The sequence below is a fragment of the Bos indicus genome, chromosome 19 (assembly GCF_029378745.1).
Source record: "Bos indicus isolate NIAB-ARS_2022 breed Sahiwal x Tharparkar chromosome 19, NIAB-ARS_B.indTharparkar_mat_pri_1.0, whole genome shotgun sequence".
NCBI lineage: Eukaryota > Metazoa > Chordata > Mammalia > Artiodactyla > Bovidae > Bos > Bos indicus.
The window spans coordinates 6,802,236-6,946,414 of record NC_091778.1 but is presented as its reverse complement, the minus strand read 5'-3'; the positions used below and the strand labels follow the sequence as shown (position 1 = coordinate 6,946,414).

At 44.2% G+C, this 144,179-nt stretch overlaps 1 protein-coding gene across 16 annotated transcripts; it reads left to right on the top strand.

The window, feature by feature from the left end:
• Window positions 1–56,083: 56,083 nt before the first annotated feature.
• Window positions 56,084–137,522, top strand: MMD (monocyte to macrophage differentiation associated). 16 transcript variants are annotated; one of them, XR_011561889.1, is made up of 10 exons: window positions 56,088–56,386; window positions 57,499–57,742; window positions 64,260–64,341; window positions 69,222–69,382; window positions 72,833–72,907; window positions 74,425–74,526; window positions 76,641–76,710; window positions 101,215–101,419; window positions 102,680–102,892; window positions 103,523–104,204. XR_011561889.1 is itself a non-coding variant. In XM_070772482.1 (9 exons), the coding sequence occupies exons 2-9, from the start codon at window positions 57,585–57,587 to the stop codon at window positions 83,642–83,644; spliced, it is 1,050 nt and encodes a 349-aa protein (XP_070628583.1). In that variant the 5' UTR covers window positions 56,084–56,386; window positions 57,499–57,584; the 3' UTR covers window positions 83,645–85,557. The 16 variants fall into 16 exon arrangements, 11 of the variants coding, with proteins under 11 accessions (XP_070628583.1, XP_070628585.1, XP_070628584.1 ...); XM_070772482.1 differs by lacking the exons at window positions 101,215–101,419; window positions 102,680–102,892; window positions 103,523–104,204 and adding exons at window positions 82,457–82,815; window positions 83,602–85,557 and having other exon boundaries at window positions 56,084–56,386; XM_070772484.1 differs by lacking the exons at window positions 102,680–102,892; window positions 103,523–104,204 and adding an exon at window positions 94,032–94,295 and having other exon boundaries at window positions 56,085–56,386; window positions 101,215–101,269.
• Window positions 137,523–144,179: the final 6,657 nt, after the last annotated feature.

The following is a 144,179-nucleotide window of genomic DNA, read 5'->3' as shown; positions in this document are numbered from 1 at the left end:
ATGAATTCATTGAGTTCTTCTATGCTAAAGCTAAACATATTTATAAAACTAATTATCTTCATAAATTAGGAATTGTCAGTATTAGGGTTCTCCAGAGAAATAGAACTAGTGAATGTGTGTGTGTGTATATACAGTTATACACACACACACTGTATATGTATGAATGTAGAGAGAGAAAGAGATTTACTCTAAGGAGTTTCCTCACACAATTGTGGGCCTGTCAAGTTTAAAATTTGCAGAGCAGGCAGGCTGACTGAAGAGCCAGAAATGAGCCAATGTTACAACTCAAGTTTAAGGCTTCTGGAGGCAAGATCCTCTCTTAGGGAAACTTCCTCTTCTTTTAAGGCTATCAACTGATTATATGAATCTCACCTACATTATGGGAGACAATATGTTCTCCACCAAGCCAACTGACTTAAATATTGATCTGATCTAAAAACACATACCTTCACAGCAATATGTAGACTAATGTTTGACCATGGCCTACCTGGTCAAGTGGCACATAAAATTAACCATCATATCACCTCTATGAAAAAAAAAAGCACTAGCAATATAAGTTAGGAAATGCAAAATGAGTGGTGGAAGCAATGCTCACTATGGGTGTTCACAGATGCAGAAGAACACTTGGGCTGAACCAAACAAGAAAGGTGTGGATCAATTATTGCTGTGTGTTTTACTGGCTTAGGTGCCAGACTGAGAGCTGCCAAGAATGGCACATGTGGGAATTCTCATGTAGCTTCTCTTCTGTAATTTATATTAGTTCACTGAGATTCAGAGTCTTCATCTGAAAATTAAGGATAGTAACATCTGTCTTACCTGCCATTACACTTTGTCATGACAGCTAAAAGAAATTATGTTTACTAAAGCACTTTGAAAACTCTTTGTTATGCAAATATAAGGTATTATTAGACTGCTTTTGTTAACAGCCAAGGGATCAGAGTGTCTAGCAAGTGTGCTTTAAAGCTGCAGCAATAAGTACAAGGCCACAATTTGATGATAATCAATGACTTTCTCTTCGTTTGAGAGAGACCACCACTCAGCCCCATACTTTAAGAAAAGGGAAAGCTGTTACTTCCCTAAAGGTAAAAGAATCAGTGTACTAACTTTCCATGTTAATACCTCTGTCTGTAAATTCATGTTTCCCCTGGAGTCCCTGATTTATTTCTGTAATACAGCAATGTAGCATTGACAAATGCAAATGACAGATATCTGGCTGGCTTGATTCATTCATTTATTTACTCGACAAGCATTTATCAAATGCCTCGTATTTGTGAAACACTGTGCCAAGAGCTTTTGGAGACACGGAAATGAACCAAATCCAGATTCTGTCCTCAAGCAATTTACAAGTTCTTAAAAGGAAGAAGCCATAATTTAAAAACAAAGTGCTACAATATAGAAATTGAAATGTACAATGAGAGAGATGAGTAACATACCATGAAAATTCAGAGAAGGAGAGATCAGTTTCAACTAAAAATTCCTGACAGCGTCTTGGAGGAGGTGGTGCTGAGCTAGACTGAGGAATAGAAATAGATTTGGGCCTGGGTGGGTAGGTGGACAGGGGCTTCCCAGGTGGCTAAGTGGTAAAGAATCTGCATATACCAGTGCAAGGGATGGGAGAGACTCAGGTTTGATCCCTAGGTCTGGAAAATCCTACCTAGGGATCCAAAGTTCCGACCTAGGGATCCAAGTAGGAAACGGCAACCTGCTCCAGTATTTGCCTGGGAAACCCCATAGACAGAGGATCCTTGCAGGCTACAGTCCATGGAGTCACAAAGTCAGAACAACTGAGTGCCTAAGCACGCACACTCACACGGGCGGCCAGGATGGAGCAGATGGTATGTAGGTGTGCTAGGGAATACAGGGTTCTCAAAGGGAAGGAGTAGGAAGGATGTCTGGACATGTGCTGCTTGAGTAGCACTTTATAAATTCTTTACTTCTAACTTCCTCCTCTATACTTTTGGAGAGGATCTTAAGATTCATCTAAAGAGGGCAAAAAGACTTCCTCTGTCTAGCCCACCAACTTCTATTAACAGGAAACAGTAGGTCGTGTCTGGTCAGCTCAATTGTGAAGGTTATTGTCAAAACATTACGTAATAAATTGTAATTCTATTATGATTATGACACTTTTCAGTTCTAAAACTATGTGATTCCAATGAGTCTCAGAAACCAATCTTCTCTGAAGGCTTTTAACGTTTTAGATATACATCTTTCTTAGCTAGAGTACCCATGTCCGTGTTTCTCAAGCCTAAAATACAGAACCTAATTTAGCCGCTTTGATGATTCAGAGTCAGCCTCAGAAACAGAAAGGATCGGACTGTGCTGTATCACAGCATTGCCAGGCTCCATGGAGGCACGAGGGATTGTGCATCCCTAAACTCAGTGGCTCCAAATTGCTTTGTTATCATTTTTTCTTTCTCTCGTTCTTTTTCTGTCTTTTTTGCTGAGCATACAACACTCGATTTTGATGGTCTCAGCATCCCCCCATCTCATCCCATGTTTGTTCTATTTGCTGCTTCTGTTCTACATAAGGCTTAGCAGCCAGATCACCAAGCTCTGTTAGAATTACACATAGAGTAAGAGTAAATAAGCTCTGAGTAAGGGTCTAAGAGGATTACGTGCATGTAAAGTATCTTGAGACTTAGTGCCATCTGGTCCGGCCGTTTAATTAAAGGGGTGCGTGTGAGAGAGAGGGAGAGGGAAACAGAGAGAAAGAAAATGGATGTTTGTACACATGCACACACGTAAATGTGCTTTTCCCTTACAGTCATTTATTGTGATTGTATGGCAAGCTAAGTTCAGGATGAGTGAAATGCTGCAGTCTATAATTTGCCTAAAGAAATTGAGAAGCATTGGAAAATCTAAGTGAGAAGAAATTTTGTAACACTGCATATAAGAGATATGCCCCTGCTATTACACAGACTCTGTGATGATTATAAGATAGTGCAAGGAGCAACCATTATCTCTAAGAAACAGCAGTTATGTGGCTAGTCCAAATTATCACTGGAAATTGAAAGAAAATGATGATTAGATCTGAGGTCTCCAGCTCCCAAACCAGAGTTCTTTCAACTACTATGAAATGCTACCCACATGATAATTATTATTAGAAATCAAAGGAAATCTTGCACCTCAGTGCTTCTTATAAACCACATGGATTGGGGGGATTTAACCAAAAGATGTGAGTTATGCATCCCCAAAATCCATTCAAAGAGCAAGCTAAGCAGAAACACCTGAAAAGCTTATTAAAAATATGGATATTGTAAAGTTAAAAAATAAAATAAATATGGATGCTCAGGTCCCATTATTGAGTCTATTTTTGCAGATCTAGGATTGAGACCAGAAGTTTGGGAGAGGTTTTCACCCTTAAATCCAACTCCATAAGAACTACAATACAGTGGGTTTTGATTTTATGAGAAACCCAAACTGCCTTTGTGTTCCCAACCATTTAGTTCTCAGGCCGGGCTGCGGATAGTCTGCAGGGCATTGTTCTTTTCCCAGCACATCCTTCTTCCTGCCCTGCCTTTCCTGTGCAGCTCACTGTTTACTTCTCAGCCCCTTCACCCGTGCTGAGGCCAAAACAACAGAGTATCTAGGCAGGCACAAGATCCCACCCAGTTTCTTTCTGTTCTCCCTCTGCTTGCGGTGCTCAGCTGGACACGGTGACAAGGTTACTACAGGACATTCCCACTAGCCAGGCCCTGCCTCACAGGAAAAGTCAAGAAGTTTTCAGCAATGATCATGTTTTTGAAAGAAGGGTCAAAAGGTCGAGGGTGAGGTTTATAGTAAAAATTACATCAGTGGTTCAGCTAGGAACTCAAAGTATATGATGGGGTTGCAGGCCCACCTGCTGGTACATGTACGTTATTCCTTTGCAGTGTCTCTAAGACACCTTTGTGGAAGTACTCAGCCACCTTGAAGTTCAAAAACCACAGGGTTAAATGTTCATTGGCGAGGATGCTGCTTTCAACTCCTCTCCACAATGTCTTTATCTGATCTTGAGTCTGGGAAGGAGAATGGAACCTCTCTCTAGTAAAAAGGAAGCCCACAGGCCAGTTCTCCAGGTCCTGCAGACCCGTGGGCAGCCTCCTTCTCTGTGGTTTCTTCTGAATTCTAATCTGCTCCATTTCCCCAAAGAGCGGGTACTCTCTGTTCCCAGTGGAACAGCAGGATCCCCACATTATTCCTAGACATTCCTAGAGTCAATTGCAAATCCTGCACCAACTTCAGGGAACAGAGACTTCCTGGTCTTCCGATCCATAGACAAAGCTTCCAGCCAGTGTTCCCACAGGATTCTGTATCCGTACAACACCCGAAGGCATACGAACAGGACTCACCTTCTCCATAGCATCGCTTAGAACCACAGGCAGGCATTCGGATCCTTGCAACATCTAGATGTGTATACAGATCACATTCTGGCACAAATCTGGTTGTGTGCCGGTTGTAGCCCATTGGCTGGGAGCAAGACCCTCCACTTGCTATGCTGCTTTTGAACCCAGTTTTGCCTCTTTCCAGCTGTACAAATTGGGCAAATTACTTCTCAGCCTTAGTTTCATTCTATAATAAATAGGGTTAATAGTATTCCCATCATAACTTTAAATGAGGTGATATGCACAAAAACGCCTATTCCAGTATGTACTCTTGATGGAAGTAACATCCTCACCAATGAATATTTAATCCAGTGGTTTTTGAACTTTCAAGGTGGCTGAGTACTTCCAAAAAGGTGTCTTAGAAAACACTACAAAAGAATAAGGCAAATGCATCAGGCACGATGGGCTTCCCAACTAACCCATTTCAAGCAGAATCAATTCAGTTCAGTTCAGTCGCTCAGTTGTGTGCAACTCTTTGCAACCTCATGGACTGCAGCACACTAGGTTTTCCTTTCCATCACCAACTTCTGGAACTTACTCAAACTGAAGTCCACTGAGTCAGTGATGCCATCCAACCATCTCATTCTCTGTCATCCCCTTCTCCTCCTGCCTTCAATCTTTCCCAGCATCAGGGTCTTTTCTAATAAGTCAGTTCTTTCCATCAGGTGGCCAAAGTATTGGAGCTTCAGCATCAGTCCTTCCAATGAATATTCGGGCTTGATTTCCTTTAGAATTGACTGGTTTTATCTCCTTGCAGTCCAAGGGACTCTCAAGAGTATTTCCTAATACCACAGTTCAAAAGCATCCATTCAGCCTCTTCAATAAATGGTGCTGGGAAGACTGGACAGCTACATGTAAAAGAATGAAATCAGGACACTTCCTAACACCATACACAAAGATAAACTGAATGGATTAAAGACCTAAATGTAAGATCAGAAACTATAAAACTCTTAGAGGAAAATGTACGCAGAACACTCAATGACATAAATCAAAGCAAGATCCTCTATGACCCACCTCCTAGACTAATGGAAATAAAAACAAAAGTAAACAAGTGGGACCTGATTAAACTTAAAAGCTTTTGCAAAGCAAAGGAAACTATAAGCAAGGTGAAAAGACAACCTTCTGAATGGGCGAAAATAATAGCAAGTGAAACAATTTACAAAGGATTAATTTCCAAAATGTACAAGCAACTCATACAACTCAATACCAGGAAAACAAACAACGCAATCAAAAAATGGGAAAAAGACCTAAACAGACATTTCCCTAAAGAAGATACACAGATGGCTAATAAACACATGAAAAGATTCTCAACATCAGTCATTATCAGAGAAATGCAAATCAAAACTATAATGAGATATCAACTCACAACGGTGAGAATGGCCATCATCAAAAAGTCTACAAACAACAAATGCTGGAGAGGGTGTGGAGAAAAGGGAACGCTCCTCCACTGTTGGTGGGAATGTAAACTGATACAGCCACTATGGAAGACTCTGTTGAGATTCCTTAAAAAACTAGGAATAAAACTACTGTATGACACAGCAGTCCCACTCCTAGGCGTATACCCTGAGGAAACCAACATTGAAAAAGATACATGTATCCCATTGTTCATTGCAGCACTGTTTACAGTAGCTGGAACATGGAAGCAACCTAGATGTCCAGTGACAGATGAAAGGATAAAGAAGTGTGGTACATATACGCAATGGAATAGTACTCAGCCATGAAAAGGAACACATTTGAGTCAGTTCTAATGAGGTGGATGAACCTAGAACCTCTTATACAGAGTGAAGTAAGTCAGAAAGAGAAAGATAAATATCATATTCTGGTGCATATATATGGAATCTTGAAAAACAGTGCTGAAGAATTTATTGAAAGGGCAGCAATGGAGAAACAGACATAGAGAATAAATAGATTTATGGACCTGGGGAGAGGGGACGAGTGGGTGGGATGTATGGAAAGAGTGACATGGAAACTTACATTACCATATGTAAAATAGATAGCCATCGGGAATTTGCTGTATGGCTCAGGAAAACTCAAACAGGAGCTCTGTATCAACCTAGAGGGGTGGGGAGAGAGATGGGAGGGAGGTTCAAAAGGGAGGGGATATATGTATACCTATGGCTGATTCATGTTGCAGTTTGACAGAAAACAACAAAATTCTGTAAAGCAATTATCCTTCAATAAAAAATAAATAAATAAAATTTTTTAAACAGCATCAGTTCTTAAAAGCTCAACTTTTTTATGGCTGAAATATGTTTTTTTTTTAATTTAAATTTATTTATTTTAATTGGAGGCTAATTACTTTACAATATTGTATTGGTTTTGCCATACATCAACATGAATCCACCACGGGTGTACACGTGTTCCTCATCCTGGACCCCCCTCCCACCTTCCTCCCCGTACCATCCCTCTGAGTCATTAGCCTCCTTTGTAAGCGTCTATTTGAAAAAGGAATTCCATGCTAAGAAACACGCTTGAAAAGAGCTTTTCTATCCTCCTGAATTTATCTACTATCATTCCTAAACACTTCTGGGTAATTGGGGACCTGAGGCTTAGTTTCTGAGGCTGAACAAAATCTGAGGGATAAGCTCCTCCTATAAGTTTCCAACACAGCTGGTGGTATCTGTCTTATTCCTTTATTGACATGGTAAAGGGACCAATGTATCAGGTACCCTTGATGGCAAAACTGTACTCTTCTCTGAGGAAAGTGTCACATCTTCAATTAAGTTTGGTGATTCAGGTCACAAGGGGTGGAAGGAAACTGCCATTCAGGCCCCTGAACTGTGGGGAGAGGAACCCCAGCCAACTCTACCACTGCCCACCGTTAGTTGACTCATACCTGAGGACTTATTGTATAAATACTCACAGAGAGCCCAAGTTCTTTGGGGGAAATGCAAAGGAAAGGAATAGGAAAGACACTGTTGACTGCCTACTTGATGACTATTTCCCACCAAACCTTACCTCTTCTTTGCTTCATTGACCTAAAACAAACAGAAGGCCAGGTATCTCCCCAGCAAAGATGGGTTTTTTCAGAGTCAGCAGAGAATTGCAATTTGGGATCTGCAACCAGGGTGAGCCACACGTGAGTCCCCACAGCACAAGGGGAGGACCGTGCTTTTACAGAGAAGAAAAGGAAGGTGAGAGGCTGTCGTGAGCAAAGAGCCCGTAAGTGAGTCCTCACCAAGAAAGAAGAGTCTTTCTTCTTCTCACTGGGCTCCGCTGTCATCTGGGGCCCTTTCCTGGTCTGCCAACTCTCTGTAACTGAGGTTTCAGCATATTAACTTTTTTATAGCTGGCAGGGCCCATGTCTCATTGTTGAGAGTTGAAAATATCAGATATCCACTTCCCCAGCCTTTCTTGTGCTGAGGACATGGGAATGTGACCCACCCCTTCTGGGGGCTTGGGGAAAGGGCTTTCCTTTCTCTAAAAATCAGTGATATGTCTATGAAAATGCCCTTCTCCTTCATCATTTGCCAGACACTTGAAAAATGTATCCTCAAAACAACCTCATGAGGTGGTTAATAATATAGTCCTGATTTTACAGATGAGGAAACAAGGCTTAGAGAGATAAATAACTCAACCAAGATCATATGTAATAGATGGCAAGGCCAAGGTTTGAACACAGGTATCCATGGCGCCTATCATAGGTTGAATTGCATGCCTCCCAAAAGTTATGTTAAGGTCCGAATCCCCACTATCTCAGCTTATGACCTTATATAGAAATAGGATGTTTACAGGGGTAATCAGCTTAAAAGAAGCTCATTAGAGTGGACCCTAATCCAACATGACTAATATCCTTATAAGAAGGGAAACTTTGAAACCAGAGGAAGACAACACAAAGGGAAGATAATGTGGAGACCCACAGAGAGCAGACAGCCACGTGGCTGGAATGATATGTCTGCAGCCAGAGCATGGCAAGGGCTGATAGCAAAGCCCAGAAGATGAAAGAGTTAAGAAGAGGTCCTGTCCTAGAGCCATCAGAGAGAGCACGGCCAGGACGACACCTGAATGTCAGACTTCTAGCTGCTAGAAATATGAAACAATAAACGTCTGTCGTTTCAAGCCCCCCAGGTTTTGGTACTTCGTGACAGCAGCTCTAAGAAACAAATAGAACTCCCAAACCCTTATACACCTTCTTACAATGCTCCCTGAAAGCATGCAAATTTAGACATGTAGCTAGGAACATTGCTAGAATAGTGGAGACGATCCTGGATGATCTTGAAGGCACAAAGGTAGGACCATGCAAATCACGTGCTAGCTCAGTCAGAGAGCTACAGTGGAGACCAACATGAACTCAATCTGCATTTGTCAAACTATAAGTATGGTCATAGGTGCTTCACCCACAAGGCTCCCAACACCCTAAAAGGCTGGCATCTCTACCTGCAACAGGTGATGGAACTGGCTGGCCCTAAATCCCGTAGCTGATAAAGGCAAGCAAGCCCTTAAACGCAGAGCTTCTGACCAGCCCCACTGTTCTTTCTGCCCGCTGAACCATCTTCAGTGACACGGCCGCAGGAGGCGGGCAGATATGAGAAGGAACGCTGTGAAAGTACAGTATTTGTCTTTGGCTCGTGAGGACTGGGGAGGAGGTTTTTGTTTTAGATTTTTGTTTTTTAAGACTTAAATTGGTCAGTGTGGTCAGTTGCAGTTCCTCCCTTTGCTGTCTCAGAACACTCAGGGGTATCTCCCTGATGACCTCATTTCCCGCTTTTGTTGCTGTGCATTCTCATGCAGGAGAGCCAGTAATCGTAACTAATTAGCTTGAGAATTGCCTTGAGATAAAAACAAAAGTGCTTACATTACAGAATTCAGTGGCTTGGATGTAGGCAGAACTTGTCTCTTAAGGAAATCCCTGAACTTTGGCTTCCAGCCATTGCACCTCTGACATCATCAAGACTGTGATCTCAAGACTATTGCTTTTCACTTGAGCAGATCTGTGGATGCTTCCTCTACTACCTTGAAGAACTACCTATGTGAAAGTCCTCACTTTCTTTCCACATACCAAGGATGCAAAGATGCCTTAAAAACGTATCACGGATCTATCACCACACATTGTCCAACTGATGGTAGCTCAGAAATGAAGAAAATACAAAGTGATGAGTCAAGCTATAGGTTCCAAGATGGTGAACTCCAAGAGGAATGAAATACAGCATCTGGAACTGCCTTTCTTCACCCTTCTAGAATGAGGGATTTTTGCAACTTCCTTTGTGTCACATTTCTCACAGAACCCTGCCTGATACAACCTCAAGCTTCCATACCTCACACCTAAAACTCTCCACACACTGGCCCTAACTTCACTCCAACTAGACTCCAACCACCCATCTACATGAAACATCCGTTCGACCCCAATACTGCAAGGTATGTTTGGCACTTTTTTTTTTTAATCTTCCTGTCTCCTTGCTCTCAGGAGCTTGCCACGAGAATCCCATCACAGTCTAATGTAGATGCAAAGGGACCCATCCTCCAGTCCAAAGGGTCTAAATTGCCTGTGTAGGTACTGACTTTATCAGAAACACCTGAAGTACTTAAGAGATTCCTGAGCCCTGATCCCAGATGATTCTGAGACACAGCCAAGTTTGAGAACCTAAAAGCCCAAACTCATTCACTCAATATAGGACTCCCTTCTGTACCATCCTAAGGCATGGAAGTCAGCACCTGCCTGAACATTCTGGTATGATCTTGAATTGCATTTTTTAACAGTGCTATTTGTTAAAATTTTCTGCCATATGTTTAAGACAGTATCATCTTCTTCTCTGCAAATCCTACTATTTGACCTAATTCTGTCATGAGAATCACCCAAAAGAAATCCAATAACTCTTCCTAATAGCAGTTGTTCAAATGTCTAAAAATAGATCTCACCTCCCTTTCACTTCCCTCTTCCTTTCCCCATCAAGTCTTCAATTTTCTGGCTAAACAATTCTAATTCCTTCAAATATAGATCATAGTTTATCATCATCCTCATCATTCTTGCCATAGCTCAATGAGACAGGTACCGTTAATTATTTCCATTGCCTGCATGAAGAAACTGAGCTTATGAGAGATTCAGTAACTTTCCCAAAGTCGCACAGTAGGTGTCAGAGCTTGGACCTGAGCAGGTCTGTCTGATTGCAAAGTGGATGGCCTTAACTGATAGGCAGCCACCAACTTGTTCATTATTCTTTGGACAGTCTCCAACTTTAATGTCTCTCATTAAATGTGATATCCAGAATGGGATGCAATGTTTGTGAACGTGTCTGCCTAGCACAGAATACAGAGTTCTCTTACTGCCCACTGCAAACTTCTGTTAATACAGGCCAAGATGATCTTAGTATTTCCTGGCAGTTCTATCACACGATTCACTGATATCAAAATCCACATGGACTATTGTAAAATCAGGCATTATTTTACTGCATTAATTGCCTAAAATGGGATTCCTCTCCTCATCTACTGCATCTAGGGAGGGCTCGGAGTGGGGCCCTCATTCCGTTTCTCAGTGCCCCCGTCCCCTGGGCTGGAGGGCTGCACCTCCTTTGGTACCCAAATAAGGAGCAAATTTTCTCTGGAAAAAATAAAAGATTGCCTGTTATAAGTAAATCAAGGAACTATGGACCAGAAATGCAGGTGTGGATACAGTGTTAGATAAGGCACACCCTGCTGTCAAAGGAGCAAAGAAAAGAAAGGGGATGGAAGTAGAAGAGATGATAGAATTGGTGCCCGGCCACATCGCTGGTGTTATAAAACTATCAAGCACAGAGATCTTCAGTTCAGTTCAGTTCAGTCACTCAGTCTGACTCTTTGCAACCCCATGAATCGCAGCACGCCAGGCCTCCCTGTCCATCACCAGCTCCCGGAGTTCACTCAAACTCACGTCCATCGAGTCGGTGATGCCATCCAGCCATCTGATCCTCTGTGGGCCCCGTCTCCTCCTGCCCCCAATCCCTCCCAGGGACTCAATTCTTCTCCAACGTTGTGACTAATGTTACTTTGTGACTCTTTAACCTTTGGAGGCTGAGCAGAAAAGTGTATCAGATGCTTAAAGCTACCACCCAATACGTCTTATCCTGTACCTGCAAATCTGATTTATTTTAAACCTTAGTTAAGGATTTTCTATCTGTACTTAATTGTACCTTATATATTTATCTTGTGAGTTTTGGTCCATCTTCCTAAATTTTAAAAGTGATTACTTTTTTGTTGAGCCTGATACTTGAAGAATCAGATTCTACCATGTCAATACTCCCAACTCTGAACTCTCCACAAATGGAATGAACATGCCCTAGAAGTCATTGATTAAAGTGTTAAACAGAAATTGACCCCAGACATGAAGCATTGTGACAGAGATACAAGCTCAGGCTGGGAGTGGGCTGGCCTGGCTTGTTCCTCCCTGTCTGCCCGGAACACAGCACAGGCCTCCACATAGAGTGGATGCTCTCAAGCTTTGCATTGGGTTGGCTAAAATATTCATTCAGGTTTTTCTATAATATTTTATAATTATTTATTTATTTATAATAATTTATTTATTATAAATTTCTATATTATTTATTTATTTATAATAATTTGGTTATTTTATATATTTTATAATGTTATAATAAATTATAATATTTTTTATGAAAAACTCTAAAGAACTTTTTGGCCAACTCAGTAGAAATCAACCAATTAAGATCCTCCTCCAGTTTCAAACTATAGAATATTAGAATATCTTTAACTGGAAAGGACCTTAAAAGTCATTTAATTCAACATTCTCCCTTCATACAGTAAGAAAATGAAACCCAAAGAACAATTATTTACCTCAAATCATCTCCTTAAAGGAAAAAAACAGATAAACAAAAACAGCTCAATAGCTCAGGCTTCTTATTTTCTAAGGCAGAACACCTCCCAACACGCCAACCAGCAGACTTACCAATCGACACTCCCCTGTTATGTGTGTTGACCCCATAACTGCACTACTGTCAAGCCTGAGGGGATCCTTGGAAGCCCCCATTAAGGCAGAAGAGAGATCCTTTCCTTTTGACTTAGAGATCAAATGCTCCTGGGTGAATTCAAATAAAACCCCAGTTCTTTGGGTACTAAATTTGTCATCATAAGGGAAGACTTTTAACAGAGAGATCCAGAAAGGAGCTCTGCGGTTCTAGAAGAGAAAAACAAGTCTTCTGTCATCACTTAGACACAGAAACTGGCCTCCAAAGACGCTCTCTAGAGTGTTAGACCACATCAGAAGCCCGTGATCCCGTAGGTCAAGTGCTCTATCTCTGGACATGACCTGTCCGGAATTCTGCTTTTCAAATCACAATGCATAACAAATGTTGTAGATTGTTGAGTCCCTACAGAAAGCCCCAGCCCGGGGCTTTATATCCTTTATTTCTAATCTTCAGGACAATTCTGAATGCTGGCTCTCATTCACTCATTTTCCAGACAAGGAAATAAAGATCCAGAGAAGTTAAATAACTTTCCAAGATAATAAGTGGAGAAGCCACTATGGAAACCCAAGCGTATCCATCTAAATCCCAGGTTCAGCTTAAGGCCAGACGCTTTCCACAGCACCAACATGCTTGCCCTCAAATCTGTGCTCTGTTTTCTCGAGTTTGATCTCAACTAACCCCAGACAAGGGAGCAAGTGGAGGGTTAGTTCTACTTTACCCTGAAAAGTGGGAATTTGGCCCCCACCAGAGGCTCTCTACAGCCTTTCCCGTCTGCTCTGCCAGACCATTCTCCCAGTGGGTTCCTAATGTTGCCCACATTTGCAGCTTTCTCCACAGGAACTCTCTGCCCTGAAGTGTTCTATTAACCATATTACAGAATCAAAAACAATAGAATTTCACGGATACTCTTAACTCATTCAGGACTACCACTGTGAGGGAGATGTCTAGGGATTTTTTCCTCATTAAAGAAATAGGTCATAAAAATGCACAAGTTGTATTTTTCTGGATACTCATGGAAGCTATTTGCTTAAACCACCTCATCTGTGATATTTTATCATAGAACCCCAGGCCCACTAACACAGCTGTGTAACTTGTACCGTAGTCAAGAGGCAGAACGCCTCCATCATTCTAACAAGTTCTATCTTTACCGTCAATCCTCTTTCCCCACCTTCAGCCTCTGGCAGCCACTGCCCTGTCTCTGTTCCTATAATTTGACCTCTTCCAGAACGTTATATGAACAGAGTACAATAGAGAGCCTTTTGCATCTGGCCTTTTTTCACTTAGCATGATGCATTGTAAGTCATCTATGTTGCTGAATGGATAATTACTTCTTTTTGATGAAAATATTTTGAGAGCATGTGAGCAAAAGAAAAGAGACAGAGAAGGAAGAGGAACAGGATGTTGGTTTGGAGGAACAAGGGGATGTTGAGTCAAGAATTAGGTATTTGAGAAATTGAATGTACTCAAAATGTCATACAAATAATTACTTTAGGTTTTTCCAAAATCTAATATAGATGACTCTCTCTCTCCTTGGTCTTAGGTCAGAGCTGAGATAATCATATTTCTTAGTCCTCAGTTTCCTATCACCATTAGTCTGGGTGAGGACTCACTCCTTAATTGTATCATGTTTCTCAATTTACTCTCTACACCACTGCTGTTCTCCCCCAAAACTCTCTTCCTCTCTAATACGCTTCTTGTATGTGCTTAGGTGTGTGAAGATCTTTAAAATCTACAAAGTGCTGATTTTTATATTCATGTCTTTTAAATGTAAGTAAAGGGTGTTATGATATAGAGCTTGAAATGTTCCTTTATCACTCAGCAATGCTTTTAAGTTCCGTCCATGCTGAGTTAATGTGTAGCACTTTGTAAATAACTCTACAATACTTGCTACTACTATTTTTAGAAATGACAGTCATAATAATATTACTAGTAGTGGTAGTAATAATAATAATTATTCAAGAAATATTTTTGAGCATCTACTTTGTTAAACTCTAGATATGGAGAAATATATTTGTTTGTTGGTTTTAAAAAAGACACAGTTCTGGGATTTCCCTGATGGTCCAGTGCTTAAGAATTCACCTTCCAATACGGGGAATGTGGGTTTGATCCCTGGTCAAGGAACTATTAATAAGATCCCACGTGACTCAGGGCAGCTAAGCCTCTCACCACAAATAGAGAAGCTCTCACACGGCAATGAAGACCCAATGCAGCCAAAATAAAAAATGTTCTAAACGTACTGATTTTTTTAAAACAAACAAAAAGAAGACACAGTTCCTTATGAAGAAATATGGACAACAAGTAAGTCCATAATTAGCTATATAAATATGATGGTAATAATCTCAAAATTGTAAATAACTAAGTATTATGAGAGTTTCTAGCTGGAGGGCAGAACCACATCTTGAGACTAGGGACTGCCTCTCTGAGATGAGGGCACTTTAGCCAACTTTTTGCCCCTTAACTAGGGCTCCTATACACTTAAGTCACATATATTGTGCATATACCAGATGGGTTTTGCATTTTCTTCAGATGGGCAAGTTTGAACAAAAGAAATCTAGGACTGAGCTGCAGAAAACTGGCTGCAATGACTGCCAGTGGCAGTCCAGTGAGTGGCAGAGATGAGTCAAAGCTGATGACCTAGAGACTGCAGAGTGACACAGATGACTGAAGTCCAGAATCATCAATAGTGTGCTCTCACCTTCTTATTCTGTGTAAATATGTGTCATCACAATAGGCCTGCATCATCAAAAGAAATATTGAGTTCCTGCCATGCATGGTGGGTCAGAGGCAGGTCTGTTTGTTTGCTTGGATAGAGGTGAAATTAGAGAAAGCAAGTAACAGAACCCCCTGGAAACAGGATCAAGTCACTGCTCTCAGCTCTAGCATTGAATTGCACCAAGAGGAAAAATCCAAGTTCAAAGTAAGGATTAAAGCCCCCCTCCAAATTGACTAAACACTTTATATTGCATTGGTGCTGATGATTTAGTCACTAAGTTGTGTCCGACTCTTGCAACCCCATGGACTGTAGCCTGCCAGGCTATGGGATTCTCTAGGCAAGAGTACTGGAGTGGGTTGCCATTCCCTTCTCCAGGGGATCTTCCTGACCCAGGAGTTGAACCCAGGTCTCTTGCATTGCAGGTAGATTCTTTACTGATTTAGCTATGGGGGAAGCCCTTATATTGCATTGTTTTCCATTTAATGTGAAGTAGGAAGGAGGAACAAATAGGAAACAGTCTGAAAACAGGGAGCATATAAAACAGCGTAAATCAGTTCAGACAGCATGCAAATCCCAACTCTCCATTACCATTACTCTCAAGATCTGCTTGTGGGTTAATGGCATTTACAAATGTTTTCCCTTTGTGATAGATCCTGATAAAGAACTTGAGAGCTGTCAACAGGATTTTGTTTTTAATGTAAGCCTGGTAAACACAGTTCTTCATTTAGAGAGCAATTTTGTATTTTCTAGTAATGCAGATTTATGTGAAAAATGCCTGGTTTATCCTCTCCCAATCTATTCCTACCCCATGAACTTATCTCTTAAAAATCGGTGTTCTTGTGTTAGAGGAAAAACCACTACATTATAACTGCTTGCTGATCTGCAATCCTCGGATAGGAAATTGCAGACTATTATGTAAGAATCATCAAAATGCCTGAGGTTTAAGAGTGTCTGAAAGACTAAAAGTCATGGTCTATGTTGAATGTATTCTGAAAGCCCCTCAATTTGCCTTATTTAATATGTTGATATGGGTGGAGATTTAACACCAAGATAACTAAAAAGTAATGAAAATTCTCTTCAAATCTCAAAGAGTAAATTCAACTCTTTATGTTTTAGTCTCACAACCTTACTATATAAATGATTCATTGCAAAAAAAATTTATTGACCTTTCTTACTATATTCAAAAGAGAAACAAAAATTAACAAAACATAGACTTAAAGAGCCACAGTTGAAACTTGCCTGGTGGTCTAGTGGTTCAGAATCCACCTTTCAATGCAGGGACGCAAGTTTTGACCTTGGTCTAGAAACTCATGCTATGGGGCCAACTAGTCCACAGGCCACAACTAGAGAGCCCACATGCCTCACTGAATTCCCATGTGATGCGACTAAGACCCAGATAGTCAGCTAAGTCACTCAGTCATGTCCGACTCTTTGTGACCCCATGGACTGCAGCACACCAGGCTTCCACGTCCATCACCAGCTCCCGAAGATCGCTCAAATTCATGTCCATCAAGTCAGTGATACCATCCAACCATCTCATCCTCTGTCGTCCCCTTCTCCTCCCACCTTCAATCTTTCCCAGCATCAGGGTCTTTTCAAATGAGTCAGCTCTTCACATCAGGTGGCCAAAGTATTGGGGTTTCAGGTTCAGCATCAATCCTTCCAATGAATATTCAGGACTGATCTCCTTTAGGATGGGCTGGTTGGATCTCCTTGCAGCCCAAGGGATCCTCAAGAGTCTTCTCCAACCTCACAGTTTAAAAGCATCAATTATTCATTACTCAGCTTTCTTTATAGTCCAACTCTCACATCCGTACCTAACTACTAGAAATACCATAGCTTTGACTAGATGAACCTTTGTTGGCAAAGTAATGTCTCTGCTTTTTAATATGCTGTCAAGGTTGGTCATACCTTTTCTTCCAAGGAGCAAGAGCCTTTTAATTTCATGACTGCAGTCACCATCTGCAGTGATTTTGGAGCCTAAGAAAATAAAGTCTGTCACTGTTTCCTCATCTATTTACCATGAAGTGATGGGACTGGATGCCATGATCTTAGTTTTCTGAATGTTGAGTTTTAAGCCAACATTTTCCCTCTCCACTTTCACTTTCATCAAGAGGCTCTTTAGTTCTTCTTCACTTTACGCCATAAGGGTGGTATCATATGCATATCTGAGGTTATTGATACTTTTCTAAGCAAACTTGATTCCAGTTTGTGCTTCATCCAACCGGACATTTCGCATGATATACTCTGCACATAAATTAAATAAGCAGGGTGACAATATACAACCTTGACATACTCCTTTCCCTATTTGGAACCAGTCTGTTGTTCCATGTTCAGTTCTAACTGTTGCTTCTTGATCTGCATACAGATCTCCAAGGAAATCAAGAGATCAAGGAAGATCAGGAGATCAGGAATGGTAGGGATCTAACAGAAGCAGAAGATATTAAGAAGAGGTGGCAAGAATACACAGAAGAACTACACAAAAAAGATCATCACGACCAAGATAACCACAATGGTGTGATCACTCACCTAGAGCCAGACATGCTGGAATGTGAAGTCAAGTGGGCCTTAGGAAGCATCACTATGAACAAAACTAGTAGAGGTGATGAAATTCCAGTTGAGCTATTTCCAATCCTAAAAGATGATGAAAGAGTGAAAGCGCGGCACTCAATGTGGCAGCAAATTTGGAAAACTCAGCAGTGGCCACAGGACTGGAAAAGGTCAGTTCTCATTCCAATCCCAAAGAAAGGCAATGCCAAAGAATGTTCAAACTACTGCAAAACCGCACTCATCTCACAAGCTAGCAAAGTAATGATCAGAATTCTCCAAGCCAGGCTTCAATAGCATGTGAACCAGAAGCTTCCAGATGTTCAAGCTAGATTTATAAAAGGAAAAGGAACCAGAGATCAAATGGCCAACATCCGTTGGATCATTGAAAAAGCAAGAGAATTCCAGAAAATCATCTACTTCTGCTTTATTGACTACAACAAAGCCTTGGACTATGCAGATCACAACAAACTGTGGGAAATTCTTGAGAACCCTGGCAACCAAAATAAATAACTTTTTTCTTTTTGGAAAAAGAGAGCTATAGTTCTTAACCTCAAGGCCTTACATGGGCTTCAAGTGATGCTTGTATAAACATATTGTTTTTAAATATTCATAATTCTAAATCCATTGGGGGAAAAATAGGGCTCAAAAACTTTCATCAGATTCTCAAAGGCACCAGTGACTTGAGGATATTTAAGGATTTCTGTCTTAGTCATGGGATGCATGCATGCTCAGTCACATAGTCGTGTCAGACTCTTCATGACCACATAGACTGTAGCCCACCAGGCTCCTCTGTCCATGGGATTTTTCCAGGCAAGCATACTGCAGTGGTTTGCCATTTCCGCCTCCAGGGGATCTTCCTGACCCGGGGATCGAACTCAGGTCTCCTGCATTGTCGGGCAGATTCTTTACCACTGTGCCACCTGGGAAGTCCCAAGTCATGGGATAAGTCATATATAAAGATTGAATGATAAATTGTTAAATGTGAAATGTACTTTAAAGCCATCCAGCCTTAATTAGTCTTCAGTTTACAAATGAGAAAACTGAGATGCTATAGCGGAAAATGACTTGCCCCAACTGCCAAATACCACTAGGACATGGGCCACATCTCTCATTCTGGAGCTAACTATGGCTATGACTCAGATAAAGTGAGATAAGTAACAGGAAAGAACTACAGAAGAAATGGGAAAGATTGCGTTTGTTTTAGAGTGTCAAAAAAGACCTGATGAGGGATGTGATCTTTGAAATAGTCTCAGATGATAGATTTTGAGACATATTATTGGTAAGGCTAAGGTGAGAGTAGATGGAGTACTCTGGGGAAAAGAAAAACTGGAAAAGTAAAGTTAGGAACACATGAATCTGTGTGTATGTGTGTGTGTGTTGTGTGTGTGTGTATAGAAGAATAGGAGGCAGGATTGGAAAAATGAGCACTGGCCCTATTGTGAAAGGTGTCAGAAGTAGAAAGAGAACAGATACCTCATATACAACACAAGTTAAAAAATCCACCAAATACCATATATCCCCTATCACATTTCCAGACACTTCTTTGGATGCTCACACTTTCTCAGCACTAGTAAACACTCATAAAAGTTGCTGGTGGGACTATTTTGTTGTTGTTCAGTTTATCAGTCATGTCCGACTTTTTGAGACCCCATGGACTGCAGTATGCCAAGCTTACCTGTCCTTCAGCATCTCCCAGAGTTTGTTCAAACTCATGTTCATTGAATCAGTGATGCCATCCAACCATCTCATCTGTTGTCCCCTTCTCCTCCTGCCTTCAATCTTTCCCAGAATCAGGGTCTTTTCCCATGAGTCAGTTCTTCCCATCAGATTGCCAAAGTATTGGAGCTTCAGAAACAGTCCTTCCAATTAATATACAAGGATTGAATTACTTCAGGATTGATTTAGTTGATTTACTTTAGGATTGACTGGTTTGATCTCCTTGCAGTTCGAGGGACTCTCAAGAGTCTTCTCCAGCACCACAGTTGGAAAGCATCAATTCTTCAGCTCTCAGCCTTCTTTAAACTGGTACAATCTCTCTAGAGGGCAATTTGGAAAGCAGTATCAAAATGTCTTGAGTGCATAGCTTTGGAATGGGCAATACCTCTTCTCAGAGAAGGCATGGCACCCCACTCCAGTACTCTTGCCTGGAAAATCCCATGGAAGGAGGAGCCTGATGGGCTGCAGTCCATGGGGTCGTAAGAGTCAGACACGACTGAGTGACTTCACTGTCACTTTTCACTTTCATGCATTGGAGAAGGAAATGGCAACCCACTCCACTATTCTTGCCTGGAGAATCCCAGGGACGGAGGAGCCTGGTGGGCTGCCGTCTATGGGGTCGCACAGAGTCGGACACGACTGAAGTGACTTAGCAGCAGCAGCATACCTCTTCTAGGGATTTATTCTAAGTAAACAACAATGAACACTCCCTGAGATTTCCAAGACTATCCACTGGAGCGTTCGTTCTACTTACGAACAATTAGAAACTGTCTAATCTCTACACGTCGGAGAAGGCAATGGCAACCCACTCCAGTACTCTTGCCTGGAGAATCCCATGGACGGAGGGGCCTGGTGGGCTGCAGTCCATGGGGTCGCTAGGAGTCGGACACGACTGAGCGACCTCACTTTTACTTTTCACTTTCTTGCACTGGAGAAGGAAATGGCAACCCACTCCAGTGTTCTTGCCGGGAGAATCCCAGGGACAGGGGTGCCTGGTGGGCTGCCATCTATGGGGTCGCACAGGGTTGGACACGACTGAAGCGACTTAGCAACTTAGCAGTAGTCTCTACACATAGAGGATGTTAAATAAATTATGGCACCTTCTCAAGATGGAAAAAAAAAATATGATCATTGTACTGTAGAAGAGCTGTTAGTGGGGGAAATGCCTGTGACATATTTTGAATTTTTTACATTTGTCTTGACTATTTCACCTTCCCTATTGTGTTTTTCTCAAATGAGAAGCCAGAGATTTTTAACTTGCCGGTGTGCCTTATTTGCATAGGAAGCCCATGACACACATTTAGAGAAATAAAGAAAGTTGCAGAGAAGTAAGTATACTATCATTCTTATAAAAAGACATGTGAATAGATCTGTAAACTACAAGGATATTCATCAAAAAGTTGATAATTTAAAAGTTGTGAAATTAGCTTTTAAAAATTCTTGCTCTGTTTTTCTATGTTTTCTACATTCAAAAAAATACATGATCATTTCTTAAAAATTTTTATTGGGGTAACAAGTGATCGTTTTAAAAACAAAGCAATACAGGTGTTATTTTTCAACAGATGGCAATCCCTCAGGTGTGATTATTTTTGACTGAGAAAGTTAACCTCGCCAGGACAGTTTTGGACTTCCTGGGCTGGTTTCTTCGCTTTTGTAATGTGCATCCAAATGTCACACACACTTCCCTTTCTCCTCCTTTCCTACCTTATTTTGAAGACTTATTTTGTCTGGGATAATTTATGTAGGGGCTTCATTTATCTTTTAGCTTACCTATTAAATAGTTTCTTTTTAATATGAAGATTCCTACCAAACACACATTCAAAGCCCACTGTCTAAGAAAGCTACTTCTGGTGTGTCAAAAATTCCACAGCTGACCAGATGACACTGAGTGATCAGCTAGTAATGAGAGAGAAGAGGAAGTAGGCTTGACTCTAACTTGCCCTGAGATCCTTCCAGCCAGACAAGTGTTTAAACAGGGAACTGACGGGGTCACACCAGAAGGCAAATTCCCACAATGCCACGCTGGTCAGTATTTCTTAGAAAACCAGGGTTCTGCTACTGCCCTCAAAAGGGACAATACTGCTGTTGTTGTTGTTGCTGTTCACTTGCTAAGTTGTGTATGACTCTGCGACCCCAGAGACTGCAGCAAGCTAGGCTTTCCTGTCCTTCGCCATCTCCCTGAGTTTGTTCAAACTCATGTCCATTGAGTAGGACACAACTGTAGATTATTTCACATGTCACCCAATGAAGAGCCGTACCACTGCCATGCTTAAATAGTCTTGATCAACTATTCTGAGCATCTGCGGAAATTACTGTTAAAACCTGTTGTTCAGTTGTTCGGTTGCTCAGTTGTGTCTGACTCATTGCAAGCCCATGGACTGCAGCACCCAAGCTTCCCTGTCTTTCACCATCTCAAGGAGCTCGCTCAAACTCATGTCCATTGAGGCAGTGACACCATCCAACCATCTCATCCTGTCATCCCCTTCTCCCACCTGCTACCTTTCCCAGCATCAGGCTCTTTTCTAATGAGTCAGCTCTTCGCATCCGGTGGCCAAAGTATTGGAACCTTAGGACCTGTCATTAACAGTAGACTGGATTAATACACTGTGGTGTATGTCTCCACACCTGCAGGGGGAGACGGGAGTGATGGGGGCTCCCAGGAAGCTGGTCATATTGTTTCTTGTTCTCAGTGCTGGCTGTAAGGGTATTCAGCTTCTAAAGATTCATTCAGTGTACATATGCGACCATGTAGTATATATGTTATACTTCAGTAAAAGTTTAAAAGATAAATCCACCTGGGGACCACTATTATCATCCCCAGAGTAAGAATCTTCAGTCGGATCAGTGCTGACCTTGCCAAGACATGTGTAGGATAATGGATATGCTTTGCATTTTCACTTGAGAGTGAAAGGAAGAGAGAAGGAGAGTGGAAAATAAGAGAGACCTATGCTTGGAAACCAAGTTGCATGGCCTCACAGTCTGAGGAACTGCCCAGGTGGTGTGTTTCAGAGAAGAGGGTGGGTGACCACGTGGGAATACAGCCTCCTACCACAGGCTTCACCTGCGGCAGACCGCTGAGCACTGCACTTTTCATCTCTGAACTTCAGGTTGGGCCAGCTAGAAAAAGAGGATATTTTATATTCCTAACCATGGCCTGGGCTTCCACAATGCCGCTAGTGGTAAAGTATGGCAAAACCAATACAATATTGTAAAGTAATTAACCTCCAATTAAAATAAATAAATTTATATTAAAAAAAAAAAAAAAAAAAGAACCCAACTGTCAACACAGGCTATGTGAGAGATGTGGGTTCAATCCCTGGGTCGGGAAGATCCCCTAGAGGAGGGCATGGCAACCCACTCCAGTATTCTTGCCTGGAGATTCTCATGGACAGAAGAGCTAATAGCTTTGCCTTCACTGGGTGATAAACGAAAAGACATAATTTGTTGGGGAGTACTGAAAAAATAGGCAGCAATGATTGTCAGAATCATTTTTCTTATTAGAAAGCAAAGTTAAACATTCATGGGTGCCTCTCAGGTCACTCAGGACATACACTGAGGGTCGACAAAGCCCATTTTCCAGCACAGGACAGTCACTGTGGGAGGGGAGCACTCGGAGCAGAAGAGCTGGAGCTTTCTGTGGCTTCTGTGGTTTGTCCGGGTCATGGTCAAACCTCCACTAGAAGCTGAGAACACGTCCTACCTCACTTTCCTCCATTCAATGCCAGGGATTCATGAGCCGACCTGAGAATCTCCTATTTCTCCATCCTGCGAGTTTTCCTTCTGGCATCACCGTTATAACCCAACTCCGCCACCAGCTTTGCTCCGCTCTTTCTATAGACAACGCTGTGTTTACACACACGTGTGTATAGTCTAGAGGCGACAGCTGTTTTCAAACAAACTGGTAGTTTAACAGAATGTAGCAGGATTTCTATACCAGAACTTCCCAGACTATGTTCTGTGGAGCACCTATACTCAGGGATATTCATGCAAATTCCTTGACAAAAGGATATGTGGAAAAATACACCCAGGGACTGCTGAGTTTTCTTAAGTGTTTACTTTAGAACTTCTCAGAGCCTTTGATAGGCACTATCAGTGTCCCAGAAGATAAAAAAAAAGAAAAAAGAAACACTCTTAAATCTTCTTTGTAGGAATAAATAGTAATTCCTCAGGCAGCTTAGTTTAGGAAAGCTGGTAAATTCCTTTATTCAACAAGTATTTGTCAAATAGCTACTATGTGTCTGGCACTGTTCCAGGTGCCTGGAAAATACATATTTCTCAAGGCCGTTTTCAGAGCATTTTTATTTTAGTGGCAAGAGAAGAAAACAAAGCAGCGAACAAGACGGCGTCAGTATGTGGTAAGAAGCATAAGAAGGAAATAGCTAGAACCCAATTTAAGGACTCTTTGGGGAGCTACTTGAGCTGAGACTTGAAGGCAAAAATGAGTCAGCCACAGGAAAAGCCAAAAGGAAAACATTCTAGACAAACGAGAGAGCAAGTGCAAAGGCCCAAAGGCAGGAAGATCTTGGGCTGGTCGGGTCTGACCAGGTTGGTGGTATCGGAGGACAGTGAGGCAAGAAGACAGTGGTGAAAAATGAGGTTGGGGAAGAGGCAGGGACTGGATCACACAAGGCCTGGTGGCAACAATCAGGAGTTTGGATCTCAGGCTAAGGGTGATAAGGAGCCCCTGGGGGGCTTTAAGTAGCAAGATGCTGCCAAGGGAGATGGAGAGAAGAGAGTGAACTAGAAATGTATTCTGAAAAAGTACACACATGTGTAATTTGGCTATTTTATTATTTTATGTCAACATATTTTATGTTCCTCTTTGGATCTGATGTGGCCTACGAGGTATGGATTTCTGACCTGTGTTTGTGAACCATAGGTCTAAAACTGGGATCTTTTCTAGAGACAGAGAGCAAATATTTGGGCTTGGCTGTTCACATATGCTTCCCCAGGCGGCTCAGTGGTAAAGAATCCACCCACAATGCAGGAGACGCAGCTTCGGTCCCTGCATTGGGAAGATCCCCTGGAGGAGGAAATGGGCACCGACTCCAGGATTCTTGCCTGGGAAATTCCACGGACAGAGGAGCCTGAGAGGCTACAGGGCATGGGGTCACAAAGAGTCGGACACGACTGAGCGATTCAACAACAACAACGACAGAAGTCATAAGTAGCCTCTGCTGCAATTACTCAGTTTTGCTATTGAAGTATAAGATTAGCCATACTACTACGCCGCTTCAGTCGTGTCCGACTCTGTGACCCCACAGACAGCAGCCCACCAGGCTCCCCTGTCCCTGGGATTCTCCAGGCAAGAACACTGGAGTGGGTTGTCATTTCCTTCTCCAGTGTATGAAAGTGAAAAGTGAGTTGGACAGTCGTGTCCAACTCTTAGCGACCCCATGGACTGCAGCCTACCAGGCTCCTCCATCCTTGGGATTTTCCAAGCAGGAGTACTGGAGTGGGGTGCCATTGCCTTCTCCGAGATTAGCCATAGATGCCATGCAAATGAATGAGCATAGCTATGTCTTGATAAAACTTTACTTATAAAGACAGAAGGTAAACTGAAAAAAAAAAGAAAGAAATGTGTCCAGGTGGAGTGCCTATGGAACTCTCCAGTTACCGTCTGGACTCAACTCATGCTTCAGCACTTTATCTGTGCTCTGCTCATCCTGTCTTTCTGTGGCTGTGAACCTCTGTTTCCTAACTCAATTGCAAGTTCCCTCTCACTAGGTCCTAAGCAGAAAGCAAAGAGTAAAACCCAGGGATCAAAAGACCTGGGTTCCACGCCTGGCTTTGCAGTAAGCAGCTGTGAGAGTGTGGGCAAGGCACTCACTTCCCAGGGCCTCACTCACTTCCTTTGTAACATGAAACCATCACCAAGCCCACCACAGCTATCAGTTACCACCTCACTCCAAATGTCCCCACACCATTTTCAGGGTAATCCCTCTTCCTGTCCAGGATTCCCATTACACGATGACTTTTATGTCTTTCATTTCTCCATTATAGTGTTTAGTAAAAGACTTTGCATAGGGTAGATAGCTCTTCAATAGGTACCGCTCCCAAACAGAAACTTCAAGAAACCCTTCAGTAAGCATACCCTGAGCACTTCACTTACAACTCAAAGACCGGAAAGTCAACCAGACATCAGCTGATTTGTAAAGAAGCAAAAGAATGTGCTCAGCTTGGCATGAGAGATTCGGATTTTAGTCCCTCCTCTTCACCAGTCTGTTTTGTGACTCTGGCGGGCAAGTCTCTCTGGCTGTCTGGGCATTGGTTTCTAAAGGGAGAAGCCTAGCTCCACAGAAGGGAAGGCATTGAGAGGATGGAGAAGAGAGAGATTTGAAGGTGCTGGCCGTTGAATGTGGGAGTGATGTGGTCACAAGCCAAGGAATGCTGGCACCTGCCAGATTTTCTCCTAGAACCTCAGTGACCAGAGCTGTGGTCCAGCCCTCAAAGGCTAACACTGCAGGGCAGCGTTGGTGGTTGCATGTCATCTGTCTTGATGGCCTGGGGGAGGTTGTCTGTCTGTTGAGGAGCTTGAGGCTTCATCTGGATGCAGGCGAGGTAGACCACGAGCTGCTCAGAAGGGTACATCTTAGCCTGCTGCACCTACGTCAGACAGGTAGGCATCTTAGACCCACCTTAGTTACCACTGGCCTTGTGATCTATGATCCACTGTGAGATGGGATGCACATAACTTATTAGCAATATTAAAATGTGGACTTTTGCAGATGATTTATTTTGTTCAATAAACTAGGGCAAGGGACTTCCCTGGCTGTTCAGTGGTTAAGACTTCACCTTCCAATGCAGGGGCTGTGGGCTCAATCCTTGGTTTAGGAGCCAAGATCCCACATGCCTCATGACCAAAAAACCAAAACGCAAAACAGAAGCAATATTGTAACAAATTCAATAAAGACTTTGAAAAACAATCCACGTCAAAAAAGAGAGAGAGGAAAGCTTAATGTGACTGGCTTCTAGAAACTCACACTACTTATATTCCATAAGAAGGATTTGTAGGGAAAGAAAGAAACAAACAAACAACATTTTATTCCGCCCAGGCCCAGGTTGATTGTCCTTGCAATTTAGACGGGCAAAAGACAGATTCACAAGAGTGAAACAGAGGTTTGTCAGCATATGTATCATGCATACAGATGGGAGGATTCAGTGATAAATAGCTCAAAAGGGAGGTTAGAATTTAGGTTTGTTATAGCATCTTAGCAAAAGAACAACAGATTTGTAGCGATATGACAAGACAAAGGAAGAGGCCCTTCAAGTTTTCAGGGGCAGCAAATTGCGAGAAGGTAAATACATGGAGAAAACCAATGGAAAATAAGGGCTATTTAGCAGAGTTTGTTACCTAGATTCCCCTGGGGCCATCTCGGTCCAAAGTTGTCTTCAGTGATTAACAATCATCCTGCCCTTCGGAGCAGAGAAGGGGAAGGCAGAGAGCTTTTCTTGTGTCTGCTTTTTCTCATTGCCCTTGGCTCAAAATAATCCTATGTCAGGGTGGCCTATTATAAAGGGAGGCATGCTCTGAACCTCCTCAAATTAAAAATTAAATATGTTCCTTCTCAGAGTCTTTTGAAACATATGTCTCCTCTAAGTTACAGAAGGAAAAATGTTGCCCTTATGTACTGCAGTTTGGGGGAATTGACCTAGAAAGAAGAAAAGGATCGAAGTGAGATAAAAATCTTCATTTTCCAGTGTTGCTGACCCAGATCTAAACACTTGAGGCTTCTGCAATACGGAGGGTCAAGTTTCAAAGATCTCTATCTCTCTCAAGAGCTCTATTGCTGTTTCGGAAAAAGTCAGCAGATCCTTCAGCTAACAAGTATTCTTCACGTCCCGGAACCAACCGCCAGCTTGAGCCTGCCTCTGTCTTCCACACTCATCCCGCCCACTCCGTTCCACCTCCCACACCTCAGGAAGAGGGACACCTCAGGAAAACTTCCTCCCATAAATAACTTAAAGAGCCAAGCAATAGATGAGAGGAATTGTAACAGGGGATGGAAAGGCACAGGGAATGGAAAAGAATTATCCTGTCCTTCTCATCACATTTCCTTACTTAAGTGCTAGAGGAAATACATGAACTTCGTACCAGGGAGAAAGGAAGAAAAGAACATTAACTGAGCACCTACTATGTCCCAGGTCTTTTCCTGGTTATTTTCACAACCCTGTGAAATGGATATTATTGTCCCCTTTAAAAGATATGGAGATAATACAAATACCCATGATGGGATGAAGGGATAAACAAAATCTGTTTTATATACACACACACACACACACACACACACACACACCACACACTGGAATTTTATTCAGTCTTAAAAAGGAACGAAATTCTGGTATATGGTACAACATAGGTAAGAATTAAGGCATTATTATGCTCAAGACTCACATATATAGGAAACTAATGAGTAGTTATCCATGGAAAGAGGGAAGGGGAAGGGACGATATAGGGGCAGGAGATTAAGAGGTACAAACTATTATGTATAAAATAAACTCCAAGGATATATTATACCACATGGGGAATGTGGCCAATATTTTATAATAACTATAAATGAATATAACTCTTAAAATTATGAATCACTGTACCGTACGCCAATAATTTGTATAATATTGTACATCAACCATACTTCAATAAGAAAAAATGGTAAGACATTATGCTAAGTGAAATGAATCAGACACAAAAGCACACATATGATTTCACTTACATGAGGCACCTAATATGGATAAATACACAGAGCCAGAAAGCAGAACAGGTGTTGCCAGAGGATAAGGGGAGGGGAGAGCAGGAGCTGTGGTTTGGGGGGTACAGGCTTTCTATTCAGGATGATGCAAGAGCTCTGGAAACAGGGAGCAGTGACTGTTGCACAGCATTGTGAATGCACTTAAGGCTGCCAGACTCCACACTCTCAAATGGTTAAAACTGCAAAAACTCGTGTTGTGCATGTTTTACTACAGCTAAAAACAATGGTTATGGAAACGATGAGGTTCATCGTCCCAAATCACACAACCATTAGAGGGGAAACCAGGGTTTGAACCCATTTAACTGACATGTGATAATTATTATGGGGAGAAAAAAAAATCAGATAGTAATAACACTCATTTCCAGACAAAGCAGAAGTTACTACTGAGTAAACATTAGCTTTTCATGTCTACCACAAGCTGATTTCCTGACCTGAAGTGGTTTTCCAGATGATGACTGGGTGAGTAGAAAGAAACTTAACTCATCACTCACTGAATACTATCTAACCACATCCTCCTAAGTCTGCTCTGTCAATGGCCTCGTCTGCTGTGTTATCCCCTAGTTCAGCTCCGCTTGAACTTTGAGAATAATTAAAGAATTCACTGGGCTCCTACAACCTACAAATAATGGCCTTACTGAGAGTAAAATTAGCCCTTCCCTTTAGCCAGTATTGAAAGAATTTTGGAAAGTCACTAGACTGTAACTCTCTTGCTCAGATTCGTCTCCCAACCCACGTATTTGGCACGATATCTGGCCAATGACAATATTTGGAAATGTTTAATTAGCTGAATTAAAATTTGGAAATGTCACCCCAAACCTCACAGGAGACACTCTATACGACCAGCCCGTAGAGTGATTCTGCGTAACCCAAAGTCTTTCATGGCAATCATCGGTTCTGCTGGTGATGGTGGTGGTTTTCGTCCCTCACCCCACAGCTACCGTCACACGACACACGGAGATTAACTCTACCTTTTGGTACCATGTCCTGGACACGTGACTCAAAGGACCGCTGAGGAAGGCTGAAGTACTACACCCCTTCTTGGTAAAAATAACAGCTGACATGATGTGCCTACGGAAGTGACACAACGTGAAGGGCCAACACAACATGGGAATCGCTGTATTCTTGCCCAAATATTTATCCTGACTATCAGGAGGCCTCTAGACCTCGTCTCCAGCTTACAGGGAATATTCAAGACAGAGAAATAAGTTATATCACACCACAACTATATAATGACAGAAAGTAAGACATTCCTCAAGACCAACTGGCCTTCTTTCTGCAAAACATCAATTCCAATGGGAACAAGTGGGGGTCACTGGTCTAGATTAGGGGCAATTAAAGAACTAGAAAGGCATGATACACCATATAAACCTTCAGTGGCTCCAAAGAAGCTATAAAATGGGCAATGAAGAACATCTGATTACAGGCTGGAAATTAGTTATTAGGGAACTAATATCGTGTTCTTATAATGATATAGTATGAAAGAAATCATTCTTAGTTTTTGGGGCACACATCCTGAGGTATGCAAGGCCAAAGTGTCACAATGTTTAATACTTACTATCAAGAGGCTTAGCCAAAAAACAAAAAATAACACAGTCACACACATGTGCCTATAAGAAGGGAAAGCAAATTTAACTGTTGTGAAATCTGGATGTTGGATATTTGGGTGATCATCGTACTATTCTCTCAACTTTTGTAACTATTAGAACTTTTTTCCAAATTAGAATTTATTTAAAAAATCAAAATTAGAACAACAAAAAACAGCTAATGTTTACTGACTGTGTGCTATGTGGCAGGCAATGGTCTTTATATTCACAGTTTATCTAATTACCATAATAGCTCTTTGAGATAGGTTGTAATATTCTTCTCATTTTAATGATGAGGAACATATTCAATTTACAGTACAGATCTCTCAAGCTAAAAGCATGGGGCTGTCTCAAGACCAACCCCTAATGGTGAATTATCCCACTTACAGTAAATGCCAGAAACAGATATGACGCAAGCTTCAAATGAAAGCCACCTGAATTCCGGATTATTTAATGCTCTTCTGACTCAGGAAATTCATGTCTTCCATTTTTACCCCTTAAATATTCATTAATGCAGCTACTGATCTCTTAGGAAGTTGTATATAATAAAACCACCTCAATCCTGCCACAACATTGTTCAGTTTGTAACTTAGGTGTCGAATCGTTCCTTTTTGATAGTGAGAAGGGGAAGCAGTCAGCACTCTCCTCCTACCTCCACAACTAACAGCCGTGGGGCTTGGACGTGGGAAACAGATTCTACCTTTCTGGGCCCTTCTCTTGGGAAATGAAGAGTCTGGCCAAAAAAGTGAAAGATTCTTTGCAACTTAGCCTGTTGTAACCTGACCTTAGAATAGTCGGTTTCACAACTGATCTGTTCTGTTTTGTTCAATTGTGGAATTTTTTAAACAAAGTTTCTCAGAGCTGAGCAAATCCTTCCCTTTAATGTTTTATGGTTCTGTTTCAAAAGTGTCTTCGGCAACCACTCCCAGGCCCCTTTTTTTACCCCACCAGTCTGTTTATCTGGTGACTAAGTGTAGAAACTCCTTGTGATCTGAGCCAAAAGATTCAAGATTCAAACGTGGGCGCGTGGTGGGGGGACTTTTAATTGCAAGCCTGCCTCTCAGAAGAGAAATGGTCTGAAACACAAAGCTCAGTTGCAGCCTTCCTCACTTCCTCAACTTCTTATCCCCAGTAGCAGGGTTTGCACTACATATACCCTAAATTACCCACAGGCCAGGAAGATCAGATGGGAAGAGGAGACCACAAGAATTCTGCTCAAATCGGTTCGGTCTCCAAAACTGTCCAGCCAAAGAGCTTTTCCATCTTAAGGGTGGGGAGCATGACAGAGGCCAACTCCAAGTGGTTAGAGGTGATACGGATTCTAATCCTCTAACTGCATCCTCAAATGGGGTTGATTACTACAAGTTGTACGCAGGTCTGCAGTTACCCCCATGTTTCAACTGGAACTCTCAAAGTAAGCAGCAAAGCAGATGACGGTGCCTAAACCCCCACCCACCCACCTTCCATCCATTCTGTGGCCGCCAGCCCCCCCAGCTCCAGCCCCCACCTCCCAGCACTCCCTGGGCATTTTCTTACTTGAGAAAAGGTTTTTCCTAAGAGTAACTTTGCATCCTGATTGATTTTTCGCCTTTGTTTCACACAAACACTAAATATGTATGTATGAAATGGAGGTGGTTCAAACTTCCTTTGGAAGGAATTTAAAGTTGCCTCTATTGTCTGTTGCCATTGTTAGCTTTAAAGACACGTGTAGTATATTGTCAACTACAAGATGTAGCCATAAACCCAGACCACACAGAATTTGGGGGAGTCCCAAGCAGGGTGCCGGGCTCCTGTGGAACCATGCAAAGGCCTTACCCGACTTTCACTCTGCCGTCCTTGCTGGGAGGCTGACCTCCCTCCCTCTGCTCAGGACTCCCAGCCCCAGTGTTTCTAAATCAGGACCAAAGGCTGTAACAAAGTATAAACTCAACATTCCATTCCTTCTGTAAGAGAGCCATGTGAAAAGCTCTCTTGACAATGGAAGGGAGGGCCGAGGTACCCGGCTGCCTGCTTTCAGGGCAAATCCTTCCATCTCCCCACAGAAGGAAGCTTAAAAGGAGGCCATTTAGAGCAATGCATCCTCCCCGCAAAGGCGGTCCATGCACATTCGGCTACCAAACAGTTTCCCTTTTAAATAAGGTTGGGGAATATTGCATGTTACTGATTCTCAGAGATTCACGCTTCACATTGACATGTTAAAGGTTCTGAGAAATAAACCTGTTTATGTTTAATGAAAGATTTCCAAAATCTGTGCTTTGCTTCACCACTCAGTCATGTCCAACTCTTTGTGACCCCTGTGGACTGTTGCCCGCCAGGCTCCTCTGTCCATGGGGATTCTCCAGGCAAGAATACTGGAGTGGGCTGCCTTGCCCTCCTCCAGGGGATCTTCCCAACCCAGGGATCAAACCCAGGTCTCCCAAATTTCAGGTGGATTCTTTACTGTCTGAGCCACCAGGGAACCCCAAGAATACTAGAGTGGGTAGCCTATTCCTCCTCCAGGGGATCTTCCCTACCCAGGAATCTAACCAGGGTCTCCTGCATTGCAGGCGGATTCTTTACCAGCTGAGCTACCCGGAAGCTCTTCCAAAAGCTATTTGACCATATAGTTGTTTTTTTTTTTTTTTTTTTTTTCTCTCTCTCTCTTTCATACAATACTTATCAACAATCTGTTCTGAAGAATACAAACTGGGAAATGCAGGTTTAATGGAAAATCATTGTGACCTTTGGTGTTAGCAAGTCTAGATTGGAATCACTATCCAATTGTTTACTTGCTGTGGGGCCCTGGGGAATGTACTTACCCTCTCAGAACCACTGTCCTGCCATCTTGAAAAGGAAGCTCATAATTCCAGTCTCCTAACGGTTTCTGTGGAAAATTCTGAAAGAGACAGGAATACCAGACCACCTGACCTGCCTCCTGAAAAACCTGTATGCAGGTCAGGAAGCAACAGTTAGAACTGGACATGGAACAACAGACTGGTTCCAAATAGGAAAAGGAGTATGTCAAGGCTGTATATTGTCACCCTGCTTATTTAACTTCTATGCAGAGTACATCATGAAAAACACTGGGCTGGAAGAAGCACAATCTGGAATCAAGATTGCTGGGAGAAATATCAATAACCTCAGATATGCAGATGACACCACCCTTATGGCAGAAAGTGAAGAGGAACTCAAAAGCCTGTTGATGAAAGTGAAAGAGGAGAGTGAAAAAGTTGGCTTAAGGCTTAACATTCAGAAAATGAAGATCATGGTATCTGGTACCATCACTTCATGGGAAATAGATGGGGAAACAGTGGAAACAGTGTCAGACTTTATTTTGGGGGGCTCCAAAATCACTGCAGATGGTGATTGCAGCCATGAAATTAAAAGACGCTTACTGCTTGGAAGGAAGGTTATGACCAACCTAGATAGCATATTAAAAAGCAGAGATATTACGTTGCCAACAGAAGTCCGTCTAGTCAAGGCTATGGTTTTTCCAGTGGTCATGTATGGATGTGAGAATTGGACTGTGAAGAAAGCTGAGCACCGAAGAATTGATGCTTCTGAACTGTGGTGTTGGAGAAGACTCTTGAGAGTCCCTTGGACTGCAAGGAGATCCAACCAGTCCATCCTAAAGGAGATCAGTCCTGGGTGTTCTTTGGAAGGACTGATGCTGAGGGTGAAACTCCAATACTTTGGCCACCTCATGCGAAGATTTGACTCATTGGAAAAGACCCTGATGCTGGGAGGGATTGGGGTCAGGAGGAGAAGGGGAAGACAGAGGATGAGATGGCTGGATGGCATCACTGACTCAATGGACATGAGTTTGGGTAAACTCCGGGAGTTGGTGATGTACAGGGAGGCCTGGCGTGCTGTGATTCATGGGGTTGCAAAGCGTCGGACACGACTGAGCACCTGAGCTGAACTGAACAGTCCTATGAGAATGAAATAAACGAAGGTATTGCTTGGCACCTGATGGGAGTCTGGTGAATGGCAGTTGCCATTTATAAATATGACCCTTTGTGGAGTGGAGGCTGTGAGGCACTTTCCAGATCCCCCTTTCAGAATAAAGGCAGGAATTGTTTCTCCAGTTGCTGAGAAAGTTGCTGGGAGACAGCCTTCCACTCTCAGCCCTGTTCAGGAATGGTCTTGGCTGAAGAGGGCAGGGCAATGACGTGCCCTCTTAGGGCAGCTGTGGAGTGGCTCCAAACACCGAGCTCTGACCCTCTCACCCTCTTTGTGAGGGCTGTCTGGGCTTCAGAGTTTCCCGTGGGCTGCCTACAGCCGCAGCTGAAACCACCCTACAGCCCACTTTCTCGCCCTCCCCCAGGCCCGCTTGTCTCCCCCCTCCCCACTCTGTCCCCCTTCTCTCTCTTCTACAGGTGCTAATCCAAGACCAGTCCCTAATAAAGCTCTAGCACACACATTTCCACTTAAGATTCAGCCTCCTGAGGACCCAGCCAACGCCACTGTGATTCTAACAGCCCACCTTCCATCAGGACTTGGATGGCAGGAAAGAGAGACAGCAGGGCTCCAAAAGCCTCAGCAAGAGCCAGAGTTATGCATTTAATGAAGTAGGCGTTCCCCAAAGAAACGCCTCCCGTGCCGGGCAGACGTCCCCGCGTGGCCGTCTCTGGCAGGTTCCGCCGGGCCGCGGACTTGCACAGGGTGGCCCATCAGCGGAACCCAGGCAGCTTGACAACAACGAGGCTCGTCAGGTTCACCCCAGACTGTCTTCAGAGGCAGCTTGGGATGACACTGGGAATCAATATCTGGAACCAACCCTACAAATGATGCTGATGCAGGCCACCCTTGGCCCACGGTTGGAGAATTGACGCTCTAGACTTTTTCTCTTTTAGGCGTGGCAGGTCAGGTGCGCATGCGTGCTCAGCTGCTCAGCGTCTGACTCTTTCGAGCCAACGGACTATAGCCCGACAGGCTCCTCTGTCCATGGGATTTCCCAGGCAAGAACCTGGAGTGGGTTGCCGTTTCCTTCTCCAGGGGATCTTCCCAACCCAGGGACCAAACCCAAGTCTGCTGTGGCTCTTGCATTGCAGGCAGATTCTTTACTACTGAGCCACTGGGGAAGGCCTGGATAACCTCTGTCAACTGCTCAGCTCCACTGTTGTAGCATGAAAACAGCCACAGACAAGATGTCAGATAAAGGAGATGGGTGGACTGCAATAAAACTTCATTTTTGGAAGCAGGCTGCAGGCCACTTGAGGCCACAGGCCATGCTTTGGCAACCCTCACCCTGACTCTTATTTTCCAAGGCATGATGCCAGGATCATCAACTTCACCTTGAACCCTGCTAGACAATACTGATTCCCAGGCACAGGTGCAGAATTACTGAATCAGAATCTGCAGTTTAACAAGCTGGGCAGGTGATTTCTAGTATGTTTGAGTTTGAGAAGCAATACTATGTAGTGTCCACTGGAGCAAGCTTCTATCGCCACAGGCTAGTTAGCTTCTCTCTGTTCTATGATTACAGAGGAAAGATGGGCATCTTCCCAATCTGTGCTAGCTACCAAAGTGGCCCATAAAGCAGGTCAGCTCAAAGGCCTCTTTCCTGGACAAATCAAGTAAATTCTGACTTTCTCACTGGAGGCCAGTGGTTAATGAACGTGAAACACACACATTTGTAAAAAGATATAATCAAGCTGACACCAGGTGGTGGGGGAAGAAACCCTTTTATCTTTGAGGGGGAAGTAGAGTAGAAGATCATCTGGATTTTCAGGCACAAGGCTCATCTTCCTGACTCACGCAGTCCTGTTTTTCTGGTAGAGACTTTGCAATATTGCATTAGTCAAATGATTCTGCAACATCATTTAAATGACACAAAATGTCTGCTTGTGTCTGATCTGAGCATGAGTCTGAAAGCACATCAGTGCCAGCCCATCTGTTTCTCTGGAGAGTAGATCCGGAATTAATTCTGTTAGCAATAAACAGGCTTGGGCTTCCCTAGTGGCTAAGTGGTAAAGAGCCTGCCTGACAATACAGGAGATACAGGTTCGATCCCCAGTCCGGGAAGATCCCACGTGCTGAAGAGCAGCCAAGCCTGAGCACCCTGACTACCGAGCCTGTGCTCTGGAGCCTGGGAGTCGTGTCTGCTGAGCCCACATGCCTAGAGCTGTGCTCCACAACAAGAGAAGCCATGGCAATGAGAAGCCCCCCTGCATCGCAACTAGAGGTTAGGCCCCACTCACCACAACTGGAGAAAAGCCTGCCCTGCATCAAAGACCCAGCATAGCTGAAATTAAAAATAAATAAAATTATTTTTTTTAAGTTTTCAAAAGAAATAGCAGGCTCATTTGGCAGGATGGCCCTGGTAAGTACATATAAAAGGCCTATGTGCCAGAAGCCCTGTCCTCACAAGGGGCATCACCAATATAAGGGCAGGAACACTTGCCCTGCCCTCCACCCATACCTTGACAAATGCTTTCATGGTTGAACTTAACCGCTCCATTTTCTAAAGCAGTGACTGGCAAACATTTTTTGTAAAGGGACAGACAGTAAACATGTTAGGCTTTGTCAGCTTCATGGTATCCCCATTCAGCTCTGCACTGTAGCACAAAAATAACCATAAACAGTGTAAAGTAATGAAGGAAGTTTGTTAATAAAACTGTATTTACAAGAAAAGCAGTGAGTGGGATTTGACCTAAGGATTTCAGTTCAGTGAATCCTGCTTTAGAGTGTCTAGACCACTGCTTCTCAAATTTTAAAGTGCATAGAAATCCCAGGGTGTCTTGGTAAAATGCAGGTTCGTATTCAATAGGTGAGGCCTGAGTTTCTACATTTTTAACCAGCTCTCAGATGATAATGATGGTGGTGATCTAGGACCATGTTTTGTACAGCAGGAATTGAGTTTCAGACCAGAAGTTCTCAAACGTGGATGCACCCTGGAATTATTGCAAGAAAAACAGGGCATGAGAGGATGGTCATGTCCCAGGTCTCAGGCAGGTTTGTGGGATGGGCCACCAAGTGAGGATCCTTGGCTTCATGAAGGAAAGAATTTAAGAGTTAGCCACAGCATTTAGAGAGATACACATTCCACAGACAGAATGCTGTCCATCCCAGAAAGTGAGAGTCGCCCCCAAATATGGGGTGTTTGGTTTATATGGGCTGGGTAATTTCAACAGTTCATTCCAACTATTTTGGAGAAGGAGTGGGAATTTCCAAGAATTGAGCCACCAACCACTTTTTGGTCTTCTATGGCTAGCCACAGGGCCTGTGGCTATGTGGTTATGTCATTTAGCTAATGGATCAATATTATAATGAGTACAATGAGGATTAAGTTTTACGGGAAGTTGAATCTTTCACCATCTTGGACCTAGTTGGTTCTAACCAGTTTCTGTAGTGCCCTCAACAGCTATGTCATTCTTTTGAAGGTTGTGCCCTACCCCCCTCCTATCTCAGAATCACCTGAAGAGCTTTAAAAATACCAGTGCCCAAGAGGAATGATACCAAAATCTGGTTCCCACATTTACCCTCTGAAGTTCTGATTTCACTGGTCTGAGCATCTTTATTTAAAGCTCCCAGGTGATTCTGACATGTGACTAAAATTAAAAATCATTGGTAGGATAGAATCTGGAATCCTTAGGGCATTCATGTCAACTATTTGGTAGAGGAAGAGATATTCACCCAGCAGACGCTTCCTGAGAAGTTAGAATGTCCCAAGGAAGGTCATCTTCTGAGTGTGGGAAATACAAGTGGAATGGAGGACTTGAAGAGAATTGTGAAGATTCAGAACAGGTTTTCAGAACACTAGGAGAAGAGGCAGAGCCAGGGACAAAGGGATTCCCCAATGCTGTAAAGGGCCCACTGCAGTTAGAGAAATTTTTCAACTGAATAAAAGGAAGAATTTGCTGATGGTAAAACTGCCAAAGTTGTCATTGGCTCCCACTGGAAAGGGCAAACTCCCCATCCCTGGATGATTTCAACCACTGGTGACCTTAGCACTTTTCATGCACAAAATCTATGTATCAAGAACAGCCAAGCAGGGTGTTACCAGTAATTTTGGCTATTAAGAGTTAAACTGCCAACTTTTGCGAACGAATGACTTTAAAATTGCATACTTTAGAATAAAATCAAGTCTGTCTCTGTAACAGCATCCCTTTTAACTGTGTGCATTATGTATTCTCTTTGAGTGGAATAAAAGGCGTGGCAAAAGCAGGTGCCAGGAATTGCACACAACCCACCAGCTCTTGATGCTGGGAAAGACTGAAGGCAAGAGGAGAAGGGGACGACAGAAGATGAGATGGTTGGATGGCATCACCAACTCAATGGACATGAGTTTGAGCAAGCTCTGGACGCTGGTGACAGACAGGGAAGCCTGGGGTGCTGCATGCAGTCCATGGGGTCGCATGGAGTTGGACACGACTGAGTGACCAAACTGAACACCAACTCTTATCTCATTAGCAAAGGTGGTGTATCACACAAAACAAGGGCTTTGAACTGCTGAGACAGATAGTGCTGTGGTAAAGGGAAATCCAAGAACTGATTTGGAGCGGGGACATTGAAGTAGCAGTAGTTAAAACGCCTTCTAAGTCTGATACTTGGTGATTCTAAGAAAACACCTGTCCTTCTGTTTGTTCTTTTGGTTTGAAAGTAAAAGCTTCCTTTAAGAGGAAGAATGAGTCACTTCATAAATTATTCAGGGCTTGGGGTCCTTTAGAGAATTGCTCTCTGGTCTTTGATTGAGGCAGGGATCTTCTTCCACAGCCCAAGTCTGGGTCAAGGCTACAATTTTTATTTCTCAGATGCAGAGAAAGGCCATGCATGGATAATTAGGCCATAGGTAACAAGGCCTCCTCCATCCTGTATGTTTATGATTGTCAAAAGCATCACCTTGTGCATGGAATTATTTTCCTTAAAGGCCAGAATTGTTGCTTGGTCTAGATTGGGTGTTGCTGCGAAGGATTAACTGCTAGCAAGGTGCAGTGTGACACACCAGTGTGCCCACGTTCACGTATCAGCTTTATCGTTTTCCAGGCAAACAGATTGCTTTCTGCTCAGTGCCAACTTCATCATCAGTAAAATGAAGATAATGGTACCTGTGTCACAGAGTTAGTAGGAGGACATAATTCAGGTCAAGTGCTTAGATTAGCACCTGGCAGATACAAAGGTGAGTGAGTACTCAGGCTACATTAGTTATTATATAATCCCTGCCTTCCAGAAACTGAGAGAATGATCACTTAAATGGACATACTTCTATAATACATGCAGCCGATAAGTAAGAACATAAAGCAAAATTAGACAGTAGATATTTTATTACTTTATTACAAATAGCTGAGAAAAGAAAAGAAGCTAAAGGCAAAGGAGAAAAGGAAAGATATACCCATTTGAATGCAGAGTTCCAAGGAATAGCAAGGAGAGATAAAGCCTTCCTCAGTGATCAATGCAAAGAAATAGAGGGAAATAATAGAATGGGAAAGACCAGAGATTTCTTCAAGAAAATTAGAGATACCAACGGAACATTTCATGTAAAGATGGGCATGATAAAGGACAGAAATAGTATGGACCTAACAGAAGCAGAAGATATTAAGAAGAGGTGGCAAGAATACACAGAAGAACTATACAAAAAAAGATCTTCATGACCCAGATAATCACGATGGTGTGATCACTCACCTAGAGCCAGACATCCTGGAATGTGAAGTCAAGTGTACATCAAGGCTGTATACTGTCACCCTGCTTATTTAATTTATATGCAGAGTACATCATGCAAAATACCAGGCTGGGTGAAGCACAAGCTGGAATCAAGATTGCCAGGAGAAATATCAATAACCTCAGATATGCAGATGACACCACCCTAAAGGCAGAAAGTGAAAAAGAACTCAAGAGCCTCTTGACGAAAGTGAAAGAGGAGAGTGAAAAAGTTGGCTTAAAACTCAACTTTCAAACAGTTAAGCTCATGGCATCCAGTCCCATCACTTCATGGCAAATAGATGGGGAAACAATGGAATCAGTAAGAGACTTTATTTTGGGGGCTCCAAAATCACTGCAGATGGTGATTGCAGCCATGAAATTAAAAGATGCTTGCTCCTTGGAAGAAAAGCTATTACCAACCTAGACAGCATATTCAAAAGCAGAGACATTACTTTGCCAACAAAGGTCCATCTAGTCAAAGCTATGTTTTTTTCAGTAGTCATGTGTGGATGTGAGAGTTGGACCATAAAGGAAACTGAGCACTGAAGAATTGATGCTTTTGAACTGTGGTGTTGGAGAAGACTCTTTAGAGTCCCTTGGACTGCAAGGAGATCCAACCAGTTCATCCTAAAGGAAAGCAGTCCTGAATATTCATTGGAAGGACTAATGCTGAAGCTAAAACTGAAACAATTTGGCCACCTGATTTGACAAACTGACTCATTGGAAAAAACCCTGATGCTGGGAAAGATTGAAAGCAGGAGGAGAAGGGGATGACAGAGGATGAGATGAGATGGTTGGATAGCATCACTGACTTGATGGACATGAGACTTAGTAAGCTCTGGGAGTTGGTGATGGACAGGGAAGCCTGGTGTGCTGCAGTCCATGGGGTTGCAAGGAGTCAGACACGACTGAGCAACTGAACTGAACTGATTTTATTACTTTAATAGATTCAACTTGCATTTTTAAATTAAGCACCAACTCTTTTGCTTGGGATCAAGGTCCATTATGATCTGATGCCAATGTTTCTACACACATGACACATTCTTCCTCATTAAGAAAATAACCTATAGTAGAACAAAGCCAGACCATTAACTGGGACTTAATGGGCTCTGTCCTTTCTTACCTCTAAAATCTCATTCATGATATTTACAAAACTTGTGTGTAATATAGTTTTTACTCATCTTAATTGGTCAGTATCTTCCCACTGAGAGAGCTGATTCTTAGGTTAATAAGGAGTCTGGAGCCCTCAAGAAAGCGGTCCAGGGCTCTCAAGGAGGAGAAAAGGATAAACGTTCCTTAGTCTTAGTCACACAAGACTTTTATTTAAGCCTAGAGCTATTTTCTTTAAGTTATTAGTTACTATATATTCTTTAAGCTATACCTTTTTATTTTCTTTAAGCCCAGAGCTGATGATCACACAGCAAAACAACTCATCTTAACTCCATACTAAGGATTATATAACAACAAGGTATACTAATCATGTTATCTTATGTGGGAGTCGGTCTGGTAAGACTTTTCTATTGTTAGTTCTTTTTTTTTTTCAGTGTTACAGCTCTATTTTATTTAGAAGATAGCAGGAAAGTGAGAGAGAGAGAGAGAGAGATAAAGAAAAGAGCGCACGCACGCGGGAGAGAGAGTCCATGAGAGAGCGCTTTGGCTCCTCCTTTTATATGTTTTTTTTCTTCCACCTGGGCCTGCCCTATGCAAATTGGGCTTAGCCAGGAGTGCTGTTTGTTTTGCCTGAAGTCTTCACTCTGGTCCTTGGACCTCCCTTTGACCTTCCTTGTCTTTTAGCCACCACCATTTTGGACTCCTTTTCCCTATTCTACCTACCTAACATTCCCCCCTCAAGAGATGGGAAGCCCAATTCTTTGGGAATAGGGGCGTCGAGGTCTTTCTGGCTACTTCCTGCTGAACTGGGATGGCGAGGGGTATTGGGCCTCCCCCTCTTGCTAGTCTCAAGCCTCAGAGTCCTTATAGCAGTGTCCAAGGGTGTGTGATATTTTCCATGGTCGGCTGTAGTTTTATATCTTTGTTGAACTGGCACTGCATGTTGTAGATGGTTGACCTTAACCGGAGGTCTTCTGGAATCTGAGACTGGGCCGCGTGAGCTCTCTGCTGAGTTCGTTTTTCGCTGTCCCGGTTTCCAGCACAATGGGCCTTCCCCTGTGCTGGGTTTCTTCGCCTTCCGCTTCTAGCGCGGGAGCTTCGCTGAGTTGGGCTCCTGTTGTGCTTGGCCTCTTCCACGTAGAGGTTATTTCAGCCAGGTTAAACCCGAGTCACGGCACCATAGATGTCGTGCGCGCGAGTGTATGTTCCTCGGTTCTTTGTCTCGTCACAACAAAGATTTGGAGCGACGGACATTAAAGCCGTCGGCGCGTCACAGCTCTTGGGTCTTGGACAAACCGTGCTACAGCTCTTAGGCAAATCAGTGTTACAGCTCATTTTATTTAGAAGATAGCAGGAAAGTGAGAGAGAGAGAGAGAGAGAGAGCAAAGAGCGCACGCACGCGGGAGAGAGTCCCTCTACTGTTAGTTCTAACCTTGCTAATTTAAGAAGTATGTTGTGGGAGTGGGTCTGGTAAAAGTACATAAGACCTTGATAAGACCAGGGCACTCTCCATCACCCTTCTGATGTCCGTGTCAGAAGCATTCTCTGTCTTTATACTTTAATAAAACTCTGCTACACAAAAGCTCTTGGGTGATCAAGACTGGTCCCTGGTACCGAAGCTAAATCTTTGGAGATCACGAATCTGACATCGTTCACCATAAGCTACCACCACCGTTCACTGTCCAGGCCAAATGACTTTGTCTGTGAAGACTTTCTCTATAATCCCAGCAGATGGACGGAATGTATTTATCCCTTTCTGTGGAGTCAACCCTTCATGCCTATGGAGGCATACCATATTCATCATACGCTCCCTTGGTTTAGAGTTATTTTTATGAAACCCACCAGGTTTAAGTACCTTGAAAGACAGAAGTTGCTCCTTTTTCGTCTTTCCATCCGTCCTCTGACCTGACCCCAGCACTGCCCCCTGCACAATGCGGACTATGGTGCCTGATACACTGTAGGCATTTGACAGATGGGGGCTGGGTCCATGAATCTCTGGGATGTAAGAAAGCATAAGGGTGAAGATGGGGGGAATTCCTCATGTAGCCCAAATTGTTGTTCAGTGGCTAAGTGGTGTCCGATTTTTTTGCCATTGCGTGAACTGCAGCACACCAGGCTTCCCTGTCCTTCACTACCTCCCGGAGCATGCTCATCACCATCGAATTGGTGATACCATCCAACCGTCTCATCCTCTGTTGTCCCCTTCTCCTCTTGCCCTCAATCCCTCCCAGCATCAGGGTTTTTTCCAAAGAGTCAGCTCTTCGCATCAGGTGGCTAAAGCATTGGAGTTTCAGCTTCAGCATCACTCCTTCCAATGAATGTTCAGGGTTGACTTCCTTTAGGATGGACTGATCTGATCTCCTTGCTGTCCAAGGGACTCTCAAGTCTTATCTGGCACCACAATTCAAAAGCATCAATTCTTAGGTGCTCAGTCTTCCTTATGGTCCATTGAGAACCCCATGAATACAATGTAGCCCAAGTGGCAAAACAAAAAGTAGATGCCTATAACCCAGGGGGTGCAACCACTTACTAAAATTCAATGTCTGAGAACAAATTCTTGTATACATCAGGAGCTAGCCACACTCACACCCTCTTCTGAAAGAACTGTCCCCGCACTTAGAGCCCCTGGAGAAATGATGGATGAGTCAATTGTGTTGTTCTGTCAGAGTTCATCTTCTAGCCTGAGTTAATTGGATGAGGGAAGTCAGTTCATTGAAAGCCTGCTTCATAGAAACCTAAAACCTCAAGAGATAAGGTTCAGCTAATGGCTCTCCAAACTGAGAATGTCATATTGGGATTTGGAGTATTTAACCAAGAGCTATAAATACCAGAGCTCCTGTAATAATAACACAGCTGTATTTATTGAGCACGTATTATGTGTCATGACTACTCAGAGTATATAAGGACATTATCTTATTTACTCCTCACAATACCTTTGAAGTTGAGGCTGTTATTTAGTTCAGTTCAGTTCAATCACTCAGTCATGTCTGACTCTTTGTGACCCCATGAATTGCAGCATGCCAGGCCTCCCTGTCCATCACCAACTCCAAAAGTTCACTCAAACTCATGTCCATTGAGTCGGTGATGCCATCCAGCCATCTCATCCTCTATTGTCCCCTTCTCCTCCTGCCCCCAGTCCCTCCCAACATCAGGGTCTTTTCAAATGAGTCAACTCTTCGAATGAGGTGGCCAAAGTTTCAGCTTTAGCATCATTCCTTCCAAAGAACACCCAGGGCTGATCTCCTTTAGAATGGACTGGTTGGATCTCCTTGCAGTCCAAGGGACTCTCAACAGTCTTCTCCAACACCACAGTTCAAAAGCATCAATTCTTCGGTGCTCAGCTTTCTTCAAAGTCCAACTCTCACATCCATACATGACCACAGGAAAAACCATAGCCTTGACTAGACGGACCTTTGTTGGCAAAGTAATGTCTCTGCTTTTCAATATGCTATCTAGGTTGGTCATAGCTTTTCTTCCAAGGAGTAAGTGTCTTTTAATTTCATGGCTGCAATCACCATCTGCAGTGATTTTGAAGCCCCCCAAAATAAAGTCTGACACTCTTTGCAGTGTTTCCCCATCTATTTCCCATGAAGTGATGGGACCAGATGCCATGATCTTTGTTTTCTGAATGTTGAGTTTTAAGCCAACTTTTTCACTCTCCTCTTTCACCTTCATCAAGAGGCTTTTTAGTTCCTTTTCAGTTTCTGCCATAAGGGTGGTGTCATCTGCACACCTGAGGTTATTGATATTTCTCCCAGAAATCTTGATTCCAGCTTGTGATTCTTCCAGCCCAGCGTTTCTCATGATGTACTCTGCATAGAAGTTAAATAAACAGGGTGACAATATACAGCTTTGATGTACTCCTTTTCCTATTTGGAACCAGTCTGTTGTTCCATGTCCAGTTCTAACTGTTGCTTCCTGACCTGCATACAGATTTCTCAAGAGGCAGGTCAGGTGGTCTGGTATTCCCATCTCTTTCAGAATTTTCCACAGTTTGTTGTGATCCACACAGTCAAAGGCTTTGGCATAGTCAATGAAGCAGAAATAGATGTTTTTCTGGAACTCTCTTGCTTTTTCCATGATCCAGAGGATGTTGGCAATTTGGTCTCTGGTTCCTCTGCCTTTTCTAAAACCAGCTTGAACATCTGGAAGTTCACGGTTCACGTATTGCTGAAGCCTGGCTTGGAGAATTTTGATCATTACTTTACTAGCGTGTGAGATGAGTGCAACTGTGCAGTAGTTTGAGCATTCTTTGGCATTGCCTTTCTTTGGGATTGGAATGAAAACTGATCTTTTCCAGTCCTGTGGCCACTGCTGAGTTTTCCAAATTTGCTGGCATATTGAGTGCAGCACTTTGACAGCATCATCTTTCAGGATTTGAATAGGTCCACTGGAATTCCATCACCTCCACTAGCTTTGTTCGTAGTGATGCTTTCTAAGGCCCACTTGACTTCACATTCCAGGATATCTGGCTCTAGGTGAGCGATCACACCATCGTGATTATCTGGGTCATGAAGATCTTTTTTGTACAGTTCTTCTGTGTATTTTTGCCACCTCTTCTTAATATCTTCTGCTTCTGTTAGGTCCATACATTTCTGTCCTTTATCGAGCCCATCTTTGCATGAAATCTTCCCTTGGTATCTCTAATTTTCTTGAAGAGATCTCCAGTCTTTCCCATTCTGTTGTTTTCCTCTATTTCTTTGCATTGATAGCTGAGGAAGGCTTTCTTATCTCTTCTTGCTATTCTTTGGAACTCTGCATTCAGATGCTTATATCTTTCCTTTTCTCCTTTGCTTTTCACTTCTCTTCTTTTCAAAGCTATTTGTAAGGCCTCCCCATATAGCCATTTTGCTTTTTTGCACAAAAGGTTAGTTAGTGTAAATCTAGCAGCCAGCTGTGTTGGGTAGCTGGCAGTTTCTAAAGCAAGGAATCTATCTTCCCACCAAGACTGGGAGACATAGGCCCTTGATTCCATTTCAAAGGAAGAGCTTTTAGGGGCATTTCTTGGCAGTCCAGTGGTTAGACTCCGTGCGCTCACTTCAGAGGGCTCAGGTTCAGTCCCTGGTTGGGGAACTAAAGTCCCACGAGTCTCTCAGCACAGCACCACCCACCCCCACAAAAAAAGAGAAAGAGGAATAGCTTTCAGAAAAACACCCCCAAGCCTATCTGAACCAAAGTCACCTGCCTCAGTCAGGGAATAGTTTCCTGCTTATATTCACGTTGTCAGTAACAAAACTGAGTTTGGCACAAGCCAGACAGGCTTTTACTCAGTGGCCAGAGAATGTAGGAGAGGCACTCATGATTCCGAAGGGAGGAAAGTAGGGAACTTACAAGGGACAAGAGGCAGGAGCATCATCAGAAACTGGGGAGGACAGGGATTTCCAGAAACAGATGGCACGTGCAGGCCCTCAGACTCCCTTGCACATGGCACAAATTGTGCCCAGCAGAGCACAAATCTACTGCTTTGGGTGGATATCTTAGCATGGCAGTGAAGCAAAGGTAACTTTCAAGCACTTCCAGGTTTCACCTGAACAGGCTCTTTCCCGTGGTCAAACCAGAGCCAGTGTGAAGCCGTTGACTATTGTATACCTCTCAAAGCATGTATCTCTCAAAGTATAGCTCAAAAGCAGCTCTGCCGGACATCAAGTACTCTTGAAACAGAGACATAAATCAAGGCAATGAAAGTGGTGACTGTTAGTCACTATCTTGGATCCAGCTGGTCAGTTTTGGTTTGTTGAGGGCCTTTGTGTCATCTTGTTCATAAAACACAGTTAGTCTATATGACTGAAAACAGGTTTGGGCCCGGCCGCTTGACCTGCACAGTAAGGGTGACAGTTCCTTTTTTCATTCAAAATACTATAAGATCTTTCCTAATCAAACTGTATTCAACCAGAACTTTTTTTCACAATGTGCAGAAACAGCTTTTGATGCAAAGGTTTAGTGTAAAAAAGAGAATAGAAAACTTGCTTAATTTGCTTAAAATATCATTGTGTTAAGAAACTGTTGGCAAGCAATGGACATGCTGCATTTTATTTTTTTAATTAATCTTATTTTTTCATTAAGACACCTTTTAGCACTTGCCATCAATGTTTTTTGTCAACATGGAGTTGGTGATCTATAGGCACAAAAGACAGATATTTAAATTATTCTAGGATTTTTACTGTAAGTTGGCTCTCAGTAACTTAATCCAAATACAAAGATTTCTCAAGTTTCTGAATAGGTAAGGGTATTACACTGATTTAATTTTATCTGTATAGCTACCATCCTGAGCTGAATGTGGAGAAGAGCATATGTTCTATTTTTGTTTCTCTTTACTCTTTAGATTTCTACTTTTAAATGGTACTGAATTGTGAGTTTAACTTGATGCTCACAGAAGCAGTCATGGATGGAACTATTCCTCCTTGAGTTTTCACAGATTCAGGCTTTGTATAAAGAGTCCTTTTATCCTTCTCAGATGAGCTCCTTTCTCTGCCTCCCGATGGCTTTACTCTACTTCTGGCCTGCATCACTTCTTGGCTGGATTATTCTAATCATGTTTCACCTGCTCACTCCATTTCCAGCTTTATTCACAGTAACCATTAGAATAGCTTGCATGTGAGAGAAGGCCAGAATTAGAGTGGTATAAACAAGACAGAACTTTATTTCTCTGTTGCTCAAAAGTCTGGCTGTCATGACAACTCTGGACCAAGGGGGCCCAGTTCTGTCTATCTTTCTGCCCTGCTCTGCCGCATACTCCCCTACACTGCAGTTCAGTCTGTGGAGAAAGGGACCTGGGTGCGGGGGAAGTCCTTCATCCACCATCCAGCAACTGCACTTCAGCTCACATATCTCTTTACCCAGAATGTAGTCATATGGCCCACACTTAGCTATAAGGCATCTTTATTTTGTGCAACCACGTGCCCAGCTGAAAAACTCGGTCTCTCTTAGGACAGATAAAAAGGAAATGATATAGAATAGTGATGCCCAATATGGTAGCCACTGACCACGTGTGGCCATTTACATTTAAATTTAGTAAAATTAAGTATTGGCAAAATTCAGTTTTTCAGATACACTAGCCACATTTCAAGTGCTCAGTAGTGTAAGTGGCTACATACCATGATATTGGACAGCATAGATATAGAACATGTCTGTCATCATTGAAAGTTACACTGGATAGAACTGATGTACCGACAATCTTGTCCACACCCCTCTAGTTCTCCAAACAAATTTCATCGTATATAACTGATCACTTCATTTGTGTGTTCAAACTTTTTAAACAGGTCTCTACTGCTTTCAGAAAAAACACCAAATCTCCTTGGTCTAGCACATCAGTCCTTTGTTTAATCTGAACCCTTCTTATGACTCCATCTTCATCTATGACAATTCTCCACAAATGCCTTTGACCTAAAGCATGTGGAATTGCAGCTCTTAAAACATATCATGCTTTTGCATATGCTGTGCTGTCTCTGTTACCCCCAAATCGAGTTCACCTCTTGGTGGGTATCAAGCCAAAAGACCCTGTACCCTATCTGCTTACAAAATCCCCCCTTGAGATACTTCACTCTTCAATCTCAAGCAGTACAGGGCCTAAGGTCAGTCTTCTGTAACTGCTTCCCACTGAGAACAGGTATTGTAGAATCCCTAGTTAGATGAGTGAAACTCTTGCTGCTCAAGCTAGATAAGTTTTGGAGTCCACTGAAGTAGCATTCATGAAGTAGCCATGAAATTAAAAGACGCTTACTCCTTGGAAGGAAAGTTATGACCAACGTAGACAGCATATTCAAAAGCAGAGACATTACTTTGCCAATAAAGGTCCGTCTAGTCAAGGCTATGGTTTTTCCAGTAATCATGTATGGATGTGAGAGTTGGACTGTGAAGAAAGCTGAGTGCCAAAGAATTGATGCTTTTGAACTGTGGTGTTGGAGAAGACTCTTGAGAGTCCTTGGACTGCAAGGAGATCCAATGAGTCCATCCTAAAGGAGACCAGTCCTGGGTGTCCATTGGAAGGACTGATGCTGAGCCTGAAACTCCAGTACTTTGGCCACCTGATGCGAAGAGCTGACTCATTTGAAAAGACCCTGATGCTGGGAAAGATTGAGGGCAGGAGGAGAAGGGGACAACAGAGGATGAGATGGTTGGATGGCATCACCAACTCAGTGGACATGGGTTTGGGTGGACTCCGGGAGTTGGTGATGGACAGGGAGGCCTGGCGTGCTGCGGTTCATGGGGTCGCAAAGAGTCGGACACGACTGAGTGACTGAACTGAAGTAGCATTTGCACCTCATTTGAATAGGATTATTGTAGCATGAATAGGAGAGGCATAGCAAGAGAAACAATTAACAGAAACTTTGCGATGTAGAAATATGAGCCAAGACTCCCCTAAGTCAGACTAGTTTTCTAATATTTCCCCTAACCTAGGAAGGGGTTTCCCAAATAGCTCAGATGGTAAAGAATCTGCCTGCAATGCAGGAGTCCTGGGTTTGATCCCTGCATTGGGAGGATCTTCTGGAGGAAGAAACGGCAAGCCACTCCAGTATTCTTGCCTGGAAAATTTCATGGATAGAGGAGCCTGGTGAGCTACAGTCCATACGGTCACAAAGAGTCAGATACAACTGAGCAACTAAATACAGGAAGGGAATAATTCAGAGATGAGAGTTGATTTTTTATATATATCATAAGTTGAATCACATTAAAAGTCTCATCAGGTACAAAAAAGTAGCATTTGATATGTATTATATAATAACATGTTCTTTCTTGAGAGACTTAAAATATCAAGGGCCATGTGTTTTCGTGGGACCATATTTTTTTTTTTAATCATAGAAACATTTGAGTTCAGCAGATTGGCATCTTGATTACTATCTTTTAGGGCTTACAGGGTAAAATTCCTTAAAACCTCTATGTGAGTGACAACGTCCTCTATTTTTTTATTTTGAAATGTATTCCCCTCCTCAACAGCCAAACAGATGTACAATGCATGTCTATAGGTCACAAAACTGACCACTCTAGTCAGCGTCAAGTTTGATTCAAATCATGTGCTGGTCACAATAACCTCCTCAGTTGGAAAATTTCTATCTTTTGATTGCAAATATTTCGATAGATCAAAATATTTGTCCCTACACGCAAGGGTGCTTGCTGCCTGTCATAACTCCATCATTTCAAATGATGCAAGGCCTCCTTTTTGCTCATATATTTGCCTAGTCAACCACATTTGGGGAAAACTAATCAGAGTTTTGAACTCTTAGAGTTTTGAACTCTAAGAACAAGCTTATAGTTATGTTAATGGAGGAAAATGTTATAAACTATACATGTTATCAATTATACTGAACTGTCACAGAAAGTCTGTACACATGCTTTTAGCAGTAGACTTAAAGCAAGCCATAATACAGACCATGAGTAGTTACATTCTGTGACAATTACACTAGAGAATTTCCTTTCCATCCTAAACATTGAGGGAAATTCCAGAGTTGATAATGAGACAAACATTTGGTAAAGAGCTCAATTAAATGAGTAGGAGGGGTCTTGGTCCTGGTCCAGATTCCCAGGTCAGCTGTCTATCACTGCTGTGGTCTTTTCCACTCCTGGTGCGGATGTCCTCTAGGGTCACCAGCCTTTGTATAGACCAGTCCAATGCAGAGGCCCTTCTGAAAAGGGTCACTTTAATAATTCCATTAAACTTTACAGTACTATAACATAGCAGCAAGGAACTATCTGGAAAGTGAGTTTTAGGCAGTAAATACAGACCGTAGTTAACAAAACTAGAATTTAATATCCCCTGAAACATAATCTTTTTCTTCCTAAAATCACCCTCATTTCTAACAAGTATAGCCAAATTAAAACTAATTTGCTTGCAAAATTAAGTCTGGTTAATAGTCCATTCTAAAGATCAGTCCTGGGAGTTCTTTGGAAGGACTGATGCTGAAGCTGAAACTCCAGTACTTCAGCCACCTCATGCGAAGAGTTGACTCATTGGAAAAGACTCTGATGCTGGGAGGGATTGAGGGCAGAAGGAAAAGGGGATGACAGAGGTTGAGATGGCTGGATGGCACCACTGACTCAATGGACATGAGTCTGAGTGAACTCCGGGAGCTGGTGATGGACAGGGAAGCCTGGGATGCTGCGATTCATGGGGTCGCAAAGAACTGGACACAACTGAGCAACTGAACTGAACTGAACTGAATGGACCATGTAGGCTTTTTTAAGTTAGCTGTGCTGAAACTTTTCATAAGGTAACTAATCCTTTCTCTTAATAGTTTTATGAAGTCATTGGGGTTTTCATTAAGATTCTTTAATTTATTATCCAGTTCAGCAGTATGATCTGAAATTTATCAGAAACAAGTAATTGTCAAAAAGTCCTTCCTGTGAATCTTCTTGAAGACAAAACACTTTTTGCAGAAACATTCAGTTCAGTTCAGTTCAGTCGCTCAGTCACGTCAGACTCTTTGCAACCCCATGAACTGCAGCACACCAGGCCCCCCTGTCCATCACCAACTCCCGGAGTTCACTCAAACTCATGTCCATTGAGTCGGTGATGCCATCCAGCCATCTCATCCTCTGTCATCCCCTTTTCCTCCTGCCCCCAACCCCCTGCAGCATCAGAGTCTTTTCAAATGAGTCAGCTCTTCGCATCAGGTGGCCAAAGGATTGGAGTTTCAGCTTCAGCATCAGTCCTTCCAAAGAACACCCAGGACTGATCTCTTTTAGGATGGACTGACTGGATCTCCTTGCAGTCCAAAGGACTCTCAAGAGTCTTCTCCAACACCACAGTTCAGAAGCATCAATTCTTCGGTGCTCAGCTTTCTTCACAGTCCAACTCTCACATCCATACATGATTACTGGAAAAACCATAGCCTTGACTAGACGGACCTTTGTTGGCAAAGTAATGTCTCTGCTTTTTAATATGCTATCTAGGGTGGTCATAACTTTCCTTCCAAGGAGTAAGTGTCTTTTAATTTCATGGCTGCACTCACCATCTGCAGTGATTTTGGAGCCCCAAAAAATAAAGTCTGACACTGTTTCCCCTGTTTCCCCATCTATTTCCCATGAAGTGATGGAACCAGATGCCATGATCTTCGTTTTCTGAACGTTGAGCTTTAAGCCAACTTTTTCACTCTCCTCTTTCACCTTCATCAAGAGGCTCTTTAGTTCCTCTTCACTTTCTGCCATAAGGGTGGTGTCATCTGCATATCTGAAGTTATTGATATTTCTCCCGGCAATCTTGATTCCAGCTTGTGCTTCTTCCAGCCCAGCGTTTCTCATGATGTACTCTGCATAGAAGTTAAATAAGCAGGGTGACAATATACAGCCTTGACGTACTCCTTTTCCTATTTGGAACCAGTCTGTTGTTCCATGTCCAGTTCTAACTGTTGCTTCCTGACCTGCATACAGATTTCTCAAGAGGCAGGTCAGGTGGTCTGGTATTCCCATCTCTTTCAGAATTTCCCACAGTTGAATTTTCCATAATTGACTATACTTCAATACAAAAAAAAGTTAAAAAAGATTTTTAAGTGTATATGCAGGTTGTTCAGGTATACCAAGCTGGCACTCCTCTAGAAATAATTTAAGTTACCAAAGCCCCCTAATGAGGGTCTAAACCAAGAGAAATACAGATTGTGTCATTGAAGGGTTTCGCAATCAGGCATCCTTGATCAGCCTCCAGGACTCAGAGGGCAGGGATGTCTTACAACCTCTCAGATCTCTCAGACTCTCCAAGACAACCAGAGCAAATCTGATTACTTATTCAGTTCCTGAATCATTCATTCTCCCACCTTGAGATGGGGACAGAGCTTTGAAGCTAACTTGTGGAATAAATGTCACTCACCTCTCCAAAGCAACTCCTTAAATCAAGATGTCCACAGTGTCTGCTGTGCACACTTGACAATCAGGTGCCAAGAGGGATTCTCCTATGCCCTTCCCCACAGTCCCCCAGCAACACAGACAGATTCACCCAGGTGAGCTACCACAGCCCACTGCGTAGCATATTCGGAGCTGGAGGAAGCCAAAGAGGTTAGGTGAGATATCCCATCTGGGTCAAAACTTGTTATTGGAAAATTGAGTTCACTTTGGTGTGGGGCCAAAAGACACAGACAAGCCAAAGAGCAGGAGAAGGAAGGATTGACTACTTACAGCAAGCAATGGAAATACTGTGGATCTTTCCCAAAGCAGTGTTTCCAAGAACAGCAAAATTGGGAAAGTCTTAAGCTAAGGGCAGATGTTAATATATTCATATTCATGTCTTCAGTAGAGGGGAATTCAGCACAGAATTGGGAGTTAGGTCAACAGAGTCCAAGATTTAGTTGACTGAAGGCACAAGGGTCAATAACGGTCAATATCCCCCAGATTATGGAAAGTTTTTCTCTCACTCATTTCCATCTTGTAAACCAATATAGCCTCTCTGCCAAGGCCTCTTTTTTCTCTCTAGATCTTTCTTCCCATTGTTCTCTCCAGCTGTTTTCATTGTGAAGGTCTAGGAACTGAACATGAAAGAGACAGGTATTCCTTGAAGGTCAGGTTTTAGTCTACTTGAGCTATTAAGAAAAAAAAAAAAAGACTGGGTGGCTTATCAACCACAGACATTTATTTTTTATGGTTCTGGAATCTAGAAGTCCAAGATCAGACTGCCAGAATGATCAGGGTCTGATGAAAACCCTCTTCTGGGTTGAAGACTGCTGACTTGGGTCTTCACATGATGAAAGGGGGCCAGAGATCTCTCTCATGGCTCTTTTATCAGGGTATTAAACTCATTCATAAGGGTGGTGGTTGACCTAATCACCTCTCACCCCTTCTCCCATCACCCCGCTAATACCATCACATTGAGCATTAGGATTTCAACATATGCAGCTTGGAGTAGGGACGAAGACAATAAGGAAATGTGGGCAAAACCCTAAGAACTAAGACTAAGATAGCATTCCTGTCTTCAGGAAAGGGAAAAAAGGATGGGAGCATTTACATTTTAATAACTGCTTTACATTGTCATATTTGTAAAGAGACACACTGAAAGCCAGTCATAGAATACGATTTGCAATTAGAAGTTCAGGCAACCTCCTTGGTCATCTGAGGCCACAGTCTGCAGCAGAGCTGCTACTTTCGGATTGGATGATGGCAGCTGAAGGACTAGGTTTCAGGTACTTCCTAGTATGGTCAGCATCCGGTCAGGAACTCTGTGGCCCTCAGCAAGCAGGACAGGTGTTCTCCCAAGAGATTCCTCTGCAGCTGGCATCTGCTCCTTTGCAAATCCTTTCTTCCAGGCAGAGGCTATGCAAATAATTGTCTGCTGTTTTGCAGAAAGAAGAACTAGTATATTTCTGAGCTCAACAAAAACGTCACATCCTGCTAATGTGAAAAACTCCATTTTATTTCACTTAAAAATGCTAATCTCTAAGTTGAATGTAGTACCTCTTTTCTGAAAACATACTCAAGATTTCTCCTCAAAAAGATGAAAACAATAACAACAAAGATTCAAATGGACACCTTAGTACAAAAGGGAGGAGGGGCGGTGTTCAATTCTAAACTCTTTCATGGTTTTTATTTTTATCTTTCGAGAATTGCTTTCACTTGGGAGAGTCACTAAGAATGAGGTTGATTTTAATTTGTGATCATATTATTTACACAAGCCATTTTTAGTTTGTTAAATATTCCTGTGTATTATATTCCTACAATATTTCCGTGGAAGAGACAAAATAGGTCAAGATATTTTATTCTGATTTGATCTAATTTTTATCTCACTCATTTTCCCCCACCTTGGTAAATGCCATTCATAATGATGTTTCTAAACCTAGGTGGCCATTCACAAGTTTTCCCCATACTGATCACATCTCCTATGTTTTCCAAGCTGTTATACTTTACGAAAGGATGTGTGCCAAGTCATGCCCATCATCTCTTTAAAAATGCATCTCCAGACTTCCTTCTCTCATGTGTCCCATTTCCTAATTAGCCTCACCACACTTAGCGTCTCAGTCTCCTGCACATTCCTAAACCATTGCTAGGATGTGACCTAGCATCTGCTGGTTCATTGTTTTCAATCCTTCCTATGTTACTTCATATCGTTATTTTTTAAATCTGTTTTTATCAGTTATTTCCTTTGTGACCTTTCCCTCCCCCACCAATTCATTTAACCCAATGGCTGGACAGAGCAGTTTAGTAAACCTTCAATCCATGGTCATTTTTCTGACTTTTAGAAAAAAAAAAATTAAAGAAATATACAACTTTACAATCTAGGGAGAGGCAGTTTGGGGCTGAAAGGATCTGAGGCTTTAATGTTAGACAAAGCTAGGAGCAAATCCTAGCCTTTGGTAAGATTCTAAACTTCTCAGCCTCCTTATCTGTGAAATGAGTAAGATAATGCTTATCTCCTGGGAAACTGATGGAAATAACCATGGAAAGCACCCTTCTAGATCCAGCCAACTTGGAAGGTGCTAAAGGAAAAGAAACCAGAATTTTGGGTGAACTACTTCTCAGCTTTCCAATGTTCCCACTGCATGTCGACTAAACACTTCCAGTAGGCTGACCTACTGTCCGCTTGAGAGCCTGAAGTTTGGGGTGTCAGTGATGGTGTGGACAGGATACCTGGAAGGAGCCATATCAAGGGAAGGAATCAAGAAATCAGCCATTTGGGACTTCCCTAGAGGTCCGGTGGTTTGGGACTCCTGGCTTCCACTGCAGGGCACAGGTTTGATCCCAAGCTGGGGAACAAGAATCCCACAGGCCATGTGATGCAGCTGGGAAAAAAATTAAAATTAAAAAAGAAAAAATAAAACCAGGGACTTCCCTGGTGGTTCAATGGTAAGAATTCGCTTGTCAATGCAAGATACACGAGTTCCATCCCTGATCCGTGTCAGTTCCCACATGTCACGGAGCAACTAAGCCCAGGCGCCACAAGTACTGAGCCTACGGGCAGAAACTACTGGAGCCCATGTACCCTAGAGCCCACGCTCCCCAACATGAGAAAACCTCACACCACAACTAGAGTAGCCCCCACTCAGGGCAACGAGACAAAGCCTGCACTCAATGAAGACCCAGCACTAAATAAATAAATATATAAAAATTGAAAAACAAACTATCATGGAGGCCTTTGAAGATGATTAAAAGTTGTACATAGCTTAGTTCATCCCAAGAACTCTACCCCCCCCCCCAAAAAAAATCATCATTCATTAAATATTCTTTGAACCTCTTACAGGAAGCCCTCTGAGTTTATATTTTTCCCACAGGACCCTGATTCAAATCTACTTTTTGGTTTATTTAGAAGTTGCTTGGATTAAGCAAATAAATGAAAGGATTACATGTAAGCATCCCTACATGACAGGCGAGGAAAGATTTTAAAAATCTACCCCAGAACCTCGCATAACAGCCTCGGGGTAGCTGACCTTGAAAATGATGAAGGAATAAACGAACGGAGGGATGAAGAAAGGAATGCTGAAGAACGAAAGACACAGAGTCAGGACTAGAACACAGACAGAGGTCCTTTGTTTGTTGCTGTTTTCACCACAGTCGCTTTCAAGAGCCGTGCCTCACATCCTCCTTTACCATTTTTCTTCCTGTCATCGGGCCCTTCTATCTTCTCGCTCCAACTCCACCCCTCGAGCCGTGAACCGCCCTCTGTCTCCCGCCCCGCCGGGAGACCACGCCCCTTCTGTAGCCCCGCCCCCGGCCGGGAGGCCCCGTCCCTCTCCTGCCCCAGCAGGAATGAATGGCAGCGCGGCCGCGGCTCCGCTCGTGCGCTGATTGGCCCCCGGGCGCGGTGACGCGCGGGCGGCCGCGGGAGCACGCAGGCGGGCGGGGCGCGGGCAGCGGGGGGCGGGTCTGGGCGCCGGGTGGGGCGGGGCCTCCCTGCCGGGGGCGGCAGGGCCGGGCGGCGGGAGGTGGCGGGAGGCGGCCGGGCCGTTTAAGGGCCGCCCTCCCGCCCCCAGGCGCCCGGTCTGGCTCTGGCCCGGTCCCGACCCCCGGCCCGGCCCCGTCTCCCCTGCCCGGTCCAGCGGTCCGCCGGGCCCGCTGCGGCCCCCGGAGCCGCCCCAGCTCCTGCGGGCCGCGCACCCGGGCGCCGGCGCTGACGAGACGGAGCTCGCGGCCCCCGCGGAGGAGCAGGAGCATCGATGCGGTTCCAGAGTCGATTCCAGCGGTGAGAGGGCAGCGCCCCAGGCCCGCCGCCTGCGCCGGCACCGGGTCCCGGACCAGCCTCCGCCCGTGTGGGGCCCGGCGCCCCGCCTGGTCCTCCTCTCGTGCTCCGGGGGCTCCCCGCCCCGCCGTCCCCGGGCGGCCCCGCTCCGGGAGCTGGTCTCGCGCCGGCCCGGGACCCCGCTGCTCGTTGCGGGCTGCAGTCCCCAGCCCTCGGACCCCGGTTGCCTTTCCCGGGGGGTCGGTTGCCCGCCCAGCTTCGCCCTGCAGGGACAGCCTCTCGCTTGCTCCGGGGACCTGAACGCCGGCCGCGGGCACCGGCCCCGGATCTTCCGATCCCGGATCATCCGACCCCAGCCTTGGCCTGCATCCCTAACCGGCCTTGGGGGGCCCCCGAGGCGCCCGGACCCGAGCCAGGTTGCCCCGCAGGGGTGCTGGGGGTTTCCGGCGCTTGTCTTTGAACTGCCGTGGCGGTGGGGAAAACTGAGGCAGGCTCCGCCGGTTTAGCCTTGCCTGCGGGGTTCTCGGGCTTAGAGCCCCAGCGTGTGCTATTTTGGGTCACCGCGCCGGGGCATTAGCTTCTGGGCGGTAAGACCTGCAGTTGAGACGCCTGGGTTAGGAAACGAGGAACCGAGGAGGCCCCCCGGAAGGATGGCCGGGTGCTCTTTGGCTGGAAAGCCGGTGGGAACGCCTGCCTGGGGAAATAACTTGGCCTTAATCCTGACTCCAGGTCCCTGCCATCTAGCAATGAATGGAGGCTGGCCATAATTCGAGAGGAAGCTCTGCGCTTTTTTTTTTTTTTTTTCCCCCTAATGCTCCTTCGTGTAAGTGGGTGAAAGTTCACGTGTCGTGTGTTTGTGGTAACTCTCCATCCCTTTGTCTGAATCAGGCTAGCATCCCCACTCCCAGGCCTTCACCCTGAGCAGGCTAGCTTAGTGTGCAGTAGAATTGGAAAAAAAAAAAAATGCATGAAATCTCTTAAGGCTTTTGTTGCGTTTTTAGGCATTGCTTTTTATTACAGGATTTTGAAGTATGGGTTTTTTTTGTTTTTTCTTTCCAATGCTTTAATCCCTAGAAACCCTCTCACCTCTTCTGCTGGTCTCATTTCTTCTCCAGAGTGACATTTGCACAGGGAGAGTTGGAGTGATCAGGAAGAAGACTTGGATTAACTTTTGAACATTGCTTATCACTCAGTGTGGTGAATGCCTGGCAATGTTCGCCTAATGGGAACATCATCAGTTCTTCTAAAGGCAAAAGGGAACCGTGATGTTCTGTCTTTAGAACATGAAGTCAGCCATGAGGACTGGAGGGGCTTCAAGGGAGGATGTAACACAGGCTCAGCAATGGTTGGCAAAACCCTGTATGTGGTGTGTTTAATTTGGTTTTACTTCTCTGCACATCTGTGCTCTTCCTGTTTTCCGGGAACCGTGGCAGTCTTCTGTGCATTTACCGGTTTTTGTTAGATTAAAGAGTTCTATTTCTTTTCTATCCTTTCAGTTCTTCTCTCGAAAAAGAAAGAAAAAAAGGAACTTGTGTTATTGTTTGTTGCACAAACATTAGCAGTATTAAGAGAAATGAAAAACAAACACATCTTTATTTAAGATCCTACCATCTCAGCTGATTGAACTCTTCTTGTTTGCTGGACACTAATCTATGCAGTCCTTATTATCACAGTTGTAATGTGATTTTGCCCTCTATTCCATTCATTTAAAAATTAAAAATACAGGCATTTTCTTTTGGTATAGCATAGACGTTGTAATTTCCGCAGCAACTGCACAATGTCAGTGCATATTTAACAGTTATTTTCTTGATGACATCTAGGCCTGCCCTGATTTTCTTTGCAGAATGAATGATCCCGTAATTTCTTGTTTGCAAAGATATTTCTATAAATCAACTTGAACTTAGAAATAAAGTCTGCAAATAAGTAATATATTGTGGTCTATACATTAACATATTGAGAGTACTGTTCTGCACCTCTTAAAAGCTGTTTGTTATCCATCTTGTGAGCATTTAGGATAGTTACAGGTTGTAAATGACAGAGGAACTAGAAAGAGGAACACACTTATCTTTAAGCCCTTGTGTTCCTTTTGATAGATTCACCAGGACTCCATTGAAGAGCATTTGACTGCAGTAAAAACATTTCATTAGGCCATCCTTTGTGGCTATGTCTAACTTATAAGAAAACTTGAACATCCTGCTGGTTTGTTCATAATGGAAACTTGGCGGTCACTGTGGCTTTGGATCAACTTCCAGAGCTCTGCCATATGTGGAGAAGAGCTATAAGGACGCCTAATCCAGTGTGGAGGGCTTTATGCAGGCATGGCTTCTCAAAAATCTTAGGATGTGAAAAATCCCACTGGGACACCTTTTATCTTTTGTGCTGTATCCCTTTCGCTCTTGATTCTACCCCCACACTGCACAGAGTCATTCTCTCCCTTTCACAGCATCTCTGACTGATTAGAATACTTGCTAACATTTATTGAGTGCCTACCAGTGCCAGGCAGTAGCTGGGTATTTGTAGGTAACTCATCTCATCCCTAACTGTAACCCTGAAAGGCAAACTTCTACCCATTTAATAGAAGAGCTTTAGAGAATAAAAGAGCCTGCTATCATCACACAGCTAGAACGGGGCAGACAGAAGGGTTCATGTCCCTTTCCACCACCCATGCAGCCATTTACCTCTGTCTCCCCACCCACACACAACATCTGTGTGATAGTGCAGAGGCCTAGGACCCAGAGCTTCTAAAGTGTCCTGTTGGTGTGTGCTCATTTCTCCAGCCTGGCAACCAGAAATCCAAGGAAAAGGATACTGCTTTCTTAGCTCCAGCCTTGTGACCACTGGTTAGTTTCAAATTGAGTATGTGGTAAGGCGTCTTATTCTAAAGCATTAGGAAGTGTTCCAGTGCTGCCTGTTGCCTCTCTTTTTGTTCCATGTTCTCAGAGCATCAAATCATACACCGTTCAGTGAACACTGAAGAACACTGAAGTTGTTTCCTTATATGTGCCATTTCCCTTATTTAGTAATTAAGTTAAATGGCTGTTAAATAGGCACTTTCTCCTAAACATCATGCTTATTCATACAGGACAGCTAATATCAATAGTAGGGTTCTATGTAGGGGTCAGTTCTGTTGCCCCTTCGAATGATGTTGAAGGAGCCCCTGAAATGTTCATGGTCTTGTCCTTTGTCCATTTTGTTTTCACAAGATCGAGGATTCTCTTGGCTCTAAGACTGCCTGTTTTTGTTGCATACAGAAATCCCCAGTGAAACTAACTGCCGGCAGGATCTCTCTCAGTTAGGATAATAAAATGCTTCAGCAGCAGCAAAATGTCTGTCTTTTTATTCTCATTCAACACTTATTTATTAAGTTCCAACAATCAGCTGCACTTTGTGTTTGGGACTGGAAATGAAAAAATAGACAAGGCAGCCTTCATGGAATTCACTTTACAGTGGGGAAAGATGAAATAAAAAATAAGTTCAAAAAGTCCAGTTCTTACTAATTGTGATAAGGGCTCTGCTGAATTGATACTTTAGGTAGGATGGTTGTGCCGAGTTTGACAGGTGAGAGGAGAGCTGGGCACACTGGAGGAGAATGTTTGGGCAGACATAAACGGCAAACACAGATGCTCTGAGTCAGATCAGACCTGGTTGGTTGGAGAAGCAGAAAGGCTGTGATTGGCTGGAGGGGGAGAGGAAAGGAAGGGAGCCCCTGGCTGGAGAAGTCGGGAGGGCTCATGGCCTGCAGAGGAGGCCCTGTTGCCAAGCACTTTGGGAAGCCAGATAGGTTTTAAGCTGGGCTTAGCATGTGATGTGATCTGGTGTTAAGAGACTCGTGGCTGCTGGGTAAAGAAGAGAGTCCATGTGCGGGCGGGCAGGGAGACCAGAGCTTTGTCTACAGACCAGAGGAGTCGATGTCTTGATTTAAGGTAGTAACTTTGAAACTGTAGAGACTGGGACTGTTTTGGAATGTATTTTGAAGATAGCACAGACAGTACTTGCATTTGGAGTATGGGGAAATACAGAGGAATTAAGGACAACTTCTGAGATTTGATCTCAGGCTCTGAGGTCTGATGGTGCATTTCGGATTTACCTTCAGAAGGCACTGTTGTGGGCTAAAAAATTGGGATGGGGGGAAGGCTATGCTGTATCTTCGCTGTAGCATGTGGGCTCTTTCTTGGGGCACAGGGGCTTCCTCCAGGCTTCCCATGAGACACTCCTGGTAAAGAACCCACCTACCAGGGCAGGAAACCTAAGAGACACGGGTTCAGTCTCTGGGTCAGGAAGATGCCCTGGAGGGCATGGCGACCCACTCCAGTATTCTTGCCTGGAGAATCCCATGGACAGAGGAGCCTGGCAGGCTACGGTCTATAGAGTCGCAAAGAGTCCAGACAACTGAAGTGACCTAGCCCGCACGCGTGGGCTTCCTCTAGTTGTGGCACTTGTTTGGGGGGCTTCTGTTGTTGCAGCATGGCCGACACACCCAGTGTTAGAATGTTTTCTAGCATTGGATGACCATCAGAATGGCTTTGCTTTAAGTGGAGGTGTCTGGCCTAAGTGGGTGCTGTTTCCCATAACTCTTGAGAACCTTCCTCATTCTTTTGGGGCGAAGAGAATAGCCTCAGTGTTGGGGGGTTTATTTGCATTTTACATCTGCTTTTCATGTAGGTCTTGGGTGACTAATTTCTTCATAATGATTTCTTCAGGAGGCAATGGGAGGTATGATTGTATCAGAGAGAAATGGAAAATGTAAATTTCCTGGCAGAACCATGTGCCATCCCATGGGGCCCCAGACGGTGCCTGACATACTTGCTGTTCCCTTTCCTTTTTGCCAGAATCTTGACCCTGCCCTTAGAGAGAAACTACTTTAAGTCACATGGAAGGAATATTTTTCTCTGCAACTTCTGAGTTCATTTTTAACCTGAGTGATTCCAGGTGGGCACAAACATGTTACACACATGGCCACTCAGCTTCCTTGCTTTTAAAGTCTATCCCTGTCTCTGTTATAGCCTGACTATTTTTAGTTTGGGCTGCCAGAGATATAAATTGCTATTTTAGCCTGCAGGCTGGTGGTGGGTGGACAACCCTCCTGAGCATGCCCTGCAGAGAGTGCTTGCAGTTTAATCTACCCTCAGCCACCCTGGAGCCTTACTCTTTACCCTTTACAATTCCTAATGGGGTATGCTACTTAGAGCCCTGTCGTTGTGTCTCAGGCTGATAATCCTGTAGGCCCTTGAATGCAGGGGACACTTTTAAAGCCTCCTTCCCAAGAGTGTAATTATTTTCCTTTTTACTAATAACTGCCCTATAGCGACACTCTAGTCCCTTAGGAAATTAGTGAAATTATTTAAAGGATTGTCAGGGGAGAAAAGATTTATTTATCTATGTGTGAGAATATCTTGGAGTAATTCTGAAGCTGTTAACTGTACATTTCTCTCTAATAGTTTCCAAGCCGTGTGATGAATCCCATTCAGTATGTGTATCTTTTGCATGTTAGTTAGATAGCTGCCCTTTGGTGAAGACAGGGAACGTGTCTTCACAGTGCCAACTCCGTTCCCTAAGGGATCTTCCACTCGAACTTTCTGTGTCAGCTTGGCAGGGTCTGCCACTTGATCTTTACTCATTTGCTCTAGGGCTACCAGGCCCTTCTTTAACTCAGGGAGAAATGTTGGCTGGTCTTTTGTTCATAAACTGGACACTATTTGGAATTGCTTGGCCACGTGTTTTTAGTCAGTTTTTGGCAACCTGTCTGTGCCATTTGGTTTAGCCTGGTACCGTTTTTCCATCGTGTTAATTGATGAGACATGACTAGTCAGAACTTGTTAGTGACAAGTAACAAAGTCTCCTCCTCCTACCCACACCCCCTTAAACTAACTCAAGCAAAAACCTACACTATTGTGTAAAGCCTGTTGACATCTTGCAGGCCCCAAGCCCATCAGTTCAGTTCAGTTCAGTCTCAGTCATGTCCGACTCTTTGCGACCCCATGAATTGCAGCACGCCAGGCCTCCCTGTCCATCACCAACTCCCAGAGTTTACCCAAACTCATGTCCGTTGAGTCAGTGATGCCATCCAGCCATCTCATCCTCTGTCATCCCCTTCTCCTCCTGCCCCCAGTCCCTCCCAGCATTAGAGTCTTTTCCAATGAGTCAGCTCTTCGCATGAGGTGGCCAAAGTACTGGGGTTTCAGGTTCAGCATCAGTTCTTCCAATGAACACCCAGGACTGATCTCCTTTAGGATGGACTGGGTGGATCTCCTTGCAGTCCAAGGGATTCTCAAGAGTCTTCTTCAACACCACAGTTCAGAAGCATCAATTCTTTGGCACTCAGCTTTCTTCACAGTCCAACTCTCACATCCGTACGTGACCACTGGAAAAACCATGGCCTTGACTAGACAGACCTTTGTTGGCAAAGTAATGTCTCTGCTTTTCAATATGCTGTCTAGGTTGGTCATAACTTTCCATCCAAGGAGTAAGCGTCTTTTAATTTCATCGCTGCACTCACCATCTGCAGTGATTTTGGAGCCTAAAAAAATAAAGTCGGACATTGTTTCCACTGTTTCCGCATCTCTTTCCCATGAAGTGATGGGACCAGATGCCATGATCTTCGTTTTCTGAATGTTGAGCTTTAAGCCAACTTTTTTACTCTCCTCTTTGAGTTTCATCAAGAGGCTGTTTAGTTCCTCTTCACTTTCTGCCATAAGGGTGGTGTCATCTGCATATCTGAGGCTATTGATACTTCTCCCGGCAATCTTGATTCCAGCCTGTGCTTCTTCCAGCCCAGCGTTTCTCATGATGTTCTCTGCATAGAAGTTAAATAAACAGGGTGACAATATACAGCCTGGACGTACTCCTTTCCCTATTTGGAACGAGTCTGTTGTTCCGTGTCCAGTTCTGACTGTTGCTTCCTGGCCTGCATATAGGTTTCTCAGGAGGCAGGTCACGTGTACACACCAAGTGTTGGTATTTAGATTCAGGCGCTCTTAGGGGCTTCCCAGGCGGCTCAGTGATCAACAATTTGCCTGCCACTACAGGAGACGCAAGAGACTCAGGCTCAGTCCCTGGGTTGGGAAGATCCTGGCAACCCGCCCCAGTATTCTTGCCTGGAAAATTCCATGGACAGAGGAGCCTGAGGGGCTACAGTCCATGGGGGTCACAAAGAGACACGACTAAGCCCAGGCACACATGAATGTTCTGGCCAGTGTGTCAGGCACTAGTCACATATTTAGATTTTGAAGCAAACTCTTTTTAATTCAGGAAGAATGCAGGTGAAAATGGACCTCTTGTTTCCAGTGGCCTGGAGGCAGCCAAGTATCATTTATTTAAGTTGTCTGGGGCCGGAACAGGTAATGCAATACAGGGAAACTAGTTTGGCAGCCCTGCTAATAATGGGATGGAGCATTTAAAGATCTAATATATATAAAACTTTATACATTTTGAGAGACAAAATAGGAACTTTCAAATGCATTGAATTCACATTAAATCGTGGTTACTGGTATTTATAAAGTTTAGGAAAATGACCTTGATTTTTTTTTTTAGATTTCAGATTTGGTTATGCCATTTTTAATTTTTTATTTTTTTTAAGTATCCCAGTTGAAGAGTACCCGTTGAAGGGGATAGATAGGAGTTTTGTTTGCTTTTCATTGGTAGAAGATTTTTTTGAATGAACTGAAAGAATACTGAATCCAGTTAACTAGGGCATGCACTTTAGACAAAGGCTTTGATTCAGTTTACACTGGCTTTGTGGCTTTGGTTTTGTTCCAGTAGCTAGGTATTTCCAGCAGTCACCTCTTCAGTTAGAAAGACCAGGCAAACTCTGACAAGCTTTCCCATCGTTCTTTACACACTCTGAGCTTTTCTCATGGGATGTCTTTTGTTTCTACAGGTTCATGAACCACCGGGCCCCTGCCAATGGCCGCTACAAGCCAACTTGTTACGAACATGCTGCTAACTGTTACACACATGCAGTGAGTACGAGCTGCCTGCCTTTTCCATGCTTCCCAAGCGCTTTGGTGGGAAGAAGGGGCGATCATCTCTGTTAATCTCAGCCCTGTCAATCCGGTTCACCCATCCCTGTGACCTTTCCTGACCTCGTATCAGTACTAGGTCATGTCATCAGAAACTGTGAGCCGTTAGATACTTTGAGTGCTCTGACCTACAGTCAGCTCTGTTGATCCTGAATTTGCTTTCTCAGATAAGATCTTCTTTGAAAGAAATTAAGTGTTATAAGAAAAACCAAAGGAAATTATTTATAAAGACTGTCACCCCTGGAATGAAATGAATTACCTTTTCAAGACAGTCAGCTGTGTTCATTTAGCAAGAAGTGTTCACCCCATTTGCTGATAAAGATTTTTTCCCCCTGAGTGATCCCCTAAAATAGGTAGCCACATCCTTCCCATCCCCACGGTCGTCATTGCTTCTCAGAGCAGATGTTAGTCCTTACTGTAAAAGAAAAGTTTAATTCCTGAATTCAGATTTTTCTTCCTTCTAAAAGCAAAACATGTTCATTTTAAGAAAAATGGAAAATACTGAAAAATACATAAGAAAAGCAAAACTATCTAGAAAGTGAAGTTGCTCAGTCATGTCCGACTCTTTTGTGACCCCCATGGACTGTAGCCCACCAGGCTCCTCCGTCCGTGGAATTTTCCAGGCAAGAATACTGGAGTGGGTTGCCTTTTCCTTCTCCAGGGGATCGTTCTGACCCAAGGACTGAACTCAGGTCTCCCTCATCGCAGGCAGACCCTTTACCATCTGAGCCATCAGGGAAGCCCATTGTTTGTGTTTATGTGTGTATTTTCATTTTATTGGCATTTTCTTGTGTCACTATAAACTTCCTTTTATCTATGATTTCATTATTCCCTTTGAAAGTTGCATCTAGTGAAATTTTTTGAGGGGAAATGGTGGTTTGTATGTAGTCTGAAGATAAGAGATAGAGGAGATCAATTTATCTCTTTAGTGAAGAGTGTTTAGAACAGGCTGATTCAGTTATTTTAGACAGTGTTAGTATGATATGTAGGTTACATATAAATGTTATTGGAATAAAATTTGCTTGAATTCAAGTTGTGCCTTTTCATTTCTTTAAGCCCCTTCTCCAGAGAATAGTGTTTTCTATAAAGGAACGTGATGCCAAATAAACCTGAAATCAACTAGTTTTTGGTAGATTCCCTTGTAATCTAATAGAACAATGCTGTCTGGTCATTACTTAGCAGAAATCCAACTTTCTAAAGTATCAGTTCTATGTATTATAGTGAAGCGAAAGTGTTAGTCGCTCAGTTGTGTCCGACTCTTTGAGTCTCCATGGAGTATAGCCTGCCAGGCTCCTCTGTCCGTGGAATTATCCAAGCAAGAATACTGGAATGGGTTGCCATGCCCTAGTATTATAATAGTAGAATTCAAATGTTATTTGTGGTATTGAAATGTTACTCTCTTTTATCACTGTCCTTTTTCTTTAGGTGCTCAAAATATTTTTATTTAAATAAGTAAAATGCTAGAATCTTGCTGAATATTTTTTCTTTAGAAAAGAGTTTCTACCTACTTTGTACATGCTTGCCCTGAAGAAGCCCCATTAAAGGGCTTCTTCGGTAATGAAATTTGGAGTAACCTCACTAGTGGACAGTCTCCCTGGACCTGCGGCTTAGATTCTTAGGGCAGGAAGGATTTGGTGAAATTCTCTAGATTTGAGCTGACCCCTGTCTTTGCATTAATGACACATATTTTGTGAAGTGAGCCTCACAACCCCAGAGGGTCAAAATGTTTAGAGTCCATACTTAAAGAATGCACAGCCTAATTTGATTATTAGCTGTACTTTCTAGATACCCATCTTTTATTCTTTTTTTTAATTGAAGTGTAGTTGATTTAAAATACTATGACAGTTTCAACAGTACTGTAAAGTGATACAGTTTTATTCGTGTATATATATACACACACATTTTTCTGATTATTTTTCATCTGTTGTTCAGTCAGTAAGTCGTGTGTGGCTCTTTGTGACCCCATGGTTTCCCTGTCCTTCACTATGTCCCAGAGTTTGCTCAGATTCATGTCCGTTGCGGCAGTGATGCCATCTGGCCGTCTCATCCTCTGCCACTCTTCTTTTCCCTTCAGTCTTCCCAACATCAGGGTCTTTTCTAATGAGTTGGCTCTTTGCATCAGGTAGCCAAGGTTTTGCAGCTTCAGCTTCAGCATCAGTCCCTCCAATGAATATTCAGGATTGATTTCTTTTAGGATTGACTGGTTTCATCTCCTTACAGTAGAAGGGACTCTCAAGAGTCTTACCCCGCACCACAGTTTGAAAGCATCTATTTTTCAGTGCTCAGCCTTCTTCACAGTCCAACTCTCACATCCATACATGGCTACTGGGAAAACCATAGCCTTGACGATACGGACCTTTGTCGGCAAAGTGATGTCTCTGCCTTTTAATACACTGTCTAGGTTTGTCATAGCTTTCTTTCCAAGGCACAAGCGTCTTAAAATTTCATGACTTCAGGCACTGTCCACAGTGATTTTGAGACCAAGAAAATAAAATCTGTCCCTGTTTCTACTTTTTCTCCTTCTATTTGCCATGAAGTAATGGGACCAGATGCCATGATATTCATTTTTTGACTGTTGAATTTTAAGCCAGCTTTTTCATTATAGGTTATTATAAGATATTGAATATAGTTCCCTCTGCTATACAGTAAATCTTTGAGCGTTTCTATTTTGTCTAGTAGCATGTATTTGTTAATCCCGTAGTGCTAATTTATCCCCCTTCCTGCCCCCACTCCCCTTCCCCTTTGGTTGTCATGTTTATTTTCTATGTCTGTGAGTCTGTTTCTGCTTTGTGTATAGATTCATTTATTTTATTTTTTATATTTCACATATAAATGATATCATGTGTTTCTTTGACTTACTTCACTTAGTACGATAATCTCTAGGTCCCTCCATATTGCTGCAAATTGGCAATATTTCATTTTTTTAGGACTGAGTAATATTCTATTACATGTGTATGTGTATATGTATGTATGTGTTTATACATATCCCACCTTCTTTATCCATTCATCTTTTGACAGACATTTGGGTTTCCATTTTTTATTCTTAACTAAATGTCTGATGAATTTAACAGAGCTAAAATTAAAGTTATTTCTTAAGATAATTGTCCACAGGCCCTTAAGAAAATAAGTGTGTGTGTGTATGTGTGTGTATGTATTTAAGTCTACATCAGGATTAGGATATAAGGGATATAAAGTTTGAATGATAGCTTATATGGCCTTTTCTTTCACTTATTGTTCCAGTATACATCCATCATTGTATCCGTTTACCAACTGCAAAGTACTGATAAAAGGTAGAAAAATAGTGTCCTGATAGTTTTCAAAATACTGACCTATGAAAGCAACCAGTGAAGTGCTTATTATTTAGCATAATGCTGAGCATTTAAATATAATTGTTTGGTTGTTGAGATGCACAGGTCACCTTTAAGAATAGTATTTTCTTGAAATAGACCTGAATAATCCTTTAGTTTATCTCTCCTGGATGGTCATCAGGAACACTTATATAAACCAAAGTTAAGGGAAAACTGACAAAACATACACATTAATTTTTTAGAACAGAAAACGTCATCTTATTAAACTTACTAAACTGTATCCCTGATTTTTGGATTTCAGAGAGCATTAAAATTTCTAAAAATGACAAAACAAAAAACTTCCGTCTAATTCTCAGGAAGATACTTTAACATAAAAAAAAATAGAAAGGACATAGTCTCAAAATAAATTTTGTTTTATGAAAAATTTACTTTGTTGTCCTTAATTTTCACATTTTGTTCTCAGCCATTGTAATCAGCATTGAAATTCAGTGCTGATCCTATCTGGAAGAGTTAATATTCTGTTGCAAGAGAGAAAACATAGGTGTTGGAGACAAAAATAGATGAGATTTCTAAAGTTTGCATTCTTTGCCAGGTATGTTTATTCTGGTATCTAATAAAGTAGTTGATTTCTCCTGATGATTTCTATTATTATAAAATGTTTATTAGTCATACTGTTATGGCTAGACTTTGCACTTTGTGTCCATATGTAGTGTAAAATATGGCGTAAAAGCAAAATTCCCTCTTAAGATCCTAGTCTCTTAAAATTATTTGACTCGGTAGGAATGGATTACCTTTGTCTACTTGAAAGGTGCTGTTAAAAATGAAATAACCCGGGAACTTCCCTGGTGGCCCCATGTCTGAGGTTCCATCCTCCCAGTGCAGGGTGCCTGGGTTCAACCCCTGGTTGGGAAACTAGATCGCGCATCTGCATCCAAGATCTGGCACAGCCAAATAGGTAAATGAATCTCAGAAAATGAGATAATGCAAAGACCCTTCCACCCCTTTTCACTCTACAGTAGCCCCCAAACTGGTGGGATGTAGACATCCCGACTAGAAATGAGGACGTATGATGGGACAAATGATTTGAGTGTGGTATGTGCGTTATATGCACTGATTTAATTCATTTAGTTACCCTTTGCTGAAATTTGGGCTTTCAGTAGCACTTTGGGGAAACAGGAAGGACTATGTCAAGATCAAGTCATCCCTGGGAAATCTGGGTACGTGCTTGGTAGCAAAATTAGGATAGAGGACGTCTGTTTTGCAACAGTTGAGTAATTTTGCTGCCTGACCATGTCCCCACTGGCAGGCACAGGTTCCGGGCCCTAAACACAGCACCTGTTCTCAGCGCAGCAAAACGTCAGCTTCATCTGGTGCTTGTTCTAATTATCCAGGAAAGGAGATGTGTGTTTTAAAGTGATCTTCCTAAAGTTGTCCCTCATAAACTTGGGTATTTTTAACATCTCTCAATTCAGCGTTTTACTGAATATTTATTTTTCTTTCCCTCTCTCTCAGTTCCTCATTGTTCCGGCCATTGTGGGCAGTGCCCTCCTTCACCGGCTCTCTGATGACTGCTGGGAAAAGATAACAGCTTGGATTTATGGAATGGGCCTCTGTGCCCTCTTCATCGTTTCCACAGTATTTCACATTGTAGCATGGAAAAAGAGCCACTTAAGGTACCGTGAATGGCAGCTGTTTGAACAGATCACACAGAATCACTGGTTCAGGTTGGCCTTTCCTGCTGGCATGCTTTGGGCAGCTGAGGCGAAGAGTGGACATTGCCCTTCCTGGTAGACTCAACTGTCCCATTCATTGCTCAGGAAATTTTCTATGGATTGGAAGGAGTTTGAGGACCCCCCATGTGTATCTTTAAAAAGTGGGTCTTTGTTCAAAACACAAACAAAACCACATTGCTGGGAATTCCCTGGCAGTTCACTGGTTAGGACTCTGCACCCTCACTGCTGGAGCCCCGGCTTCAGTCCCTGGTCAGGGATCCTGCAAGCCTCGCTGCTCAGCCGAAATAAAACCCAACCAACCAACAACCAAACCAACCCACATTGCTTCCCTAGGACTGACAGTGTGGAACCCTGACGCCTGTTCTCCACTGCAGCTGAGGGGTGGTGGGCAGGACCCTGGGCTTGGACTCATCGGTTGGGTTTTCAGTCCCAGCCCTGCAACCTGGCCTCATGTAGCCTCAGTTTCCTCATCACTAAAATGAGAATGGTAATGCCCGACTGGTGGACTGTTGTGATAGGTGAATGAGATGATGCATGTGAGGGTGACTGAAAATTACAATCACTGCAGCCATACTGCAGGTATATTACAGCTCAGGTTACTGTTCTGTGAAGTTCAGCTTTCAGAATTAGATCCAGTGTATCTACTCAAACAAAACACACAGATGTTGCTACTTATTAGCTATTAAACGCTTTCCAAACAATACTGCGGTCCCTCACCTCCCAACGAGAAGAACATAAAAGCAATCATCCTTTGAGTGAAGAGTTAATTGGGGAGAATACAAAGGTAGAGCACACCATTTAGTTGCTTATGAAATAGAATCTGTACAACCCCAAAGGGCAAAGTTTCTTCTCAGGAGGATTTAGAACAGACCAAAAGTGATTTAGTATAATTTTAGAAGGTAATTTTTGGTTTTATAGAATGTTCAAAGAAATCTCAAGCTATTTGGACAATCTAACATTAAAAAGATATGCTTTATTTAAAAGCAGGATTTGGGATTCTGCTAGTGATGAGATGATTACTAGTTTCCTCACATTTAAAGATCAGAGTTTTAGAACCAGAAGGATCCTTTCTGCTGCTGAGTCACTTCAGTCATGTCTGACTCCTTGCGACCCCATAGATGGCAGCCCACCAGGCTCCGCCATCCCTGGGATTCTCCAGGCAAGAACACTGGAGTGGGTTGCCATTTCCTTCTCCAATGCATGAAAGTGAAAAGTGAAAGTGAAGTCGCTCAGTCGTGTCCGACCCTCAGGGATCCCATGGACTGCAGCCTTCCAGGCTTCTCCGTCCATGGGATTTTCCAGGCAAGAGTACTGCAGTGGGGTGCCATTGCCTTCTCCAAGAAGGATTCTTAAGGAACATCTAATCCAAGACCCATCATTTTCACCTGGGGAAACTGAGACCCAGAGAAGCTCCCTGACTTGCCCGAGTCATCGATTGCAGCAGAATCTGATCATCCCAGGTCCTCTGACTCCGGTCCTGAGGTTTACTTCCACCACACCCTTCACATTATTGCTTATAGTTTGTAGTCTGCTACCTTCACCCAGAAGCTGACAGTTCCCTGAGCTTAAAATAAAACCACAGCATTGAATCATGAAGGAGCCCAGGGACACACTCAGAAGCATGCCTCAAAAGTACCTATCCTGACTCTTCAGGACACACTGTCGCAGAGGCCAGAGCCTCTTCATTATCTTTTTGGCATAGTGCAGTGCCTGTGATTGCCTTGTCTGACTTGGCTTTGCTGTCTAGATTTCTGAATCAATAAAGAGTTGTAGGTACCTGCTTCAGTATTCAGGGCCTCCCTGCCAAGGCCTGAGAAGAAGGTGTAAGAGAAACCAGTCTCTCTTGAACCTTGCAATAGCACTGCTAGAATCATAAGCTGTGGGTGGAATTTTATTTATTTTAATTGCATTAATTCTTAAAAATATCCCAGTATATCCTTAATTTAAGTAAAAGAGGGAAGGGAATGAGTATTGGTTAAGTACCTACTATGTGCTGGGTGCTGTGCTAATCACATGGCCGCATCGTCTCATTTAATGCTCATACGTACTCTGATACAGATGTTGTTTCTGGAGGGTGAGTGTCAGAGAGGCGGGTGGTGGGGTTTTATTTTTTTAATATTTTATTCATTTGTTTATTTTCTTGGCTGCGCCAGGTGTTAGCTGCCGCAGATGAACTCTTAGTTGTGGCAGGTGGGGTCTAGTTCCCACGCCAGGGCTCACGCCTGGGCCCCGCGTGCTGGCAGCATGGAGTCTCAGCCCTGGGCCGGCAGGGCAGTCCCTGCGGGGTGGGTCTTGAACAAGCTGCAGCTTGACTTTGGGTGCTGCCACCGTCTGGAAAGCAGAATTAGAAAGGCCCCAGAACTGGCTCAGAATCACAGTCGTCCAAGCAGTTAAAAAAAGAGATTCCCCTCTTCCCTCCACCTTCTGCCTCATCTTCTAGCCCTGTTAAGTCAGGATCTGCTGGCCTGGAGTTTGTGACTGTATTGTAGCTTCCCTGGACGATTCTGAAAGGCAGTCAGGCTTGAGAACATTAATGTAGTGACCAGCACTGACTGGCTGGACACCCTCGGCCTGCCCTGGCCACCCCAGGGTGTGTGGCGAGGCAGGTCTAATGCTGGTCAACCACCAAGCCGTCGTGTCCACCACTTGGGCTGAAAGTGGATTAAAGACAGTGCAGTGCGTTTGTACTTTTTACGTTCCCTCAGTGAAGGGCAGATCCTGTCTTATCCGCTCTGTGAATAGACCTCGGGGAGCCGGATCGTTGTACACTTCCTGACCCTTCAGTTGCAGGAGAAAACTTGCTTAGAAGCGCAGGCGGCTACCCTCTTGACAGCAGATAACCATTTTTTTTTTCCCCTTGTTTGTGTCATTGCTGTTCTTAAATTAGTTTCTAAATTTGCTTTATTGCAACTTATTGTCTGCATTAAGGTACTTGGAGTAAAGGCTGCTTCAGAGACATTCTAAAAAGACTGTGGCTTTAGGGGGTATTTTACTGAGCCCTCACAGGTTTGTGCCCTGCACCATGATAGGGGTTGAGAGGTGGTCTGTCCTCGGGGAACTTCATTTTCCTGTTAGATAGGATCTAAAAGAAATGGAAAACATCAGAAAGCACAGATTTTGCTTGTTATTGTTTAATAGTTTCAGAGTTTCTGATTGTTGTGGGGTTCTTACATGGAGAGAATCTTTGGTATGTGTAATCTTAATAATAAAGCTTTTATTTGTGGCTTCATTTTATTAAAAAAAAAGAAAGCTGTGTGACTTTGAAAGCCCATTTATGTATGCCATGAGAACTAGGAACAAGAGTGGCTGTTGTGGCCTAGCAGAGTGACAACCCCTACTTCCAGTCTTACAGTTTTCTGAAAACTTTGTCTGATGTGTTTGCCCCCACAGGACAGTGGAGCATTGGTTTCACATGTGCGATAGAATGGTCATCTATTTCTTCATTGCTGCGTCTTACGCTCCATGGTAAGATACAGTTTTTCTGAAGACAGCATTTTTATGAGAGAATTCTCAGTCCTTCTTCCCTCCTGTCTTCCTGTCCCTGCCCTCCACCCCAAAAAACATACATACACGGGTTTTTTTCCTTTCCCATTTTGATTTGCTTGAGTCAGCTTGCAGACTGTAAGGAAACAAGGTTGCTGACACTCAGAATACACATCTGCCCTGGAATGTTCCAGAGAAGTGCTACAAAGTTGTGTGTAGGTAGCACGCTCACTTTGGAAATAGATTACCTTTGCCTTCCATTTTCTTTCTTTGTGCTTCTGCTATTCAGAATACTTGGACATCTAATTGTTTAAATGGAAATGCTATAAATATATATGTAAAGAAAACAAGCTAACTTTTGAAATTCACACTGCTTGTCTTCACAGCACAGTAGCTACTATATATGGAATGCGTCTCTCATTTCTTCAGCTATGTGAATAAGAGAGCTAGCCTAATTAGTTAGCCATTTAAAATGCCTGGTATTCAGTTCAGTGTCCTGGTTCTTCCTGTCTTTTCGGTATAGACAAGATAGAGTCTTGTGCTGTTTTGAATCCATAATTAAAGAAAAATTAGTTTTCCTCTACCACGGTATGGTCCAGTTTTAACCACTCGGAAATTGATATTATGCCGTCAACTACTATAGTCATTAGAAACACCCAGTCTCTGGATTCTGACTAATGTAGCATCCATCATTCAAAAGAAACCTAATTATGTGTTGTAGTAAAAAGTAAGTGCTGTCTCTCCCCAGTACCTGTTACTAAATTATAGGTCTGCATCATATTGGAGCGAGAATACTTGGAGGCTTTTGTGAAGTATACCTCAATTTAAAATAAGTAAATAAAAATTTTAAATGTAGACTGAGGAAACAAATATTACAATAAACAGTTTGTTCACATGTAAGTCTTCGATATGCAGATGGTACCTTTTCCATTTGGAAATACTAATTTTGTAGTAATAGTCATTCAGAATAACATTTTTTCCCCCATATCTATTAATCAGAATTTAGTACAGATGAATTTGTAGCATTTTAAGTTCAGGCTTCACAGGAGTCCATGGTTAAATTCTAACAAAATATCTTGCATGACATATGTTGGGCTAATTCTTCTGATGTTTTCTCTTGGCAGAGATACTTGGTCTGTGTATTAGGTATCTGTTGTGTGTGTGGGATCCAGTTGAGGGTTTTGTTCTCAGTAATCTTTGTAAACAGTCTGCTCTCAAGTACACAGTCAGGAGTGAGAAGGCAAGTGGCCTCTGCAGCAGCCCGCCTAATCAGGAAAGTCGGGTGTCGTGGTGTGCTGGGGCTCACCTGTACATGTCTCTTTAAGTTATTAATTTTACCCCAGTTGCCCAGATACCTCCACCACATGTTGAGTGCTTTTTCTTTCTGGTCTTATCCTCTTACCTTCTCTATCAGTTTTCAGGACTAGAGGAAAACACAGGTTTTATGAATTCCTTTCATTTATCACTTCTGTTCTCTGTTGTCATGTTTACATTTTTAGGTTAAATCTCCGTGAACTTGGACCCCTGGCATCTCATATGCGTTGGTTTATCTGGCTCATGGCAGCTGGAGGAACCATTTATGTATTTCTCTACCATGAAAAGTAAGAGAAAATAATTTACATTTAATACCTTTAAAATTAACTTCCTAAATTTTATCTACATTACAGTATGATTTACTTTACATTTGTACTTCAAAATAGTAGAAATACATAAACAAAATATATATTGTTTTAATAAATCTTCAGAACCATTTGCTCTGTATCACTGGTGGACAGATTGCTGTAGACAAATGAATGGTGCCTGTGTAACACATGATGTAGCTGAAGGACAAAGTAGCCTTCTCCCTCATCTGCAATGGCAGTTCAGTTCTGACTCTGAAATGAGTCAGACTTCACTTCACATCCTCAGCCAGACTAGTTGTATCTACAAACTAGCCTGCCTCTGTGACTTACAGTTACCACATGAGAAAAATAACTGCTTTTCTAAGTTTCTAGGAAGGTTGAAGATAATCGATATTAAGCCCTCAGCATAACACTTAACCTAGTTAGGAGCCCAGCAGCTGTTCCAACCCAAGACTCCTGGGAAGGGGGATGTTTGGAAGGGTATATGAACTCTTAGTATCCTCACCATGGAACACATTTTTTTTTAACCTGGTATTCAAAGGTCCTAGTGTGTGAAGCAATATAAAAAGAAAGCTTATTGAAATTTAGCATCTTAGTTCTAGAAGAGACCTTCAAGTCGTCTATTTCTGCTTCGTGCTTGAAAACTGAGAACATTCAGTACATGCATGAAATCAGTGACACATCTGGAATTAGGACCCAGGTGGCCTAGTTCCTATTCCATGGCTCTTCTCATCATTTCATATGCCTGAACTTGAGAAACTCACAACCATGAAATCATTTATTTGGATACAGTTTATTAAATTCTTTATCTATTGTTTTTGGCAGAATGGCCCTCAGAATTGACTATAACGTGTGCTTGTCACAAAGTAATAAATTGTTTTCTCTTTTCAGAAGAAAATAGTAGTTTTAGCTAACTTCTCTGTAACTTTGAAATTCACTTAAGTGCATTTTTGACCATAATTAGCAATTCTGAGTGGTGTTATGCATTATATATATATATATCCAAGGGAACAGTTTGCTTCTCAGACTCAAACCCCTAATTTATACCCTTGGATAAAATAGGAAGTAAAGTAAGACAACTATTTTTTATCCTGTTTCAGGCCTTCTGATGTAAACCAAACCCACATTCTTCCCCAGTTCCCTGATATGATTACTTCCTGGTGGACTTTGAGTACAAAACACTAAGAACGAGATGCGAGTCACCCTTGGCCATTTGGTTTGGCAGGTATTAGGGAAAACCTAAATGGTGCCACATACTGTTCTAGGCCCTGCAGATCCAAACATAAATATACTTTGGCCCTTGCCTTCGAGAAACTTAAAGTGTAGTTTGACTAGGCATAAATATAACTTGAATTTCAGTACAGTGTGTTTTTTTAGCATTTTCAAATAATCTGCATCTAAGATGATGAGCCTTACAAATTAAGAGTTTGTGCAGATACAAAATAGACCATCAGAAACACATTCCCTTAGTTCTTTAAGGCTCCCATCCCTTTGCCACTGATAGAGGAGGCGCCAAGCTATTCCTTGTGCAGCTTCATAATTTCAGTGTCTTATAGTGATGAATTGGAATGACGGTGAAGGCAAACACTGGGATTAGAAAGGGAAGGTGCACGGTTAATTGGATTCAGTGATAACTTTGGGCAAAGAACATTTTCCATGTAGCATGTAGAATTTGATGCCTTATCAATCCTGAAAGGGTTTCCCTGGTGGCTCAGTGGTAAAGAATCCACCTCCCAATGCAGGAGATGCAGATTCAATCCCTGGGCCAGGAGGATCCCCTGGAGAAGGAAATGGCAACCCACTCCAGTATTCCTGCCTGGAGAATCCCATGGACAGAGGAGCCAGGAGGGCTAGAGTCCATGGGGTCACAGAAGGGTCAGATAGGATTTAATGACTAAACAACAACAATCCTGAAAGAAGTATTCGTTCATTGTTATACTCAACTACAGTATTTCAGTCTGTAATGGTCTCCTGTAGGGAAAATACATTTCATTAAGAGTTTACATTTGTTTTTCAAAAGAAAAAAATGGCAAGGAAATGGTTTAAGTGTTGTAGGAATAGATAAATTATATTAACACATTTCTCTTCTGCAGGTATAAGGTGATTGAGCTCTTTTTCTATCTCACAATGGGCTTTTCTCCTGCCTTGGTGGTAACATCAATGGTAAGTTTCTTCATAATTTAGTTATTTCGCCTTATTTTCTTTCCAATCACTGTGACTTTTAATATGTCTATAGATACAATCTGTAGCTTTTATTTCTGAAGTTATAATGTGCCTATTAGAGACTCAAAAGAAAAAATATGTAAATTACAAAGTGCTACAACTTGCACTACTTGCTGTCTGCAGTTTGGAAAAGCTATACACCCAAGTGTCTCCTTCCATGTGGTAATCTGCTGTATTTGTTCTTGGCGATAACCCCACTCCCACCCTTTACCCAAAGAGCTGTGAGATAATGTGAAGGTGGGAATTTTTTAAGTTACTTAGTGTCTTAAACCTAAATCCATGGACAAGGGTAAATTTTTTTATTTTTTAAAAATCTTTTTATTTTATATTGGAGGATAGTTAGTTAACAATGCTGTGATAGTTTCAGCTGCACAGCAAAGTACCTCTGCATACACATGTATCCATTCGCCCCCAATCTCCCCTCCCATCCAGGCTGCCACATGACATCGAGCAGTGTTCCCTGTTCTGTACAGTAGGGCCTTGTGGTTGTCCATTTTAAATATAAGTGTGTGCACGTCAGTCCAGACTCCCTCCCTGGCCCTTCCTGCCATCCTCCCCTCCTGGCAACCATAACTTCCTCTTCTGAGTCTGTGGGTCTGTATCTGTTTTGTGAATAAGTTCATTTGTTTCACTTCTTTTTAGATGGCACATATAAAGGACGTCATACAGTGTTTCTCCTCTGACTGACTGCACTCAGTATCATATAAAGGACGTCATACAGTGTTTCTCCCCTGACTGACTGCACTCAGTATCATATAAAGGACGTCATACAGTGTTTCTCCCCTGACCGACTGCACTCAGTATCATATAAAGGACGTCATACAGTGTTTCTCCTCTGACTGACTGCACTCAGTATGACAGTCTCCAGGTCCATCCATGTTGCTGAGAATGGCATTATTTCATCCTTTTTAATGGCTTGTAATATTAAAAATATTACTCAGTTATAGTGGAGTAATATTCCATTGTATATATGTACCACATCTTCTTTATTCATTCCTCTGTTGATGGACATTTAGGTTGTTTTCATGTCTTGGCTATTGTAAACAGTTAAATTAATGACTTCTTAAAATTTAAGCATTGGAAGGACTTCAAAAGGTCATTTGGCTCAACATTTTATTGGATATTTCTTGAATCCCTTCACTCTTACATTTCCTTTCACTTGCTTTTAAGTCGTATTATTTCTCTTTCCCAGGAAAGTGCTTTTTTTTTTTTTTTTAACTTTGCTTGAAATTGTCCTTTGGGGACTTTACTGAGTGAAAATGTGGCATTACCTGTAGGAGTCAGACTAATCAGTATTGAGAAATCCATGTGTATTTGTCAGTTTGGAACAATAACGTAACGACCTCACAATCCCACCCACTGCTCACTTGTGCTTTTAGCTTATGTATTTCCAGTCTATACTCTGCATTTTTGGGCACTGGCTACTGTATTAATTAAGGAAGTCATGGTTTGTTTAGTTGAACTCTCTTCTTAGCCTGCAAGGGTCAGAAATGTACCTGTAATTTCACTCCTGAGCTCACAGGCACTTTGTAAGAATTTTGCTGTATATAGTTCTCGCTCTGGTCACAAAAATGCCTGTAAAATATTTAGGATTTATGTTTGCTTGTGTTTTTTCAAAGGGTATGCTTTATGAGATTGTAACGAGATATGTTCTTTGAGATACAAGATTTATAATGGCTTTAGTAATTTACCTTGCACCGAAAATATATATAGTTTAGTTGGTAAAGGCATCAGGGAATGGTGAGAGGAGGGAGGTGAAAGACAGAAGTGAGAAAATCTGCCTGGAAGGCGATTGAGGACACCCAGAGCAAGGTCTGGGTGATAGGTTACTAATCGTTAGAGTGAAGCTTCAGGTAAATTCCCTCTGGGTATCGTAAAAACAAGTTTATCCAGTATTTTTACTAGTGTAAATCTTTCATGGACATTTTCAAGTGGCACAATAACAGGTGACTACTGTTCACGTTTATCAAACAGGAAAATCCCCACCCTTGCCCTGGTAGAACTTAGACTCAAGCAGAAAAATACCATTCATATAAAATAAGAAGTGGTCATCAAGTTTTATAAGGCTTTGGGGAAAGTGCAGCCTACTCTGGGAGGGCCTAACAGAATACCCGAGGAAATGCTATTCATGCTGATTCAGAAGGACAGACGGGAGCCAAGAGGCGGAAGAGTGGCGCAGGTGGCACGGAGACGGACCCAGCGTGGAGGGAGGCCCGGGCACAAGGAAGCAGCGTCTGAATGTGCATAGACATGTGAGGGGTGTGACCGTGCAGATGACACAAGTTCTGTGATGAAACCGGTGAGCAGAGACCAGGTCAAAAGGAACCAGGCATCTGAAGGAGCAGGAACAGCACAGATGATGAAGACTCAAACCTTTGGTGTTGCAGTCAGAATAACGAGTGTCAGAATTACCCTTCTACCACAAAGAGCTATAAAAATGCTACAAAAGTGCATGAATAACAATTTTTTGGCATTGGACACAGACATATAGGACTGTGATTCTTGAGAGAGAAACCAAAAGATGAGCTTCAAATGCACTGCAGTTTTCTCCCTGTTTGGAATGCTTTCCAAACTACAGTGAAAGAAAGTGGAGTCCAGGAGCAGCCATCTGGGTGGAGGAAACAAACCAACAGTTCAGCTCACTGGGCTGGGGCAGGGTCCTGGAGACGAGGGAGCTTCACAGAGAAGAGTCTCCAGAAATCTGCAAAGGGATTTCCTTGTGCCCTTGCCCAAATACTAAGCTGCATTTGTGCTGGGCAAGACGCTGCATACCCTGGTTGAAGATAGCTGTTGAAAGGCTGTGAAGTAAGTGGATATTCCTGAATGAGCCCAGTACTGGAGATCCCAGAGTTCCAACCAGCCAGAATGGAGAGACCACGCAGAGCAAAATAAGTATTCCATTGACCCTAGCAAGATCACATCTTAGACAAAGCTGTGGCACTCCCATAACAAAGCCCAGAAACCTCAAAGGATAAAGTTGATCCTCTAGTAAATAAATGGCAGAACAAACTCAACGTTTGGAAAACAACAAAATCTGTACTCTTGGCATCCATTAACTAAACAAATATTGCTAGATAAGCAAGAAAAGCCTAATGAAAATTCTAGATCTGAAAACTATATGTTGAAAAAAAAAATGTATCGGAGGAATTTAAGAACAGATGGGATACTGCAGAAGAAAAGATCAATGAACTTGAACAGTCAGGCCTCAGGCTGGGAGAAATTTGGTTTCTCTATATGTATCTGACAAAGGATATGTACCAAACACACTGTAGCACTCTAAATCAATAATAAAAAGAGAAAGAGATACAAGTATCCAGTAAACCCTTGAAAAACTGCTCAATGTCACCAATCATCTCTGAAATCACGAAAATGAACATTAAAAGCTTACCACCACACCATACCGAATAGTTAAATTAAAAAGGCTGACGCCACCAAATACCAACAAGGATGTGAAATAACTAGAGCCTCGATTCATTGTTTTGGAAAATATAAAATGTAACCACTTTGGTAATTTGCTTAGCAGTTTATTATAAAATTAAGCACACATTTATAGTTCAGCAAAAATGAAAACATGTATCTACAAAAGGACTTGTAAAACAGTTTAAGGATTAAATTTTATTCATGATAGCCCCCAAATGGAAATGATATTAAAACTTAATGAAATGCCAAGTAATAGAAAGGAATGAATGACATTAGCACCAGCATGCATACATGTGCACACTTGCGAGCTAAGTCGCTTTAGTCGTGTCTGACTCTGCAACCCCATGGACTGTGGCCCGCCAGGCTCCTCTATCCATGAGATTTTCCAGGTAAGAATACTGGAGTGGGTTGCTGTTTTCTCATCCAGGAGATCTTCCTGACCCAGGGATCGAACCCGCATCTCTTACATCTCCTGCATTGGCAGGCGAGTTCTTTATCACTAGCACCAAAAATATTATATTGAGCAAAAAAGAAGCCAGACGCAGAACTGTACATACAGTATAATTCCATTTATGTGAGCTTCTAGAATGGAGAGGCTTAGTCTGTGGTAATAGCAACAAGAACAATGGTTGCCTTAGTGGAAGGGGTTGTCTAGGATTGGGAAGGGTCACCAAAGAACTTTCTGGAGTGTTAGGATATTTGTGTATCTTCATAGGGGTGATATGAATTTCATAAAAGTGTGCATTTCACAAAACCTTACAGTCCACTTAATATCTATGCATTACACTATATAAATGAATCATCAGTCTTTAAAAGACTTTGCTCCCTCTCTAAAAAAGGAATGTAACTTCAGGAAACAAAACACCTTGGTCTTGACTCAAATCCTGATTCTGGTACTTAAAGGCTCCATGGCCGTGGGCAAATTATTTATCCTCTGTGTGTTCCAGGTTTCTCATCTGTGGAGTTGGGATAAAAATACTTAATTTAGGGTTATGAAGATTAAATGAATGTTTCAAACGTTTAATAGGGACATAGAAACACAGTAATGGTGTTGATAATGAAGCAGACATAATCTGGTTTTAAGATTAACCATGTTCTGGTTCTTTGAAAGTTGATAAAGCAGTACTTATCTCTCTGACTTTAGTCTCTTCATCTCTAAAATAAGGAGGCTATGTTAGATGAGTGACTCTTCACTGGGAGGTCAGATGCTCCTGTAAGAATCCTAACCCTCTGTTAGGAAAACCTAACCCTCTCTAAGGAAAATGTCCCTAATACATGTATACAGGGAATTTTGTATTACTCAGTTCAGTTCAGTTGCTCCGTCGTGTCCGACTCTTTGCGACCCCATGAATCACAGCATGCCAGGCCTCCCTGTCCGTCACCAACTCCTGGAGTTCACTCAAACTCATGTGCATTGAGTTGGTGATGCCATCCAGCCATCTCATCCACTGTCGTCCCCTTCTCCTCCTGCCATCCCAGCATCAGGGTCTTTTCCAGTGAGTCAACTCTTCGCATGAGGTGGCCAAGGTATTGGAGTTTCAGCTTTAGTATCAGTCCTTCCAATGAACACCCAGGACTGATCTCCTTCAGAATGGACTGGTTGAATCTCCTTGCAGTCCAAGGGACTCTCAAGAGTCTTCTCCAACACCACAGTTCAAAAGCATCAATTCTTCGGCGCTCAGCTTTCTTCACAGCCCAACTCTCACATCCATACATGACCACTGGAAAAACCATAGCCTTGACTAGATGGACCTTTGTTGGCAAAGTACTGTCTCTGCTTTTGAATATGCTATCGAGGGTGGTCATAACTTTCCTTCCAAGGAGTAAGCATCTTTTAATTTCATGGCTGCAATCACCATCTGCAGTGATTTTGGAGTGCCCTAAAAAATAAAGTCAGCCACTGTTTCCACTGTTTCCCCTTCTAATTCCCATGAAGTGATGGGAACAGATGCCATGATCTTCATTTTCTGAATGTTGAGCTTTAAGCCAACTTTTTCACTTTCATCAAGAGGCTCCTTAGTTCTTCTTGGGCTTTCTGCCATAAGGGTGGTGTCATCTGCATATCTGAGGTTATTGATATTTCTCCCGGCAATCTTGATTCCAGCTTGTGCTTCTTTCAGCCCAGCATTTCTTATGATGTACTCTTATTAATGGATATTAATTGCTCTATAACCTCTAGGAAATAATAAATGTGTCTGGTGTTTTGTTTTGCTATGTTTTACTTTTTAAAGAAAATTAAATCTGACTGATGTCCCATCTGACCAAGGTTAAGGAGCAATCTGAGAAGTCTCCTTCCTCATTGTTTGATCCTGCAGAACACCACGGTGCCTATGTGAATTTTGAAGATGGGGCTGGCCCTCGCCCCCGGCCTGGTTCCTCACGCCTGGCTCTGTGTCCAATGTGGCCATCGCCCTCACCTCGGCACAGGCAGCCCACGCACCGGGGCCCCCCAGTCCCCTGTTGGACTTCTGCAGGGCCCTGCTCCAAGGCTCCCAAGGCTGCAGGGCCCAGGCCTCCAGAACACCCCCACCGTTGTCCCTTCCAAGGCCTGGCCACAAGCTGCTGTAGGTTCCCACTCACCCTGCGGAACCGGAGACCTCCCTGTTCTGGTCTCCAGAAACCCTCGTGAGTTTGTCCATCAGCATCTTGAGCCCTGCCTCTGTTCTCTTCACCTGCCATTCACACAGCCCGGTCTCATCTTGTAGATGAGTCAAGGGCTTTGAAAACCAAGAGTACTTTATAAAGTCTCCTTTTTGTGCTAAAGCACACCTGACTGTTAATTTCCTGCTGAGCTAAAACACTCCCAAGCACAAAGACACAAAGGCCTGGTGCATCTAGAAGGCTAGGAACTGTATTGTGCTATACGATCTCAGAGGTCACCCTAGCAAGGATTTTCCTTCTGGCTATGTCAGCTGTAAGGGAGCCACAAGCTCACAGAAACAGGAGGAGTCTGAGGAAAGTGGTTAGTGTAGAACAGAGTTTGAGGAAGACAAAGGGAGTGAAAACCGTGCTGGAGATGTGGATTATAAGCAGAGCGGCTTGAGTGTATCTTAGTAGGGAAGAAGGCTGCTCAAGAGAAAGATGAAAGCCAAGGACTGTACTTTATCAAATGAATGACCATTCATTTTAGATGCGATTGCAGTCTGCTTAAACAAGCTATAGATGAGCAGAAGATGCTGCTGTTTGCCTTGGAACCTATAACCTGATTGCTTGGTGAGATGCAGACGGCTGATTTCCGAGGTTAATCCAGGTCGATTTAAGTGTAGTTCATGTGTACAGATAAGGATTCTGTTTGTGCAGAGCTGCTTTGTTGTCTGGAAAATCAGGAGACTTAGGGGGCATTTGCAGGGATGGTTTTAGCTGTCATCAGAGTAACATCCAAACCTTTTCGTTTTTTTCCTCTGTTGACAGAACAACACGGATGGACTTCACGAACTTGCCTGCGGGGGCTTAATTTATTGCCTGGGAGTTGTGTTCTTCAAGAGCGATGGCATCATTCCATTTGCGCATGCCATCTGGCACCTGTTTGTGGCCACGGCAGCTGCAGTGCATTACTATGCCATTTGGAAATATCTTTACCGAAGTCCTACAGATTTTATGCGACATTTATGACCAATCTGTACTAGGTCTCCAAACCAGTATTATTTCAGTTATGGCACTGAAGAGTGGGATAAGAGCTGAAAATTGCACAGAGGAAGAAAAGAAGACAACTGCACTGACTTTCTTGATATCTTTTGAATATAATTACTGTGAAAGTTATGAAAGCTGTGTTCTGGGATTTTCCCCCTCACAGCAAGTAAATAAGGTAGTGAGTTAATTATTCATTCCATTCCACTATCATGAAGGACTCTGGAGAGACTTGGCCAACTGATGTTTACAAACCAGGATTTTGTATTTTAATTTTACAGATTTTACTACATGATTTTTCTAAATTACTAGGTCAGATTGTAAAAGTCAGTGCAATAACAAAACTTCCTTTTTAAGAGAAAATGATTTCTATCACTTTCCCATTAGCTGTTAAAAGAATCATGACTAGAAATTACACTACTTTTTACCATGTTTCATCTTGGCATACGTAGTTATTTTTTAAATAGAAACTTCAGTTTTTTGTAAATTTTTTAAAAAATACTTCATTGAAGCACATCTGTGCGGTTCTTCATTCATGTGAATTTTTGCAGCAGTCTGTCAACATTCCACAAATGAACAAACATTATACCTCTTCTCTGATAGTTTTATTAAGCATGGAGAGATTGCCAATTTTTAAAAGCTGCAACTTTTCCAAAACTTTCCTGCCAACCTCTGACTCTGAATTCCATGCTGCTTTGGGCCACATATTTGACCTAGTTTGGTTTCCCAGCGATAGAAAAGCATTTTGATATCACTAACTTTTTCAAAAGGTTGAACTTTTTCTCTATGCCTTTGCCGTGACTTCTTCGGGGTCTTTTCCCACAGAGGAGTATCCAGTCTGTATTAAGACAGGATTGCTGGCTTGGCCGTCCACCGAACACTCCTGAAGAGCGCTGTGAATTACAGTGAATAGTGGTCATACCTGTCTGGTGCCCAGTGGTTAAGTTATTGTCACTTAGCTTTATATTATCGGTTTGATAGTCATTTTAAGTTGTGGAACTCAATGCATAAATTCACATTTCTCCCTTTCTTTTGCATCTCCTGATACACTTTTTATCTTAGAAAAGTATCTAAAGCACTGTTTGACAAACTCACGTGTCTGTTGTCCATCAGTTACAGCCTGGCTCAGTGGAGTGATATTTAATATATTGTTTTTGGTTTTTCTTCAATGTCTTATATTAAGATTAACATATTAGTTGCTTTTTGGTTAATCTCCTGTTGGTGTTTTAATAAATAACCTTGCATTTAGATCGGGTGCTGATATTGCCTGTTTTCTAGTGATTGGGTAAGATCACTGGAATTGTTAGTTTGACAGTATATTGAATTCAGTTCATTGAAATTTTGTACTGATGTAGCCTTAAAGGAGGGTTTATTTTGTGTGTGTGTGTATGCTTAGAACTCTGACTTTGATAAGTTATATGGGAATGAGGAGCAGAAGAACTGCCTTTTGCTGATGAATTCTGAAACAGGCAAAAGTGAAAGTTAATAGTTGCTCAGTCATGTCCGACTCTCTGCAACCCCAAATAGGCAAGGTACCCAGTGAAAACGCCAACCAGACCATCCCTTCTGCATGGCTCTGAGCATCTGGATGCCTCTTGTTTTTTGTGTATATTTAATTTTAAGTATATTAACTTTTGTGGATTCATTTGAAATCTGCTCAAAAGTACCACTGTCAAAACCACTAAAGTGTATGTAAAAAATTGTGCTGTAGACAAAAATAAAATTGTTACTTGGACTTGTTCCACTGTCTCTAAATTAGATGACTGTGAAAATGATAATGCATTTTTGAACGCCTGAGCTCATCTAGCATATGTAATTTGTATACTAGCCTTTTTTTCCTCTCTTTTTTTTTTTTTGAAAAGTCAGGATGGGAATAAAAACAAATGTACCCTGTCATCTAGAATTTTCTAGTCCACTTTTTAATAATTGCTAGAACCAGTGCAAACATTTAACCACATTTTCAGCTTAAAATATGCCAGTCTGGGCCTAAGGATTATAAATTTTATAAATGATGTTACCCAGAGAAGCCTTTTGGTTTAGTTTATATAATATCCTATAAGATTGAGCTTACATGCTTTTTTGTTACCAAGCAGACACATACTGTAAGTGAGTAACAACTCTGTGAGTGTTGGATTTCATTCTCCCTCTTCTGCAGGGTAGGAAACAGTCAGGCTTACCTGCCTCGTGCTCATTCAGGGAGCTGGGACAGGAACCCAGGTTCTCTCCAGTTCTGAAGCCTCCTGTTCAGTTTGCATCACAGCATTGTCAGAGTCAGCAAGAACAAATGGATCAAAAACTTGAAATGAAAATTGGTCAGGCATACACATGGAAAAGAAAACAATTTTCACACAGTTTAGAACCTCAGTAAACCACACACAAACCTCTGTCAAATCTATTTGAAGATTGGGTGTCTTGAGGTTTTATTTAGAATTCTGTTGTCTAGTCCACCAGGGTAACCTCATCTCTTCCTGGAGCATCTGCTCACTCTGTGTATCTCCTTCTTTATCAATTGTTCAGTCGCTCATTTGTGTCCAGCTCTTTGTGACCCCATGGACAGCAGCATGCCAGGCCTTTCTGTCCTTTACTATCTCCTGGAGCTTGCTCAAAGTCATGTCCATTGAGTCAGTGATGCCATCCAACCATCTCATCCTCTGTCATCCCCTTCTCCTGCCTTCAGTCTTTCCCAGCATCAGGGTCTTCTCAAATGAATCAGCTCTTCACATCAGGTGGCCAAAGTATTGGAGTTTCAGCTTCAGCATCAGTCCTTCCAATGAACATTCAGGACTGATTTCCTAAAGGATGGACTGGTTGGATCTCCTTGCTGTCCAAGGGACTCTAGAGTCTTCTCTAGCACCCCAGTTTGAAAGCATCAATCCTTATCAGTACCTCCAGCCTAAACTGTTCTCTGAAGGCCAGACCTCTCTAATCAACTGCCTCTTCCCCACCTCCAGCACATTTTCCTCACCCGGTCCCAAGCTGAGGTCATCTTCATTCCCCCACCAAACTCATCTCTGAAATATCTTATCCTGGTTGATGGCATGGCCGTAGCCGTCTACATCCTTGATTTCTCTGACTGCCGACCCCCAAGATTCAACCAGGCAGCCAGAGCTGTCACCTCCACCTCAGGCCCAGCTCCCTGATCTGGTTCCTCAACCCATTTCCCACTGCAGCTCCCTATAAAGCCCTAGAAAGCGATTCTCAGACTATTGTAGCCACTTCCTCGTGTACCCGCCACTGGTCACACTCAATAGACAAGCTCATCCTCCATGCTTACCAGCGTCATCCCCCTGAAAGAATGAGGATGTCTCTCCCCTGCTTCAGGACTGCCACTGACGGTTGTATGGCTCTGTACGGCTCAGGCTGCCTATGGCTTGTGGCCTCTTCACATGCTCAGTTTAGTTCAGTCGCTCAGTCGTGTCTGACTCCTCAATCCCACGGACCGCAGCACACCAGGCCTCCCTGTCCATCACCAACCCCCGGAGTTCACTCAAACTCATGTCCATCGAGTTGGTGATGCCATCCAACCATCTCATCCTCTGTCATCCCTTCTCTTCCCACCTTCAATCTTTCCCAGCATCAGGGTCTTTTGCAGTGAGTCAGTTCTCATCAGGTGGCCAAAGTACTGGAGCTTCAACTTCAGCATCAGTCCTTCCAATGAATATTCAGGGTTGATTTCCTTTAGGATTGACTGGTTCAACCTCCTTGGAATCCAAGGGACTCTCAAGAGTCTTCTCTAATACCACAATTCAAAAGCATCAATTCTTCGGCGCTCAGCTTTCTTTAAAGTCCAACTCTCACATCCATACATGACTACTGGAAAGACCATAGCCTTGACTAGATGGACCTTTGTTGGCAATGTCTCTGCTTTTTAATATGCTGTCTAGGTCGGTCATAACTTTTCTTCCAGGGAGCAAGCGTCTTTTAATTTCATGCTGACTCTTCCTTATTCTTTCCCCGACTGAACCCCACGGACTAGCCCCATGACGTCTTGCCTTCATGGTGCCTTTGTCCCTGTGCTTTCGTACCCGCTCTTCCTCGGCTTGGAAGGCTCTGCTGGGTCCAGACCTCCACCAGCACTCCCAGGCTCCGGCCCCATGTGCCCTCCCAGTTGGGCCTCAGCACCGCTGCCCCTTTTTGGCCCCATCCTTTGCCCTGGGGAGTGTTTGTCTGTCTGCCCTCTCTGTGGTAGGGACCACCCCTCTGCAGGCAGGAGCTGAGGCTCACCCAGCTCCATCTGCAGCACAGCGCCACCCTCACAGCAGAAGTGTAAAGAGGCCTGGGAATGAGAGTGGAAAGGGAGGGGCAGGTTGGAGGGTGGTGTCATGCGTGAGAAAGACAACATAAAGTGTTTTCAGGACACACTTGTTATACCCAGTGGATCTGGTCCCTGAAAGCCAATGCGGCTCGCACCGACTGGCTTGACTCCAGTTCCTTGGCCTCACTGGCTTCCCTGACCAAGGGTCCGCTAGAACATTCATAGCGACCACAGTAAAAGTTGATGAGAAACTGGCATGGAAACATGAGACTGTGTCCTAAATAAGGGAAAATCCAAGCTAGATTACCGAAGGGTTCAGAGGACCGACTACCCATCATGTAAAAGGCACATGCAACACGATGTTCATCGCAGCACTATTTACAATAGCCAGGTCATGGAAGCAACCTGGTTGTCCATCAGCAGATGAATGAATAAGAAGTTGTGGTGCATGTAGACAATGGGATATTACTCAGGCATAGAAAGGAATAAATTTGAGTTGGTTGAACTGAAGTGGATGAACCTAGAGCCTATTAATATTGTATACTAACACATATATACGGAATCTAGAAAAGCAGTGCTGATGAACCTGTTTGTGGGGCAGGGATGGAGGTGCGGACATGCAGAGCGGACTTGCGGATGCAGCAGGGCAGGGAGAGGGCAGGACGAACTGAGAGAATAGCGCTGAAACATAGACACTACGGTGTGGAGATCAGACAGCTGGCAGGAAGCTTCTGTACAACACAGGAGCTCAGGGCTCAGTAACGACCTAGAGGGGAGGGATGCCGGCGGGATGGGAGGGAGCTTCCAGAGGGAGGGGACACATGCATACCTTTGGCTGATTCACGTTGCACAGCAGAAACAAACATGACACTGTAAAGCGATTATCCTCCAACTGGAACTAAACTTATGAAAGTCTGGAAAGCTGTTCTGCCTATCCTGCCTCCCTCTGGTCCTCTTCTCTGCATGTAATAATAAACTGAAATAACACTTGGTTCTGCAACCCGTGAGCCTCAGTGCAGACTGCCCTCAATTAGAAGGAGTCCGCTCATCCTAATGCATTATCTTGTATTTTCTGCCATTCTTTCCCCTGCTATTTAAGGAATTTGGTTTTTGTTTTGTACAGTTGTAAATATGCCACATATGCAATTATGTAACTGCTTTTTCCTGCTTATATTAACATTTTAAAAAATTATTATATAGCTTTCATAGCCAACATTTTTAATGGCTCCATCATCTTTCCAGACCAGACATGCAGCCTGTTTTAGTCAGTCACCTAATTGGGGGGTTTTAGATTCAGATTTTTCATTACTGTAAACAGTGCTGTATGAACAGCTTTGCATAAAGTTTTGCCCCTGTTTGTGACTGGGTCTTTGAGATAATAAGAAACAATTTGAGTACTTTCTATGTCTGGGGGACTGGTACTGTGCTAGTTACATGGACTATCTCACTCTTTACAAAAAACCTTATGCGTAGACAGTTTTATCTCCATTTTACAGATTAGAAAACAAGCACAGATAAATGAATTTCCTTGCTCAAGATAAGTGTCAGAGCCAGATTAAACCCAGGGATCCTGGAGTCTTAGAGTTTTCATTCTCAAGAGTGCAATCCCTGGGTCAAAGTTTTCTTAATGGGTTTACCCAAAGTGAAAGTGAAAGTCGCTGTGTCCTGTCTGACTCTTTTAGACCCCACAGACTATACAGTCCAGGGAATTCTCCAGGCCAGAATACTAGAGTGGGCAGCCGTTCCCTTCTCCAGGGGATCTTCCCAACCCAGATATCGAACCGGGGTCTCCTGCACTGCAGGCAGATTCTTTACCCACTGAGCTACTAGCGAAGCCCAAAGGAAGACCTTTTAAAAATGAGACTCATTCCAAACCTCCAGATTTTTGCTTGACATTTTCAGGTTATGTCTACTCTTCTTGTGTGCCAATTAGATGGAAAGTGAAAAAGGAAAATTTCCAAATGAAACTGACCTCGAAGAAGCCGATTCACTTCCTTCCTTGGGAAGCAAAATAAAGTTTCCCAAGAGGACCTGAGAAATGTTTTTAGTTTAACAAGGTTAGAATTACTGCATTCGCGTCTTTCTGCTGCTTTTGCTAGTTGGAACAGACAGTGCCAACCTCTTACATTCTGCGCCTCTTCCCCCTACGTGCTTCCCTGTGATGTATCAGCGGGGTGATTTTTCCAAGAAGCAGTGCCACTGTGCAGTCTAGCCACTTGCAAAGCGAGTCAAAACTATTGCCATCAGGAGCCTGTCCAACACAACAGCTCTCTCGTTCTTCTACACAATTCACTGTCGCTCAGACTTTGCCTGCACTCGGAAGCCAAGGCCAAACAACTGGCCAGGCTTCAGGAGGGCCTTGGGAAACATGCTGTCAGCCCCAGCCGGGAGAGGTTGCATCTACCCCTGGTATTCCGTGCCAGATCAGATTTACGACACCCAAACAATGTCAGCCACCAAAAAGGTCAGGAAATGCTATCCATCAAGAAGATTTGGTTCTTTTAAAACATGAGTGTTTTCTGATCTCATCTGCAAGCTGCATACTGAATTGGCATGGATCAGCCAGCCTAGGACAGATTGCCAGTGAAGATGAGCTTCAGTAAATCCCTCGTGACCTTGGAGCCTCCATGCCCACCTGCAGAAGGGGTCCAGGACCTCCCTCGGGCTGCAGCCCCAGGATGAAATGATACCCCAGAAGTGCCTAGTTCATGCATTCTGGCATATGACTGGCGCTACACAAATGGCCTCCCCATATGGCTGAGCTTTTAAATGATTCTAGCCCACCTGCAGAGATTTTCAAGCAGAAGCAACCTGAAGGAACAGTTAGTGGCGCTCTTAAAAAGTCTCCTGCAATTTTTAGCTCTTAGAAGTTCATGGGACTGTGGCTGAAGCTAAACTGAGGCAGGCGGTCACCCCTGGCTTTCTAGTGGTTTAGTGCCCTCTGTTACCAATGTTCTTTAAATATTGCTTTCTTGAAACAGATCCAGAGCACTATGTGGACAAAGGTGGGCAAGGAAAGCTGGACAGTTTTCCTTCTGTGCCCAGAGGGGAACATGCGCCCTCCACCTAGTCAACCCGGAGGCCCCCGGTTGACTGGGCCACACTCCCGGGCAGCAATGTGGTCCATGCCTACTGCTACACGTGCCACTTTGGAGGCTCACCTACCAGACCCACCTTCGATGGCTTGTTCAAGAATCAGTTCTAGGAGCTTCCCTGGTGGTTCAGTGGTTAAGAATCCGCCTGCCAATGCAGAGGACATGGGTTCAGTCCTTGGTCCAAGAAGGTCCCCCACGCCGCGGGGCAAGTAAACTCATGAGCCGCAGCTACTGAGCCCTGTGCCCTGGAGCCTGGGCCGCACAAGAGCAGCCGCCCCAGGAAGGAGCCGCCACAGCGCAGCCAGAGGTCAGCCCCGCCCACCACAGAGAGAGCCCTCGAGCAGCGACCAGGGCCCAGGGCAGCCGCAGAGAAACAACTGAGGGACTTCTAAAAATGAAGAATTACTGTCAACTACAATATACAATGTCTCCTCCGTCTTATCTCAACTTATTCCCCCTGAAGTTGCACGTTCATCCATCAAATGTTTGAAAGAGAAAGTGTCAGTCACTCAGTTGTGTCCAGCTGGAGTGGGTAGCCATTCCCTTCTTCTGGGCATATTCCCAACCCAGGGAGCAAACCCAGGTCTCCTGCGTTGCAGGCAGATTCTTTACTGTCTGTTGTTGTTCGGTCACTCAATTGTGTCTGACTCTGCGACCCCATGGACTGCAGCATGCCAGGCTTTCCTGTCCTTCACCATCTCCCAGAGTTTACTTAAACTCGTGTCCATTGAGTTGGTGATGCCATCCAACCATCTCATCCTCTGTCATCCCCTTCTCCTCCTGCCCTCAATATTTCCCAGCAACAGGGTCTTTTCAAATGAGTCGGCTCTTCGCATCACGTGGCCAAAGTATTGCAGTTTCAGCTTCAACATCAGTCCTTCAAGTGAACACCCAGGACTGATCTCCTTTAGGATGGACTTGGATCTCCTTGCAGTCCAAAGGACTCCCAACAGTATTCTCCAACACCACAGTTCAAAAGCATCAATTCTTCAGTGCTCAGCTTTCTTTATGGTCTGACTCATGTCTGAGCCACTATCAACTGTTTTGTGGGTATCAAATCTGTGCTAGAGACTGATCTCCTACTGCGGATGCTATAAAAAGACAAAACTCCTGCCTGTCACTCAGGCCAGATGATCCCCTGGCTCCACTCCTTTATCTGGCTCCAAGGCCTTAGTGGAGTTTTGCTGACCTGTTTTCTGGCACTTTCCAAATGACAGTGGCCAGTCAACATGCCAGTGTGAGCCGACAGGTAGGAAGTGGCTGCTTTAACTAGCTTTTCAACAGCTGCCTTGTTCAGGGCAGTAGATTTGCATCTGCTGGGCCAGATTCAAATCCTCTGAAAATCAGCTGTTGCTTTGGAAGAACACACCTTAGAGGAAGCCTGTGTGAAGTCTGCTCTCAGAGCCTCCCTGCACTCCAGAAGCTCAGAAGCGTGTCAGGCGCTTTTGAAGTGGGCTTTCCCCAGCCTCCCAGGCAAGGGTGAGGCGTGAGAGACACCTGCCCGCTGAGACCTTTTCTTTGGCGCTGACAGTAAGTTGCGTCTGTGCCCTCTAGGCCCCCGTGTTCTCCTGGGGAGAGGACTTGGGGACAAATTAGTAATTATAATACAACCTAATCACAGTGTTTGTATTGGCTGCTATTGGAGGAGGTGATTAACCCTGCCCAGGGGAGTCCGAAGTCCTCCCCGTAGAGGCAGTTTCAGCTGAGACTGGCAGGGTGTGTGGGGACTTACTAGGGAGATGAGAAATAAGGGGGCAGTGGGTAGAGACAGGGTAGGGCGGAGATGATAGTCTGGGCACAGGGAAAGAATAAGCAGGGGCGCGTGGCAGCGAACAGTCCGACAGGTTTCCTAACCAGCATGGGTGCTCCTGAGAAACGCCGCGTGGGGCCTCTGGAGGGAAGATGATGCTGACGGCAGATAGTAGCAGCAGCTTGTGTGATTGCCTACTAAGGGCCTGTTGTACACGACCTCTCGGGAGAAGAGAGAGGGTGTGATGCTGAACAGAGCGCTGTGGGACTCCCAGGCACAATGGCCTTTTTGTTCACCATTTCTTATAGGCAAGACTCCAGCCTCCGTGACCTTCTCTGAGTTCCAAAGAGCAGATTCAAACAGTTGCTAATCAAGGGAGGAGCAGCCACAAAACCACAGGATTAAAGGGAAACTCATCAAGATTAGGAGATTAGACCACCTCAGACCCTGCACACACCCTAATGTTGTCAGCAACCCCACCCTTCTGAAACTTGCAGAAGACAGAAGTAAACTATTACTGCCTTGATCCTTATCACATACGCCTGCCTAAATAGACAAATCTTTTTCTAATCGGGCTTCCATGGTGGCTCAGTGGTAATGAATCTGCCTGCCAAAGTGGGTTTGATCCCTGGGTTGGGAAGATGCCCTGGAGAAGGAAATGGCAACCCACTCCAGTATTCTTGCCTGGGAAATCTCATGGACAGAGAAGCCTGGCAGGCTGCAGTCCATGGGGTTGCAAAAGAGTCAGACACGAATCCGTGACTAAACAACAACACTTCACCAGGAAAGGGGTACAATCCTTGAGGTGCTATCCTACTGTGTTCCCTCTTTGCCTGGCAAAGAAATAAAGCCACTCTTTCCTTCTTCATAACTGCGTCTGTATTTCTGTTTCTCGTTGGTGCACAGGGAGCCAAGATTTTGACAAAAGGAGGGTGGGGCACTCATCTATTCCTCTGGCAATTGAGGAAGATGACCCTGTATGCATGTGAAGTGTTCTGCAGCAAACTCCTAGATGGGTTTCTTTGTTTCAATATTTCTGGGTTTCCTTTTCCCGTTTTCAACCCCGCCTAAGCACATAACACCTTAGAATTCTTATGGGTGGCAAATATTCCAGGGTTCATCTGACCTGAAGCTCCAATACTTTGGCCACCTGATGCAAAGAGCTGACTCATTGGAAAAGACCCTGATGCTGGGAAAGACTGAAGACAGGAAGAGAAGGGGACGACAGAGGATGAGATGGTTGGATGGCATCACTGACTCGATGGACATGAGTTTGAGCAAGCTCCAGGAGATGGTGAAGGACAGGGAAGCCTGGCATGCTGCAGTCCATGGGGTCACAAACAATCGAACACAACCGAGTGACTGAGCAACATCTGAGGTGATTCTTGGGTTATTGTATACAAGTTGAAATAACACCTGGTAAAAGTAAGCTATGAGTTGGCTGGAAGGGGCTTCCGACCCTGGAGACTGTCATCCTTTGCTATGGACGTAGATAATCAAGATCTGAAGGTATTATGGAGACCCTCAGCATCCAGGCATTCAATGCATTCAACAAAGCGTGAGCCCCTCTGACATGCCAGATGCCATTCCAGGCACTGGGGAGACAGCAAATTCCTGCCTCATGGGACTGACATTCTCCTGGAGGAGAAAGGGACTATAAACAAAATGTACAGGTAAACGGCTTGGCAGATGGTGCCGTGGAGGAAAGCACGCAGGAGAGAGGCAGGGGGCGTGGGGGCGGGAGGACCTGTGCTCAGGACAGGCGCTCTCTGAGAGGGGAGACTGGAAGGACCCGCGGGGCCGATTGCCGCTGTGAAAGGCCTTCCTGGGGAGGGACCGCGCAAGCACAGAGGGGGCCAGGAGGAGCCCTGTGAGCAGGCTGGGAGCACTCTTGGCAACGAAGTCAGGGAGGCTGCCAGAGCCCGTCTCCTTTGACCGAGTTCGATTCAGCCTCCCGAGTTCCCTTTCTGACAAGTCCCTGACCTCGGGCCCTGTCCTTGGCCTGTTTAGTCCAGTCTTAGCATGAATCCTGCTGGGTCAGTTAAAAGGAAAATCCTTACCTTTGGGAGCTAATGAAATTCCTCATCCCCCAGCACTGGTATCTTACAACCCTGGCCTGCTCGGTCATTTTCCACCCACTGACCACCCCACTCCTGCCCGCAGCCCCGTTCCTTGACTGTAACTTCCCCCCGGTCATTGTATTGAGCTTAGTGGCCCTTACTCCAAAACGCCATTGCGGTAGCCTCTGAAAGAGTCTGCCTACTCACCTTTAACAAGTGTCATGGATTATTTTTCCTTTAAAAGGGGAACTGAATGGCGGATATATAGGGCTTTGGAAGCCACTGTAAGGTCCGCGGGCACATGTTTGGTGTTGTGATTAGCGATGGAATTCCTTGAGGGATCATCTAGAGAGATCCCAACGCTGTGCTCTCAATAATGAACTGTGGCTGGGCAGTTCATTTCCTAAATAGCAGAAAAGCACATGTGCAAGACCCTGGGTCTTGGTTTATCTTTAAAATGCAGATTTTAGCAATAAAACCAATCTCAGAATATAGTCAAACGCTGTAAAAGTATTAATTTAAAAATGAGCACCAATCTTAGAAATAAGAAGTGGGCCCGTGTATTTCCTCACAAGCAGCCTTGAACTGTCTGATTGTTTAAGAGGGAGATTTGCAGACTTTCTCCCCTACCTGCCCCCACCTCCACCCCTCCCTAGCTGATCTTTGCTCCCGGAAAAGAAAGCTGCTTTGTGCAGTGTCTTATCTCTGTTCTGCCCATTGATTTAACTTGCTTCTGTGGTGGCCTCAGTGGTGGAAATCTACCCTGTGTCTGGCCCAAGACTATCTTCTTTCCTTATCAGTTTTAGCAACTTGAGCCAGTGAGAGACAAAGGGCTGGCTCTTCACAGATCTGCTTTGGAGGCTGTGACCTGGCCGGTGGAACAGAGAGGAATAAGTGACTCAACTAAGCCTTGATGTCCTCTGTTTGAAAAGGGAGATTAGGCTGTCCCCTCCTAGGACTATGGTGACATTATTTGCATGAAATGTCTAACACAGGACCTGACAATCAGGAGGCACTGAATTCCATCCCCAAAAGTTCTTCCTCATCAGAGGTGCCCTGGAGAATGTGGACTAGCTCCTGGCTAGGAACACCACCCTTATGGCAGAAAGCAAAGAAGAACTAAAGAGCCTCTTGAGGAAAGTAAAAGAAGAGAATGAAAAAGTTGGCTTAAAACTCAACATCCAGAAAACTAAGATCGTGGCATCTGGTCCCATCACTTCCTGGCAAATAGATGGGAAAACAATGGAAACAGTGAGAGACTTTATTTTGAGGGGCTCCAAAATCACTGCAGATGGTGACTGCAGCCATGAAATTAAAAAACACTTGCTCCCTGGAAGAAAAGCTATGACCAACCTAGACAGCATATTAAAAAGCAGAGACATTACTTTACCAACAAAGGTCCTTCTAGTCAAAGCTATGGTATTTCCAGTAATCATGTATGGGTGTGAGAGTTAGACTATAAAGAAAGCTAAGCATAGAAGAATTGATGCTTTTGAACTATGGTGTTGGAGAAGACTCTTGAGAGTCCCTTGGACTGCAAGGAGATCCAACCAGTCCATCCTAAAGGAAATCAGTCCTGAATTTTCATTGGAAATACTGATGCTGAAGCGGAAACTCCAGTATTTTGGGCACTTGATGTGAAGAGCTGAATCATTGGAAAAGACCCTGATGCTGGGAAAGATTGAAGGTGGGAGGAGAAGGGGACGAAATGAGATGGTTGGATGGCATCACTGACTTGATGGACATGGGTTTGAGTAAACTCTGGGAGTTGGTGATGGATAGGGAGGCCTGGCGTGCTGTGGTTCATGGAGTCACAAAGAGTCAGACACGACTGAGCGACTGGACTGAACTGACCTGAGGAACTAGAACAAGGAGGTTCTCCTTCCCAGCTCTTTACATCTCCCCTGTCAGTGAAGGGCAGCCCTCCTCCTCGATAAGGCTGTTCCTCAAGCCCACCAGTTATGTTACAGGCCTTGCTCTACCAACCAGGCCCCTTATTTTTGGCTTTTATCAGACTTACCCTCCCTAGGAACCTGACAACTCTGTCCACTGTCTCTTCTGAAATCCGCCCTGGCCTCCCTAACATGCTGCCTCCTGGCTCCCCGCTGCGTTTCTGACTTCTCTTACTCAGTCTTCTTTCCTGGATTGTCCTGCTCTACTTCACCTAAAACATCAGTTTCCTGAGGAGATGGTTAGATGGCATCACCAACTCAAAGGACCTGAATTGGAGCAAACTCCGGTAGATAGTAGACCACAGACGTGCTGCAGTCCATGGGGTCACAAAGAGTTGGACACAGTTTAGCGACTGAACGACCATCAGATGCCTGCTTCCTCTCCCTCCCCACTCATCCTGGGTGACCTCACTGATGTCCATGGTGAGGGTCTCTAGCCCCAAACACTCTCGTGTCTTGCATACTGGCTATTTCCACATGGATGTCCCATACTCACCTCAGTCTTTTCAAAGCGAAATAAATCAACTTCCTCCCAAGCCTGATTCTCCCCCTGTGTTTCCTATGTAAGCCAGTGGGCTGGTCATCACAGTCACCTAAGCCAGGAACAGGGGAGTCAGTCTAGACCCCCACCTTCCACCAGCTCCTTAGTCTCATACCCTCTGCTCAGATCTCTCTCTCCACTCTCCCCTCCTCCATCCACACCTGCTGAGTGGAGGCCTTTATCCATTCTCAGCTCATTTACTATAAAAGTGAAACTGTGAGCCTCTGACTGGGACTTGAACCCATGGGCTAGGACTCGAATCCAGCCAAAACCCACACTGGGACTTGAACCCACAGTCTTTTAACTGAGATCACACCCAGTCTTGGAACTTAATGAAGCTTAGGTTCTTGATGTCTCATCACATAAAGAATCCAGTGAGAGAAGTGATAGGTAAGAAGTGGATTTATTTGGAGTGAAACCCACTCCACAGACAGAGTGCGGGCCATCTCAGAAAATGAGAGCAGCACAAGGGTGTGGGGGTTGTCAGTTTTTATAGGCTGAGTAATTTCATAGGTTAAAGAGTAGAAGGGTTATTCCCACTATTTGGGGGAAAGTGTGAAAGTCGCTCAGTCATACCCAACTCTTTGTGAACCCAAGGACTATAGCCCACCAGGCTCCTCTGTCCATGGAATTCTCCGAGCAAGAATACTGGAGTGGGTTGCCACGCCCTCCTCCAGGGGATCTTCCTGCCTCAGGGATCAAACCTGGGTCTTCTTCATCGCAGGCAATTCTTTACCGTCTGAGTCAGAGGAAAGAGGCAAAGACTTCCAGGAACTGGGCCGCCACCACCTTTTGTCTTTACGGTCAGCCTTGGAACTGTCATGGTGCCCATGAGTGTGTCATTTAGCTTGCTAATGTATTACACTGAGGCTCACGGCCTAGTAGAAGTAGACTTATCCACCATCTTGGACCTGTCTGATTCTAATCAGTTTATGTCACGTCCTAGGGCTACGTCATTCTTTTACAACATGCCCTGTCCCCTTCCCTCCTGTTTCAAAAGCTCCCAACGGGGCATCCACCCCATTCCTTCAATCTCACATGTCTCTATTCTAGTATCTACATTCCTGCCAGAGCATTTTTTCTAAAATGAGAATGACTTGACTCCCGGAAGTGGTTCCCCATGTCCTTCAGGATAAGCCTGGTGCTGGATCTGGGACCTACTTACCTGGACTCCTCTACTGCCAATCCACAGGTACCATCCGGCCAATCAGAATACTAGCTGTTCCTCAAATATACCATTGCTGTCTCATGCCTGCATGCCTTTGTACATGCTGTGCCCTCCTCTTGGAATGCTTTCCCTCACCCCACAGTCACTAATATCCATCCACATGAAAAATTCCTACTGAGGCTTCAAGTCCAAGTGTTAACTCCTCCTGGAAGTCTTTACTGTCTTTGCTGGGTTTAGGAAGGGCTCCTCCTTCACAGTCACCAAAGACATTCCACTATGACAGCTATTAATCACACCATATGGGACTCATCTGTTCCCCACAACAGACCTCAAGGTAAAGGAAAGTTTCTAATCTTTGTACACCTGATCCTTAAGAAGTACTCAACACATAGGAGCTACTTGTAGCATACATTGAATAAGCAAATGAATGAATGATTAAATAAAGTTAATGGCACTGATGGGATTGTTAGGTAGGTAGAATAGGGAAAAGGAGTCCAAAATGGCGGTGGCTAAAAGACAAGGAAGGTCAAAGGAAGGTCCGAGGACCAGAGTGAAGACTTCAGGCAGAACAAACAGCACTCCTGGCTAAGCCCAATTTGCATAGGGCAGGCCCAGGTGGAGGAAAAAACATATAAAAGGAGGAGCCAAAGCGCTTTCTCACAGACTCTCCCGCGTGCGTGCGCTCTTTTCTTTCACTCTCTCTCTCTCTCTCACTCTCCTGCTATCTTCTAAATAAAATGGAACTGTAACACTGATTTGCCTAAGAGCTGTAACACAGTTTGTCCAAGACCCGAGAGCTGTGACGCGCCGAGGGCTTTAATGTCCGTCGCTCCAAATCTTTGTTGTGACGAGACAAAGAACCGAGGAACATACACTCGTGTGACAGGAGCATTTGTTGAAAGAACATCTTCTTGAGAAGAAACTTAGAAACCAGGCTGTCAGATTGAAACCATTTACCACAGATTGGGACCCATGTACTGGACTCAAACCCAGCCAAAACCCTCCTTGGGACTTGAACCCATGTGTCTGGGACTCAAACCCAGCCAAAACCCATGGTACACGGTTTCAGGACCTAATGAAGCTCAGATCCTTGATGTCTCATCACAGAAAGAATTCAGTGAGAGACAAAGTGATAGGTAAGAAATGTACATATTCAGATTCAGAGAGAAGCACACTCCACATACAGACTGTGGGCAATCGCAGACAGTGAGTGAAATGTGAAATGTGGCATGGTTAGTTTTTATACGCTGGGTAATGTCATATGCTAATGAGTGGGACAGTGTCAGACTTTATTTTATGGGGCTCCAAAATCACTGCAGATGGTGATTGCAGCCATGAAATTAAAAGACGCTTACTCCTTGGAAGGAAAGTTATGACCAACCTAGACAGCATGTTAAAAAGCAGAGACATTACTTTGCCAACAAAGGTCCGTCTAGTCAAGGCTATGGTTTTTCTTGTGGTCATGTATGGATGTGAGAGTTGGACTATAAAGAAAGCTGAGTGCCGAAGAATTGATGCTTTTGAACTGTGGTGTTGGAGAAGACTCTTGAGAGTCCCTTGGACTGCAAGGAGATCCAATCAGTCCATTCTGAAGGAGATCAGTCCTGGGTGTTCATTTGAAGGACTGATGTTGAGGCCGAAACTCCAATACTTTGGCCACTTCATGTGAAGAGTTGACTCATTGGAAAAGACCCTGATTCCGGGAGGGATTAGGGGCAGGAGGAGAAGGGGACGACAGAGGATGAGATGGTTGGATGGTATCACTGACTCGATTGACATGAGTTTGGGTGAACTCCGGGAGTTGGTGATGGACAGGGAGGCCTGGCATGCTGCAATTCATGGGGTCACAAAGAGTCAGACAGGACTGAGCGACTGAACTGAATGAGTGGGAGGATTATTCCATCTATTTTGGAGAAGGGGTGGAGATTTCCAGGAACTGGGCCACTCCTTGGTCTTTTGACGTGCCTTGAAACTATCATGGCGCCTCTGGGTGTGTATTTAGCTTGCTGACTGAGGATCAAGGTCTAATCAAAGTCAACCTGTCTGCCATCTTGGACCCATTTGATTCTAATTGCTTTATGTTGTGTCCTTGGGGTATGTCATTCTTTCAAAAGTTTTGCCCTGCCCCTTTCCCTCCTGTTACAAGATAAGCCAACAGCACCTGTCCTGAAGCCTTTGAAAGGGAAAGCAAAGAAAGATGAGTCTTGAGCCAGGCTTAGTAACCCCACATGACCTTCCTCCCTCCACCCAAAATCTACCTTGGTCAACCCTCTTCCATTTTACAAATTCAAGCCTGAGCAACAAAGTTAAGGAGGTAAAAAAAAAAAAAAAAAAACTGTATTATTGCGATGTTGAATTAAAATGATCCCACTCCTTGGAACTTCCCTGGTGGCCTAGTGATTAAAACTTCCAGTACAAGGGGCATGGGTTTGATCCATACTCAAGGAACTAAGATCCTGAATGCCAAGGTATTGCCAATAGATAAATAATCCCAGTCCTTCAGATGACCTGTTCTTTGAGATTATGATCTGCCCCTTAGCATGGATAATCAAGGACTGACCACATCTCTTTCTCAGGACACTCTGGTTCCTGAATCATCTGCGCAAATCAATAATACCTCCTGGGATGAAATCTGTGTCCAACCAACCAAATCAACCAGAAGACATCCAGCTTCAGAAACTCTAAGATCCCAGGCAGGTTGACCACTTAAGTCCTTTCAACTTTAATTCCAGGGCAGCAGGGGCTGCCAGAGTCCTGGACTGTAGTGACCCACAAACTCAGGTGAGTCCAAGGAATACTCTAATAATAACGTCTCCCAGCTTAAGACATTCTACTTTGGAAAATTTCCAAGTACCTTCGTGGCTATCACCCTGCCTTCTTTTTCAGTTTTCTTGGGAGGTCATTTGGTGGTAAACAGTATTATTTCTATGTTACAGTCAAAGAAAGTGAACCTGTTAGGAGGGAAATAATAACCCAAGATCACACAGTGAAATGGACATCAAGCCAGGACCTGCAAATAACACCTCCAGAAAGGCTGCTCCACAAAGTCTTCTATGAAGCATCAGCTGCTCCTTATTTAAGTCTGGGGGAAAATTAAATTTGGGGAAAAAAGAATAGAAACATAATTAAATGATCTGGCAAGAGAATATAAAACCTGGAGGGAACAACTCATCCCTTTGTGTTTTTTTTTTTTTTTTTTTTTTTAGCTGCTTGTGCATGCACGTGATTTTTCTTATTTCTTATTCTCAAATGTTCTTTTCTCATTTCTTTTTTAAAGTCAAATCTTAAAGCACTGAAACCCAAACCCTTCAGCACCTGACTTCCTTGGGGCCTGACCTTCCTGTGGTTCTCTCTGCTGGGGGCTGGCCAAGCCATTTAACCCCATCCTTTTAATTTTTTAAGCTTTTCTGTTATGGAAAATTACATATGTATATAAAAGTACAGAGCAACTCAATTCTAAATGGAATGACAAATAATGCAAAATAAAAAAGCCTAGGCCTAAAGATGTGTTTTCATTAGGAAATCATTAGCCCATTTTTCTTCAGCTGCACTGAGGCAGCATGAACTCAAGACTTGAAGGAAAACGTCTGTACCCAGTTTTTCCCTCTTCTGAACTTCATGGCTTTTGGAAAGTCGCTCTGAAGTTTGGTTTCTTTGCTTGCAAAAGAGGAGTGATCAAGCCAACTGCACAGAATGGCTGTGACAATGAAGTGAGATAATGTCTGGGAATATGTCTTATAAGTTATGAAATGCTCTAAAACTGTGAAGAACTATTATTAATCTTTCATAGGACCCTTGGAGCATAGCCATGCAAGAGTGTGATTAATATGCTCAGGAATGTAGACAGAGGTTTGCAGGAGAGAAGCCCGACCATGGCCCGCCTCTGCTCCGACTTGGTCCTAATCTGTTCATCTTATGCCACTTTGTTGGTCACCCATTTGACCTTGCTGCCCTTCTCACTGCAGGGACAATTTGTCCATCAACCTTGTCTTCCCAGCTTCCCCAGATAAATCTGGTCAACAGTTCTGTTTTTCTAACCAGACTAAACCAACTCAAGATGATTTATTTGGAAAGACCTCTTCAAAGTGGCCCCTGTGATCATCTTAATTCCAGTAACATCTCGACGTCCACCAAGGGGTCAGGACCCAGGCAAGAAGCACTGTGGACTTAGGAAGGAGGCAGGAAAGGAGGACCGCCCTTGCAGGCTCAGCCTCTCTCTTGTAGGTCAAGGAGGATCCCCACTCTCCTTAGAAGGTGGGTCAAGGACCACTGTGAACAAGATGAAATCCATGACCCCACGAAGCTGATATTCCAGACAGGGAGCTGACTATAAATGAGTAAACATATAAACAAATAATAAGCAAAATAGCAAAGTAAATAATAGTTCAAACTGTGAAAGGAAGAATGCAGAGAGATTAGAGAAAGAGACAGGAGGTGGGGGTGGCTAATTAAGATAAGACGGTCAAGGTCACGAAGTGTGAGTGCCCTCCCCATCCTGCCTTATCATGAACAAGGAAGCTAAGAACTCCACTTGCTGCTGGCAGCCATCCCATACCCTGAAAGGAGCTAGTTACAGGATGAAGCCATCACTACAGATAACAGAAAAAGGAAAAATTGTACCCTTGATGCTGTGGTTAAACCACTGTATCATGGAACCCTGAAGACCTCCTAACACTGGACCTCCCAGTTAGGTGAACCAACAGCTTATCTAGGCCATTTTGATTCAGGTTTTCAATGTCCAGCAACCAAAGGTGTCAGGACTCACGAATGCCTCTTGTGGATTATAATCCCCACCCAAGCAGCTTGTCCATCCAGCCACATGCAACACTTCCAAGCGATGGAGATTCTGACAAACCTGAGTTTCTCTACTTCTTACTTTTTCAGGGACGTCATTACCCAGGTGAGGCACTTCGTGTGGCTGACGTGTTAATGATCCTTGACAAATGTCTGTGAAGCTGAATTGAGTGAATAAGCCAGAGTGTTGCTTAAAAGGGGATGAGACACAGGAAGTCCTAATCTCCCAGAAGAGAAGCACGTTCTAAAATAAAATATCACAGCCCTTTCTAGGTCACAGAATGCTTTCACATACCTTCCACCATTTAAGCTTGTACTACCCCCGGGACCATCATTATCATCAGTTCATGGCTAAAGAAGTAAGGGATGAGAAAGCTCAAGTCAAAGAGCATGGCGATCAAGTGACACTCAAAGGTACTCTGACTTCCAATCTTCCATTCTTTTCTGGATTCTGAAAAGAAGTTAGCTGATGTAGTAGATATTCTGGCTCAAGGAACAACCAAAGAGCTGCTAACAGAGTTATTAACATCAGAGAGCAAAGTTTGTGGAGACGATGGTGCAGAAAACGTGTTCATCCAGAATCAGCCAGGCACTGGAGGGGCCACATATTTGTGACAGGAATATAAAAGCTTTTCTGTGTTACTTCAACCAAAACTGACTGACTCCCACTTGAGTCACAGGAAAATAGGATAATTCTTGTATAGTGCCTTCCTCTCAGCCCTACCCTGATAACGCCAGTAATAAAGGCACAGCGGTGTTTTTCACTGTGTAATTGATATATTTATTTATTTGGCCACACTGTACAACAGATGGAACATTCATGGGCAGGGATCAAATCTGTGCCCTCTGCAGTGGAAGCACAGAGTATTAACCACCGGACAACCAGGGAAGTCCCAATTAATCATTTTTTAAAAGATTCATGTATTTCCCATAGGCCTTTAAATTTAGAATCATTTGAGATTTGCAGAACGTGCCAATAGTATTGAGTTCCCATATACCCCCTCACCCAGCTTTCCCTGTTATTAACATCTTCCACTAGAATGGTGTATTCGCCATAATTAATGAATCACAATTGCTTAATCATGATTAACTAAGTCTATACTTGATCCAGATTTCCCTAGTTTTTGTCTAATGCCCTCTATCTGGTCCAGGATCCCATCCAAGATACACTGAGTCATCATGTCTCCTCAGGCTCCTCGCGGCTGTGAGCTTCTCAGTCTTCCCTTGTTTGTCACGACCTTGACGATTTTGAGGAGGACGAGTCAGGTAGCCTTAGAATGTTCCTCGCCTGGGATGTGTCTGATGTTTAGCACATGGTAAGACAGGGTTATGGATCTTGAGAGGGAAATCGGCAAAGTGCCATTCTCATCATGTCCTACCAGGAGTGCCTACTATCAACATGACCTACCACTCCTGACATTGACCTGGGTCCACCTGGCTGAGCCGTTGCTTGTTGGCTTTCTGCACTGGCAAGTTACCCTTTTCCCTCTTTTCCCACCCTGCACTCTTGGGAAGAAAGTCACCATGCCAGGACTTCTCTGGTGATCCAGTCGTTAAGACTCTGCACTCTAGGGCACTCCTAGAACCCAGGGCCCTGGGTGTGATCTCCGGTCAGCGACTAGGATTCTGCATGCTGTATGGCATGTCCAAATTGAAAAGTCACCAAGCACACACACAGCCCACACTAGGGAGCGGGGAGTTGGCTGCCCCTCTTGAGGGCAGAATGTCAACATCAATTATCTAGAATTCTTCTACAGGGTAAATTGGTTATTCTCCCCTACTTTTTAAAAAAAGTTTTATGTATTTATGTTTTGGTGCTTCCTAGGTGGCTCAGACAGTAAAGAATCTGCCTTCAATACAGGAGACCCAGGTTCAATCCCTGGGTTGGGAAAATGCCCTGGAGAAGGAAACAGTAACTCACTCCTGTATTCTTGCCTGGGAAATCCCAAGGACAGTGGAGCCTGGCCTCCATGGGGCTGCAGAGTGGGACACGACTGAAAGACTAACACACACATTTAATTTTTGGTTGCACTTGGTCTTTATTTCTATGCACAGGCTTTTTCTAATTGCATCCCTACTTTATTTTGTGTAACTTGACTTCATCTCTATAAAAGTCTCCATCCCCTGCCTTACCCCCTTCTGACTGAATTCTTAGCCAAGCCAGTTCCAGGCTGTCCTGATTAATCCCATGTCTTCTACTTTTCCTTCCAAGCAGTTGCAAGGACTGCATCTGAGTTCTGATCATCACACAGTGAGTGGGCATTAGAGGTGGGGGAGGCATCAGACACTTGAGGGGGCACCTGTCAGCACTGTGCTGGCCTCTGCCAGACCTCTCCTCTGCCTAACCTGCAGTGTGGCTGGCGGACCAGCTCCCCCAGCATGACGCAGACACCATCAGGTCGACCAGTTCTCTCATACTCGTTTTTGGATACACAAAGAAATGTGAGTGTCTCCCTAGGAAGGCTCCCTGGAGCTTAGGAAACTGAGCCACTGGCTGCTTTGGACTCTCTCTGCTCTCAGCCTCTGGCATTATATCTCCCTTCTGCTCTCAAGCCACAGGCATGTAAGGCGCCACTGGGGCCCAGGCCTAGGGCAGGGCCCCCCGCTGCTGGAACTCACACTTTTCCAGGGCCACTCGTCCCACCCCCTTTGAAGCTGACTCTGGGGAGGAGCACCCCTTCTCGGGTACACTCACCACCTGCTGTCTTATTTTCCTTCCAACCCTGTCACGTTCTTCCCCTTGGGAGGAGTAGGCAGGCAGAGGGAACCCAGCTCAGCAAGCTGTCTTTGTCGTTTTTTTGTTGAGTTGCTAAGTTGTGTCCAACTCTTTGTGACCCCATGGACTGTGGTCCACCAGGCTCCTCTGTCATGGGATTTCCCAGGCAAGAGTACTAGAGTGGGTTGCCAGTTCCTTCCCCAGGGGATCTTCCTGACCCAGGGATCAAACCCACATTTTCTGCATTGGCAGGTGGATTCTTTACTGCTAAGCCACCAGAGAAGTCCCCAGCTCAGCAAGTATCCTGAGCTAAATCATTACAGCTTACACCTGACAATCTTAACTCCCAATAATTTAACAATGTTATTATTGCTTTTCAGTCCTTCCTTGAACTTCAGAAATCTTTTATGTAGTGGCCTGTATATAGAAAGATCTCAGGACAGTAAAAGAAGGTTTGGAGAAGAAAAAGCCAGACATAGGAATTGGGTAACACCCCAGAACCAATGAGAGTGCAAAACGGCACCTCCTCCCTATGGAGACATAATGTGATGAAGAAACAGGATGAGACAGCCGTGACTTCATCCATGCCTCATCCACGCACCTTGCTTCTCAGCTGCCTCCACAGGCATAAAGGAGGCGTTTCCTCTCTTCTCATCTTTGTTAGTGACCTTGTGAGAGTAAGTGATAATAGGACCTTACGTTTGCTTAACTCCAGTTTATAGCACATTTTACATTCTTTAGTGCAATAGGTTATCATCCATTTTAGGGCTTCCCAGGTGGCTCAGTGGGTAAAGAACTGGCCTGCAATGCAGGAGATGCAGGTTCAGGATGATCCCCTGGAGGAGGGCATAGCAGCCCACTCCAGTATTTTTGCCTGGAGAATCCCACGGACACAGGGGCTGGCGGGCTACAGTCCATAGGGTCACGAAGAGTCAGATATGACTGAAGTGACAGCACGACTCATCATCCATTTTACAGAGGAGGACACCAAGATTCAGAGAAGTTAAAGCACTGAGTCCAGGAAAACCAGAGAAAGATAACAATCACCAGAGCTTACAGTCTTCTGTTTCTAATTCCATTGTGAAGGGAACACTCAGCAGTGTGCCTGTCACCTTTGGAGAAAGAACAAATGGCAAGGCAGAAAGCCCATCTCTTGTCCTTCAGCTTTAGGAACATTGCCATAACATGACAATTGCAAGAGCACAAATACTTTTTTTTTTTTTTCAAATTTTTATTTATTTTCCTTTCCAGTTTTATGGAAGTATGATTTTTCAAATGAGAATTGTAGCAAAATGGTGGAGTAGAAGGATGTCTGCTCATCACCCCGTAGACGGCAGCCCACTAGGCTCCCCCGTCCCTGGGATTCTCTAGGCAAGAACACTGGAGTGGGTTGCCATTTCCTTCTCCAATGCATGAAAGTGAAAAGTGAAAGTAAAGTCGCTCAGTCGTGTCCAACTCTTCACGACCCCATGGACTGCAGCCTACCAGGCTCCTCCATCCATGGGATTTTCCAGGCAAGAGTACTGGAGTGGGGTGCCATCGCCTTCTCCACATCTCCTGCAAGAGCACCAAAATTGCAACTAGCTGTTGAACAACCATCAGCAAGAGGACCATCAAAAAAAAAAAGATACCTCACCTCCAAAGACAAAGAAGCTGCACTGAGATAGTAGGAGGGACACAGTCACGATCAAATCAAATCCCATACCCACCGGGCGGGTGACCCACAGACTGGAGAACAATGGTATCAAAGCAGTTCTCACACTCTTGTGAAGGTTCTGAACCCCACTTCAGGCTTCCCAGCCTGGGGATCCAACAAAGGGACTGGGAATCCCCAGAGAATCGGGCCTTGAGGGCTGGTGGGATCTGGTTATAGCCTTCCGGAGGACTGAGGGAAACAGATACTCCAGTCTTGGAAGGCACAGACAAAGTTGTGCACCCACCAAAACCCAGAGGAGAGGGGCAGTGATCCACAGGAGACGGAACCAAAAGTATCTGCTAGTGTGGGAGGGCCTCCTGTGGAGGTGTGGGTCAGTAGGCGCCCCACAGGGAAGGGGACACTGGAAGGTCTGCCTTGGCGGAAACCCTCTTGGAGGTCACCATTAACCCTACCATAGAGCCCAAAGACCCCAGGGCTGGGTTGCCTGAGGCCAAACAACTACCAGGGATGAAGGGCAACCCCACCCATCAGCAGGTATTTGGATTAAAGCTTTACTCAGCAAAGCTCTGCCCACCAGAGCAAGATCAAGTTTTTCCCACCACCAGTCCCTCCCATCAAGAAGCTTCATGCATCAGAGGGCAGACAGAAGAAGCAAGAAAAAGCACTGTCTCACAGCAGCTAAAACAAAAATCATACTACAGAAAGTTAACCATGATTCAAAAGCAGCAAGTTATGTCCCAGATGAAGGGACAAGATAAGGTCACAGAAAAACAACTAAATAAAATAGAGATAGGCAACCTTCCAGAAAAGTAATTCAGATTAATGATAGTGAAGATGACCCAGGATCTCTGGAAAAGAATGAAGGCAAAGATGCAAAAAAAATGTTTACCAAAGACCTAGAAAAATTAAAGAACAAACAGATGACTAATACACTAGAAGGAATCAGTAGCAGAATAACTGAGGCAGAAGAATGGATAAATGATCTGGATGAAAAAATGGTGTGAATCACTGCCACTGAAGAAAAAAAAAAAGAAAAAAAAAAAAATGAAGACAACCTAACAGACCTCTGGAACAACATTAAACATGCCAACATTCATATTATATGGGTCCCAGAAGGAGAAAGAGAGAAAGGACCTGAGACAAAATTTGAAGAGGTAATAGGTGAAAACTTCCTGAACATGGAAAAGGAAATAGTCAATCAAGTCCAGGAAGCACAGAGAGTCCCTGAAAGAGTCCCAGGAGGAACACATCAAGACAAAAATTACAGATAAACTATTTAAAGCAAAAAGGGAAAACAACAAATAACGTACAAGGGAACCCCATCAGGTTATCAGCTGATTTCTCAACAGAAACGCTACAAGCCAGAAGGGAATGGCATGATATATTTAAAGTGATGAAAGGGAAGAACCTACAACCAAGAATACTCTACCCAGCAAGACTCTCCTTCAGATTTGATGGAGAAACCTAAAGTTTTCCAGACAAGCAAACATTAAGAGAATTCAGCATCACCAAACCAGCTTTACAACAAATGTTAAAGGAACTTCTCTAGGCAGGAAACACAACAGAAGGAAAAGACGTAAAGAAAACAAACCCCAAACAATTAAGAAAACGGTAATAGTGTCATACCTATCAATAATTACCTTGAATGTAAATGCATTTCCACTTACCACATCACTCTGCTTGACCCCCGCCCCCCAAATTGTATGTAATTAATGTAATTATTTCATATTGTTAAATTAATCATGTTCCTATTATGGCTTGCAATTGTAATTATCATTTATTCTTTGTCTGACTATTGATTGTGAAAATTGACAAACTTCTTTTACTATTGTGATTATTACTATTATTACTCACTTAACACCATTTATCACGATTGGTCAACAGAAAAATAATAGAATTCTGTATCACCAAAACTAGGATATAATAGAAAAACCTGTAATTGCTTTTTAAAATCCAGGTGCATATCAGAATTATCTTGAAATTTTTTGAAAAATACAAATGCTCAGGTATTGCTTTTTTCCTCCAGAGCTCTAGATATGTTTCTAACGAGCAGTCATACTTAAAAACAACTGTACTATATGATGATCTTACTTTTATCTAGTTTATTTCACTTTTTCTATTTCATATTCAGTGCTCCCATTTCATTTAGTTTATGTTCTCCAATTTCTCCATCTCTTCTTTGTTTTTAATCTTCCTCAAGCCTCTATCAGGTGTAGTAGAAAAGCTTTAATATACATATATGAAAATAAGTACTATTTTAGAAAACTTATGAATTTTTGCCTAATTTAAAAAATTATGACATTTTGATTCCGTTCGTTTGACCTAGTGTGAATAGAATGCTAGATTTCTAATTAAAAAATAAATATGCAACAATCAACAAAGGTTTACCATATAGCATAGAGAACCAGAGTCAACCTTGTAACAACCTATGATGGAAAATAATTTCAAAAATAATATATATGTATTTATATAACTGAATCACCTTGCTGTGCACCTGAAACATTGTAAGTCAACTATACTTAAATAAAATATATATATATTTTAAAAATATGTATATATTTAGGTCGTACAATATGATTTAAGATATACAGTGTGATGTTCTGATACATGTATACACTGTGAAAGGATTAATACAATCACATTAATTAACAGATCCATCGTCTCACATAGCTACAATTTTTACTAATTCTTCAGTCATAGTGAACCGCTGCCCTGCAGGTCCGTGGAGGAGAGTATGTGATAACAAAAAGGCACAAACTTGGGTATTACTCATGTGTTCATTGGGGTGGTGTTCTAGGTGCTATGGGTAAAAAAAAATGAATAACAAGATTTCAGGAGTTTACTAACTAGCAGCAAGAGATATGTATACATGTATAACTGAATCACTTTGTTGTACACCCGAAACAAACACGACATTGTTACTCAACTATATGCCAATATAAAATAAGCAATTTTTTAATTAAAAAAAGAAATATGAGCAAGTAAATAAAATTCAGTATTTATATGAGTCTTAGAAGGTGATACAGTTCAGCTCAGAGAAGGATTGGTCAGTCCTGGGGAGCAGAGATGGAGGCTTAATGGAGGAGGTGTCTCTCGGGCTGACTTTAAAAAATAAGTGGTTTTGCCACATCGAGAAGGAGATGAGGGAGAGAGAACTGAGGGGAAGGAGGTGTCATGGGGGAGGTCCTGAGGCACTGAAACGACCCAAGTATCTCAGGAAACACACTTCCTTGTGGTGAACCATTCAGGGAAGCAGGGCGGGGAGGGGCGGCACTGAGGCTAGGGAGGAAGCAGGTCCCAGAGGGGCTGAGGGTCAGGCTCGCTCTCCAAGCCACGCTGAGGGCTGGCGGCACTGCCGGTGCGACTAGAGAGCATTAGAAATGTGGTCTCTTGACTGAGAAGTTCATTTTTAATTCATTTAAATGTTAAAAGTGGTATTCAATTCAGCTATCGAAAAACCCTTAAGTATATTTGGAGCACCTTGGATAAGTACATCTACGCTTTCAACTCTTTCAACTTGCAAATTTTATGAAATCTAAATATAAGCCGAATATTCTCCATGAAAACATCTGAAATGAGATACACAGTAAGCGTGAAGATATAGACCAGATTTCAATGACTTGGAAAAAAAAAGTAAAGTACCTTATTCATTGTTATATTAATTGCATGTTGAAATAACATTTAGATATATAGGGTTTTAATCATTATTTAAATTCATTTATCTTTATAATATTTATTTATTTATTTGGCTGTGCTGGATCTTAGTTGCGGCACTCAGGATCATTACTTGTGGCATGTGGGATCTTTCGGTTTCTTTCTTTTCTTTTTTAATTAATTAGTTGTAGTTGCACTGGGTCTTCACTGATGTGTGAGGGCTTCCTCTAGCTGGGGGCTACTCTTCCCTGTGGCTCACTGCGGGGCTTTTCCTTGCGGAACACAGACGCCCAGAGGCGCCTGGGCTTCGGGAGTCGCAGCACGTGGGCTCAGTATTTGTGGCACCCGGCTTCGTTGCTCCGAGGCAGGTGGGATCTTCCTGGACCAGGGACTGAGTGAGCCCACGTCCTCTGCACTGGCAGCTGGAGTCTCATCCACTGCACCACTAGGGAAGTCCAGTTTCTTTATCAACTTAAAAAATTGTCTAGTAGCCACACTAAATAATTCTATGTGCCTGCATTATATTTTCTTGGGAAGAGTGCCCCTTAGGCACTGGAGAAACTTTGAAGAAAGTTATTAGGTTGGTGCAAACGTAACTGCAGTTTTGGATTATTAATTTTAAATCATTATAACTAGGGTCAAACACATCTTTATTAATCAAAATAGGAACCATTACAATCAATACATTTTTGCCAATGAGAAATAAGTTTGTTTACTTCTGTAATGTGAAGTCTGTGCTTCAGGGTTTGACAAACTCTTGGAAAGCATTTTCTGCTTCCTATTGGCTGTGGAAGCATTTTTCCTACAAAAAGTTTTTGGACGCTTGAAGAAGTGGCAGTCAGTTGGCAAGAGGTTAGGTGAATATGGCAGATGAGGCAAAACTTCATAGTCCAATTTGTTCAACTTTTGAAGTGTTGGCTGTGTGACCTACGGTTGGGTGTTGTCCTAGAGAAGAATTGGGCCCTTTCTGTTGACCAGTGCCGGCTGCAAGCATTGCAGTTTTCAATGCATCTCACTGGTTTGCCGAGCATACTTCTCAGATGTAATGGTTTCGCCAGGATTCAGAAAGCTGTAGTGGATCAGATGGGCAGCAGACCATCAAAAAGTGGTCATGACTTTTGTGTGGTGCAAGTTTGGCTTTGGGAAGTGCTTTGGAGCTTCTTCTCGGTCCAGCCACTGGGCTGGTCATCACTAGTTGTTGTATAAAATCCACTTTTCATCACATGTCACAATCCAATTGAGAAACCGTCCACAGCTGCTGTGTAGAAGAAAAGAAGACAACACTTCAAAACAATGATTTTTTTTTTTTTTTTTTACTTTTGGTCAGCTCATGAGGCACCCACTTATTGAGTCTTTTCACCTTTCCAGTTTGCTTCAAATGTCAAATGACTGTAAAACGGTTGATGTTGAGTTCTTCAGCAACTTCTCATGTAGTTGTAAGAGGATCAGTTTCAATGATAGCTCTCAGTTGGTCATTGTCAACTTCGAGTGGCCAGCCACCACACCCTCATCTTCAAGGCTCCTGTCTTCTTTGCAAAGCTTCTTGAACCAGGACTGCACTGTACATTCATTAGCAGTTCCTGGGCCAAATGTGTTACTGGTGTTGCAAGCTGTCTCTGCTGCTTTACAATCCATTTTGAACTCAAATAAGAAAATTACTCGAATTTTCTTTTTGTCTAACATCACTTCCATAGTCTAAAATAAATATAAAATACACAGCAAGTAATAAGTCACTGGCAAAAAAAAAAAAAAAGGCGAGAAATACGCATTAAAATGATGTATAGCAAAACCACATTTATTTATGAATGTATTCCAATATCAAATAGCAAAGTTCAACATTCAGTTCAGTTCAGTTCAGTCACTCAGTCGTGTCCAACTCTTTGCGACCCCATGAACCGCAGCACGCCAGGCCTCCCTGTCCATCACCAACTCCCGGAGTCCACCCAAACTCATGTCCACTGAGTTGGTGATGCCATCCAACCATCTCATCCTCTGTTGTCCCCTTCTCCTCCTGCCCTCAATCTTTCCTAGCATCAGGGTCTTTTCAAATGAGTCAGCTCTTCGCATCAGGTGGCCAAATTATTGGAGTTTCAGTTTCAACATCAGTCCTTCCAATGAACACCCAGGACTGATCTCCTTTAGGATCAGGATCCTTTAGGATCAGGACTGACTGGATCCCCTTGCAGTCCAAGGGACTCTCAAGAGTCTTCTCCAACACCACAGTTCAAAAACATCAATTCTTCGGCACTCAGCTTTCTTTATAGTCCAACTCTCACATCCATGCATGACTACTGGAAAAACCATAGCCTTGACTAGATGGACCTTTGTTGGCAAAGTAATGTCTCTGCTTTTTAATATGCTGTCTAGGTTGGTCATGACTTTGCTTCCAAGGACTAAGCGTCTTTTAATTTCACGGCTGTAATCACCATCTGCAGTGATTCTGGAGCCCAGAAAAGTAAAGTCAGCCACTGTCTCCACTGTTTCCACATCTATTTGCCATGAAGTGATGGGACCGGATGCCATGATCTTAGTTTTCTGAATGTTGAGCTTTAAGCCAAATTTTTCACTCTCCTCTTTCACTTTCATCAAGAGGCTCTTTAGTTCTTCTTCACTTTCTGCCATAAGGGTGGTGTCATCTGCATATCTGAGGTTATTGATATTTCTCCTGGAAATCTTGATTCCAGCTTGTGCTTCCTCCAGCCCAGCATTTCTCATGATGTACTCTGCATAGAAGTTAAATAAGCAGGGTGACAATATACGGCCTTGACGTACTCCTTTTCCTATTTGGAACATTGCAAAATGCAATTACTTTTGCACCAACCTAATATGTGTGGTAGAGACATGATCAAATTTTCATTTGGAGGGAGCATGCTGGCAAGAAAGGGGAGGAAGTTCATAGGGGTCTGAAGCTGGAGAAAGGTACATGGTTAGGAAATGATTGTACTCATTCAGGTGCGAGAAGAGGAAGACTTGACTTAGGAGCTTCCAGAATGGAGTAATTAGAGAGCTAATAAACCAGGTCAGTTTAGAGTGTCACCAGAATACAGGGATGGCTTGTTACACCACAGATTGCTGGTCCCAGCCCCAAAGATGCTCGTTCTGAACAAGGATGGAGTCCAAGCATCGTTATTTCTAACTTGTTTCCAGATGGAGTTGCTGCAGGTGGTCTGGAGACCTTATTCCAAGAATCTCTCCTCTGCAGGGCTGGGCCACCAACAGGATACAGGAAGAGAGACAGAAAGAGTGGGAGGATTCTGTGACCTGCTGGTTCCAGCCATGACTCTCTGGGTATATGGAAACTGGAAGAGGGGACACTTGCTTGGGGGAATGGTATGGGTTTGGTTTGGGGTATATTGAGCTTGAGGTCCCTTAGGAATACCCAGGAGGAGACATCTCATGAGTAGCTGGATATAAATGGGTTGGCTTCAAATGATGGTCAGTCTCTACATATGTATTTCATTTTATGTCCCATGCTCTCCGCTCAAGCTGTCTATCTTTCCTATTTGGTGACCTGATCTAAGGGCACTTATCTGTCCGAGATGTCACTGTGTGAATGTCTATTGATATCCTCTTGTGTAAGTGCCTCAGGGACATTCTTTTCTGATGGATGTTTCAGAGTTTACACCTGTTGCTAAGTGTAAAATGTATATGTTAACCAACAAAAATTAAGTTTTATAAGACTAAATGGGTTGGAACTCGGGAAAGAGATTGAACTGTAAAGACTTGGAAATCATCAGAATGGAGTTGGCAGTTAAAGCCCTAAGCTTAAGTGAAGTTGCCCAGAGACAGTGGCAAAGGAGAAGGGAAAACCCAAGGGCAGACCCCTATAGTTGGAGATGTTTTGATCAAAATCAGCAGTGGCAAAGGAGAAGGGAAAACCCAAGGGCAGACCCCTATAGTTGGAGCTATGTTTTGATCAAAATCAGCAGTGTCCAAGAAAGAGAAGCTAGGGACTTCCCTGGTGGTGCGTGGATAGCAATCTGCCTGCCAGTGCAGGGAACACGGGTTGGAGCCCTGGTCCAGGAAGATCCCACTTGGCGGGAGCAACTAAAGCCTTTCGCCACAACAACTGAGCCCTCGCCCTAGCACCTGCGAGCCACAGCTACTGAACCCACGCAGTGCAACCACTGAAGTGCTCCTGGAGCCTAGGCTTCACGACAAGAAAAGCCACCCCGATGAGAAGCCCGTGACCACCAGACTTCTGGTGGGAGCCCCCGCCCACACCAACAAGAAGAAGTTTGCACGCAGCAACAAATAGCCGGCATAACAAAAATAAAAAAATAATTAAAAAAAAAAATCTGCCTCCTGGCCTTCCCGGTGGTCCAGTGGTTAAGAATCTGCCTGCCAATGCAGTAGACATGGGTTTGATCCCTGATCTGGGATCCAGGAAGATCCCACGTGCTTCGGAGTGACTGAACCCGAGCAACACAGCTACTGAGCCTGTGTCCTTCAGAGCCCTCGAGCCATCACTAACTGAAATCATACGCCTGGAGCTGATGCTCCTCCGCAAGAGAAGCCTCGGCGGCAAGAAGCCCACGCACGGCAAGCAAGGGAAGCCCCCGCTAGCCACAGCTAGAAAAAGCCCAGTGCAGCATGAAGACCTGGCACCGCCCAAAAAAGGAAAAAGGAAGGTAAGATGGGCAAGAATTCCCACCTGCCATTCTCAACTGCTCGCCTTTGGTGTTGGGTCACAGTGACCCAAGCTTAAAAAATAGTTTGGAAAGCGTTTAAAATTCTTCAGAAGATTCTAATCAAGGGTTAGCTATGCTTCACCACTGACATGGCAGGTATTAAATAAAACCTTTTATTTATGAATTTCATCATTAATAAAACCGTCTTGGCCAAGACTCTCCTAAGCTTCAGTTTCTTCATCCATTAGATCAGGATGCTGCTACCTCACTCACAGAGGTTCTGGGAAATGGAGAGAACATATGCCCAGTACAGACCTAACTGACGTGCAGGAGCATCTCAATCCGGGTGGTAATTACCACAATTGCTGTAAGACCACTTTCTAGACCAGGCTGCATCACCAAGCCTGTGGGGGAGAGGCCAAGAAAAGACTCACTTCACATACACTTCCAGCCAGTGTCAAGAGACTTAGAGTCAATGAGAGCAATAATAGTTTCAGTATTACAGTTATTGCCATTTTAAAATTCAGAGGGAAAAGCAATTCTTTAGAGCAATGTGTGCTGTCCATTGTTTCACTGTGTTTGTATAATAACTGAAGTGGAAAGAAAGTAGCCTTCTTATGTGCTAGGCAAGCTGGATATATTATTCCATTTAATTTATCAATGTAATATCTTTAAATAAGGCCCCAGTGAATGGCTCTAAGCGTTCCTTAGCAAGAGGAAGAGTAGCTGGGTCTCTGTGGCCACAAACAATGCCATTGCTGAGGCGATCAAAAGCTGGACCATTGCAGGGGATTTGTTACCATGCATTCAGAGCCGCAGACGGCTGGACACATTTCTGACTTGACTGTCAGGCAGACCTGACCTGTGCAGACAAGCACAGCCTTTCTTTGGGACATTTAAACCATTTTCCCCATCATCCTCTCCTGTTCTCATTTTCTTGGAAAGCCTCAGCACTTCCTTTGTTTTGCCTGCTATTTTTCCCTAAAGAAAACATTCTCAACCTGAGAGAGAAAGTCCTCCTTACATTACGTTTCATCTGAATATCAATCTCAGCATCTTAAGAGCCTTATCTAGTCCAGCTGCTCTGACTGAGGTGTGGTCTGGAAAGAGTAAAATTGAATTGTGGGGCTTGGCTGATCTCTCCCCTAGTCCTGCTGTACTTTTCTTTCCAGAGTATTCTCACCTCTCCCCAGGGCCTGATCTGCTAAAGAAATAGATACTGCAGGGGTTTTTTTTGCTTCTTTCACAAAACGAAGCCCAGATGTGCTTCCTAATGGTTTGTTTTCCAAATGGGCTGAATCAAGTCAAAACTACAACTACCATTGAGGGCCAACAATGTCTAAAAAAGCAGAGGAAGCCATTAAAAAATGCTAGAAAAATAAAATAAAGTTGGAGGCCAATGGAATTTTCTATAGTCAGTTTTTTGAGTAGGAGGAGATAATTTTTATATACATATAAATGTTGCTAGCTTCCCATGCAGCTCAGAGGTAAAGAATCCTCCTGCCAATGGAGGAGACACAGATTCAGTCCTGGGTGGGCAATATCCCATGGAGGAGGAAATGGCAGCCCACTCCAGTATTCTTGTCTGGAAAATTCCATGGACATGGAGCCTGGCAGGCTACAGTCCATGGGTCACAAAGAGTCAGAGGTGACTGACCACAAACGTATGTCACTAACAAATTATGTAAGTCATCTACCAAACAATCAGCAAATTTAGTGCTGTTTAGAAAAATAAAAGCCTGTCTTTACACAGCCCCTGCCCCATCCAGCCAACCCTTAACTCCTCCTCTCCCTCCAACCCTTAACTCTGCCTCCAAGAATTCCACTGAGTGATCAGCAGACTCATCCACCCTCAGATACTCCTCTAAGAATTCCCTCACCTCTCTGCCAGAGTTGAAACCCCAGCCAGTGTGTGCCTCACTCTTCCACAGCTCGGGGCCTGATGGGACAACGGTCCTCCACGTGGGTCCTTGCTGCTTCCAACAGTTATTCCTCTACCTTGGTGTTAAACAAACAACAAAAAAACATACAATAGCAACGGCAAACCCAGCTCCCTTGGGGCTTGTGCTGCCCTCTGTTGCCTTCTTTCCTCTCGCTCTGTCGTCACGTTACCTCCAGACTCTAGCCTGTGATCCACGGGCTTTGTCTCCTGGTCCAGGGACTCAGCTCAGGGACTTCCGCAGGCGGGCAAGCAGCTCGCCCACCGCCCCGCCCATCCACTCTCTGACCTTCCTTAGCAGCGCCACAGCCTGGGAGCCTGAGATTCCACCACGGACTTTGTCTCCAAGTACCTGATGATCTGATTTATGGACCACATCTTCCTGTCTTGCCTCATGGAATTCTTCAGCCTCATGGAGACCTCCAATCTATTCTTCCAACTTTTATGTTTTGCCTTTTCATACTGTTCATGGAGTTCTCAACGTTCTCAAAACCACTGAAGTGGTTTGCTATTCCCTTCTCCAGTGGACCAGGCTTTGTCAAAACTCTCACCATGACCCATCTGTCCATTTTGGGTGGCCCTACACAGCATGGCTCATAGTTTCATTGAGTTAGACAAAGAGTACATCAAGGCTATATATTACCACCCTACTTATTTAACGTATAAGCAGAGTATATCATGCAAAATGCCGGGCTAGATGAAGCACAAGCTGGAATCAAGATTCCTGGGAGAAACATCAATAACCTCAGATATGCAGATGACACCACCGTTATGGAAGAAAGTGAAGAACTAAAGGGCCTCTTGATGAAAGTGAAAGAGAAAAGTGAAAAAGTTGACTTAAAACTCAACATTCAAACAACAAAGATCATGGCATCCGGTCCCATCACTTCATGGCAAATGGATGGGGAAACAATGGAAACAGTGAGAGACTTTATTTTGAGGGGCTCCAAAATCACTGCAGATGGTGACTGCAGCCATGAAATTAAAAGATGCTTGCTCCCTGGAAGAAAAGCTATAACCAACCTAGACAGCATATTAAAAAGCAGAGACATTACTTTGCCAACAAAGGTCCATCTAATCAAAGCTATGGTTTTTCCAGTAGTCATGTATGGGTGTGAGATTTGAACCATAAAGAAAACTGAGCTCTGAAGAATTGATGCTTTTGAACTGTGGTGTTGGAGAAGACTCTTGAGAGTCCCTTGGACAGCAAGGAGATCCAACCAGTCCATCCTAAAGGAGATAAGTCCTAAATATTCATTGCAAGGACCGATGCTGAAGCTGAAGCTCCAATACTTTGGCTACCTGATGGGAAGAATGGACTCATTTGAAAAGACCCTGATGCTGAGAAAGATTGAGGGCAGGAGGAGAAGGGGATGAGATGGTTGGATGGCATCACCGACGTGATGGACATGAGTTTGAGTGAACTCTGGGAGTTGCTGATGGACAGGAAAGCCTGGTGTGCTGTGGTCCATGGGGTTGCAAAGAGTCAGAGATGACTGAGCGACTGAACTGAACTGAACTGACTTATTTTTTCTTTTCTTGATATCACTTCAGTCTCCCTCACTTACAGTTCATGGGTCATTCCATCACTCCCCTGCCACTGTCTCTCTTACCCTTCCTTCCTCTCATCACACACACCTCACAGGTGGAGCAGTTTCTATACACCAACTTTTCCAGGAACAGCCACAGAAGGCCACGGATTGAAGCCAATTGTCACTTTAAATCAAGAGCTGAGTAACTGACTTCAGCTGGGTACACTGTGCTGCCGGGGATTCCCACGCTCTCTCTCCATCCGCTTGACCCCACCCCTTTTGTTCACGCCTCAGATTTCCCCGGCTTATCTCTATATTTTCCTGGTTAAAATCCAGGGCATCACGTGGAAGTGCGCCCGTCTTTCCTTGACCACGCGGGACATCGTCCTGTGTCTGCATCCAGCTTCTTTTCTGTCTGGTCCAGGAAAGCAGGCACCCTCCTCCTCCTCGTCGTCCTGCGCTTCCTCCTCTGAAAGGCCGTCCTTTCCATGTGCCTGGGTTTCTTCACTCCAAGGCCACACCCCTTCTACATCACATGTCATGAATTGCCCTTTCTTACCTGGCTCACACACAATCCTGTCTACACACAAAGGACGAAAGAGCCCCCACTTTAAAATCTTACAAACCAGTGACACTATGCCCCCCGAGCTCCACGCCCTTCCCTTCACCCCTCGTGCTTAGCTCAGAGGAGCAGTCGGTCTCCAGGCCTCCTTTCCACGTGGCCGACTTCTCCCTCCGGCCCGCCGCCCACACTCACCACTCCGGAACGTCTCCTCTCCGCGTCCCGGTGACGCCTCTGTCCTCGCCCTGCTCTAACGGTTCCCAAGGCGGGCAGCGTGACCCCCAGAGCCGGCTGTGACCAGTGGGGTGCTCTGCTGGGCTTCTCTGTCCCTGGTTCTCTCGATTAGGCTTCTGCCTGGTCCACCATTTTGCCTGTATCCCGCAGATAACAGTCTCTCCCGTTGTTCTCCATGAAGATCACGAGTATTTTCAGCAATGCTTTTAGCAGGAAGCTCTCCACTCTTTATTCCAAATAAATTCAGAATTGTGGAGCTGTTCCTTCTTGTGGCCTGCCTGTCCCGCTAGATTCAGATGAGTGGTACCAGTGCACTGAAGCTGGGCCAGAGAGCCTCTCTCCCAAAGGGATGCCCTTGCTTAAAGAGTGTATTCTGTGGGAGGCGGTGTGGACACTCATATCATCTCTGCCCTGCAAGTGTGGGCAACCAGGGCCCTGGGACCCTCAACTTGCCTGGGGAAGAGCTTCTGCCCCACAGGTGTGGCTAGATGAGGAGAGGGAGACCTAGTCCTCTTGGTATGACTCTCTGGAATGCAACTTCTGAAAAATGGGGCTGGAAGCTGAGAAACAGCAGCCTCTTGCCTCCTCTGGGGTCAAACCGCAGCCCCAGACCCAGGTCTCAGGAGAAATGGAGGGTTTGGCTACACGTGCCCTGGGCAGAACTTCCAAAACTCGGAGCTAGTGGGGAGAGCAGTGGAGCAGAGTGGGGCTCACACACCACAGATTTTCACTGTTTTTATTGAGATACTTTAGATTTTCTTGAACAAATGTTTCTCTTTTGCTATATCCCCATAGGGCATCTTTCCAGAGGCTTTCAGTGATGACTGTTTTAAATAATATCCTCAGTTCAGTTGTTATTTTGTTTGGGGGAAAGCCTGCCAAGCTTTATACTCCATTATTCCAGAAAGTCTATCTCTTAATTCATCCACTATATGCCTCCCCTAATATAGCATAGCTGTCAGGAGCACAAGCCCTGGTCTAACAGCTTGGGTCCAAATTTCTATTCTGCCACTTGTTAGGTATGGTACTTAGAATAAGTTATGAAACCAACGGCAGCAACCTCAGAGGAGCGCGGTGAGGATAAAGGAGCTAATTCTCCCGTGGTGTTCCTCTCAGAGTTCAACACCCGCTAAAGAACAGCTCTCCCTTCTCTGGTTGAACGCTGCATGGCAACAGATCGCCACAAGGGGGCACCAAGAGCCAGGTGTAGTGATGAGCCACTCCAGGGATTCAGTTAGGTCATCCCAACAGTTCCGTCGAGGACCAGCCAGAAGCAGGTATTTTTCCAGACAACAGAAGGCGAAATTTTAAGGCACTTTCTAAACATTACCACATCATTTTCTGCAGAAGGTATAAATTCAGAATCTTCCTAAACATCGCCCCAGTTGCTTCCCCATGGAAACTGAGCTGTGTACAAGGAAGTGCTGTGAAAGCCCTTGTGCAAGGTCCTGTTCTAGAAGTTGGGAGGATGCAAAGTTCCCTTGAATTACAATCAAATATCATAAGTTGGTGTTTACGTATTGAGTGCCTGCCAAGCACTAAGGGTTCTCAATAGCATCAGATTCCTTTCATTCTGGTTGAAGAGGGCCCAGGGGCTCAGCTGGGGGTTTGATTTGCTCAGAGAATAATACAAAGTCAACAGATATTTTGGAGCAGGAAGTAGGTACCTTAATGAAGAAGCACTTGGCATGATTTATTTAGAGCAGAGTGCAGGGAAAAAGAGTGGCAAAAGTCAGAGATGCCCAGGCAATGTTGCAGTAGACCAATGAGAAGCCAAACACTTTTGCAGTGAAAACTCTTAACAAAGCTAAATTTTAAGAGAAACTCCAGTAGTTAAGAGAAGTGAAAATGAAGCTGATGTTCTTGCTGAAACACGAGTGTGGGACCCAGGTTTTCACCTACCATGCCTCTTTCTTACCTTCTTGCAGCCCCCAAACGGTAAACTGGCCACAATTTTTAAAATTAACTGTTGGGAGACCCTTGGGTGTACCTCTGGGTAGCACGATTTGCAAGCCCCTTCAGTGGTCCAGAGAGCAGAGTGAGTAGGTGGAGATTCAGGGTGAAGGATGCCGGGGAGGGTGCGGAGGGGGGTGGAGGGGCACTACCTGCAGCCTTCTTGAGCCCCCTGCAGCCTGGGCGCCTCATCCTCTTCTTCCCGCTCGCCCCACTTCTTCTGCCCCCCTCGTGTTCTGCCCCTTGTCTTACACCAGCACAGGCTCAGGGTCTGAGCCATACTCTTGTGTTAATCTTGCTTCTTGTCCTGAGTTATAATTCACATTTGTCTCACTTCCCGGAGACAACCTAGCCTGCCCCAGCCCTGTACATGGGAGCCCTAATGGCAACCCACTCCAGTACTCTTGCCTGGAAAATCCCATGGACGGAGGAGGCTGGTAGGCTGCAGTCCATGGGGTCTCTAAGAGTCAGACACGACTGAATGACTTCACTTTCACTTTTCACTTTCATGCATTGGAGAAGGAAACGGCAACCCACTCCAGTGTGCTTGCCTGTAAAAATCCCAGGGACGGGGAAGCCTGGTGGGCTGCCGTCTACGGGGTCGCACAGAATCAGACATGACTGAAGCGACTTAGCAGCAGCAGCAGCATGGACTAGGAGGCCACTACTTCTGCCAGGATTTTCTAGCTCCTATGAAAACTAGGAAAGAAAAATGAAGGGGATCTAGCAACTGATCATATATGTACGCAAAACTACTATACTGTGTAAGTACTGTGTACATACATATATGCTATGTATGGTATTATATACTGTGTATATGCGCATACAGATATGCATACATATTTGGAGGCACAACAATTATAGGAAGGGGAAAAAGAAGGAAGCATTATCTTTAGGCTAATATTTATTAAGTGATGGTTATGTACCAGGGGCATTGCTAAGATCATATACATGTATATATATCTGCTGCTGCTGCTAAGTCACTTCAGTCGTGTCCGACTCTGTGTGACCCCATAGACGGCAGCCCACCAGGCTCCCTGGTCCCTGGGGTTCTCCAGGCCAGAACAATGGAGTGGGTTGCCGTTTCCTTCTCCAATGCATGAAAGTAAAAAGTGAAAGTGAAGTTGCTCAGTCGTGTTGGACTCTTTGCAACCCTATGGACTATAGCCTACCAGGCTCCTCTGTCCATGGGATTTTCCAGGCAAGAGTACTGGATTGGGGTGCCATCGCCTTCTCCGGTATATATATCTAGATATGTACATATGACTGAGAGTCGCTCAGTCGTGTCCGACTCTTTGCGACCCCATGGACTGTGGCCCGCCAGGCCCCTCTGTCCATGGAATTCTCCAAGCAAGAATACTGCATTTCCTCCTCCAGAGAAACATATACATATATATTCATATAAATATGAGGGACACAGGAATAGGACAAGTTTAAATGCACAAAGCACGTTTTTGATGAGAGCCAGACATTTTCCCTGAATAAATATTCCTTGGATTGTTGCAAGACTTTTGTTCATTTCCATAGTTCTAAAAACACTGATTCAATGTTCTTCCTGCTTTGTGGAAAAGCAGATTTTCGCAAGTCTCCACTCTGCCGTTGTGCAAACTGGAAGCCTGGCTGCAGGACTTTCTAAGCAATGGCATCACAGTCTCACTTACACTTGGCTTGTGGTGGTCAAAAGCCTCGATCTTTTGTCATGAGCTGCTGGCTACTCCTTCCTGTAGTAGCTAGGAACAGGTTCCTTTAGTTGTTTTTAAGGAGGCCTAAGACTTTTCATTTCCACTAATTAAATTCCATTTTTCTTTATTGCTGTTGATCCAGCATGTCAAATAACTGTGAATCCTGCATCAGTAAGGATGCTTCTTGGTTTCATTTAATTCACTTGGCTGAGTCATAGCACCGACCAGCCTTTTTGTATTTCACTGGGTACCCCTCCGGGGGGACTTGTCCTCCATTAAAATTTTTGGAATCCTTGTGTTTCCAAACTGTGCCACTGGCATGACAAAATCTACCAGTAAGACAACTTTTTTCTCAAAAGGTAAGTTGGCTAATTTTACATGATTTATTCACAGCAAATGTTTCCGGCTCTCATGCTTCACTATTTCTTTACTGTTCACACATCCTTTGTTTCTAAAGGATGTTATACTTAGTGAAATATCAAGGAGTCATCACTGTCTCTTTTCGAAAATTGAGGCAGCATAGGTCTGCCCTCAAGTTTCTAGCCTTTTTTTCATCTCTGCACATATTTTCCAGAGGACAATGACGAGAAAGAATTCATCTGCAGCCTCAGCAGTTCCCGGGTGAGGCGGGGCCGGGAGGGGTGGTCTGGGGAAGCGGTCTCGCTGCAGAGGCTGGTTCCTGTGTGGCCTAGCCTGGGCTGCTGCTCAACAGCTCCCAGGGTGGTGTCGTGGGGGTCAACGAGACCAGAGTTCCCAGCCACATTCAGGGCTGTGTTGGAGTTCAGGATAGAAGGAGGAGAGAGGAGAGGATGAGGATACATTTTTTCTTTTTCTCTGTAATCCTGAGGGCACCTCGTCAATGATTAGTGGACAAAAAGAGGAGAATCCAGCATCGCCCACTCCCTGGGAGGGGAGCTGTTGAGTGTAGCATGGGGTAACAGCGCCCTGCAATTCAGGCTGGAGCGTCTGACAGTCCCCGGGCCAGGAGTTCTGTGCTGTGAATCAGGCAACTGTAGGCAAGGGGAACACCAGCCCTATTGATCCTCCCGCTAATGTGGTTCCTGCCTGGACAAACAGCTTAAGGTGGAGTGTAGACCACCTGTGATTCCAGCTGAGAAGGACTAGAGAAGGCAGGAGGCCTGAGGAACTTCTGAGAGTTTGCCAGAGGAAATAGAGGTTGAGGGAGGCTCTGCAAACTGTGGTCAAGCTTCTTAAGGCAAGATACTTAGTACCTTTGAGTTTCAAAATTCTCATTTATAAAATAAAGGTAATCATATCTCCCTAAGGATAGGTATGTAGAAAATATGTACATTATGTACATAGAAAAATATGTACATTATGCACTCAAAACATAAGAGGCCCAATGCATTATACTTCATTGTTGTTCAGTCACTCAGGCGTGTCTGACTCTTTGCAGCCCCATGGACTGCAGCACGCCAGGCCTCCCCGTCCTTCACTACGTCCCAGAGTTTGCTCAAACTCATGTCCATTGAGTTGGTGATGCCATCCAGCCATCTCATCCTCTGCCGTCCCCTTCTCCTCCTGCCTTCAATCTTTCCCAGCATGAGGGTCTTTACCCAATGAGTTGGTTCTTCCCATCAGGTGGCCAAAGTATTGGAGTTTCAGCTTCAACATCAGCCCTTCCAGTGAATATTCCAGACTGATTTCCTCTAGGATTGACTGGTTGGATCTCCTTGCTATCCAAGGGACTCTCTAGAGTCTTTTCCAACACCACAGTTCAAATACATCGATTCTTCAGCACTCAGCCTTCTTTTTGGTCCAACTCTCAGGTCCATGCATGACTACTTCATACTTTGGGGGAATTCCATTTTGTGTGTGGGTTTCTTTCTGGGAGCAATTTCTCACCTCTACTGCCAGATGGCGCCTGTGAGCAGCACTGCCCTTTCCAAAGGCTTTCATTTCCACCCCTTGGGTGCGAGGTATCTTCCTCTGTCAGTGCTCAGGCTGGTATTTAAAATCCAGTATTGCACACAGACTTTGTGTTTCTGATCCATCTGCTCCATGAAGAACTGTGAAACTCAGAAATACCTACTTCTACCCAGACACCCATTTCTCCACTAGGATTTGTCAGCGGATAAGCCTTTGTGATTTAATCAGGCAGTTGGGCATTCCAAATAAGTCAAACAATTAGGAGTCTGGCGTTTTATATGTTTGCGTGCATGCTAAGTCGCTTCAGTCGCGTCCGACTCTTTGTGACCTTATGGACTGTAGCCCTCCAGGCTCCTCTGTCCATGGGATCCTCTGGGCAGGAGGGTTGCCAAGCCCTCCTTCAGGGGATCTTCCCGACACAGGGATCGAATCTGTGTCTCTTGTGTCTCCTGCATTAGCAGGCAGGTTGTTTACCACTAGCGCCCCCTGGGAAGCCTTTTTATATGTTTGTCTCTATTGTAAGTTACAGAACCTGGAAAGAGTGCAGAGATTCCAAGTTCAGGCGTTTGGATTTGAATCTTAGCATGCGGAGAACCTTTGGACAAATATTTGACCTCTCTGAGCCTCAATTTCTTCATCTCTTAAACGTTTGTAATCATTGTGGCTGTTTTGTAGGATGGTTGTCAGGATAAATGAGATAATATTCTGAGGATAAGCCGCACAAAGCCTGCTACAAAATAAGCAAGCCTGCCTGTATAGGCAATTTGACTGTCAAAGGCTTGAACTCTGAAATCAGTCAGATGTTGATTTGACACCTAGCTCTTATCTTGAATAAGTGATGTAAACTCTTTGAGCTCCACTTGCCTTGCAACTTGCAAGATGATCATGCCAATCACACACACACACACAAAAGGTATATATAATACTTGTAACTTTTTCTTTGTATCATGTCCCATTTCAGATAGGATTTGAATTTACCTACTCAAAATAAAAATTAACATAATGACCTTTTCTTTTATAATACATTTTAAAATCAAGGATAGGTTAAAGCAGGAAACAAGTTTAGAATTTTGGATCCCATCTTAAGAGTCTATATAATTGCTAGGGATGGGGGCACAAATTCGGCTTTAAGATTCTCAGCATCCAAAGCGGTAAAGAAAGGAAATATGGTTAGTTATGACTCAGAGCGCCAAGCTAAACGCAGAGGAGTTCTGAAGCAGTCCAGCTATTCCTAGATCTGAGACTCAAGAGACTGTATGTCGCACACGGTGGCTACACAACAGGCACATAAATGTTAGGCGGCCTCGTCTTCCGCAGAGGAAAGAGTGGGTCCGAGAAGAAAAGCAACATGCAAAGGGTAACATCTGAGCTGAACAAGACAGAATGGGGTTTGTCAGGAGCCTGGCGGGCTGACGAAGGGTGAGGCAGGGGAGCCGGTCCACGAGGGGAGGGCGGCAGCCTGGGCTCCTGCGCCCGCAGGGCCTGCGCGGGCCGCGCTGCCCTCCGCGGGAAGGCACAGGGCGTGCAGCCGGGGAGGCCGCGGCGGGCCTGTCCACACGGCGGCTTCCGCGTGCGGTCCTGCCTTACCGGACCTCTGGTGCTTAAAGACCGTCCTCAGAGGGAAGCTAGCTGTCTTTTTTTTTTTTTTTTGAGTGTTTTGTTCTATTTTCCTAAGAACCTAGCCTTATGGCTCTTGAAGGAAGAAAATGGTCAGGATGGTTACTGAGAACGTTCCTTTATTTTTTCCCCTCCAGGTCTCCTCAGTCATTACAACCTGTGCTGGGGGGTCTCTGACGTGGCCTTAAGACAGCGCTTTCAGGCGGAAAAGCCCCAGAGGAGGGAAGCCATCGCCTCTTCGTCTTCCGACGTCCCCTCTGTTTCTCCTCTGGCTTCAGTGCTTCCAGCACATGCTGTTTCTCCTTCTCTCTCAGGAAGCGGGAGTTGGGGGTACGCCCCGCAGACGTGTGTTTCCGGCTTCAGCCACGCAGGGGGCAGGCTCTGAGGGGCACCCCAGCCCGGCTGTGCTCAGTGACTCCCTCTTAAATGCGCCTGTAGGCAAGGGTGGAGCTTTGGGGGTCCTAGGTGTTTGTACCCGGAGGTTGAAATGAGCTCATGGGGGGTTATGATTAGGTTTGGGTTCCTGAACACACACCTGGTATCGTTGCCTTGCTTTCAGAGACAACTGAGCAGTCACTTGTTTTCTGGACTCCGATACCCTCTGGGTTCCTCCGGCCTGCCCGGGACAGGCCCAGGTGATCAGGCAGCCCCAGGCAGCCTATCTCTGCATCAGCTGCATTCTGAGAACTCTGCCCAGGGCCAGTTCTTGGAATGGTTCTGATCGTTATCTTTGTACCCTCCCCGTGACATCGGTGGCAGAATCCACGTGTGGCAGAGTGCACGGGGTAGGCGATCAAGACATCTGGGCTTCTGGGTACGACCGGCACAGAAAAGTTTGGTGGCTTTGGATAAGTCATTTCCCACCTGTTTAAAAAAATTGCATATTAAAAAAATTTATGCGTAAATTTGGGCGAGGGGCGGGGAAGGGTCCATGGATGTCATTGTTTTCTCAAGAGTCTGTGACAGACAATGGCTGAGAATCCCTGGACTTAAGATTTACAAATTCTTACCATCCAGCTTGAGACAATGACAGTTCTGTGCTTCCAGGATTAACTCTTAGGCAGTTTTTGCCGGTGGCCTACCAGTTCCTTCGCTATGGTCCAAGGATACCTTTCAGAGAAACTCAGAGAGGGCAATGGCACCCCACTGGAGGAGCCTGGAGGGCTGCAGTCCATGGGGTCGCTGAGGGTCGGACATGACTGAATGACTTCACTTTCACTTTTCACTTTTATGCATTGGAGAAGGACATGGCAACCCACTCCAGTGTTCTTGCCTGGAGAATTCCAGGGACCAGGGAGCCTGGTGGGCTTCCATCTATGGGGTTGCACAGAGTTGGACATGACTGAAGTGACTTAGCAGCAGCAGCAGCAGTGAGACTACTCGCCCATGAGGGAGAAGGACCCATGAACAAAGAATTACGATGTCGAAACTCAGGGTGGCATTTAACCCAGGGCACTGAGAAACAAGGCCCCCCAGAGTGTTTACAGCCGTTCCTTCTCACATCTGGAGGATGTGAAGTGCTGCAAAGGAAGAGCCCTTCAGTGAAGGGTGAAGGGCGTGCTCCCAGCCAGCACCGGAGGCCAGGGTCGCCCACTGCTGTCCCCACAACACCCCCCACACGGTCTCTCTTGCTGCCAGCAAGCTAGCTGCCCTTATATGGGAACAGGTTGTAACCTCAGACCTGCGCTTTCTGGATGAGAAGCCACCTACTCTGCAGGAGCCCCAAGATCCCATTCGCCCCTCTTTTCCTGCCCTTCCCGGGGCGTCCCAGCCCTTTCAGGGCCAGCACTGTAGGAGGATGAACTGCGGAGACGCTTAGCAATGTATATCACATCGGCACGTAGATCTCCCTCGGGTGTAGACCTTAGCAGTTCCCAGGGACCTCCTGGCTCTTCAGGAATCTCTGTTAAATGGGAAATCTGCTTAAAACAAAAGAAAAGCAGGACTGTTTCTATTGGCACACAGCGGGCCAGAGGGGCAGGTACTGTAGCAGGCAGGGCTCTAGGCTCAGTTCCTTTACTGCCTGGGTCCAGGCTTTTCCATCATGTTGCTGCCCCCCAGTCCAGCTACCATCACCTCTGCCCTCGACTATTCCACTTAACTTCCACATATGTCTCATTCTAATTCATTCTCCATGTGACAGCCAGAGGGATCTTTTAAAATGTAAATCAGAACACACCACTCCTCTACTAAAATTTTCCAAATATTTTCACTGCACTTAGAATAAAATCCAAACTCTACCCAGTCCTCCCATGATCTGGCATCTGTCTACCCGTCTAGCTGTCTCCTGGAATCCCTGCTTCTCACTCACCAAGCTCATTGACCTCCTGTCTCAGCATTGCTGTAATGTCCTTTCTGCCTCAGGGCCTTTGTATGTGCTGTTTTTGTTGACTGAATTGCTCTTCACCAGTCACATGGTTTCTTCCTCCTCTTTATTTTAAAATTTATCTTATTTTGTATTGGGGTATAGCTGATTAACAATGTTGTGATGGTTTCAGGTGAACAGTGAAGGAGTCAGGCATATATACACTGGTTTCTTCCTCTTTTGATTCAGATCCCAGCCTAACAGGCAATTTTTGTTAGAGCTCTTCCCTGAGGATTTTGACTAAAGTTTCCCTACCCTACTCCATCACAGCCTTTTCACTGTTTTCTTTTATTCTCTATTTGCTGTAATCTGAAATTACCTACTTTATTTGTTTATTGTCTGTCTCCCCTGCCCCACTAATGAGCCTTGTCTGTCCCATACACTGTTGTGCCCCCAGCATATAGAATTGTTGTTGCTGAGTTGCTAAGTCATGACCGACTCTTTGCAACCCCATGAACTGCAGCTCGCCAGGCTTCCCTGTCCTTCACCATCTCCTGGAGTTTCTTCAGACTCATGTCCATTGAGTAGGTGATGCCTTCCAACTATCTCATCTGTCATCCCCTTCTCCTCCTGCCCTCAATCTCTCCCAGCATCAAGGTCTTTACCGATGAGTTGGCTCTTTGCATCAGGTGGTCAAAATATTGCTGCTTCAACTTCAACATCAGTCTTTTCAATGAATATTCAGGGCTGATTTCCTTTAGGGTTGACTGGTTGGACCTCCTTGCAGTCCAGGGAACTCTCAAGAGTCTTCTCCAGCACCACAGTTCAAAAGCATCAATTCTTAGGTGCTCAGTCTTCTTTATGGTCCAATTGTCACATTTGTACATGAAGAATGAAAGAAAAAAGGAAGAGGCATCTAGAATGGGGGATGCATAATAGATAATCAAATATTTGTTGGGTGATTGAATAAGTAATGATGGTAACACCATTTAATATATTGGTGCCCCTATTCCTCAGCGACACATCTGATCTTTCATTATCTTCAGAAAACTCCCTGAGGTAGATGTTAGCATCACAGACAGCCACGTTATAGTTGAGGAAATGGATCAAGTGAGATTAACAATTTGCCTAAAATCATAATTGTGGCCTGGAAGTTTATCCCTTGTGAGATACCAATAGACCTTTTGGGGAAAGTGGAAGAGGAGAGAAATTCTCTCTGTTCTTCCAGATTTTAAACCCCACCATCACATTATCCATCCACTGAGGAGTTAATGGAATAATGCACTGCCTGTCTGGTCTACACAAAAACAAGGTCTGCGACCAGGCCTCAGCTCCAGGGAGTGATTAAACTCTATTCCCACACACAGTTCTGCATCTGATTCATCCTGAGCACATCCACATTCAGTCACGTATTTATTGCTGATTGATTCATCACACATGTACTCTTAGTAGATACTGTGACAGGCACCTGGCAGCTCCAGGGAGGAAAAGAATCCCTGATTCATGCTAAGGTTTGTTCCCGGTCTCCCCTGGAAATGGCCTCTAATAAGTTCTATTGGTCAAATTTTAATTCTTTTGACTAAATAAGATTATGCATATAAAATACTGATTAGCTGGGATTCTGGCATGGAGGAGGCACTCAAGGAATATTAGTGATGATGATGGTGATATCAGAACCTGGACTTCTTTTCTCAGCCAGGCTGCCTACAAGGGGAGGAAAGATTTAAAATGCTCTTGGCCTGTTTTTCCCCTTCCAGAGCCATCCCATTAAAAACTCCAGCTCACATGACTTCCATTGCCTTTTCCTAAGCGCACAGCCTGTACAAGCAACTGCAAGTAATAAGCATAATTTAAATGCTGTGTCTTTCCTAATTAAAATCCATCCAGAAGGGGATGCCAGAGTTATTTTAGTTCATGAGGCAGAAGAAGTTTCATTATATTAATCCAGGCTTTTCAACAGAGCTGGAGGGGAGATGTGTCCATGTGTGTGCATTGTGTGTGTGTGTGTGCGTGCACGCACATGCGTGCATGTGCACGTAGTGTGTTTGGAGTGCTATCAAGAATGCAACGCTGGCCCAGAATAGGCTGTAGGCTATGAATTCCCTTTGAAATTCAAAGGGAGCTGTTGATGGAGCCACTGGGGATTGCTTGCTGAGCACCTCAGGCTGGTGAGTAACTCTGGGGTCTGCCTTGGCCCTTCTACGTGGTTCTGAAGGAAGCCACTGGAATGGCTTTTCCATCAGGAGATGCTGTCCCAGCTCCCTGTGCTGAGGCTCCACAAGCTTGGCGGCTCTCCTTGGAAAACTGGTTGCCAGAGCAGCTGGATCAGGCCGGCTTCCTCAGCAAAGAGGAGAAAGCAAGCAGACCTCCCTCTGCTAACCCAGGGGCCTCTTTCCAGGGGATAGCTCCCAAGACCGAATGATACAGGAAACCAAATCCAGATAGAGAGGAGATGATGACAGAAAAACAAGGAGGATGAGAAGAAAGGAAAGCTTACAAGGACAAGGAGGAGGGAAAGGTTTAGGAGACATCTCTCTTAGGACAGATTTTGCTTTGCCAGGGCAGGAGCTGATCTCCATGGGAGTGAACAGAAAGCTGAAGGGTGAAGACAGTTTGGAGCATGCTTTTCATGTTCAGAGGATTCCTCTTTCCCACCACCAAGCCCTAAGCCCTCACTGTAATATTTTTGAAATACATCTCAATGTATTTTCATTATTGATAAATATGTTTCTTTCCCCAATCCCTTTGGCTATATGGCCCCTGAGATGGAGAGGAAAGCTACAGAGTAGCAAAGGAAGAAGACAGGACCTTAAGGGAACTCCACACCCAGAAGGAAGGGGAGGAAATGCATTTGCAGTCTGAGAAGGGGGCTTAGAGAGAGAGAAAACAGGGCAGGGAGTATGAGGTGTGGGTGTTTCTGCTCCTCAGCTCCAGGTCACACCTCAGTTGTTGAGGGTGGGATGGAACCAAAGACATTTAGCAGGGGTTAGAAACACCCAGTTAGGGAATATAGGATGACTCACCCCCGGGGAAATGCAAGTATCTTTGCCCAGGTGGGCCCAGAGCTCCTGTAACCCTGGCCCTTGGGTAGCCGGAACCAGGGCTCAGGAGGGTTTCCGGGAGGTCCGACTTGTGGAGACCTATGGACTCCAGTTTGATGCAGGGTCCACATCTGAGAGTTCCTGGACCCCCAGGGGGATGCAGAGGCTGAAATAAATGATCAAAATAGATCAGGGTGGTGGATAAGATGGCTGCAGGCAGCAGGGATTCACCTCTGAATGCCAAGGTGGAGGCCCCACCAAAGCTCCAAAGGACAAGGCAAGATTCCCTACCAAGGTAGATACCCAGGAACCAGACAAGAATGGCTCATGGGTCAGCACATACCTATGACTAGCGCATGGAACTGTGACTACCCCCTGCTGCAGTAGACTTTTAACTTCTGCTGATCTGGGAGACAGCAGTGAGCAGTGGTTTGAAGCAAGATCTTAATTCTCTGCCCAGAAATTAAACCTGGGTGAAAACCAGGATTCTTAACCACTAGACCACCAGGGGCAATACTGATTACAGCTTGTGATTCATCCAGCCCGGCATTTCTCATGGTGTACTCTGCATACACATTAAATAAACAGGGTGACAATACACAGCCTTGATGCACTCCTTTCCCAATTTGGAGCCAGTCCATTGCTCCATGTCCGGTTCTAACTGTTGTTTCTTGACCTGCATACGGTTTCTTCGGAGGTAGGTGGTGGTCTGGTATTCCCGTCTCTTGAAGAATTTTCCAGTTTGTTGTGATCCACACAGTCAAAGGCTTTAGCATAATCAATAAAGAAGAAGTAGATGTTTTTCTGATTTTTATGTGATCCAATGGATGTTGGCAATTTGATCTCTGGTTCCTCTGCCTTTCCTAAATCCAGCTTAAACGTCTGGAACTCCTCAGTTCACATACTGTTGAAGCCTCTCTTAGAGAATTTTGAGTATTACTTTTCTAGCGTGTGAGATGAGGGCAATTGTGTGGTAGTTTGCACATTCTTTGGCATTGCCTTTCTTTGGGATTGGAATGAAAACTGAGCTTTTCCAGTCCTGTGGCCACTGCTGAGTTTTCCACATTTGCTAGCATACTGACTGCAACACTTTAATATCAACTTTTAGGATTTGAGATAGTTCAGCTGTAATTCCATCACCTCCACTAGCTTTGTTCATAGTGATGCTTCCTAAGGCCCACTTGAATTCACACTCCAGGATGTCTGGCTCTAGGTGAGTGATCACACCATCGTGGTTATCTGGGTCAGGAAGATCTTTTTTGTACAATTCTTCTGTGTATTCTTGCCACCTCTTCTTAATATCTTCTGCTTCTGTTAGGTCCACACTATTTCTGTCCTATATTGTGTCTGTCTTTGCATGAAATGTTCCTTTGGTATCTCTCATTTTCTTGAAGAGATTTCTAGTCTTTCCCATTCTATGGTTTTCCTCTATTTCTTTGCATTGATCACTGAGGAAGGCTTTCTTATCTCTCCGTGCTATTCTTTGGAACTCTGCATTCAAATGGGTATATCTTTCCCTTTCTCCTTTGCCTTTCACTTCCCTTCTTTTCACAGCTATTTGTAAGGCCTCCTCAGACAACCATTTTGCCTTTTTGCATTTCTTTTTCTTGGCGATGGTTTTGATCCCTGTCTCCTGTACAATGTCACAAACTTCTGTTCATAGTTCTTCAGGCACTCTTTCTATCAGATCTAATCCCTTGAATCTATTTCTCACTTCCACTGTATAATCATAAGGGATTTGATTTAGGTCATACCTGAATGGTCTAGTGGTTCCCCCCACTTTCTTCTATTTAAGTCTGAATTTGGCAATAAGGAGTTCATGATCTGAGCCACAGTCAGCTCCTGGTCTTGTTTTTGCTGACTGTATAGAGTTTCTCCATCTTTGGCCACAAAGAATATAACTAATCTGATTTCAGTATTGACCATTTGCTGATGTCCATGTGTAGAGTTGTCTCTTGAGTTGTTGGAAGAGGGTGTTTGCTATGACCCATGCGTTCTCTTGGCAAAACTCTGGTAGCCTTTGCCCTGTTTCATTTTGTACTCCAAGGGTAAACTTGCCTGTTAATTCCAGGTATCTCTGGACTTCCTACTTTTGCATTCCAGTCCTCTCTGATGAAAAGGACATCATTTTGGGTGTTAGTTCTAGAAGGTCTTGTAGGTCTTCGTAGGACCATTCAACTGCAGCTTCTTCACCATTACTGGTTGGGGCATAGACTTGGATTACTGTGATACTGAATGGTTTGCCTTGGAAATGAATAGAAATCATTCTGTGGTTTTTGAGATTGCATCCAAGTACTGCATTTTGGACTCTTTTGTTGGCTATGATGGCTACTCCATTTCTTCTAAGGGATTCTTGCCCACAGTAGTAGATATAATGGTCCTCTGAGTTAAATTTTCAGATTCCCATCCATTTTAGTTCACTGAATCCTAAAATGTCAATGTTCACTCTTGCCATCTCCTGTTAAACCACTTCCAATTTAAATTCATGGACCTAACATCCCAGGTTCCTATGCAATATTGTTCTTTACAGAATCTCACTTTCCTTCCGTCACCAGTCACGTCCATAGTTTGGTGTTGTTTTCACTTTGCCTCCATCTCTTCATTCTTTCTGGAGTTATTTCTCCACTCTTCTCCAGTAGCATATTGGGCACCTACTGACTGGGGAAGTTCATCTTTCAGTGTCATATCTTTTTGCCTTTTATACTGTCCATGGTGTTCTCAAAGTAAGGATACTGAAGTGGTTTGCCATTCCCTTCTCTAGCGGACCACGAACTCTCCACCATGACCCATCCATCTTCGGTGGCTCTACACGGCATGGCCCATAGTTTTATTGAGTTAGGCAAGGCTGTAAACCACATGATCAGTTTGATTAGTTTTCTGTGATTGCATTTTTCATTCTGTCTGCCCTCTGATGGATAAGGATAAGAGGCTTGTGGAAGCTTCCTGATGGGAGGGACTGGTTGTGGGGGAATCAGGGTCTTGTTCTGATGGGCGGGGCCATGCTCGGTAAATCTTTAATGCAGTTTTCTGTTGATGGTCAGAATTGTTGCTCCCAGGACTGTTGCTGTCAGTGTTCCTGACCCCACAGCAGGCCACTGTCAACTCATGTCTCTGCCAGACACTCCTGGATACTCACAGGCAACTCTGGTTCAGTCTGTTGTTGGGTCACTGCTCCTTTCTCCTGGTCCTGGTGCAGACAAGGTTTCGTTTGTGCCCTCCAAGAGTCTGTTTCCCCAGTCCTGTGGCAATTCTGTAATCAAATCCCACTGGCCTTCAAAGTCAAATTCCCTGCGGGTTCTCAGTCTCTTTGCCAGATCCCCACGTTGGAAAATCTGTTGTGTATCTTAGAATTTTTGTAACAGTGCGAGAATGTCTTTGGTATAATTATTCTCCCGTTTGCGGTTCATCTGCTCAGTGGCTCTTTGGTGGGGTTAATGGCGACCTCCTCTAAGAGGACTTAGGCCACAGACCGTGCCTCCAAGATCTGCTGCAGCCACAGGCCCTGTCCCTACGCAGGCCACTGCTGACTGCCTCCGCAGGAGACACTCAGACACAAAGCTGCCTGGCCCTGTCTCTTTGGGGTCCCTGGGTCCTGGTGCACACAGGCATTGTTTGAGCCCTCCAAGCATTTCTGGCAATTATGGGCTTTGAATCTAAGCAAAGCCCTTCCTACTATCTTAATTGGCTTCTGCTTTGCCCTTGGATGTGGGGTATCTTTTCTTGGTGGGATCCAACATTCTCCTGTCAATGGTTGTTGGGCAGTGAGTATTATTATCATTGGCATAGCACAACACATGCAAGAGCTCATGTACAAATAGTTTATTTGGACAGAAACAAACAGGAATACATACCTGGAGAGAAAGAGTGTGGGCGTCCTTCCCAATGAGGAGAAGTACAGTAAAGAGGTGGTTAAATCTTCATATAGGGACAGTTCCTCTGGGTCTTTGTCCTCATCTGGCCAATTACCTCATTTCTTTTCCCACATCTGTTCTGTCCCAGGGCCCTCCCCTATATCTGTGCACATCTTTTTGCCAAGATAGATTCCAGTGCAGAGGCCTATGGGAGCTTCACAGTACCTATTATGAAGCAGTGTCCCTTCCCTTTTTGACCTCTGAGAAGTCTTCCTATGCATGTGCAGTTGGGCAGGGCTCCTTGACCTCAGGAGTCATAGATGTGGTCATCTTATCTTTTTATTCCAGCAGAGATCAGCTCCTGCCATTGAGTTGATCCTTGAAATGTCTAGGGAAAACAAAGATCCAATTTACTCTACTTGACAAGCTCCAGCTGTTCAGCCCAGGGGCCCATCTATCGTCCCTCATGGCCTCTACCCAGACACAACCCAGAGAAAGAGAGAAAGGTTGAGAGATATCTTGAGAGAAACTTCCCCGGACCTTTGTATTTTGGACTGATTGAATTATTTTCTTTCTCTCTTTTTTTTGACCATGCAGCACGGCATATGAGATGTTAGTTCACCAACCAGGGATGGAACCTGCGCCCCCTGCAATGGAAGCACAGAGTCTTAACCACTGGACGATCAGGAAAGCCCTAAATTGATTGGATTCTTAACCTGAACTTGTTAAGTTGAATGAAAGAACCTGTTTTAAATTAGAAAAGAAGAAATTACTTTTAATTGGCCAATTAAGTTTTTTGGGGACTCAAATAAATTGATGAAATCAATTATACTTTTTAGAGCTAAATTTTTTTTTTTTTTTTTGCACAACTGAATTGCAGTGTAAAAATTTTGACCTCTCTATAATGATTGCTTTACAAATCCACAAATAGATTTAGAGTTTCTGAGTCATCTTCACATACATTATCATTTGGAACTTGATGGCAAATCAAAGTAGATGCTTTATTCCAACTTTACAGATGCAGAAAACAGGCTCAGTGATGGTCAGAGCCTTGTTCAAGTTCACCAACCTAGAAGAAGGCTTCTTCCAGGCCCATGCTGAATCTCTGTCTAATATAGTGGTTCTCAGCTGGGGCCATTTCCATAGACAATTTTGGTTGTCACACTCTACCCAGGGGTAGAGGCCTGGATTCTGGTGAACATACTGTGCTGCAGAGAACAGTCTCAGTAAAGAATGACTTGGCTCCAAATGTCTAGTGCCAAGATGGAGCAACCCTCTTACATATATGTTATGGGGGATTGAGTTCAAGGGGGTAAGTTGTATCTCTCCTTTCATACTTGTGAAAATAGACTAGGAACCCATAGCCAAGGTGATTACTACTTAATGAGGAAGACACAACTGATAAAACTTAATTTCCCTAGAGACATAACCCCACTGGAGCTTCATTTCTAAAATGCTGTGTCAAGTGGATAAGTCAAAGGCTTTGTCAACAAGAAACTGCACATCCTGGGCAGGCTGGTGCTTGGGGCATACTCAGAACAGATCATTTTTAACTTCCTTTCCTCTCTACATGATTACTTTCAGTGATAATCAAATTAAAATAAATAATGACAAGCAGAAAACTAAATTTTTTATGTCATATACATAATCATGTCAGTAATAAAAAGATAAATATACATGCAGTGAAAAAGGAAGAGTACTATATTAATACTTTTAAATTATATGAATGTATTTTCTTTCAAAAGAAAAACTATACCTGTGTATTAATATGTTGAAATAATGAATAATGATATTACAGATTCTATATTCACGCCTTGAGTTCGACAAATTTGTCAATGATTTTAGTTAAAAATAGTCTTCTCTGTCAAAATTAGTCTGCATATTCCTATTTGATAGACAATGCAGTCAGATTTGTCAAGCTATCTTCACTCATAGTTGATCAAAGAATTTTTTATTAGTCTTAATTTTGAAATTTTCTTTCATATAAAGAAACAGGTGTACAAGTAGAAATTTTCATACCTACCTAAGAGTAAGTTCAGCTAAGATACAGAAGACATCCCATTTTTCAGTCAGTTCCAGAAATTGCAATACTTTCTGTGTCCTGTTTCTCTTCAGGATTTATTCTAAAGCTTTCCAAAGTCTCCACAGTTGAAAATTTCCACTAAAATACCTTTAACAGAAAGTCCACTGAATTTAATTGTATTTGGTTAAAACTTGGAAAATTTTTCTTCCACAAAAAAGAGAAAATGGCTGATTAACAGAACATTGATATTATCATTTTAAAAATCACTTCTGACAGTGAAGCCCCTTACCGCCTACACCCTGGGCTGACCCGTCCTGCCTTCTGGCCCCACCAACTCTGGATGAACACTTCCTGGAGGAGCTAAGTTCCATTTTTCTGTTGTTAGGGAAAGGTCTATGTGGTCAGTCAGATTTCAAGGAATCAGTGTTCCACCACGAGATTCCGCCCCCCACCTTTTCTAATTCTTGGCATAAAAATATGCAAATACAGAAACAAATGAAAGAATAAAAATGACACATTTATTAGTTAGGGTTATGTTTGCTTTTCCATCCATAACATACAGTCTCTGCCCTCAAAGATGCTGGTGTCTTTGTGGAGGGGTTGTTTTACGGACTGTAGGAAGTTAGCCATCACAAGAGAGGGGCAGGTGGAGAGCTGCATTGGAAAAGGGGTGAGGTTCAGGGGAGGGAGTAACTGTCCAACCAGGAGATCAGAGGGGTAAGCTTACGGTGAAGGATGTCGGATTTGTGATCTCTGAAGAAGATTTAGCTTTGGGACCAGGGACCAGGCTTGACCAGTCAGGGCTGTCGTGTGGCAGAAGTTTATCACAGTGAGAAGGGACAGAGGTAACTTCTGACATAGACATCAGAAGGGCGTGGAGAGTGCCCCCTTGCTAGTCTTCAGCAAGGGAATTACGTGCTTTTTAATTAGTTATTACAATATATCAAAAGAATGTCTCAAGTTTGTGAAAATTTTACCAGACCCACTCCCACAATATATGTTTCAGGACAACAGGATTAGAACTTAGAAAGCTAGATCCTACCAGAAAGATCCTAGAAAGACCCACTAGAATAGAAAGATCCTACCAGTCCCACTCCCATAATTTACATTCTAAAATATCAGGATTAGTCAGAAGGCTTCCAGGAAGGAGAAACTGTTCTCAAGCAGGATACATTGTTATATAATCCCTAGTATAGGGTTTAAACGGAATTGTTTTTTGTGTAATCATCAGTTCTGGGCTTAAAGAAAAACACCGTTTTATGTGACTAAGACTAAGGAATGCAGAGGGAAGAAAAAGGTTTGCCCTTTCCTCCTCCTCAAGAACCCCAGACCCCTCTCTCCTCTGGGACTCCCGGACCTCTTAACAACCTGCCTAAGAAATGACTCTCTCAAGAGGAGATTTCACGGAAAAAAATAGCATTTCCATGTGTCCTGAAGAATGAATAGCATTCGGTACTTAAAGGCTCTGCTAGGGCCTAGGAGCCAGTGCCTCCATTTCGCCATCCTTTCTGCCCCTTGGGTCCACAGGGAAACGAACCCGAGAGGAGACAGACTGCTCTTTGGAACAGTGCCTGTCCGCGGGTGGGGGGATCATCGTAATTGTCCTCAACTGCGTGTGACATTCAGAGAGTCGCTTTCCCTCTCTAGGCCACAAAGAGCTTATCCCAGGAAACGTCTCAAAGGCATCCTCTGACCCAGACCTTCCTGGGCCGTCCTGAAAGCGCCTTGGGGAGGCTTTCTGAGTATGGCTGCGGCGGACCGGTCTGGCTCCAGAGCACCAGCTGCGGGGTCTATGGGGTCGCAGAGGCGGGTCGGGGAGTCCGGGCGTTCCCCGTGCCATCCGTCTGCTGGGGGCCTTGAGTCTCTGGCCCCGATTCCCTGTAGCCATCCCCTCTGCTCATTCACGTCCCCTCTCGACCCAGCACACCAGTGAGGAGGAGAGAAGCGGGTGGGAAGGGAGAAACGCGGCAGAGACGAGGGAGTGGGGAGGGCAGAGGGTCAGCGACGGAGGGGAGGAGAGACCACGGGGTCGGAGCAGGGGGAGGGCCGAGGAGGGGAAGGGCCCAGGGCGCAGACGCGCAGACCCCAGCTCCCCCTTTCTGCTCACCCGCCCCCATCGCCTTCTAAAATCACTCTTCTATTTCTGAGATTCATCTTCTGTCAAAAGAAAGAAAGGCCCTTTGGTCTTTTAAGGTACCGTTTCATGAGGCCTCTGTGCGCGTCTGCCTGCCTCTGTAGTTCCAGGGAGGCAGCAGGCGGCAGGGCACCTGCAGGAAGGGGGACCCGCATTCTGCCACCTGCCCGGGAGGAGGGGGTGCGCCGGAGACCGGGAGGGGGCCCTGTGCTGTCGGAGAGGCCCATCAAAGGGCCCTGCTCCGGCCTTCAGCTGTGAGCAGAAAAGTTAGGGAGAGGGCAAGCAGTAGGACCGAGGTGGGAAGACGCACGTTTAGGAAAGGCAGTCCCATCTCAAAGGAAATCAACCAGCCCTGGTTTCTGGCTTCAGATATTAATCGGACCTCAGAGGCGGTGGGTGGGGAGTCCTCACCCCGTCAGAAGCATCTCTTACAATTGATTCACAGGTCATTAATTACAGCTGAGGAGGTCGAGGTGCGTTCGCAGGGCACTGAGGAGAGTCAGGCTGGGCTGGGGTCCGCACACCCCCTCAGGGAGCGCAGGGAAGTCGGAGTCACTGCGCAGCTTAGGCCGCGCTCCTCACTGGCCTTGCAGCATGCCTGGGGCCGCCAGCCGTTTCCTGGGCCCTTCCCGGGGTTGCTGACAGGGCCAGTGAGACGCGGGTGAGGCGTCCGTCTGCGGCGCAGTGGTGTTCAGACACGTCGGGGGCCTGTACCCAGGGCAGCGCTGCACACACTCTCCGTCCCTGAATGTGTCTTCCCGTGTGAGAGGTGCACGAGGAGACCCGCCCTTCTCTCTCTCTCTCCTTTCACCGGGTTCTCAAGTCACAGGAGGCTGCCCGGGGAAAGGACAGAATTGGAGCAGAAACCTCGCTTCTGGCTGAACCTTGTGAGTCATGCTGGAAGCCACCTGCTACCCAGGAAAGCTACGCAATTCCCATCTGACAGGGGACTGTGGGTCCACACTGCAGGGCACAGATCTCTGATTCTTTACCTCCTGGGACTCATTTTCGGGGATGGCTTCAGACTTTCTAGGAAGAAGTAGCTTAGGGGCTGCCATCTATACGGGGAGTGGGGTACAGCCGTGTTAGTAAACCAAGCATTCTGGTTTTACATGCTAATTTGGGGGTGCTTTAAGAAGTCAGTGCTGATCTTGGGGTTCAAAATTCCATGCTGCTCCACTACCAGTTTATACTGGAGTGAAAAATTAAAGATGCGACGATGGCTCTGATGCTGAAAACAGCCTCTGTGCACTGGGGCTGAATGGAATCTCAGAGACAAGAGTTTTGACTAAAGTAGAAAAGAATATTTACCGTTTTGCCACGTAAAGGGGAACCCAGCAGGCTTGTGCCCCTCAAAAACTGTGTGCCCCAACCCAGGGGGATTTGGTGAGTGTTATAACAGTGGTGCAGGGGCAGGATTTCTGATAAGGATTGAAGTGTGTGCAGGGTCTCGGATGGTCTCCTAGTCTTGATGAGCTTCTCCGGTTCTTCAGTCTGGAATGAAGAATGCCACCATCTTCCGTTTGTTGGGAGTTTTAGTTCTGTCAAGAGCTCAAAGGCATTGCTCTGTGCATCGCTTGACATGGAGTCAGGCCCTGGCCCCCAAGCTGCGCTCTTGTTTCCTGACTGCTGCTCCCTCCTCTCTGCATCTCCTCCTTTCCCTGATTAGCAGCTGTTGGACTCTGCCCTTTAGAACTCAGGGAAAGTCATGGGGACAGGAGTCTATACCCTGCAAACAAGAAATGGGGGACATAGAAAGGCTTCTATGCCCAGGAGTGCCACAGGTCCCTGCTCCGTTTCAGTTTTTAGGAGGCAAGTTTGATGTTTCTGAATGAGCATTACACCGGAAGTTTGCAAACCTAGGATGGAATCTAGTCTCCACCAGCAAATGTTTGTTCTCATCTTAAAATCAGGATGAAAGATTCTCCAAGACTCCTTTTTCTTTTTTTTAAAGTTATTTATTTGGCTGCATCTGGTCTTAGTTGTAGCATGCAGGGAATCTCTAATTATGTGTGGGGGCTCAGTAGTTGCTCCAGGACGTGCGGGATCTTAATACCTCAACCAGGGATCAAACCCAAGTTCTCTGCATTAGAAGGCAGATTCTCAACCATTTGATCACCAGGGAAGACCCTCCAAGATTTTTTAATCCATTTGCTTTCCTATACGTGAACTGTGAACTTCCAGATGTTCAAGCTGGTTTTAGAAAAGGCAGAGGAACCAGAGACCAAATCGCCAACATCCACTGGATCATCAAAAAAGCAAGAGAGTTCCAGAAAAACATCTATTTCTGCTTTATTGACTATGCCAAAGCCTTTGACGGTGTGGATCACAATAAACTGTGGAAAATTCTGAAAGAGATGGGAATACCAGACCACCTGACCTGCCTCTTGAGAAATCTGCATGCAGGTCAGGAAGCAACAGTTAGAACTGGACATGGAACAACAGACTGGTTCCAATAGGAAAAGGAGTACGTCAAGGCTGTGTATTGTCACCCTGCTTATTTAACTTCTATGCAGAGTACATCATGAGAAACGCTGGGCTGGAAGAAGCACAAGCTGGAATCAAGATTGCTGGGAGAAATATCAATAGCCTCAGATATGCAGATGACACCACCCTTATGGCAGAAAGTGAAGAGGAACTCAAAAGCCTCTTGATGAAGGTGAAAGAGGAGAGTGAAAAAGTTGGCTTAAAACTCAACATTCAGAAAACGAAGATCATGGCATCTGGTCCCATCACTTCATGGGAAATAGATGGGGAAACAGTGGAAACAGTGTCAGATTTTATTTTTTTGGGCTCCAAAATCACTGCAGATGGTGAGTGCAGCCATGAAATTAAAAGACGCTTACTCCTTGGAAGAAAAGTTATGACCAACCTAGATAACATATTCAAAAGCAGAGACATTACTTTGCCAACAAAGGTCCATCTAGTCAAGGCTATGGTTTTTCCAATGGTCATGTATGGATGTGAGAGTTGGGCTGTGAAGAAGGCTGAGTGCCGAAGAATTGATGCTTTTGAACTGTGGTGTTGGAGAAGACTCTTGAGAGTCCCTTGGACTGCAAGGAGATCCAACTGGTCCATTCTGAAGGAGATCAGCCTTGGGATTTCTTTGGAAGAAATGATGCTAAAGCTGAAACTCCAGTACTTTGGCCACCTTATGTGAAGAGTTGACTCACTGGAAAAGACTGATGCTGGGAGGGATTGGGGGCAGGAGGAGAAGGGGACAACAGAGGATGAGATGGCTGGATGGCATCACTGACTCGATGGACGTGAGTCTGAGTGAACTCCGGGAGTTGGTGATGGACAGGGACGCCTGGCGTGCTGCGAAT

Bases quoted from the DNA above. Each gene is read 5' to 3' on its own strand.
- MMD (XM_070772482.1), top strand. From the start codon at position 57,585: ATGCCTGGCAATGTTCGCCTAATGGGAACATCATCAGTTCTTCTAAAG. The intron at 64,342-69,221 runs GTGAGTACGAGC...CCTCTCTCTCAG, and splicing joins CTAACTGTTACACACATGCA to TTCCTCATTGTTCCGGCCAT. The intron at 74,527-76,640 runs GTAAGAGAAAAT...TCTCTTCTGCAG, and splicing joins GTATTTCTCTACCATGAAAA to GTATAAGGTGATTGAGCTCT.